This window comes from Aythya fuligula, chromosome 5 (assembly GCF_009819795.1).
Source record: "Aythya fuligula isolate bAytFul2 chromosome 5, bAytFul2.pri, whole genome shotgun sequence".
Lineage (NCBI taxonomy): Eukaryota > Metazoa > Chordata > Aves > Anseriformes > Anatidae > Aythya > Aythya fuligula.
The window spans coordinates 9,034,091-9,178,269 of NC_045563.1; the positions used below are offsets into that span (position 1 = coordinate 9,034,091).

Here is a 144,179-nt window from a genome sequence, read left to right on the forward strand (position 1 = left end):
TTAAAGCCTTACAAAATACTGCCCTGCCGCAAGCAATAGTTTGAGTCACTCCGGCGATTTGGGGCATTTTGGGGCGTTTTGGGGTGTTGATGCTGAGAGCAGGGCGGCCTAGGGAGAGGCAACAGCCGGGTTTATGGCCCTGGCTGCTAGTTGCTTGGCCTTTCTGCGCCTCGCAACCCACCTGCTGTGGAAAAGGGTATGGAAATATTGAAAAGTACCAAGATTTATTTAATTATTGAATCAATCAGAATTCAATAGGTGCAGGGAAAGCCTGTGAGCGTTGTGCATGTGTGGATTTTCACTGTATGGCTTTGGGGAAGCCTCACAAAGTCACCCTGGTGCTGTGGTGAGACAAAACTGCTGAGCTTGGAGGGGACCCTGAGGGGATCCATGTCCGACCCCCCGCGGTGTGTCACACAGGCCGAGGTGCCACGAGGCCGCCGGGCCTTAGCATTTTGGGGCTAATTATCAGCATTTCGGGACTAATTATCAGCATTTCGGGCAGCCCGGGCCGTGGGGCTGTTCCCGCTGGGCTGAACGGGGAAAAGGGGGGGGGGGGGAAGACAAGGGGGGAAGAAGGCTGCAGCGCGGCTCCTTGAGGTGTGTGTGGTGTGTGTGTGTGTGTGTGTGTGGAGGGGGGGGCAGGCGAAAGGCAGGGCTGCTCCTCCCGGCCGGAGGCGGAGCGGCGGGGGAGGCAGGCGGGCAGGGAGGCCGGCAGGCAGCCGGAGCGGCTGTGCGAGCCCCGTGGGCCTGCGAGAAGGGGGGAGGAGGAGGAGGAGGAGGAGGAGGAGGAGGAGCCGCCGCCCCGCCGCCCGGGGATGGTGAGGAGGAGGAGGCGGCGGCTGCCGTGAGCCCGGTTAGGCCTTTGGAGCTCGGCACCCGGCCGGCTGCCCCCCCCCCTTTTTTTTCCCTCCCCCCCCTTTTCCCTTCCCCTCTCCCCTTGGCCGCCGCCCTCCCATCACCTCCTCCCCGGGCTGCAGCCATGTAAGTGCCCCGCTCCCCCGGGCTGGGAAGGGCTTGGGGAGGAGGAGGAGGTGGTGGGGAGGGAAGGAAAGGAAGCGCCGGGGCCTGCTCGGCCGAGCCGAGCCGAGCCGTGTGGGGCCGGGCAGGGGTCGTGGGGGCCGGGCTGAGGCTCGGGGGGCTCCCCCCGTTGTCCCCCGGCTCCCCCGCCCTAGGCCGCGGGGGCGGGCTGGGGGCTGCCGCCGCCCCTCCGCCGCCCAGCCCAGCCCCGGGGCCGCCGAGCTGAGGGGGGGTGTGTGGGGAGGTGTGGGGGTGTGTGAGGGTTTTTTTTTTATTTTTGGGGTGGTTTTAGGGGGCTGCGGCCCGGCTAGGGAAGGTGGAGCCGGCTTGGGGGGGGGGCTCGGGGAGAGCAGGAAGCTGCTGGCTTCCCCTAGGGGGTGGAGGGTGGAAGTGTGGGGGGCTCCCACCCGGCTCCCCCCTCTCTATCCCAGGGGGTCGGGACCTGCCCGAGCATCCCTGAGGGGAAATGGGGGTTTGGGGGGGGGTAGAGGGGAAATGAGGGGGGCACGGGTTATTTCGGAAAGTCTGGCGGATGAAGTAGCCGAGAGCTCCTCCGCCCCCTTCCCCTCCGGCTCCCCCCGCCCCCGTTTGCTGCCCTTATCTTTGGTGGCAGCCCACCGAGGGGTTGCACATTTTGGGGGGGCGATCCCCTCCCCAACCCGTGGCTGCAGCTCCTCGGGCAGCCCTTCTGGAGCTGATTTCTCCCCCCTTTTTCTACCTGCAGACCCGTAGGGTGCTGTGTGCAGGTGCCCCCTCGCCCCATCCTGCTCCCCCTTCCCCCCCCCAAAGGTGAAATTCTGCCATTGCTGAGATGTTCCTGGAGACTTCTAGGACTTTTACTTCTCTTTCTGTGCAGAACACACAATTCTAATAGAGTACGTGAGCACGCTGGGACTCCTTACATATTTTACAGCGTGGTACTGATGCTAGTGCAGATTGCACCTTATTGGGGTCCTCCCCCGGCCCCTTATACCCTTGGGAAAATATTTAACTATTTTTCCTTCTGCTTTGTTTTCCTACCATCCCGAGCAGATAAGAAGCAAATCCGTGATTTGCTCTTGTTTGTTTTATTTATTTGTTTTGTTTGTGCCAGGGGAGGGCTGTACGTTTCAAAATACAGTTATAAAGGGGAGTTACTAACGCTTAATTCAGGAGAATATTTGTTTACAGGTAAATAAATTTGACATACTGCATGACTAGTAATTACTTTTTTGTAGTAGCTAATTTCCTGATGACAGCCACAACATTTGTCTGAGTTAATAGATTTAAAGACGCTGTGGAGCTACCTTTGATTTTTTAAATGGGAGGGTTTTCATCGTGTATGACATTTATAGAGCTGGTTTTGGTGCCCAGCAGTGATAAATCAAATGGAAGAATTGATCCAGTGGCCGCAAGTAACCTGTAGCTCCAGCCCTGGGGTTTGCTGGCTTATAAAAACGACCCATAAGTGATTACATTTAGGGTTCAAATAGGTTCGAGACTGTCTTGGTTTGTTTGGGGGAGGAGGAACAAAACTTCTGTTATAAAGGCATTAAAATGGAATTTGATGAAATGCATCTGAAGTTGGTGCAGAAGTTCTGAGCAGCACAGTTCTTAAATTATACGAGTGTAAACTGTAAAGGGACTTGTTCTTGCTTTGGAACATAAAGAGGATTTTGTCTAGCCAGTGTCTTTGACAGAGAGAGCATGAAGAGGTTTCTTTTCTGCCATGGCTTGGTTTTGAAATACGCAGCTCCGTTTGTCCTATCAAACTGTAGTTGTGGTTGCAGCTTGGGCAGCCGGGTGTCGTAACTCCGGCCCCTCACCTGAACAAAATTAACCTCCTGTCTATTGATTAGTAAAGACAAATTACAGCTTTGTGCGCCTAGATTACGCTGACAGACTGAAAGAAAAGTGGAAGTGGCTTTAGAGATTTTTATTTTCTCCCCCAGTTACCATTTTTTCTATGGTTCTTAGAATCAGAGGAGCGTTTCCAAGCCTTGATAAGCAGCACAAGCAGTCACGAAATGCCTGTCTCGATGCGGTGTTGCTCTGAGATGGGCTAGGAGCAAAAATCGGTGACCACGCCTAACTCAAGGCCCTCAGTGCATTTTTGTAAAGTAAGCTAAGATGCTGGAACTGTGTGGTCCTGGGCTTTCTTGAAAGCTGCCTGCCCAGATTTGGTAACTGGGTCACGGTGCGAAGCTGCTGTGAGTTCAGAGGGCCCCGGGTGCGCTGGAAGCAGCGCTGCTCCTGCGAAACACCGAAGGTAGGATTTGCATAATGCAGGAGATGTACTTCACCGGTCAAAGCCTGGTGGGGATACCTCTCTGCACGCTCTACTTAAAATGTTGGCTGGAGCCCAACTTCGTTGTGTGCCTGTGCAGTTTAGATGCAGTTGGCCGTGAGCTCAAAATGAGATGTGAAAGAGCGCAGGTTACTCTGCTGTCTCATGTCGTGGGCCCAAACACACGTCTCTGCTCCCCTGCAGTTCTTACATGTCCTGTCTATTCTTGTGATGATCCTGCAGCTGAGGTAGGCAAACAGGCAGCTGGATCCTTCTTCAAGCCATTCTGCTGTGGTCCTGATCTGGGCTGATGGGCACAGCCAGCTTGCCAGCTGATCCGGGCAGGATCTGGTTGGATCTGGTCCTCCTTCCAGCGAGGCTTTCTCTCCTTCACCAAGATGAAGTAATTACCAGAGATGCTCCTGCATCCCCTAAGCTTAAGTTTCAGCATTATGGAAGACTTAATTTTCTTCCTGCTCTCCTTTAGAGTTTGAATAGAAAGGAATATAAAATTTCACCTTGGAAGGAGGGCAAGGAGGACAGATTCATCTCAGAGGGGTTTGGAGGCAGAAGGACGCAAACATGAGTCGAAGAGCCAAAAAAGAAGGAACTCTCCCAAATACGGAAAAAGACGGTTCAGCTCCACCTTCTGTTTGTTTGACTGACTCCTTAAAGCAGGTTTCACTGCTGCAATGCACAGGGAAGTGAGTTATCTCACTATTTGTGAAGAAGTTAATAGCCATTAAGGAATTAATGGATGCAGAAAAGCAGCACACGCCGTGGTACGATGTTGATGTCACACTATTTGTGATTTACTGCGCTTCACCCGTGTGAGAAATATTTTGGAATCGAAAAAGGTATTACAGAAATGCACGTTGAAAATAAGCAAACCCAGCGCTAAAAGATGGAGTTGTTTAGCTTTTGACAGTATTCAGTCATGTGCAGACACAGGCTGGAGCAGCCAGGTCATACTTACCTCAGATGCCCTCTGCTCACTGGGAACCATTCCTAGATGGCCATAAATGAGGTCTGTAATCACTTCTTTTTTTTTATTCCTCTAAGGGCTTTATGCAAATGGAACTTTCTCTGGTTTACACATCTTCAGAAATACACTGACCTGTAGTTAACTTGCTCTTCTCCTCTCTTCCAAGACATTACTCTATTACTTGCTACCACTCTTTTTGATAGTCTTTTATTTAAATACGTATATTAAGGCCAACTTGGACGTGTGTTTTGAAGCATACCAGGTAGAGTGGGTTTGCTGCTGTTGGAGCTGCATCTGCAGACATCTTATTGCGCGGTGAGAAGGGATTCCCAGCTCTTCACGATGAAGAAAAACTAAATTTGCCCTTATAAATTCAATGCACTGAAGGATTGAGGTGGAGCCCATGCTGCAGGTTGGCGGTAGGGGATGTTCAATGTTTTTTTTCCCCCTTCCATTGTGCCATGGTACGTGGTGCTCTGTGCGTGGCTCCTTCATAATATCCTCTGTCCTGTTCACCTCTTTGCCTTCGAAGGAGATGTGCAGGTAGACACATCCCTGAGAGCAGGGCTATGGTAGCAATTGGGGAATGGATGCTCCTTGTATAGGAACTGTAGGCAGAGGGCAGCCCAAACCTTTTGGACGTCGCAGAAACCAGAACAAGTAGTTCCTCCGAACTCTGGGTTTCTTTGCTGATCTGCTTTTTTGGGCTGCATAGTTACTCTGATTCAGTTTGAGGTGAGGATTTAGGTGGTAAGGAGCAGGAGGTTGCCAGGCGGTGGTAATCTTGGCAAGCGTTAACCCAGACAAACCTGGAATAAATTAGGTGGAGGTTCCAGAGTTCTGTGCCCTCACACCTTTTTCTGGTTTAAATAATAGGATTGTGCTTTCTACAGACTAGTTTGGCTCATAGCTTTGGTAAAGCACGATTCTTGAGAAGGATGTTGTCGGCTTAATGCTGTTGAGTTGGTGAACTGAAGGTGCAGAGGCAGGTTACGCCGTCCCCGTTTTCTGTTACGGGCCACGTTCGATGCGTTAACTTTCACACCTTGGTGTTGCGTTTCCATACCTAAGCTGTGATAATCTTGGGGGTTTTGCTCAACGCTTTGCAAATTGCTTGGTGCTTCTGTAAAGCCCTGAAGTGAGGTCTCGTCTCCTGTTGACATCAGGTCAGTCTAGCTAGCGTGACTGTTATGTGTGTGTTTTTGATAGGAGGGTGAAAGCCTGCCACGTTCATCAAGTTGTGTCTTAATTGCTCTGGATCCGAAGGAATTTGTCGTGGACAACTGGTAGCAGTGGGTTGCTGGTCTCTATGCTGCAGCATATGGTCCTTGCGTATTTATTTGGGAAATTGAGGGATTCTTACAAGTCTCTTGTCCCAGTGTCATTTTTTTGTGTGTTTTCCCTCCCTCGGGCAAACGTCTTATCCGTTTCTCAGAGTGCTAATTACAAGCAGAAAGACATGGCAGATCCATAATTTGGAAAAAAAAAAATCATCTTTTTCATTATTTCCCCAGAAAATAAAATGTTATTGGAAAAGCTGAGGACTGGGGACAAACAGTGAAAGTTCACAGGCAAAATGTTGGTTCTCTTGCATCTTCTCCCAGTGAATTTCAGTTTGCAGCGACGGTTCAGATCCAATTCCCCTGCTTTGCAGAGAGTTTTATTGCTCTGGCAACAAAAGGCACAGCCCCTCTGTCCCTGCTGGCGTTTGGGTTCTGGGCTGGACTCGTTTTGACCACCTGCTTCTTCCACCCAGGGCTGTATCTTAGTGAGTTATGTGGAATTAGTTGCTTTTTAATCTAGTTTCTGATGGATATCACCTGCGTGCTCACCAGTAATTGATGCACAGCTGCCAAGTGCAAGCAGAGCTGGTACGTATTTGTTAGGTGGGGATGGGAGGTCTCCGAATTTAGAGAGAGACGCTGGTAACAGCCAGGTCTTTGGTGGCATGTTCCAAATGCTGCTAGGTTCTGCTGTATTATACTCCTTAATTACTGCTGAGAACGTGTCACCAATTACATTTCTGATTGCTTAACTAATACCGGGCTGGATGGAGGTATGGACGCTTCCGAGAGCACAGAAGTCGTTAAAGGAAAACAAACAGAGAACATTTGTACCGCAAGCAGGAAAATAATCAGATTCAATTTAGAAAAATAATAAAAGCTGGTGCATCTGGGAAGAGATTGCTTTCAGTGAGGGAGGGAGATGTGAAGAACATTTCTGTGGTAGCTGGCCATGAGATAAATGTGTTTTCAACAAGATGCAGCGATTTTGAGCTATTTAGGTAGGGACTTCATCTCATAAAGTGGAGTGGTAAAAATCCTGAGTTGTGCTTAGGTGTATTACATTGCAGGAAAGACAGGAGCAAATTGCAGCGAGTTCAGAGAAGGGTGATAAAATTGATCAAGGTGCTTATAAGGGCTGAATTAGGGCAGCAGAAAGGTACGTGAGCTTATCTGAAGTTCTTTGTACGTGTCTAAGAGAGGAAGGAGTCGTAAATATCAAAGATAGAGAAGAGGATTTGGGGGAAAGTCATGGAGATTTGAGTGGGAGAACAGGATGACGCAAGGTAGGAAAATGTGAAGCGAAATTATGTGGGGAAGAAAGCAAATTTTTACTCTCTGGGCTTTATCTCTAAGATGCACTGTGTTGATAGACTGGCGTACAGCAGGCTGTAAGGAAACCTTCCAGAAGAAGTTCTGGAAGTCTTCTTGCCAGGAAATACAACAAGGCTTTGCTAAACCTCAGAATTTTGATTGTTGAGGGGAGCTTTATGTTGTTGGAGAGCTGGGAGACGTCTTCTGGGCAAAGTCTTGCAGCCGCCTCTGCTCTAGACAGTGTGGAGAAGCTGGGCTCTAGCAGGCACTCGTTCCAGCACCTCCACCCGCGGAGATAGCAAAATCCTGGTGAAAAGCAAAGCCCTCATTTAGGATTAGTAATTAAAATAATAAAAACAAACAAGCAATGAAAGCTACTTCCTGTTGTATCCCCGATTTGCCATGTGATGTACTTCAAATGACGGTGGACTCTTCTTTTGATCCTTTTAGAAGTAGCCGAGAAGGAGGAAAACGGCAAACCCAACAAGAGCCCCTTTGTGGACACTTCTGCTGAAGCTCAGAAATTTCAACAGTGATCTTTTGGCGTAAGCTGATCTTCCGAGAGACATTCCTGCCATTATGAATGAAGTAGCAATAGTGAAGGAAGGGTGGCTTCACAAACGAGGTAAGTGTCCTTTCTTTCCAGGACAACCGGGTGTTGGGCCATGCAGTAAATTGGCTTTTTCTCTGGGCACGATGTGCCCCTTAACAGGGTATCTCGAAATTGTCAGTTCTTGTTCTCCTGTCCACCCTAACGGGAAACTGCATCTAAGGAGCGCGTGTGACTTTGTCAAGCTGAGAAAGCACACGTTGTAAGGGGATTTCTTTGGGGTTGTGCACGTGTGAGTTTGCCGAAAACTGCACCAGCTCTTCGGTTTTAAAATGATTATGAAGATAGCAACTAAAAGACACAATACGTAGAGTGTTAAAGGTTCAGCTGTGGCAAATTCTTTGTTTCAAATGAAGGGCTGTAGCTTTTCTTTTTGTCTTCATACGCCGTTAGAAGGTAGTGTTGTCTTGAGGTGAGTCTTCATTTGTACGGTGATGATGCGCCTGGATTTTGCAAGCAGTGATGTTCTCTTGCAGAGACCTGCTGGAGAACGTGGTGTTTGGGTTGTGTCTGAACCACTTGGTACCAGTGTCCTGGACACGCAGAATAGCCTTGAGTTTGTGCGCTTGGTGCGTTCCTGTTTTACCACTGATGAAATCTTATTTTTATCAGAAGTCTTCTCCACTGAGCGGTGAAACTGAAAAACATAGTCACATGTACAGTTAGGCTTTTTGCCTTAAACATTTATATGCTTATTTTTATGGGGAGTGGGTATGGGAGAGTGTTTTTGTTTTCAAGTACTGTGATGCTGCTCCTCCAAGCTCTTGGCTTACCTGTTTCTGAGTCTTTTACTATCGTTTCTTGGAAAGGAGAGACCAGTGTTAGGTACTTTCCGTAATATCGTCATTTTTTTGGACCAAAAGCAAAATCTCTGTGCTCCAGCAGTAGGGAAGCTTGCATAGTTCTGCAGACTCGGGATTTTTCTAGAGGGTTTGCAACAACATGCCTGAAGGTGCAAAGGTATAGTGTAATTGTTTTTGGAAGAAATGGAAATACATTATCATAACCTTGATAAAGGCTGATGGCTCATCTGCAGCAATAAAGTTTATAATCCATGTTTTAAAAGACTGGAAATACACATATTTAACAGCTGGATATACAGCTTAGTTGAGCAAATTACCTGATGCCTGATGTAAAAATGCTTTGATAAACTTTGTTGTTTTATTGTTGTTGTTGTTCTGGTCTGTTTTACTTTGAAGCGAGGCTAGGAATGCTCCTATCCACTGATTATTTTAAATTACTCCCTGGATAATCCTGGTGTATCCAGGCTACTTCATTCTGATAACATACTTGTGGATTGCTGTGTTTGGATAAAACAGGAGAAGGAAACACAGAACCATGTTTCCTTTCCCATTTATGAATCTAGAAAGTCTTTAAGTAAGCGATATATTTTTAGTTTTAAATGATTTTTTCAGACTGTGGGTTTTTTAATCTTCCTTTGTTACAATTATTTCTATGCTTATCTCTAACTTTTTAAATAGATATGTTGAGGAACACTGTACTAAAATTTGAGGGAGAAACATTTTAGAAAGTATGAAAATGGAAGTGTAAAACCACATAGGAGGATTCAGAGGCAGATGCGTCTGAAACTTTAAGACAGGCATATTTCAAACTTGTTTGTGTTTGCTCTTGAGGACTTATTTTTCTTTGTTTCTAGGATTACAATAAAGCTACTGTCAAGTAAAGAGACCTGTGGAGGAGGTCTTAGTAAAAGATGCCCTGATCTTTTGATCTATTTTTTTTTTTCTATTTTAAATTACCTTACAGAAACAGATTATTATCTCTGATGGTTTGCTGATAGCAGTATGATGAGATTATCTGCTGAACACATTTCCATTTCCAAAACGTTACTCTGCATGTTCTGCATATATTTGAGATTGCAAATTTGTGCCCCAACTGTTAAACATACCTCGGTGTTTTTTGGTTGCCAGATCTCCCGATCGCTTTTTAACCTGCTTAAAGTTAAAAAGTGCCTTTTACCGATGCCTTTTACCCTTCGTGGTATGTGCAGAGACACCTACTTAATTCCACTTGATTGATTTTGCAACTGTTGATTTTGTATTGTCCATGTGAGGAGGGCTTGAGAAAGCAGCGCTGTATCTCCTGTGTGCTCTGCGCGCCAGCTCCGTTACTCTCAGTTGTTCTGCTTTGTGTTCTGTTGAGAAATTCAGTTCTTTAGGCTTGTGGGAGTGTGGAGGAGGAACCGACCCACTGTGTGTGTGTATGGTAAATGAATTTTTGTTTTTCATCATCGACATTTATTGTCAGACCCTATCAGTTTGCTAGCTCTGCAAGATCAAGCGCTACAACCACAGGATGTTTCCAAAACTGATGTCAGATACTGCGAGCTTCTGAAGTTGAGGCATAAACAGTAATTATTGCAGGGAGGGACTTCTCAAGGAGGATTTTCGATATAGGAAACGTAGATTGTTTGTCTTTGGGGTCATTCATAAAACTGAAGGTTGGACTGCTTGTGGTCTTCAGAGATCCTAGGGCTTTCCACATGCAAATACGCTCAGTAGCGACTGGCCAAGATCCAGTTGGGGCAATTACATTCTCTCTACCCCAAATTTCCCCCGTAGCTTCGCTTGGATATGGGATCTTTTGGTTCACGTCCTGAATGGTTGAACAGCGTGGCTGCATGCAGTCGAACAGTTGCTCCATCTCGCCCCAGCAGCGGCTTAATTTTGGTGGTTTTAATGATTTGTGTATGTATAAAGCAGCCTGCAAAGTGCTCTGGAGCCCTTCTGGATGGCAGGTGTATATAAGCATAAAGCCATCATTATCAGGAGCAGGTGTTTTGGCCTGGCAGGGAAATAGCAGGGCTTTCGAGAATTCTGGAGTTGTTTTCTTCTGTCAGCTTGCTTTACGTTTCTGTTTTTGTTTCCAGGATTAAAAATACAAATGGAGAAATGAAATTAAACATCTCTGCCTGGCCGAGAGCTCTTGGCAGTTCTCTAAGTCGGTCGCATGAAGGAAGTCCCACTTCCAGTAGCACAGATGTTTGTTTGTGCGGAGGCTGGAGTCATCTCCACGACTTGTCTAACCTCAGCCGGGCAGAAATATAAGAATTCATGAATGAACTTTTTTTTTTTTTTTTTTTTTTTTCTTTTCCCACTTGGCAGCGCTTGGTGCTGTTACTCCAGTCGCAGTGAGGCGAGGGACTCTTGCAAGACAAAAACGGTAGTTAAAATCCTAACCACTTCTGCCTGGCTGCGTAGCTGGGGGTTCAAACACACACATGGAGAACGTGGAGGGAAGAAACTCGGATTTGGGGTGGTGCAGTGTGTGTGTGCATTCGGCACACGTAGTCCCCAGTGGTGTTGTGTCAGAGGATTGCTTAGTGGGGAAGTACGGGAGAAATGGGTAGCGCCAGAGGTGCTGGAGTTGGGATTGCAGACAAGGGAGGAAGGAGGAAAATTATCTGCCCAAATTGCTTGTTGCAATTCTGGGTTTCTGGATGTGTGTAATGAGGATCCGTACTTCTGATCATGTGTTGCGGAGCTTTTTAAATGAAAGAGAAATGCCCAAGTGTATTTTATTCACTTTGCTGTTTCATTTTTAAAGATCTCACTGGATTTCTCGCATCTTTCTGCTCTGCTCCCTGCTTATAAAAGTCCTTCTATTGTCTTCAGTCTTCATCCTGTTTTTTTTTTTGTGTTTTTTTTTTTGTGTTTTTTTTTGAAGCCTTTCTGCAAGGCTAACAAAGAGTGGGATTGTGTGTTTCGATACTCTGTCATCTCTGTCTTTCCTCCTATGTCCGGTTTTCCTATTAGGGCATAAACTCTGATGGAAAGAGGAGGCTTGGAGAGAGAGGGAGGGACGGAAGGAGGGGGAGGGAAAAATGTACACTGACATTTGAAAAAGGAAATAGAAATCTAAGTTTCTCACTCCGAGGCTATTACTCCGAGGAGAAACCTGTGTATTCATCCACTGATATCTGGCAGCAAATGTGGAGCTGCTTTTTAATTTTTCTTGTTTTTAAATGGCATAGGAGCATAGCACGGTGATTTTAACAATGAAAACCAGGACATGCCCTCCAAATGTCAATATACGCGGACTTGAAGCTGATAAAACTGTTTGGCTAGTTAAGAGTTTGGCTGCCAAGCTGATCAAAATTACTAGAAGTCCTTAAATGAGAAATTATACAAGAGGTACTTACTCCATTGCTGGAAATAGTACTAAAGTTGTTAAAGAATTATTTCTGTAAGGACATGGAGTGACACTGATGTTCTAATAACCACTGGTCCTTGGTGCCTTGTCTTCCTACAGCTTCATTGCACAAAACGAATGCAGGGTCACTGTTTTATAGAAAATACTGACCAAGAGACTGATTGGTGCTCTTTTAACTTTCTCTAGCACGTTAGCACAGACTGTGAACTTTAGTTTTGTTATTTCAAGCACAGGTTCATACTTTTAGTATCTTCTTAGTATGAATCAAAAGGGGATCTCAAGATTTATGACCAGAAATTAACTTTTTTTGGGGGTCTCCTGCGTTGGTGTTGTCCTTCACCTCTTCTTTCTGCTCTCTTTTCTGTTCTCACCATGTTTCCTACCTCTTTTTATATGTATGTGCGTGTTTGTTTTATTTTGGGGTGTTTTTCTTGTGTTTTTTACCTTGGCTTTTGTCCGTCTGTGGGCCGTAGCAGTGCACTTTGTTGATGACCCGTGTAACCAGAACCTTGGAGGTTCAGCTTAGCTCAAGCACTGGCTGGGTTTCGTGGTATTTCAAAGGAGTGGCTGTGGCATTTGCTACAAAGGATCCTAAAACACATCTGAACTCAGAAGATGCCAGCTAGAGAGGCTTCAGAGGAAAAACTGAGGGTAAAAGGAAAGGTAAGAAACAAGACAAGGGCTGAAAGAGGAACGGAGGGGGGGAGTTTGTAACGGGAAAGAAGCTGATGTTACTTCCAGAGCTGAAGGTTCGGGTGCGTAGGGAAATCTTTTGCTGCTCTTATTGAAAACAAAAGATAAGCTGTGTCAGTTTGTGGTTTTTCTTGTGTGTCTCTTTTTCAACACAAGGGGCTATGGTTTTGCAATGCTAGTTCTCAGTTGCTTTCATTTTGCTAGCCCTGTTCTGGGAAAAGGGGACTGGGGAGGAACCAGGAAATTGTCAACCAATAAATCTGACCTTGGTGGTAGGCAAGATGCTAGAGACATTAAGAAAGGATGAGATCACAAAACATCTGGAGAAATATGAGCTGATAATGGCTAGTCAGCTAGACTTTGGAGGGTAAACCTCATCTGACGGCATTATTTGTGGAGAGATCATAGGAAACAGGCTGGGTACAGTGTGCTGTGAGAAGTCTGCTGTGGAGGACGGGGAAGTCAAAGGCTGGGAATTACCTAGTGCAGTGTGGTTGTAGTGTACGTGTCTGTGAGCGGGGAGAGAGCTAGCACAGCCTAGAGAAGGCTCATCACCCCTCCCCTGAGCTGTCTGCTTCAGCTTTTGTCCATCTCCTTTATTTTTCAGCGTCCTTTTTGAAATGTCTTTCTGGCCACAACTTTGTCTTTTAAGAAAACCCATTCTTTAAGTCACACCTTCACATTTTGAATGGCAAAGCCCAAATGATTTTTTTTTCCCAGTAAAAACGACTTTTCCCAGGATTTGTGTTCCAGCATTTTCCTCCACCTTTGTTTTGGAAAACACGGGTCTCTAGAGAAGAGTAAAATTCTTTGGAGAAGCCATGCTAGGTTAAAGATTTTTCTCTGTGTTTGTAAACTGGAACTTACACGCGAGTCTGAATGACAAAGAGGAACAACTCAGATCTAGATGGCCAGATTGTTGATGTCAGTTCTGGAAGTTTACTTTCATATTCTGTTTTATTGTATGTCAGAAACTAAACAAACTGGGTCTCAATTTTATCTGTAAAATTGGCGTGGTGTCATAAATTTCTGCTGCTCCTTGTAACGAGATCTGGGAATGAAGGATCTAGGACATTACAAGCATGGTTTAAAGTGAGCCTGGTAACACTTTATACAGTGGTTTACACAGAAACCGCCTGAGTTGTCTTTGATCCTCTCTCTTTCATGGTTCCTTTATTTTACAGGAGAAAGAAAATAGAAGTTAGGTCTGTGCAAAAAAAAAAAAAAAAATAAAAATAAAAAGAATAGTCCACGTGTGGTTTTCTGTTTTTTGTTTTCTTTTTCCCTCAGTAGGCATATTGAGAAGTCATCAGGTTTGAACTTAGGAAGAAGCACTAATTGAGCATGCTATTTTGAGGTAAGGAGAGCAGAGAGTAAAGCTGTGCTCATTGTTCTTGCAGGAGTGATTTTAAGTGAGGGGCTGTGCTGTGTCTTTTAAATTTGGTGCCTCGTCCTCCCATCAGAATTTCTTCCCCTGCAGCCTGTGTGAACGCCAGAAGCTTCCTTCCCTTCCACAGTTCCCTGCTCGTGCTCCCCCGTGTACACACCATCAGCTGCACTCCTTGCCTGTGCCTGAACTTCCTTTGCTTTCACAGCATCAGCCTTAGGCTTCACCACGAGGCTTCGCCAGAAAGAGCTGGTGAGGAATTTGATGCTCTTAGACTCTTACACGGCATGGTGATGCGTAGTGGGTCTCCTTTTATCCAGTTGGTGTTACTGTAAAGTTCTCCTAGAAGCTGCTGGGGTAGTTTTTGGTCTCCAACTCAGTCAAGGAATAAGGAAACAAACCTTAGTATGTGTTGGGAAGAGAGGATTGCTTAACATTTGAGCATTTAATTTGAATGTGTTTTAAAAGATGGAGCATTGTTGTACAAAAAAACAAACCAAACCAAACCCCATCAGCCTTCTGTTCTTTCCCTTTTGCATATCAAAGTAACTGATTTACTAAGAAAAGAAACAAGTTGAACCTTATTTAAAAATCATCTCTCAAGGGGGGAAGACAGAAGAGGGATTATTATTTTCAGATGTATTATGTTGCAGGTACAATGTGCATCTTAAAGGGGGAACAAAAACCAGGAAACTATATGAGGAAAGAGGAAGAAAAAGAATGGAGAAAGAATAGCACCATATTAGGTGTGAAGTAGTGTGCTTCTGTGAGAAATGTTTATTGCAACTGAAAGGGGGAAATAACGAAGACCAAACTTGAGTGCAAACATATTACACGCTCTTAGATTATTCTCTCACCTCGTCAAGTTGAGCCAAAAATGTGAAAAGATAGCTGGTCAAACACTGTTGTGAAATTTGTCAATTCATGCAAAAGTGCACGGTCGTATTTGAGGACAGGCGCGGTAAACAATCATCACGCTGCCTGCAGAAGCAGAGAGCTGTCAGTTACTGTTTTCCTGAGTCCCTGGGGTAAGTCAGGAGAGCTTTGAGGTGCTGTCCAAAGCCTGGGTGAGCTGCACACCAAAATCCAGCGCGAGCCAGCAGGGCTGTGCGTGGCTGCAGATGTGCTGGGTGCCTCTGAGACTGGGCACAGCACCTGGGCTGTGCATGGGGCTGTCACGTCAGTGATACTGCACCAGGCTGTTCTGTTTGGCTTTAATAATGCTCTTGTAACGAAGACCACAGAATGTGCATGCCAGGGAGCTGGGTTTTATGTTGGCCGTGAACCACACATAGCCTTGACAGGAGGCGCTTGTCTTGAAGCCTGGAGCTTGCTCCCAAAACGCGTGTTGATGTGCTGATAGAAATACCTGGCTCAGGGCTGGCACTGGACTTCAGATGCCAATGGGGGTCGTGGCTGCATGTAGCAGTTGCTGCTAATTCACAAATTTTAGGTGCAGGCCTTATGTTGGCTGTGGTTTTATAAAATCAGTCCCTACCTGTAGATGTCACACAATTTTGACAGTTTTGCTCCTTTTTCTTTCTGAGGTATAGAAGCGTGCTAATTCTCATAATGTAGAGGAAAACTGGAAAACATAACCTGAGTAGTTTCTTAACAATTTAGACTAAGGAGAAAAAAAAGGCTGTTAGATTGCTTTCAAAGAGAAGTTTCAAAAGTTATATGATTTAAAATAATTTATATGTTTATATTTTTTGAATCCTTAGCTGTACACTCTACCCTGCTATTTCTGCAATTCTGTCATAGGATGTGGGGTTCAAGAAATTTACCCTGATTATATTTCAGAAAGCTAGTGTTAAGAAAGAATAACTTTAGCTTTTGCTGCAAGAGGCTTGACAGGTCTAATGGGTAATAGACACATACTATGAAACTCTATTTGAACTGCTTCTTTATCCATTAAACTCCCAGTTAATTTATATCTTGAGTTGATAGAAAAAGAGATACTTCTCTAAAAATTTTTGCTACGTGTTTTCCATAGGAGTCTTTGCGTGTGCCGTATCCCATCTGGCAGCATACCACCACCTTGTCTGGAATGACGTAGTTACACTGGTGTGCAAAATGTTTACAGTAGGTAGGGTTTATGCCCTGAAATACAAGGATGCACGCTAATTTATATGTTATTGCCATTGTGCCTCAGTTGGGCTTCAACAACTGGAGCGTCGGTAAAAAGTTAAACCCTTGCACAAAACTGTTGAGCAGCTCAAAATCCATTGTTAGGCCTCTTCGCAGCTGCAGAGTGGGAATACTGGCTCATACTTGCTGGTTGCTTTTCAGGGACTTCCAGGCACAGATTATCTGGACTGCTTTTTGTGTGCGTGTCATACACATCCCTGCTTCTGTCTGTGGTCTGCAGAGCTTCTATAAATAGCAGTCGGTTACCTAAATGAAAGTGTTTTCATTGTATTGATTTACTTTATTTTTTTTTTTAAGCTTTCAACCATGCAGTCTCCTTCGTTAATTAGAAATTAAACTGGGAACGCCACGAGCAGTGATCACTTTTCAACAGAAGACATTTATTTCTTAATTCAAGGATTGACGATGGGTATAGTTGTAGCGTTTTAGCTACATCATATGTTTATTATTCCACTGCAGGTTTACGTGTGGACCAGACTAGAATTCCGTTGTGATAATTTATGGTGACAGTGCTGGTTGTGGGGCTTGGAAGTAATTTTACAGGTGGAAATTGATTTCTGAACACAGGACACAAATTTCTTGCTGCTGTAAATTCAGTAATCAAGTCATTCCGTGATAAATGTTTTTTGTGTTGCTTTGGAGGTGTCTTGAAAAGCCTGCTTTGGATTGGTAGGTGAAACACTGCTGTCATCATGCCTTTTTCTTTGATGTCTATACGTGTGTATATATATATATATATATACACGTATAGACATCAAAGAAAAAGGCATGATATATATATATATATAGGCATATATAGGCATAAAAAGGCATGATATATATATATATATATATATATATATATATATATATATATATATAAATAAAATTAGCCTTTTAAAGTCTCTTCAGTAGAAAAATGGTCTTACTGCTTTAATACCGCCTTTGGTACGTTTCAGGCAGTGAAGGCGTAGGATAATAGTTGACTTTTTCAACCTGAAGTTTGCATTGTGTTGGAGATCGTTGCAGTTCTAGGTTGTCTTTTCTGGTACAGATGTAGTTTTTCTACAGCACAAACATTTGAAGACACATAACTGATTTATTTCCAGGTGTGGAAGATGAGGTTGCCATCTTACTTGCATGATAGGAAAAGTATTTATCCTAAATGAGAATTAGGAAAAATTACTTTTTCGCATGTGAAAATCATTGCGTCAGCTCGGTTCTGTTGTTTCTGCTGAAGTTTAGCCTGTAAAGTCGAGGTATCTTGATCCAAGAGAAGGGGAGATAGTTAAATTACATCATCGTGGAAGAATACCAGAATAGTTAGCTTTAAAGCCATTCAAGACTACATTGGCACCCCTTTGTTATACAGTGTAGCTGAAAACGAACAGCAGCAATAATGAACCAATCCATCTAAATCACAGCAGCTGAACAACTGACTGTTCTATCTCAAAATGCAAATGCGTCGTGCAGAATGGATTTAATTGTAAATGTTTGCTTAGTAGGGAATATGAGCCCTTTAGTTTGTGACAATAATCGTGAATACAAAGACCCACAGAATTTTAGGGTTTGCGTAGCTTGTCCCCATTCTCATAACAATATTTCAAAGTCTTTTTTTTTTTTTTTTTTAATGTACCATTTGGCTTTTTTTCTAGCCGGTAAATAGAAGTGTAAATGCCCAATCACCGAGCGGCATGTTGAAAACTGAAAGATAAATTTAGCTATATGTATTTAGATCAGGCAGGATTTTCTGTTGTATTTCTTTTGCGTCTATGTTAGGGCTCTTTAATAGCTTCAGATAATAAGAAGGAAAAAGTGCTGACTTTCAAAGCTTAGATTTGTTTTTACAATGCAGTAATGCTGAGTGTTACGGGGAGTCTTAGCATTCCCTTTCAGGTTCTGGTGAGGTGGCTCTCCAACAACGAAGGGTTCAGGAATTTCGGAGGAATTTCTGCTCCAGTTTCAAAAACAAAGCAAACAAACAAAACCCATAAACAACTCCGTGTGGAAATCTTCGGTCTTTGTTAAATTCTTGAAACCTGGCTGCTGATTGCAGCTCCAGAGGTGGAATATCTGTCACTGATTTGAATTTTTAATTAAAATGAAATAGCATTGCAGTCTTCTGGGAAAAGGAAAAAGCTTACAGAGCTTTGCTGGTAAAGAGAGAAAGCAGAAATCTCTGCCTCCAGGCTGTTATGAGGTACGTTTCTGTGTAAGGAAAGGCAGACACAACTTTGGAAGCACACACATGTACACAAAAGTGCCCGTGTTTATGCTTCTGTTGGCATTTCGTGTGCGCATGTGTTTAATATATTTCACATGTGGATCAGGCCTTCTGAAAAAAAGAGACAACAAAACCCCCCTGAAGAATAGGCCTTTGTGACACTGGAGAAGTTCACTGTGCCAAAGTTATGGTAAGAATTTGTAAATTTTGGCTGCTGGAGCGCTTCCTTCCCCTGCTATGTTTTTAATGTTGGAAACTTAAAAGTGTGGAATAGAGGGTGTTTTTTGTTTTTTTTTTTCCCCTTTTTCTTTTAACTGACAATGCAAACATTCATTTCACCGGCTAACCCGCCTGTTCACATGACGCTGCTGGCTGTATATAAACACCCCGTTGATCTTGTTCCTCACAAGCCTTCGCGGCCTTCCTGAGTCACACAGAAATGGCCGGCCGCTCTTCTCGGTGCTGCCGACCTCGGCTCTGTCTGCTCAGGCTCGGTTTGCCAGATTCCTGTCCCTGAAAGAAATGTTTTCGCTTGGAACAGGGCCCTCAGAGCCTGGATGTTTTGCCATGGCTCTCTTTCCCTGTGTGTTTAAAATACTTCGTTTCTGCTATCTGGGGAATTGTTTTGTTTTGCCTGTATTCCTTGGATAAAGCTGAACCTGCTGGAGAGATGTTTTGTGTTTCCTAGTCACAAAACCATCTTCCCCTTACATACGAGGGCGTTTCTTCGTGTTGCTCATACACAGAAGGCTTTAGTTTGTGAGTGGGAAGGTGACTTGGGATCACAAAGCTCAGTATGGGGCTGCCCTGCCTGGTGGCCCAAGGGCTCGGTGACAAGCTTGGGCAGCACAGTTGGTTTCACGGGGCTTTTCTGGAGTAACCGAGGGCAGAATTCGAGTCCAAGGCTGGACTGTCATGGTGACAAAATATTTAGAAAACATTTTCTTGCTTGAAACAAAAGCTTGGATTGTGCAACGCGAAGTACTGTCCCAGTGTAATAAATGACTTTGTGTATTTTTAAAGGGTTCTGCCTGTTCCGTGGCCGCCAGCTCTTGCCACATTCGGCGTGCTCAGGTAAAATGAGGCCTTCTTCCTCAGGCCTTTTACAGGCTGGGGTGATTCTTCCCCCTTGCACAAGATGTAGTAGCCAAACCTGGCCTTGCATTTTGAACGAAGTGCATGGTCCTGTTAAAGGCAGGTGTGGTGGAGCTGCTTATTTTCGTCAGCCTGCTGCAGTCGTGTAAAACTTGAGCCTTGCTTTTGGCCTGGACTGATCTCATCCCAACTAAACTTGAGCACTAGACTTGGTAAGTGCTTTGATTGGGTTAGAATGTCCTGGTCTTGCTGCAGTAGGAGTATTTTGTACCGTAGGTGTTTCATCCTTTAATAATAACTGCCATTACTTTCTTTTTAATGCCTCAGATTTTGAGATGTCCAAGCAATACAGATACCTACCCTCTGACTTGAAAGGAAGCGAGAGTTTTAAAGTGGCTATAGACAGGTGCACAGTGGCTGGAGTAGATTGTTCACCTGGAACAATATAATATGATTTTAAGATGGGCAAAATCTGTGAAAATCGGGTGAAGGCTGTTAGCTAGGCAGTTCATCGTAATTACACCATTTGGAGTTCATGTGTTTTTTTCCCTGTCTAGTTTGTCTTCTGGGTAATATTGGTTGTAATTTCATAGAAAAGCGTGGTTTTACGTACATACCTGTATTGCCTTCTCTCCTCAAAGCAGCAGGTGGCCAAGTTTCTTTCGGAAATACTGACTTCTCTCAGCTCTACAGCAGCTATAACCAGATCGTCTGCAGAGACTGGATTTTTTGATCTTCAGAGCAACTGATGTATTTAACGCTGCTGTAGATGATGGATTATGCCGTTATTCACGAAAATGGGAAACAAAAGCAAAAACATGGAGGTGGTGGTGGGGAATACACTTCTCATTGGTTTGCATCATTGTGCAACTTTGTATGCTTGGCGTGTAACCTGCCCCATTCAGAGGGCTGCTGCAGAGCTCAGTTCTCTTGGGCTGCTGCTCTGTTGCTATCTGCTAGTTCCTCTGTGGCATCGAGCTGCAAAAGCAGCTGCTTTTCCTTTTCTCATACCTATTTTTACTGCCTCTAATTTGCTATTAAGATGTTAACTTCTGCCTCCAGTTAGCCTAGCATGGCTCAATGCTGTGACTACAACATGGGGGCAAGCAAACACTTCTGTGCTTTCTCCTCTGCTACCCTTTCACACTCGGGAAATGTTCCCTGTAAACATCTGCAGTGCTGCTTTATTATCCTCTTTAAAAGCTCTCGTTTCTTGTGTTGCTTAAAAAAGGCCTTGATGAACTTGCACTGCATGTGCACTGTGACTGCTCTTCACTGTGATGCCCAGTGTCGGTCCTTTTTTTTCCCCGTTTTTCTCTGTCTTTCCATTGTTCCTGCCTTATGGCAGTAAAGTCTGCAGAGCAGGGCCTATCGTATTGTTTTATTTTGACAGCAGCTGGTTCAGCTCCTGAAGTGTTTGTGAAGTTGCAGTGTACTGCAGTAATACAAATTAGGCTATAGAAAGCTGTATGTAAAACACAGGGTGTGGGGAAGAGGTCAGATTTACTATGATTATTTTTCTGAGTTTTAAAGATTTTTTTTTTTTAGCATTCTCTGACAAACAGGTGACTAGCAGAAATGTGCAAAAACTGAATACATACAAAGTTTTCTTCCCACTTTAAGGGAATGCTGCTGTCTAAGGAAAGCTTTCTTCTCAGCAGCAGCTCCAGGCTACTAGGAGAGTGTCGCTTCAGTGCTTGTTGGCTTCTTGAAGAGGTTTGTTTACTCCCTTGGCTAGACTGGATGTGATTATGGCGAAACCTCATGTTTCTGGAGACTCTCTGCTTTTTGGGCACCATTTTAGAAGTGGAATGACACTCCACAGGATGTGTGGTTGTGGACACACGTTTGTACTTCAGAGGCAGTGCATACCTTTTTGACCATGTACTATCCTGTGCTGTTTCTCTCACAATTCATGTGGTAGAATAAAACACGGAAGAACACAGAATTCATTTCTCCCCTGTAGCCCACTACACACAGAGAATATTTATTGATACTCATTTTTCTGCTGACTCGTACAATCTTCAAACCAGTTACTGGAGGCTAGGAGATAAAAATGAGGGCAAACGGCCAACAGGACTTGAGGTTTTGTTCCTCAAATTTGATTTGAAAGTTGGAGTTTGATAAAGTTGTATGCGTTCCCCCTTCCCTTGAGTTTTTACAGTTCTCCTGAATTACCTACATGTACTGGTGGTGTTAGGATCTCCTTTGTGGAGTTTTGCATAGCCCTGCTTTGGGTGGAAGATCAAACTAGATCACCTTTAATGGTTCCTTTCAACATGAAGTACCGTGATTTTTTTGACCAGTTTGGTATTGGTAATCTCTTGCAAAGCTGAGTCAGATTTTGAGGGAGAATAACAAGCTTATTTGTAGGTGAGAGCAGTTTGGTTTTAGCTTTGAGATTTCTCATGATGGCCAACAAACAGAAAATAAATAGTAGTTTCTCTGTTGTCAACAGGTTTTGTTATTTTCCAGTGCTGTCTGATCTGTTCAAATACAGAAATCTGGATTTTTTCAAGGAAAAGGCTCAAATCATGCAATAATAAACCTCCCTAGTTCAGTACTTGTTGTTAGTAATCTGGGTCTGTGCTTTGGAACCAAAAGTTGCTTTTTGCTTTAATTACTGGGATGTCAGGTTTATTAAGAATGCTCCATGGCTTTAGAGCTGCTGGGATTTGTTATGTTTATTTTGCTGTGAGGAAGCAGGAATGTTTCTAACCTCATTCTGCCCTTCCTCCTTCCCCCTTCTGTAGCCCTGGTTGAAAAGATGGGGGAGAGGAGTGATCTCAGGGTGAAATACGAGTGGCAAAATGTGTGGTAGGGCCAGCTTTGTTCTTTCTGATCCTCTCCAAGGCAGACTAGAGTCATTTTATGTCACTGATGGAGGTTAAGAGCCTTGATGGTCATCGTCAACTCTCGCTGGTTGGCTGCAGCTCCTTGGGACTCTGTGGCCGAGTGAAGCAGACGAGGTGTGCTTGGGATTCACATTGTGTTGGTGGTGGTTGAAGTTTACAGCAGGAACCTGTTACAAAGGCAAGGCCTGGGCCAGAAGGTCCAGCTTGCTGGCAGAGATGGGCCAGGTAATCCACAGGGTCACGGACCTGTGCTGGTTGTACCATGGTAATAGTGCCTGCGAGTGGTTGAGGGAGTTCACAAAATAGCATTTAATGTCAAGTTGTAGAAGCTTGTTTCACAACTGGCGCTCTGGATGGTGGCAGCTGAAGTCGCAAAGGACAAAGTAAATTTTGGACCTGAGGTGCCATTTCACTCAGAAGAGAGAGCCTTTGAGGGCAGGGTTGAAGCCTGGCTGTGCCACAAACGAGAAACCTTGAGCAGTCTGCAGCCCATGGTATTTGTTTTATCTGAGACAAGATTGTTGTGTGGAGCCTGGAGCCAGGGTCTGCGTATGAATCTGCATCAGATCCGCATTTAGATCCGTGTCTGAAATGAGATAGCTGTAGTCCCAAAGGGATTTTTTATTTCTTATTGTTTTACAACCCCAAATCTCCAGAGCAGGGAGGCTTGTGAAGGATGCACGTCTAATGCCAGCTTTCTATTAAAACTTTCACTAATTATTTTGAAAATGTACTTCTGACCTGCCGTGGATTATTTTATTTTTCTGCTTTGAAAACTTTATATGTCTTCCTTCCTTTTCCCACAATACCAGGATAGTGCTGACTATTTTGGAAATTTTCTTTGTTCGCATTTGGTCTTCGGAATGCAAACAACGCCTGCATCCGATATCCTGCTCCATTTTTGCTGGGCTGAAAACATTGCTAATAAAAGGGGGTAGGCGCTCCCCATGCCTTGCTGTGCAGGGCAGAGAGGCAGGTCAAACTGCAGGCTGAGCATCCAGAAGGTGAGGAGGTGGCTGGCGGATTGGTGTCCTGGAACTGAGAGTCGAAGCCAGACCTCCCCTGCTCTGCCACAGACTTCCTCCTATACGATCATCTCGGATAAGGCTATTTTTATTTCTCGGTGCCCCAGTTCCCTATCTGTAACGTGGCGATAACGGCACTTCCCTACTTCACAGGGATGTTGTGAGGACAAATGCAGCTCAGACCGTGAGGCTCTTGGATGCTGTGGTAACTGGGGGCACAGATGGAAGAAGGGAAATGTTCCGCATAAAAGCTTTCTGTTCTTTAAGCCCAGCGGTAGGTTACAGCCCTGATGCGAGTGGTTTCCACTCAAGTCATGACTGGTGCCATGTCTTTTCCCTGAATGTTTCCTTGCTCAAACACTGTGTGCGTACCAGCAAAACACTTAATGTCCTTACTAAAAGCTATTGTTTGCACCATTGGCTGCAGGCTCTGAGAGCCTGGGCAAGACTTGATACTTGTATTTGCTCTTGTGGGCTACTCAGGGGGACTGAATGGAGTGAGTGCTTCTGGCAGCAGCCACCCGGTGTATGTCACAGGCTGACTCATGTGCTGGAAGGAGTTAAAAATAGGTGTGAATGGATTTTCACTTGTGAAATTCAAACGAATCTAGTGGTTCCTATGAGCAAGAAGTGGACTGCAGTCTGACCAGAATAAAGCAATTTTCCTTGACATAACTGGTTAAATTTCATAGAAACCACTTCCTTTGTGTTGCCACTGACAACATAACATTCCTTACCGTTTGATTTCAAGTGGTGCTTTATTACCCAGATGTACATGCAAACACGCTTTCTTCCGAAGAATTTCTGTCCAAAGACACCACAGAGGAGTGCAGTACTTCTGTTTTTAACATAGACTTCATTGTGCTTGGTTTTGTGTAGTACAAGCAGGTAAGAGAGAGGAAGCCTGTCTGCTCACCATGTCCAAAAAGGAGGCTGCAGTGAGTTGAGTATTTATTCAATCAAATCTTGTACACGCCAATTGCAGTGTTTTTAGGGGTGCTTCTTGCGCCAGGAAGCGGGAATGTGCTTCGTTTACTGCTTGCTCTGCGAAACCTGGGGCTCATGTCTTCTTCCTTGTTCACCTGCTTTGATAAGTTCTATATTTAGTTGTCTCTGCCCATCCACTTGAACAGGACAAAAATAATTTTGGTGTAATCCATCCTCTCCTTCCTTTCCTCTCCACCTCTTCCCTCCCCTTTCCTTTCCTGCTGCTGGATCCAGGGCATTCAGCTGTTTGGAAAGTGGTGGATTTTCTGTTTGTTTTGCTCTGTTACAAGAAGGGCTCGGGAGCAGGAAAACACATTTATGCCTTGCAATAAAATTGTTGTGAAGAGTATGCAAACTATCAGAAACACTTCCTCCTCTGCTACAACGCTTGCCGAGGGGTCAGAGTGTGTGCAGAGCGCGTGGAGGGAGGTGGAGCAGGGAGGTTGGGAAACGGCTTGCATGTGGCATACATCTGTCTGACAAAAAGCCAACCGTGCCAGGGGAGAAACGCACAAACAAATAGTGCTTCAGCGCTGAACTCTGAGGCTGAACCTAAAGTTTGCACAGGAGCAAATCTGCCGATAAGCTTCCGATGGACCTTGACTCCTGTTGTGCAAGCGCTGTGTAGTATTTACCTCAGGAGAGGAGGATCTGCACCTTGTTTGTGCTGTGTGGGGCATCTTCTGCATCCCACCACTGATGTACCCCATTGCAGTGTCTGTCGCAAATCAGCCCTGGCCAAACCCCCCAGCACTATTTAAGTGCCTCACCCCTTGACTTCATTAAGCTCCAAATTAGTTGAGCATATTCGTTAACCTAGCTTTGGTTGTTGACTGGTTTTTATCTGCAAATTGGATAAAGGGTGTCCACTGAACCTACCAAAATGTTTGCCGCCTGTGTTATCGGAAATATTATGGCTTCCACTGTTAAGCTGATAGTGATTTGAGGGAAACTGTATTGTTTTGGTGAAGCTGCTTTGGGATGCAGCCTGCCAAGTTTTTTTGTGTCTTGAGCTGAGCGTTCAGTGTGGTGTTGTTCTGAAGGGGCACATTGTCTGGGGATGGAGGGGGAGTGTTTGTTCCCACAAAAAAAAAAGTGTGTGCATATATATATATATAAACACTTTTTGTAACTTAAGCAGTTTTTAGTTTATAATAAAGGTGGTGAGGAACAGAAAGATTGAGGAAAAAACCCTGAATTGATACCGAGTAGAGAATTCCAGTTGTTTCTTGTGGAAATTTTTCATTCAGGATCTGCTTTTCAAAAGGCTGTGAGAAACTTCGTACTTGCTTCTTTTTGCACTTGTAGAATTACCACAGGACAGGAGGTGGGAAGACTTGTGTTTGTGAGCCATCCCTGATAAAGTATCCCGAGTCGTCGTCCTCTCGCGTGCCAGCTACGGCCCAGGAGCCATGGCTGAGGCCTCTGGGGCCTGAAGGGCCTGTGGTGGCACGGGGCTCTGAGGTAACTGCCCCGGGGCCGTCGGTTGTTGGCTCATGGGGTGACATCTGCCATGACTTCTACATGGTGGGCTTCTACCTAGGAGCCTAAATCTGGGTTTGAACCCCCCAGGCTCTGAATTTTCTGACAGGACATGCTGCTCTTGTCCACCTTTGTGCAGCGGGGTCCGATCGCACCCGGCCCCCCACTCTGTGCTGCTTCTTGAGAGAAGGTCGCTTGAGTTTCTAGGAATGTTAATTCCTCACTTTCACGAGCACAAATATACGTTGGGAGCGTTTAAAAGGGAGCGGGCCCTGAACTGAAAGTGCACTTCTTATGCTTCAAGGCATAGCGTAATCCTTTTAGTAGTTGGGATTGCCGGGATTGTAGTGGGCAGGCCAGGATGCCTTGCAGACATCTGCTTTGCTGTCTATTGAGTCAAGTCAATATCCTCAAAACTGTAATTTTCACTGTAATGACGGATTACGCTTGTCACAGCGCATAGCATTTTGTCGTGCGCGCTTAATAAAAGAAAACAGATTCTAATGCTGCTTATTTCTGAAGTCAAATACATCTGAACTAAAGCTCAGCGCACGCAAGACAAACTACGCTTTAATTTTTACAATTGTCTGATGGGACTTTGCGATTTATTTGTTGTTACTTCCTTAATGATGCTGCAGTCAGAGGCACTGTTTTGCTAAATGTTGTGTAAAAAGTAAATTGTAGCACAGCAGATGTTGGTATTTGGATGGATGTCGGTGCAATGGGGGGACAGCAACAGTCATCTCTGTCAGCTGTCTTCAGACTCCACAGGCCTGCTGTGTGGTTACTTTGGTGTGTAAAAACAGCTCGTTTTGCAACTGGGAAGTTTGGCATTACATTTGGCACGGGGCCACGGAGCTGGGTGAACGCAAGTGTTTATCCAGCGATTTTCACAAAATTGGTAACTTGGAGAAAATGTTTATTAAACTTCCGCACAAAGGGAGGGGGGAGTGCTGGCTGCATCCCTTTCCTTCTTAAAAGGAATCGGCGCTTGTAATGCTGGAATCTTTTTTCAATTATTTTGACTTCCCCCACCCTTGTCTGGTTTTGGCTGCTGTTTTTATCCTTTTAAGCCTTTTTGCAGCTTACTGTGTATAATTTCCTTTTTAAAGATTAAAACAAGCATACCTAATGAAATACAAAGTATGTAGAGTGCAGTAGCTGCTCTTCTCCCCATCCTGTGTTTTGTCATGAGCTAGGTGCAAAGAATTGAGGACTACAGATGAAGCTGCTTAATTATCCTCCTCCCCCCGACCCCTCCTTTTTGTAGAAATCCTACTGAAAGCATGGAACGTGAGCCCTGAGCTGCAGAGCAGCTGATTTTTGTATGATAAATTACTGTAGGTTTTACCTTTTGGTTAACTACAAGAATCCCCAAAGGCCATCAAGAATTTTTCACAGAACTGCCGTCAATATTGGACATATTTCTGTATGAAAACAGCAATTTGGGCTGCATTTTTAATAGTGGGGGCAGGGGAGAACGGTAGTTTTGCAAAGCAACAGCAGTTTTAATCAGGTTTTATGCCTTAAATTGGGAACCTTGTGATTTAGGGTTCATAACTGTATCATAACACAGATATTTAGTTTGGATTAATTTTTCTAATCCACTTCAATCTTTTATTGCCCTTTGATTAAATAATAAGATGCCTTTATTGTTTGAGAAGGCTGCTTTTTTTTGGAAAAGGGACAATGATTAAAGTAGGAAATTGGTATTCTCTGGCGAGGGGAGGAAAAGCATGCAGGGAAGAATATTTTCAAACTAATGATAGGGACCCATTAATGGATAATGCTTAATTATGAAGTTGAACTGTGCTTTTACTACCAAATATGACATCAGTATACTACTTGGGGGCCCTTTGTTCTTCTTTTTTTGGTGGTGTTACCTGTAGCTTCCAAGCTCTGCCCACGCTTGGCTTTGTGTAGAAAACCATAATATTCAAGAAGCTCTGTCCACTGCAAAAATAATTTTTGTGTTCAGTGGATAAACGAAAATTGCAGATTACCTACTGCAAGTGCACTGTGGCTGCTGATTGGAAACCTTTTTTGTCTCTTGGGTTGATAATGAAATTGTAATCCCAATCTTAATTTTTTATTTTCTTGGGGGAGAGGAAGGGGAGGAATAACTGCAATAAAACATCAATTTGGAAATAATCTGAACTTCAGAGCATCCACAACCAGGAGGGTGGGCTGGGGCTTCAGTAGCCACGTCTCAGCCCATCCACACCCCCCATCTGCAGCTGTGGCCTCTATCGTCCTGCTTTCTTCCAGCTCCCATCCCACCCTGCAGGCAGCAGCAAGGGTTTCCAGGGTGGCCTTGCTTGGCCTGGCCCCTGCAGCAGCACAGGAGCCCCTGGCAGCTGCCACATGAGGTGATGGCATCGGGTCAGGGACTTGTGGAAGAAAATGCTGCATCCGTGGCATGCGCTAAGCATCAAACTGCAAAGTGGAGTTTGCATGCGGGCTTTGCTGTACATCTGCCTTCCTCTGTGGAAGTCCCCGAGGCATGAATGTTGCCCCAGGTGACCTTCTTCAGGAATGCTACCCTAGGTGACCTTTGTTTTTTTTGTTGTTGTTTTTAATGCAAGTTTTAAGCTTTATTTATTGCTTAGTAGGGTAGGAATTGAACTACAGAGAGAGTGGAGTGTGCATGGCCATGGGATGGGGCTTTTTGGGATTCAGGTGGTTGAGGGGATGTGTGGTGAGGAGCAGTTGTGCGGTGCCTTGTGCCTGACAGATCAAGTGCAAAGGAAAAGTGGGGCCGATGCAGCAGGCCTGCCCTCAGAAACCCCACTGGGCAGGTGCCAGGTTTGCCCACAGAACCTGGTGTGAGTTTAGGGCTGCTGGGGGGCAATGTTTGCTTGTCCCAGGGAGTAGAAGTTTTAAGGGGAGGCTCAAATTTTTGCCTCGTTTTCCCAAAATGATAGGACGCTACAGGCTGGAAAGCATCCTTCACACTGTCACATCTGCTTTCTGCTTTTGTGTGGTGTATACCTTCTATTTTTCTATTTTAATGCTTCTGTTTAATGTACAGTAGTCTTAACATACCAAGATGCCTTTGCAACATGAAAATCAATTCATGATAACGCTATCAAGGTAGGAGGGTCTTTATTCAGCTGCATCAGTTATCTTTCATTCCTCCTTCAGTAAGAAACAGGTTTTTGTGTAAATGGATGGAGTGCATCTCTCCTGGAGCTTGGAGGTGTTAGGAAGAGGTATTATGAGCTTATTGGAATAGATGGCTTTGGGGTTTAAAAACTATAGTCATGTTAATATGTTTTAGTAGTACGTATGTACATTTCATATCAGAAGCAATGGATTACTACTGAAATCCAGCAGGAATTTTTCTGTTTGATTATACTCAGACTCAATGTTTTTACTGTGCATTGTAAACTAAAATAACTTTAAGAGTGTCAAACGTGACAGAAATGTGTCTGTCTGAGCCTGTGACCCTGGTGCAGCAGCAGAGTGGGACTTAACTGCACAGCGATGGCAAATCTCAGCCCAGGCACGGAGCTGGCTTGCTGGGTGGATCTCTTCAGGACTGTTAGAAATCCGTACCATTGAAGTACAGCATTGAAGGATAGGTGAGATGCCACACTTCCAGCTGTACATTCAGGCTGCTGGCACTTCTGCAGCTGTACTGAGTTTTGGGGTGCCTCGAAGCAACCTTTTTGTTCCCCTGATGCCAGGCAGGCTGTCCTCTCTTTGCTCTTGCTCAGCAGGGAGGACCCTTGGCAAGGTTTCTTACTCCTGAGTTACTCGGCGGAGCTTAGCACCAGGGCTCGGATGAGTGTTTGCTCTCGTGTTACCCATTGATGAAGTTGCTCTAATAAGCGTGCAGTATGCACTGAGGTTACTTTGCAAAATTCCTCTGAATTGAGCCAGGCACTCTGGCTGCTTATCTGAAGGAGACTTTCATTGCTGGGTTTGGGGTAGTGACTCAGTACAAGTTATCTTAGAATACTAAATTTGGAGGCGAAACCAGGAGGTTGCCATGATAACAAACGTTAGAACTCACTTTCTGGGAAGTGCTTGCAATTTTTCCTTTGATTGCCTTTAAATGGCTCAAGATAAATGAAACTTTTTATTAGAAGTAACTTGGTCTCACTGTGCTCTTCCAGGGTTTTGCAGGCTTGCTAGTAAGGAAATAAAGAAGGGAAATCCAGATTAGCCCTGGCCTTATAACCAGCTCCCCTGTTTTTATGTTGCTTATTTTTGCCATTGAAATATTTGCCTAGCTTGGCTCTTACGCATCTTTCTATGAAATATTTACCCAGTAACTCTTTGTGTAAATATGTTTTAAATTCTGCATTGATTTTTTTTTTTTCTTGGCACTTTTAAGAAATATCCTGATGCACAGTGTGGTCACACCATTACTGGCTGAGTTTTTATTGTGAGTGGCCTGAACTGACTCTGTGTATTTATTTATGTTGAGAATTAGGACTCAAAAACAGAAGCTAAGGCATAACAATACGATGTGTTAATTTCTTACCCTCCATAAAATGCTTATTTATAAAAGTCCAAGTTCAGCAGTCTAGTTTTTACAAATAGAGCTGCTTTTTTGTTGTGTTTTGTTTCAGACCGCCTCTGAAGTTGGTCCGTATTATCTGCTTTAGAAAAGCTGTTGTTTCCATAAATCTCTTCTGATGTCCTCTGGCTTTTTTCACCATTTCTTTACAATTCCCTGAGGTTTTGATCTGCTTTTGTACATGACACAATGATCCAGTAATGTGAGCCTGGAAGAGCGAGCCGGGGACTCGCCAGCCCTCGCTGCGGCTGATTTGTGCGCGGCTGCCTCCTGCCTCTACCCTCCCCTGTGCCTGTGTGTGCCCACCTCCAAGTTACCAGCTCGGCCTCCTGAACTTGGGAATCTTCATGATGAGCCTCCGCTGAGCACAGGTTTCATCTTCACAAAGCATAAATGCATCGTACAATCGCTCTCACCTGAGCCTTGTTTCTCCCAGCCTTTTTTAATGGGGCAGAGTTGAGGTTGTCCCCACTTGCACCACCCGTCAGTCTCTAGACAGGCTTTTGCTGAAGAACAAAACTGGCTGTGTCACGTTCACACAAGGCATGGCTTCAGATAAGTGCAGGAATTGTTGCTAAGGATGCTTGTGCTAAGAGATAAAATAAAGAAATCGGCTCTCGGGCGATGTATAGAAAAGTTCTTCCTTGTTCAGATGTACCAGGGTGTGGTGTGTTTGGTGGTTTTCTTTTTTTTTTTGTGCTTGGTATTTTTAGTTGAGATCATAAAATCTTTGGAGGATTATATCACACCCTTTTATAAATACATCCCGCGTGTTTAAGAGCCTGATTTACAGAAATGCTGATTGTATTAACTTGGCGTTGAGCTCAAGGAATAGTTGGAGGTACCTCCTTCCTCTAAGAGAAGGTATTTAAAAAGTCGCAGAGGCTTATTTGCCTAAGTGCCTCGTTAGCTGCTTGTGCTATTTTCCATCAAGTGTCAAGGTAGAAATTACTTGGGGAGAAATAATTGTTCCAAGCATGTTTAATTCAGCTCAGTGAATCTGACACATCCTCTGTCATTTTTATTTATTTATAAAAATGAGAGAGTTGGGCACCTGTCAAGAAGCAGAGGAATACGTGATGGCATTTTATGTTCGTTACAGGAGTCTCTTATTTTGTTGAAATCCTGTAGGTGCTTGTGAGCAGAAGAGATGTCTCTAATTGTGTTGGACACCTCATGGTGCATTTCAGTCCTTTAGCTCCCACCATGAAGTAATGGAGATGAAATTCACTCTGAGATTTTCAGCATAGCTTAAGAAATCGCTTTATATCTTCCTGTAATTTATGAAGCTATCCTTAAAACTGCTGTTTTTAATGAAACTTCATTTACATCTTCTCCCACTGGAGACAGCTGTAGGTTAGGACTAGCCTGACTAAGCTGTGCCAAAGGTAGGAGTAAGGAGTTTTTTTACATGCTGATTAATTCTCTTTCACTCCTCTGGGAATATCTGGTATTGCTTAAATTGATTGCTGTAAGCAATATGGCAACATTTTTGACCTTCTAAACTGAAATTAAGAAAAAAAAAAAAAAAAAAAAAAAGGTAAACCTCAGTGTTTCAGTTTTACATAACCATACAGTTGGAATACAATGATTTAAAAAAAAATAAATACAGAGTTGTCTTCTGTAGTGGTGTTGGCCGGTGATCTCAAACTCCAAACGCTTTGAAAGAGGTGAAATCAGAGTGTGGTAGCTGTCCATCCCCTGAGTGAAAGTAGTACTGGATGAGAATCTGCTTTTCTTTCCCCATAATCTGGCTTTTGATCTCTCCCATGGTCTAGCTACGTGAATCAGAGCATCCCTTTCTCGACGGCGTGAAGTGTTTGACTTCGGAGCTGTTGTGTAACAAAAGGCAGAGGTAGCTTCGGATACACCTATTTCTCTGCCCGGTGCGTGCGTAGCTTTGTGGGAAGCGATAAGTCAACGCTGTTTGTTGCTCTCTAAAGTTAATTTACAGATGTGTGATGCCAGGTGAAGGGAGGCTGCAGCTTGCTGGCTCGGAAGGCGCTCGGCTCTGAATACGGTGCGAAGATCTTCCTTTGTCAGGCTGAGCCTGAGCCCATTTAATCACTCCCCTTTGCCCCACCTCCAGCTTCCCTCTTGCTCCCCTCCCTCCCCAAATTCCCTGAAGATATGATAATTAAGCAGGTGCCGTATATCGGAGCTTTGTGCGAGCGTGAGAAACGGCCGCCGGTTCAGAATAGCAGGAGCCACGCCGGAGGAGAAGGAGGAGGAGGAGGAGGCATTTCTCCGTAACCTGTTGGCAGCGGCGTCAATCGCCGTCGCGCCTCTACCATCCATCCAGCTGCACGGCAAGCGGGTCGCCATAAAGCCGGGGGAGAGGATTTGCCGGGCCCTGAATTAGCTCCTTGTGCCGCCGGGGTCCCCGCCAGGGCGGTGAAAGGCGCGGAGCCGGGCGGCTGCAGACGGGCTGCTGACTCAGGCTTGACCTCCCCATTGGGGAGCACCCGGGGCTGCAGTCTGAGCCGCCTCATTGAGATGCAGGGCACGGGCGGCGCGTCCGCAGCTGTACGCTGGAGGCAAGGGCTGAGAACGCATCCAGAGTGACCAAAAAAAGAAATAATCAAAGAACTGGCCCCCTTCTGTACTCCTCTGAATAGGCAGACAGACCAGAGGTCCTCTGCTCTCCGCAAGCGTGTCGGGAAAGACATTAGCATGCCCTGCTTTTTTTTTTTTTTTTTTTTCCTTTTTCCTTTCCCCAAGCTACCTAAAACCTGGCACTGTTTCTAAATCTCTTGTTTTGACAGTTTGGGGAGGGAAGGGAAGAGTGCTGTACCAGCCTGGTAGAGGTCTGTGCAGCTATTAAAAAAAATAAAAATAAAAATTGAACTCAGATTTTTCATTTGGGTCAGCCTGGCAGTGCTTAATTGTTTAGTACCAAGTATTTATAGTCCAGAATTAGCTCTCTGTGCTTGGAAAGGGCTCCTTTCCCTTTCACTTTCTTCCGAGTGCTTTAGAAATGCAAAGGAGAATTTCAAGCCCTGTTGGTTTTTGTTGTTTTTTTTTTTTTTTTTTTTTCCTTCTGTTTTTCAAATCTGCTTTGGTTTGTAAGGCAGTGGGCACACATTTACTCGACCAGCAGAGACTAACTGCGAATCCACGCTCCGCTCTCCAGACGTGCCAGCGCGCATGAGATGGCAGCTTCCGAAAGCTTCGAGTCTTGAAGGAAGCTGGCATCTGTTTTGCCGAAGCCTTATTAGGCAGGCAGGATGCAGACCACTTTTCGCTGCCATTGAAGTTTTAGAAATGAGTCACTCTGCCTTGGACCAGTGGCACATTAGCGCTGCAGTTGGCATAACTTCGGCGTCTCGCTCGGATGGCTGAGTGCCGCACAATCAGGGCACGGAGCGTGTCCTCGGAGCGTGTGGGAACGTACCGAAGGCTTGCATAACTCAAAGCGCTGTAATATTTTGAGTGTTAACTTTAATTGTAATTAACGATGCCACTTCTGATGCTCAGAGCAGAAAGCACAACGCGTTATTTACCCATAGGTTTGCGGTAGCCGATGGAGCGCGTTTAATGTAACCGAGACCTCATTCTGGCTCCGTGCTGCTGGGCTTGTTCTGCTTACTTTGGGGCACAGGAAAGTTAACAGTTGGTCCAGCGCTCCTGTAAATGGCAGGGATGTCATTGGATGCGGACTTGGTTAACCTAATGATTTTTTTTTTTTTTAAACCATCAGTATGTATGAGTTGATTAAAAAAATAAGCAAAGTCTTCTTAAATATAGTCTGTTCTGAATTAAAGGGTGTGGTGTTGGCTTTGAATGAGCTTGATGCAGCAACAAGCATGCAGCAGTTGGTAAATAAAGATGGATTTTCTTTTGTTCTGCTGGTGCTTGCTGCTCATTATTCTCCACTTACCCCGTAAGCTTCCCAGGGAGTGGCAGCTGTTTCTGATGTTAGACACTCTATCAGTGGTAGACAGCTCCAGATTCGGTGAGATACTGTTGGGGAGAGGAGAGGAAAATAACCTAACCCCGCAGTATTGTAAATCCTCAGCAGAATTAACTTTTCATGAACCAGAAGAGTTTTGTGCTTAACTTTCCAAAATATGCAGGCATAAGGGTGCTCTGCAGCGTGTGTTATTGTGGAGAGCTTTTTTTGGCGTGAGATGGATTTACATTCTAAGTGTGTATTAAGTATTTTAATGTGCAGTGTGTGGGGGCAGACACAAAGCAATAAAGCGAAATCGGTCTATAACAATCTTCGTGTGTATTTGCAGCTATGTACAGTTTGGGAATCTTTGCAACTTGAAAGCAACTTGAAAATTGCTTTGAGTAAACAGAATGGTACATAAAGATTTTAAATAATAAAGGCAGCAAGTTATAGAGGAGCCTATTTGATTTCAGGATTTTATATGTAGGATTTATAACCCATGCTTTTGCTTTTCTGTCTCTGCAGTGTTAGCATTCTGTTACTGAAAACAAAGAAGGCTCTGCCAGGGCATTACACAAGCAATGAATCACAGAGGAAAAAATGTTTTGCTTTGTAAATTGTTCACTTTTCCATGGTGGATCATTATTATTATTATTATTATTTTAAGTGTTGTCTAATAGAATCTGCCACACATGCTTGTGTTTATTGTACTTTGTATATTTCTTCTAGAGAGACTACAGAACTAATAGCATTGGTGACTTCAAGCAACTTCTTGCTTGTGGTCCTTAAAAACAAAGCCTCCACAGGAACAAAAATCGCAGGGCAAGAATTGAAACAGCTCAGTTCACTCCTCAGGCATGACAGCTTATTGAGTATATCAGAGGAAGGAAAAGGTGTTAACGTTTTTCAATCAGCTTTGCCACAGCAGTTGCACGCGATTATTTTTGTCCGTATCGACAAACTTGTTTGGTGCTTAACATGCTTGTAATGGCCACCACAAACAACTTGATCCTTCTCACAGGTTGCAGGTAGTTTATAGTGTTTATAATGTTTTAGGTAATCATAGGAATGTAATCTAGTTTCTCAGAAATATATACTTCATACCTTTTCTTGATGACTTCTTGGTGAGTCTGCATTTCGGAACTTCTGTAGAAGAATGAGAATTTGCTCAGGCTTGAATAAAAGATTAGGCTTACAGACAACCAACCTGACTGCGATATCGCAAACGAGGCAGTGTCCTGCCACTTTGCTGCAAGATGCAGAAGCGTAACCTCAGCGTTACATAATAAAATGTATGCTGCAGATGCTGCAGTGTGCCTCACGCTGTCCTTGGCAAGAGCAATAATCAATAACGGGCAAGCTTGCCATGTTACCAGATTCATAAAGCTCCAAACATGGAAAAAAGAAGTTTAAAACTGTTACTTATTTGCAAATCAAAAAAGTGGATCAGGAACCAGAACCAGCTGAAGTAAGTGAAGGTCTGGGTAGAGTGGTCCTTGTAAAATGGTAATGAAGTCACTGGTCTCCTACACAGGAAGAGTGAGTGCTAAATGCTAACTAGTGAGTGTGGAGGAGGATGGGGTGTGTGTATGTATTCCGTGTGTGTGTATGGGATGAACCACTTTAAGGACTATGTGATTAATCCTGTTAGATGATGCATTTTTCAACACAGATCAGTGGAATAAAGCTGTAAGAAAGTATAAGAGCCAAAGAAAAGCCTCTAATAAAATATAAAATAGGATGAGGGAGAGGAGTGACAGTAGAGTGTTGTTTAAAATTATTCATACTTCACTGAAAATAATCAGATATTTTCAGAATATCTAAAAAGAAATAATATAAATCTCCTCTGTAAATACTGACTGGGAGGACGCAGCATAGATTAGGCGAGACTGTAACTTGCCCTTCTTCAGGTTTTTCCATCCAGTCTGGATTTAGTCATAAATGCAGGTATGAGAAGGGGAAGGAAGATGGTTCCCTGCTCTTCTGGGTTGGCTTAGTGCAAGAGAAGAAAATGCCAACGTGTCGGGTGTGCAGCAGTGAGTTCCAAACCAGCGATAGTCCCGACAGCTGCCTACCTGGCAAACCTCCCCGGTAAGCGCTGGGCTGAGCGCTGTGGGTTTTCTTATCCCTGTAGTTACATCTGTGGTGTAATAGTAATGAGATTGGAGTAATCTCCCTGATCTGGGCTGAGTTGGACTGATAATTTAAATGTGAAAGGCTTCATAATCTCCTGCTGATCCCAGAAAGTTTTCGGCTTTTAATTAAGGTCAGAGTTATGAAGACGACAACAAAACCTTCTACATTTACTGCCTTGCCTATAAATGCCGTGACATGCTGTAGGTGAGTCCTTCTGAAATTCCTGAAGTGACGGTGACATTTCTGTAAAGCTCTTCCAGGTCAGCATAACACTTGCAGCTACAACAGGCATCTTCAGAAGAAAGACTGTGTGGGTTTGGGCTCGTTGCTTTTATTCTCATCTTTCTTGCCTGTGTCATTGCACTGCTCTGTTTTATCAGAGCGAATGGATGTTATTTGAAGGGTAACTCGGTAGCTCTTAGCTTCCTGCTTTAGAGTAGAAAGTTAAAAGCCCAGCGAAGGGCTGGGCAGCTGGAAGCAATAACTGGGGGTGTGTGCTGTGGATGCTGGGGCTGTGCGTGATCCTGTGTGCTGGAGACACAAGTGTGAGGCTGAAGGGAGAAGATGCACAGCTGGCACAAAGCGGATTGAAACTGCACCCCAGAAGGAGGGGAGGTCTGCAGGGAGAGGAGCAGCTGCAGGGGAGTTCCTGGGGCAGCGCACACAGCACCTGGAGAGAAATTACCTGCGGAGGGAGGAACGCGAGCAGCAGGAGAAGGAGGTGTGAGCGGTGCTTGGAAGAAAGGGATGAGCAGCAGAAGGTTGCTGTGGCCAGCAAACCTTGGGAGCCTTTTATTCTCCCTGTTTTTGGCAGTCATTTGAAGGGCTGGTGGCAGGTGAGGCAGTGGGCGCTGGGCACCAGCCCTCCCAGTGCAGTCCCGTGGGGTGTTCAGACCTGCTCCTGCTGCAGACCCGAAAGACGCTTGGTTTCTAGGCTGCTCCCTCGTCCTCTTCCTGGTGTTGATCAAACAAACGAGCAAGAAACCACGCTGGAGGGAGGAGGGTGTAGCTGCTGCCCAGCCACGGGTGGTTTCTGCAGTGGCTGCTTCTCTTTAAATCGGTGGTGGGGATGGGCGAAGTTGAACCATGGCTCAAATATGAGCAGCATCTTGTGTGCGAAATGTGTCTGGTGCCCTGATTTGAGCAGCACCATAAGCAAGGCTTCTTTTATTCAGCCGAATAGAAGTGTCACTGCAGGACCTAGAGACCTGGAGATCACCAGAAAGGGAAACTGAGGCACATTGACAAAACCACCCAGAAGAGAGGCAGGTAGAACCCCAATCTTCCATCCCTGAAGCCCAATCGAGTAACTCCAATAAGTGTAAATGAAATTTTTATCAACATTTTTCTCCTTCTGGTGCTGGAGATTTAGAGCATGGCTGCAATAGTCACACGATCGGTACCTGCGCTGAGTTACTCAGATGAGCAGTAGCTTGGGATCAAGGGATGTTTTCTCTGAAAAAGCAAGGTGGAGAACACTTCTGAATAGACGTTTTTCTTCTTTGCAGTGGCTGTACATCACCGCGTGTTTTCCCTCTTCATATTGTGATATATCAGCTCGTGTTTCATGCTTGAGATGTTGTGAGAGGAGTGAGTGATGTTATGTAACTTAAGCAGAGAATTATCTTTTTATGTTCGGAAAGTGACTGTTGGTTTGATAAAGCAGTTGACTAATTAGTAAATTACCCATTGTTGTTTAAAATACTTGCGCTGCAAAATGTAAATGAAAAAAATTTCTCCACTTGTCAGTATGAAAAATGACAATAGCAAAAATAATACATAGGACATCTGCTCTGATTTTTTTAAAATTTAAAATGCATTTAAGGCAGATGTTGCGGAATTTGAATGGAGCGAGGAATAGATAGGAGAACAAAACATAGCTGTTTACCTTCTATGAAGTCCCGTTCTTATGGTTAGCATCGCTAACAATATCTGACTCAGTGCCTGTGTTTTTCCACTGTTTGTATCAGAATGAACTGAATGTTCTTAGAGCTGCTGCTATGTCAGGAGTTGGTTTCAATATTAAAAATACATATATTGGTGAGTCAGTATTTTGGGGTGTTCTCTGATGATCTCTCCCTCTTCCCATCCTTTTTCCAGGAGAATACATAAAAACATGGAGGCCGCGGTACTTTCTTTTGAAGAACGACGGCACCTTCATCGGCTACAAGGAGCGGCCGCAGGATGTTGACCAGCGGGAATCGCCTCTAAATAACTTCTCGGTAGCTCGTAAGTGCTTTTTACGTGCTCCCTCATCCAGTTGGGCCTTGGTGTCTTCTTGCAGTCACTGGGAATCTGCATCGGTAACGTTCAAATCTGCTCAGACTAATACATGTATATCTAAACACTAAATATGTTTCAGATCAAAACAAAACAAAAACAGCAGCAACAAAAAAAAACAAACACATTTCTTAGTAATGGATGTGATCTGTAGGTTTGATGCTCTGCTTTTTTTCAGTTTTCTACTAAAGTACTGTCTCTGGTTATGGAATCAAACGTGTTTATTGGTTAATGGTTTGTATGTCTGTTATTCAGCAAGTTGCTTTAAAGTGAAAATTAACCCAAGTGTGCAGTACTTGGCAGGTAGGCACAGCCCAAGTATTTCATCCTACGTGCTGCCACCAGGTCTGAGTGCAAGTGGCATTAACATAAATCAAAGTTACTTGATTGTTAGCATAAGAGAACATGGAATAAGCACTGGTTTTAATAAAACGTACTCAGTTTTTCTTAGTTTTGAAAACAAAACCATATTTCTTTTATTAAAGCCAACAAAAGGGTTTGGAAATAATAACATCTCGTAACCTCTGCACTCTGTCCTATGCAAACATTTCCGAATTTGCTCAGGTGCCACAGCACAGGATGTGATAGAAGAACCTGAGGATAATTTCCTTTTCTTACTCATGTTTTTAACCTTTCTCTGTATACTTCCAGCTTTTATTTTCTCCTGTTCTTAATCTTTCCTGTCTCATGATCTGCCTGTGTCTTGTTCCACCACTTAAAAATAGATCATTGTGGCACCTGCTATTAACAGTGATCTGTTTCTGGTGACTAGTGGAAGCGAAGTTGGGCAGAGGGAAGGGTAGAGGGCTTTCCCTTTTTGTCACACTGTAGCTTGAAATGCACGGGGTTCATCTTTTTGGTTGATCATCTGTTTGGCCTTTCAGCAGATTTATTTTAGAACACCTTGGACGTTGGGAGAGGGCCAGACAAGGCCAGGAATTAATGTAAATGTTCATTTTTCCCCTGGTAGCCACGTATACCTGTTCTGACTGACGATGGGAAAAAAGAATGGGCATGCTGTTGCCTGGTGCTTCAGTGCAGAATGCCAGAAGTGCTTTGGGGATTTTTGTCTCATTTAGAGAGTTGTCTTAGTATTGTCACTTCAGTAATGACATGGTGCTTTCCTCTTCAGACTGGTATCTCCTTATGGATCAAGAAGGTAAAGAAAGGCAGCAGAATCCTATTAATTCATACATACATTAATTCGGCACTTGGTCTGTAGCCAGAGGCTTTTAACAAATGCACTTTTTTGCAGGACGCTTCCATTCTGTTGATGCTGTGTTTCTTCTGATAATCATTAACTGCAACTCACTGCTAAGGAATAAAAAAAAGGATGTGTCGCTTGCCTTCTCTATGTCCAAGTTGCTTTCACAAAGAGTTAACTTAAATTGGTTTTCACAACAGGGATATGTTGCTTTTTTTGGCAAATTGAGCCTGTCAGTCTTGGCATTTCTATATAAACACGTTTGTTTCCATGGTATCAGAGCATTGTCAAAAAAGACGAGACACATGCCAATGCAATCAGGTGTAGCCCCCGTGAGTTGGGGGGAGTGGGGAGAGTGGGAGGTGGAGGGATGCTCTTAGCAGTGCTGCTTATCTGGTGAGCCAGCAGCAGGTTGGGAAGCCTCGGTGCTTGTGGGGAAGGCCTCCTTGCTAGAAGTCATTCTTGTGGTTTTGCTCTCACTGAAGCAGCTGTGTTGCCTCACCAGGATTTAATTTCTCATATAGGCACCGGCACGCAGCGCTGGTAGCATGCGATGCGCTGTGGTTCCCTCCTAGGTACCCGCCACGCTTGTATCACTTGGGTTTGTTTTGCAGCATGGCTTTTCCCTTTGAACCTGCTTGCCTCGTACTTTCATTGGAGTTAACTTGTCGAGTTAGCACGAGAGGGGCGAGCTCTGGAGGAGCGCTCAGGCCAGAGCAGCATCGCACTGCAGAAGGCTTTGCCAGTGAAAGTGGGAGGGGATTTAGCTTAAATGTTTTGTAAAAATTCTTCCTCTTCCTTTTTTTTTTTTTTTTTTTTTTTTTTCCTCTCCTCCCTCCAAGTGACCATGATAGCCCTGACTTTTTTGTTAATTAGTGAACTAGATTTTTTTAATGAGATGGCAGGCTGTCTCTGTCAGTCTGTTCTTTGGAAGTGGTCCCATGTTTCTGATTAAAATTTCTACCCTCTTCTGCTGTAAAATAATGTAGGCTTTCTCTAGCTTTGCAAGTAGAAGTGTTTTTTTTTTTTTTTTTTTCTCCATTACTTGGGAACTCTTTTCACTTGCAATGTAAAATTCATATTAAGTGATTTTGGCTGTTCATGAGAGGTAGGGATTATTCAATGCAGGAGGAAACAATGAAGGACAGTAACATCAGCTAATGATGCTCTGTCTTTTCCCTTAACAGGTGTGGAAAAAAGTAGTAGTAATAAATACAGAATGTGCTTTCCTTTATAGGATTTTTTTTTCATGTATTTGACAATCATTTGGTAGTCTCTTCTTTGTCTTAAGCCCTGTCCTTTCAATCTGAGAGGGTTTTGATCATATGTCTTTGAAAACCTGTTTATAGGACCCCTGTGGTAAAGAGAGACTTACATTTTAATTCTTTTTTGTCCACCTAATTTCCAGTTTAAAATAGCCATGTATATATCAATGATACATTTAAGGAGTTTATTTTCCCTGTAAGTTACCTATTGGTGTTTTTTTTTCAAACTTCTCAAAGATGGTGCCTAGCACTTCACTGTGATTTTTTTGAGTCATATTTGTGTTCATGTTCCTTAACTCCACCACTGCAGAGACAGAAGGAATAAAAAAGCCTGTACCTAACTAGTTAGTTATGCTCCAGAGACACCAGCAGATAAATAACCGATAGAGCCCGTGCTGTAAATCTCTTGGATAAGTAGCCTTCATACTGATCGTAATCTCAGATTATCGTGTATGTCTGCCCATTAGGTTATAAGCCCTTAAAACCGTATAGCTGAGAAGAGCAGTATATAGCGGAAAACAACGCGGAGAGAGTGGCTGTTGCTGTTAGAAAGAAGGGATTATTTCTCTGGCTGTCCAAAAGGAGGGCGGACTGCAGTGGTTTTGTTGTACAGCCGAAAACATAATTGCTCAACAATGAGCCCTCCTTTTGGGACAGGGCTGCGTGTCTGTAGTCAGGCGTTTATCGCAGGGCACAGGATGACCAGATCAGTGGGCAGATTTTCTGTGTCTGCTGTTATTCAGGCTGCCCTAGTCTAGGTGTCTAACTCAGGGCTCCCAGCCTCCTCACTTTTGCCATGCTGGGAGGTCATCTGTTTGGTGGTGCTCCAGAAAGAGAGCACCCCAACATGGTATTCCTGCTCCACTTTCCAAAGTTTTATTTATTCATCGTTCTTTTTTTCCTGGATTGCCCTTTTTTTCTTTTCATCTCCTTTCTTAAATAAACCAAAGCAGGAATGGGAAGGATTCTTGACATTATTGGTTTAAAGTGTGATGTCATTATATAGGGAGCAGAGTTTGACACTTTCATCACAAGTAATCTGCCTTTTAGCTTAAGTGCTGGGGAAGCAAATATTGTGACATTTTAGAAAGTCACTGGGATAATACTAAGTGTCTTTCAAATACAAAATGGTAATTTACATTTGAATGCCTTGGTGTCTATTCCCGTTAGGAACAATTTCTCTGTCCTACTTACTTTAAAAGACCAAACGCCAGGAAAGAATCAAGAGGTTCTTTAGAGCAATTTAAATCATTTTTAACAGGCTGCTGTTTATAGTACTTACTGTGTTGCAAAAGGAGAATACATATGTTGGCCTGTTTGACAGGAAAAGCTGTCTTCAAAGTGGGTAAGTGACCATCAGCCTGGATCTGACATGTGAGTGTTTTTATGCCCCAAACGATACCCCCAAACGTGCCATGAATCAGACTTAATATAACGCCGAGTCTGTTGTTGCACCCTGCTGTAGCAGGGCATGTTGCTGTACATGGTCATAAGAGATGAGTTTGGTGGTGTGTTAGCTTTCCAGCTCCAGGGAAGAGTTCAGAGTCAGTTGTAAAGGAAAGAAGGAACCCTCTGTTTCTTTGTTTCATTGATAAAAGCTGGTTCTCCCCATGTACAGCCATGAGGTAGCTTCAAACTTCTGAAACCTGAGTGGCACAGTGCTTTGGTAAGGCAAGTTAAAAATAAAGCCTTCTGCATTTCTTCATATGCGCTGTTATGATTGAGCAGGGTAATTAGACAGCATATTGTTCACTAAACAAAACACTTCTATGTGACATACTTGAATTATAGTGGTTATTAACTGACAAATCTCTATTATTCGTCTTGCTGTATGCCTTAAAGATTGCTGGATCAGCAAGCTTAACAAATATCGATGGACAGTGCTGATTTAGGGGAAAAGCGGTGAGATTTATTTGGTCCCCTTCCATGACAGAAAATGCCTCCTGTGGTTTATTTTGCTGAAATTAAATGGTTAAAGTTTGGAGCTCGTGGTTGGTTCAAATATCATGCTGCTACTTCAGAGTATTTATTCTGAGGTATGAAATGTGCAGCTAGAGGCTGCTTAAAAAAGTAAACAAAACCTCTCCGTTTATTTCTTGGTAACGTTGTACTTCTGGATAAGTAAAGGGGAACAGTTCTGGGTTTGCACAAGATTAGAAATAGCCCCATTTTCTTCTGTATGTGAGTCTGCAGCCACATTCGGTGTCTGTTGTGGCTGCATTGTGCAGGTTCACAGAGGACAACCCCAGCCGTAATCTAGTTGTGTTAGGCAGGCAGGCAAAAGTGGGAGATATAACATTAAAAAAAATGAAGACCAGCTAGGCTAAGGTGGCATTTCTTGGAGCAGGAATGAGATCTCTTGAGTTAAATTTCTCAGAACTGGGCTTACAGCTGTGTGCCAGCCCCTGCAGTTGCGCCCAGCATTAATTGCTGTCCTGCAAAGGAGGACAGAGGCTGCTGGGGCGCAGCGCTGCAAAGGCCCGGCCGCCTCGGCTCGTGGAGGTTCTTTAATCTCGGTGACTAAAGGAGTGCCGTTTATCACACTAAAACCTTTTCATGACTCATTAATAAACTTTCCCTTATCTAATTGCGGTGCTTTAGTAGGATGCGGTGTAACCTCAGCGTGCTATTAAAGAAAAATTAGATTTTCTTGTCATGAAAAATGCAAAGTTACTCATTGTAAAGCTTATAACTCCAGCAGCAAATGAGGCATGAAATACATTGCCAAAAATACAGCACCCAAAAACACTGGCAGTAAATATTTTATCTTGGTGCTAATTAAGAGCTTGAATTTAAAACTGAGCACTCTACATTTTCACAATAATAAAATTAACCTCACGACACCAGCGTAGCCTTACTAATATGGGCTGTTATTCCGGGCAGATCCTGTCCTTGAATTCATCTTGTTAAACGTGGAGTGTGTTCGTAGCTCTGGGGGCAAGCAGAAATTTCTCCTTGCCTTTATGGAGCCTTCCTTGGTTGGAAGTTGGTTTGGAACCTGAAGGCCAAGTAACAGTGAACTTGGGGGCTCGGTAGCTGCAAGGAAGAGAGTTTAATGGACAAATGGTTCTTCCTCCTTTTTTTTTTTTTTTCCTCCTCCACTCACTATTTTGAGTTTGCTTTAGCAGGAGCTGTTTAATTAGCATTGGAGTTTCTATTAATATATTTCTGGGAAATGTGATGGTTCGGCTTCTGTTATCACTTCATTGACTTTGGGGTGGTGTTTTGGTTGCTCTGTAGCTAATGTACCCTTTGTCAGGTGCCTGGTTCAGGCCGAGATTTGAAGGATAAATGCTCATCACATGCTTCATCCTATGAATGCTTCGTCCTATGAAGTTTAGAACAGTAGGTGTGATATTTTTTCCTAAAAACAAAATTCATGCTCTCCTCTCGAGAGTATTTTCTTATGAAGAAGGTGGTGTTTCTGAGTGTGGCCAGTCTCCATGGAGTTTTTGGGTGGTATTCACTGGCAGGGCTGTGGACTGTTGGCTGTGTGTCCATCCGGCATCCGAGTGGCAGCTGTCCCGGCGGCGTTTGGGATGGGGTCTTTTCTGGGGTGTGCCTCTGCAGTTTGATGTTCCCTCTAGTGTTTGAGGGCTGGAAATGCTTTCTGACAGAGTCTAATCTTCGTCAGGTCCCAGAAAAATGACCAAATACGCTCTCCAGCAACTCCTTGAGAGCCCAGGACAGGATTTTATGACAGGAAAGTCGGAGGGAGGGAATGCGGAGGCTCGGCTTTAATTTCAGTGGCTGTAAATGCCGCATTATCAGCTGACTTTGTCCATGTGTTCTGCTCTGGGTGACCTTTGGAGCATCGGACCTGAGCCTGAATGGCTTCTGTATCATCACATCACATTTCTACTTACATCTCTGGCCAACCAAACGTGGACCCTTTCTAAGCAGAATTTGATTTCGGTGCTGCTTAGATGACTATCTCTCAAGCTATTTATTGGTTTCATCAACACAGTAAATTGTTTCACGTCGCCTAAAGAAGTACTTACAGAGATTTCTATGGCTGATTAATTGCAACAGTTTGCTAGATAAGAATAAAGACAAATGATTATTTAAACCTGCTTATGTACCATGACTCTTTCTTCCTTGATTGTGGTAGAGTGCCAGCTGATGAAGACAGAACGACCTAAACCAAACACATTTATCATTAGATGCCTCCAGTGGACCACAGTAATTGAAAGAACATTTCATGTGGAGACTCCAGAGGAGCGGTATGTTTCATTCATATTTAATACATAAACTACTCACAAAAGCAGATGCAAGCGTTCAGCATTAATAGCAAGCCCTTTGCTCAAGCTCTTACAAGGTGATGTACGTCTAGACTGAAAAGTGACAGAGAATTTTTGAGTGTCCCAATTTTATTGCCTGTTCCAGTATAAAAGGTGCCTTAAAGGGAGGTTGACTTCTCAGGGAGTGGATTTTGAACGGTGTCTGTAAATGAAGCGTTGTTGGTTTGGGCATCCAAAAAGCACAGGTGCGTGTCTGTACCAGCACACAGGTAGTTATTTCTGGAAAGTTAGGCTTCATTTCTCACTGGAAATTTTCTGCTATGTGGAATAAAGGGTTTCTGACCTGGGAGTTTCTGGAAGGATGAGCAGAAGTGAAAGAGATTCAGGCAAAATTGAGTTGTATCAAAATGCTGACCTCTTAAAGTCTTTTTAGACACCTTGTTTTTAAAGGAAAAAAAAGTCAGTAGTATCACTGCTGATTGCTAATGTTTTATGCAAATTAGATAATAAAGGTGATAGTTATCTGCTGCAGGTGCAGATTTCTTTTTCAGCTGTTAGGAAACAAAGCTAAGAGTGCGCATCCTGTGCTCTCATCATTGGAGAATTGATCTCTTACCTCCTGAGAGAAGAGTTTTCCAGCACAGCTACTCTACAACTACAGCGTATTTAAATATTTACTTGCTCTTCAGGAACTGAACTTAAATTATTCCAGTATCATTGCCCTAGGGGAAGGGATATTTTAAAACTGTGGTCCTCCCTATATATGATACTGGCACATGTTTGTTTTTAAGATCAGCAAATTCTACTTAATATTCTTTGCTTTTTTCTTTTACAGTTTGTGTGTGCACTGAGTTAGATGGTTTCTATTTACTGCTTTTTATTCTATTACAGTGTTCAGAAGCAGGTGAAATCAAATTAAAGCAAAGAAAAATAAACTGGTCCTTGTTTCATTTCGTAGCTTTGCAGTCAGTGACCCTAAAATGAGTGAATAACAGTTTCCACTTGGGGGAGGATTGTGTTCTGGTTTTGTTTTGTTTCCTCCTAGCCAATTAAGTCAGCTTTGTGACACTTCAGGGCTTGGAGCGTTAGTCACCTCTGTTGTACGCACATGAGATGTAAAGCTGAGGGTGAAATTCTGGTATCTCAGGAATCAGAGATCTGTCTACTTCAGGAGGGCCACGATCTCAACCAAGTCAGCAATAAATCTTGAAACAGATGTGAAGGTAGCCTGTGGCTTTCTGTAATGGTTCTGAATAATAAAAATGGCTGGTAAATAAATGAATGTGTTTGTGATGTTAAATGAAAAAAGCTTCTGCTGGAAGCACAGGAAAATGTTTGGAAACTATTCCTACATTTAGCATTACCTTGCTGTCCCAAGACAGAGCTGAATAGTATATGAAGACCAGCCTTTTGAAGCAGATGGTACAGGTGAATGTTAGCTGAAGGAAGTGAATAGGTCATTTGTTTGTTCCTTAACCCCAAAATGGTAATTCTGTACAGCTGTCTTTCTGCTCTTTTGGAGATAATATGGAGGTAATCTTCCTTAGATACCTTCCATATCTGTAATATAGAAATTAATACTGCTTCAATTGGGTGTAATCCAAAATAAAACCTGAACAGGACATAAAAGACCTTATGTGGAATTGGTCTAGCTTTTATTAGAAAACTGTATCAGGTAATTTTTCCCATGGACTTTGCTTCCTTGGTGCAATGTTTCTCTATTTTGCACCCAACACTGACTGCAATTCAGATGCTCAGATATGATTTTATTTTCTTAAGCTGATACTTCGCTGTATAATTTCAAAGTACCAGTGAGAAGTTTAACATTGATAAGGATGGCATGGCTTCTTTACTATGTTGCAGATTGTGCATGGAGTTGTTCAGCTTTGGCTGCTTGTGTTCCTGCTGTAGTCGCAGAGTGTTTTACAGACAGTAAAATGCAGTAAATCCACATTTGTTCAGCCCCTGTATGCCTTAAAGCTCTTCCCGAAAACCTGTAAGACATTGAGTTGCATGTTTTATGTTAAATAAACTTGCAGTGAAAGAAAGTGAAGGCCAAGAACTTTCACTTCAATAGTTTCCAAAGGTGTGAAACCTCCCCAAATTCAGTGGAGTGGAAGGGGTCTGCATAGAATTCAAAGGGGTCAGTATTAGAGCACCCACTGCTGAAACCACTGTGGAAACTTTCTTGTAACCAAGACCTATGGCTAAGATAAAATATTGCTGTTTTTACTGATGTGCTGCTAAGCTTTACACAAGAACTGCTGTAGCTCTGGCATCATCTCTGCGAGAGATGAATTATCTAAGTATCCTGGGCTTTAAAAACTTCTCCTAGAGAATTCCTTGGCATTAAAATTTGGGATGTGTGTGTGAAGAGGAGGCGTAGTGCCCCCAGCAGTTAAATATGTGTTTCCAGTGCACCATAGGAATGGAAAAATGGTGTTTAATTGCTTGGTGCTGCATGAGAGCCTTTTGCTTTTTGGTCTTGGTGAGTCTGTATTTGTTATGTAAATCTCTGTATCACTAGGTCACATCTTGACCTGATGCCTGACTGGGTATTAGAAATTGCTGAAGAGCCTTATGTTGTGTATGGACTGTGGGGACTTCAGTTGTCTGGTTTCTAGTATGATTACTAAAGATATAGGCTAAAAGTGCTCTTAAAATGTATTTTTGCAGTACTTGAAAACACAAAACTCAGTGTACATGGCATTGATTCGTTTTAGAGCATTGGTTGCTCAGTTTTCCTCAGAGACCCTTGCTATGGCAGACAGTAATCTGAAGACACAAATAACAAATGTCATTGCTTATATTTTGCCAGGGAAGAATGGACGAAAGCCATTCAAACTGTAGCAGACAGCCTCAAGAAACAGGAGGAAGAGATGATGGATTTCAGATCTGGCTCTCCCAGTGATAATTCAGGTGCTGAAGAAATGGAGGTTTCTATGACAAAACCAAAACACAAAGTGGTAAGTGAACGTGACAGGAAAAACGCTAAATTTTAGATCTTGAATGTAGACGAGAAGCAGCAATCAAGGCCTGTCTGTTCCCCTAACAATTACACAGTTGTAGATGTGGCTTCTGGATGAAAAGGTTGTCTGAGGTGAGCAGGTATGGATCAAAGCCTGGCTGGGTCCACCAGAGTTCTCAACTGGGATGCACTGCAGGATTTCCAAGGCCAGCTCAGGTCTGGAAGCAGTTTGCTTAATTTCCTGCAGTACAGACAATGAAATCATATTTCCTGCTGGACCTTGAGTATGTGTAACCTCTATTTCTGTCTGCTGTGTCGTCGTAGGCTAGTGCAAAGATGCACGAGTGAATTTGCAGGAATTGAGGTGGGGCCAGGGGGTTTCATTGCTCTGGATTAAGGACCTAGCCTAATCCCAGACAGCCACTGGGGTGTCTGTCCATAGTGTTCCTGCAGCTTGGGTTTTTGCATCGCGCACAGCATTGACTGAGTGGCCTTGTGTAAGGGGAGTGTGTGCCAGTATAGATCTCTGCCCTTTTACGTATCTCCTTTCAATCTCTTCAGCCTCCCGTCCTCTAGTTCTATCCTCTCATTGCCTCCTATTTGGCTTTCCCATCTCACTATTTTATCTCACTATTATCATTTCCATTTCCTTTCATAACTTTGTTTCAGTTTTGGGAAAGCTGATGACATTTTTAAAGAAAATAAGTCATTATGTGATCGCTAAGTATGTCTGCCAGCCTTGTGTCGTGTTGTTGGCTTTATACTGATGTGGGTGGCTACTTACATGTCACTGTAAATCGTAGCTGCCTTTTGTGTCCTTGATGGAGCAGATACTACTCTTGCTGAGCAGCTCCTAATAGAAATGCAAGAACCACAACCTCCTTCGTCAGATTTCTGAGGCACATTCTTCTGAGACAGTGACTGTCTCTCCCTGGGCATTTTAGTGAGGATAATCAAAGTGATTATTGCGGTCCTGACATCCACTGTATTGAATAATTAACAGCAAGTCTCCTCAGCCAGCTGTAGGGAAGAATATGGAGAAAGTTTGCTATTGAGAACATCTTGGAAGTTTTCCCCAACAGAGGCTCCAGTAGCCTTTGGCTGTTCAAGTCCTATTACTGCTATGTTGGCAATGGTCATTGGTGCTGTAAGAGACTGTCCTTGGCCTGCAGCACATTCCAATTTCCCCAGCATTTTCCGTAATGGCAAAACAAGTGAGAGAGAGTAGCTAATGCATGAAGCAGTTGTTTTCTCTGTGGGTTTTGGTGCCATTCATTGAAACACAAGAAAGTGAATCCCCTAGAAACATGGGGAACATCAGAAAAAGGGTATGAATTCAGTCCCTAAATTCAGAGCAACATACAACTTTAGTGAACCTCTACACTGACAAAGTGGTCAAAATGTCTGTGGAGTGATGCTAATACATGGAGTGGTATTAGCACAATTGAACATTGAATGAGTCATGTGAATGAGTTTTCTGTTGGTGGTTGGTTATGGTTTTCCCTAAATAGTTTGATTGATTATCTTTGGGAAGTGTACTCGTACCCATTTTTATGGCAGAATCGTTTCTGCTTCTGAATTCTACTAAGCAAAAGGGATAAAAAAAAAAAAAAAAAAGAAAAGCATAGTATTCACCCATGAATGAGAAATTCTGGTCTGATATACTTGTAGAATATATAATAGGTAGTTAATGTAATTCAGTTTTTGTTTATCTGTTTCATTAACAGACCATGAATGAATTTGAATACCTAAAGCTACTGGGAAAAGGCACTTTTGGAAAGGTCATTTTAGTTAAAGAAAAAGCAACCGGACGGTATTATGCCATGAAAATTCTGAAGAAGGAAGTTATTGTAGCAAAGGTGAGTGGATGGGAAACTTGGAAATACGTACAGCCTTCTGGAAAGGAATAGCAAGGATGCTCTGAGCACTTGTAAATAATTGCTTGAAATGCATCCCCTAATCTGGGGAATCACTTGGGTGATTTCCTTCTGATTGTGTTTCAGGATGAAGTAGCACACACGCTGACAGAAAACCGTGTTTTGCAGAACTCGCGGCATCCGTTCCTAACAGTACGTATTTCTCCCTCCGTTGAGTGGAACTTGACATCGTGACAACCAAGACTTTCCTTACTTTTTATTTGTAATGCATCTGAGATCTGTGTTTTTGGAGTGGGTGTGTATTTTTCTGTGCTTCCATTTTTGGGAAGCACAAATTAAAATGCTTTTCTGAGTCCTCTCATTCTTGCAGAGCAGGTCCTAAGTACCTCTTGAAATCAGAGACTTTTTGTAGTGTCTCGGGGTGTGGTTTGGTTTTATGGCTCACCCATGTAACGGTTTGCCATCTCTTGAGAGAGAGAAGTATTTGCTTTCCCTGGCCTCCAAGTGCTTGGTGTCCTCCTCGAGGCAGAGATCAGGGTGACCCTGACCTTGTGACAAATAAGTTCAGCAGAGTAGGGGAAAATAAAATAAAATATAAATATATTTATTTTTAAAAAATCTCTTTTACTGTTCCCAGAAGCAGATTTACTGTGGAATCAGAGCTCTGGTAGTATCTGCTGAAGTATAGAGATGGAAGCACACTGGCAGGCAGATAGAGGAGAGTAATACCCATGCCTCATTCAGCCTTTATATTGGCTAACTGTAAAATGATAGTATAGCCTTTTTAGACCTCCAGCACCAACAGTCTCTCAGGGTTGACTTCAGATACCCAATTTCTACCTCAAGATTTTGTTTGTAGCGTTCATTACAAGTTGGTTCTGAATCATTTCCAACCTCTTCAGCCCCCTAAGAGACCTATGTAGTGTCCTGGTGGTTTCCTTTTTCCAGGTACACAAGAATTTAACTGGAATTTAGACTTTTCAAGTGTGGCCTCTGGAAGTAAATACTGGCTGAATTAGGTATAATCAGTAAATGTTTGTTGACAGGCCTAAAACCTGTTTGTCCCTTTCTTTGCAAAAACACATCAGCTTTAAAAATACTTTCCATAATAATGAAGATAATGATATTCTGTGTGGTATTTTCTTAATGCTTTCATAAACTTAAATATCCAAACCAAGGGCTGTCTTAAGTCAGCTGTCAGACTGGGATATGACCAAGAAACTTAAGACTGTGGCAAACAAGCTGGTGTTACTCTTGCTGCAGGAATACACATGACAGGGCTGTACAGAGGCACCTTGTGACACTCCATCACACCCTCTGTCTGGTTTTGTGAGTTGCTCATGAATGGATATTGACAGCATTGCTCAATCCCCTGGCAGGCTGTCAACAGTGAGCAGTTGCAGTGAGCGGGGCAGAGACCAGGGGACTGGTGCTTGTAAGCTCCTTGTTTCAAACAAGTGGACTTGACAGCCACTGTGGCAAAACCTTGTGCTTTTGGGTGGGTTGTTGGTTTTTTTTTTGGTTGTGGCCTCCTGATGCAAGATCAGACTGTGGGAGCTTGTGGCCCGGGGAGGATACTTCAGTGCCACTTTCAGTACGTTTTGTGCCATTGTAATGGGTCAGGACTTTGTTTCACAGCATTGTAGGCATTGCTAATAGCTTCTGCAAGGGATTGGTTTAATGTATTAAAGATATTTCTTAAAATAAATTGGCAGTAGATCAGCTGCAACAAGAAAATGCAAATATTATATGACAGCCAAGAACAAAAAGTCCACTAAAATACAAATTTTACATCTGTCTGTGTTTTGGAAAACTTACTCAAAATGTTTTTTATAACAGTTATTGTGATCTTTCTTCTGAGTTTTTGTTTAAATCTGTTTCAGGCTTTAAAGTATTCCTTTCAGACACATGATCGCTTGTGTTTTGTGATGGAGTATGCCAATGGAGGGGAGGTAAGGGAAATACAGTTTAATGCTTTAGGATTTTCCTGTCCTGCTTCTAAATCTGCTTGGCATTACTTAGCTACAGTCTGTGTCTCGATTTCTAGTGCATCCAAGCTGTCCCAGTTAAACAGAGCTGTTTGCAGTTTTAACTAACGCTAAGAACTAAGACTAATTTCTTCACTCTGTTTTTAGAGAATACAGATTTTGGGTGTAGGTTTGTATTTTACACAACAGCAACATATTGAAAGCTGACATTTAGTAGTTCAGAAAAATAAGTTGCTTTCTAGTTGTTCTTCAGACAGGTTAAAACACTTTCTAAAGAATTTTCTGAGCATGTGTTACTTTGGAGAGAGAGGTAGAAACACAGCGAAGAAGGAAAGGTACTAAGATGTTAAAAAGGAAATGATGAAATATCAACATTTCTCTAAATCATGCATTAAGCTAGTTTTAATATCTAATTGTAGTTCAATTAAAAGGAAGTTTTATTTCCTATATGTACAAGAACGTGTAGCAATCAAACTGGTGATCAGCGTACATCTGTGAATATGAATTATAATTGCCTGGTTGTTTACTTTATGATGGTTTTTAAAAACATTTGGGAGCACAGCTGAGTGTGGATGGGAAGGAGTTTTCTCTTAGGTAACATTGGATTCCGAGCGGGATGGCTTGAGAAGTGTTATACATAACTCAGAAATGCATGCAATCTAAATGCAACAAATTATTGTTCTTGTAGTTGTTTTTCCATCTGTCAAGAGAGCGTGTCTTTTCTGAAGACCGGGCTCGGTTTTATGGAGCTGAGATTGTTTCAGCATTGGATTACCTGCATTCAGAGAAGAATGTGGTTTATAGAGATTTGAAGGTACGTAGAAAAACAATTTCACAGGCTTTTGGAGTTTGGGCTTTCTCTTTCTTAGTCACAAAAGCAAATTAGCCTCAACTGTAAGAAAGCGTGTTCTGACTGAACTTTAACATAACAGTTATTGCAGCTGTTGGGCTTGGCTTTACAGAATGTTTAAACACTTTTATCGTCTAAGCGCTTGTATAACGCATCTATCAGGACACTAGTGGTGTTTCAGAATACGAAGGGATACTAAGCAGCGTGGATTACATTTTCACCTGACTGCATATGTTCCAAGAGCAGCCTTGCTGGCTTTATACATGCTGGAGTACAATCCTGGACTTCTTATTATTGGGTCTTATCAGACGCACGGAAATTCATACGCTGCGTATGATGTGCTTCCTTGCAGTGTGCTGTGCGGCACTATCTTCACAGTACCTGCTTGCAGTTGGAAAATTGAGTAAAGTTCAAGTTGCTTGTTTGTTTCGTGACCAGACTGGGAAAAGAAACAAACGAGAAATCTTAGGGCAGGCAAACTGGGGATGTTCTTGAGGGTAATGCAACAACAAAAATTATTTTCTGAGATGTGCTTTCAGGGGAGGATAAGGTGATACTAGTTGAATATGCTACGTAATATTTTCAGCGTACTTCAAAGTGTTCTTAGGAATTCCTGCTGCAATTTTGTATTCCCTGTCACCATGATTCCTTTAAAAATGCCCTTTGTTTCATACATAGTTGGCCTTGTTAGAAATTAGTGGTGCAGAGTAGGATGAGTATCAAGCGCTGAGTAGGTAGATAAAGTGATGCTCATATAAAAAATCTCTGGCAAATGCTTCTTTAAGCTTATGCTTAATTACTTTCTTCATTTGCTATCCTTTAATGGTACAGAATGCTTTATAAAATCACTTAGCGTAAAAGCAGGGATGAAGTTTTTAAAAAATGTAATAAGTACTCCACCTCACAAAGAATCTGGTGTTCTGTTGATGGTAATACTTTAGAAGCATAATTACAATGTTTACATTCTGTATTCTTGCTGTATATATGATCGGTTACCCAAGGACTGCAAATTAGTTACTTAATGCTCCCTAAAGAATTAAGGAAAGTGATATAAATGTGTATTTACATCATGCATGCTTTGGCAGCTGCTATGGTTCTGACTTCAGTGAGAACACGTTTCAGAAGTGTAATCTTCGGAAATTCGAGTCTTTTATTGACTTGCTCAGGAGCAATGCACGTTTTTTCTAATACTGTGCCTTATTTGGACTTCTCAGCTGGAAAATCTTATGCTGGATAAAGATGGGCACATAAAAATTACAGACTTTGGACTGTGTAAAGAAGGCATAAAGGATGGAGCAACAATGAAGACTTTCTGTGGCACTCCAGAGTATCTTGCACCAGAGGTATGTTTACATTGACTTTCATGATAAATCATATTCTTAAATTCCATCCACGATAGCAGTAGCAATACAGAACAATTCCTATGCCATAATGTGTTCATGCAGTACTGCTGTGATATAACAGCACGTGCTGAATATCTTTTATTCATCATGTTCTGGGACATACCTTCACCAGGAAGACGTGTGATAATTTTCACATGGGATAGTGTTTTATTTTCATTTCAGGGAATATGTACGTTTTACTGGAGCAGTGCTTGCTTCTAGTGTCAGAAGTCTAATTTAAAAAATCAACTCATAAATCATTAAAATATTACTCGCTGGCTTGGTAACCCTTTTGTGATTTATTTGCTCTGCATTGGACTATCTGAAAGCTATCAACAGAACTTTGGCTAAGAAGTAAAAGTATTGACTGATTCTTTTTGAAGACAGTGTAAGGTTAACTGTGTTCAGGAGGCCAGCAGCAAGGCAGAACGAGCTTTATTTTCAGTGTTTAGCATTGTATATGTTAGAAGTGCCAACTACTTCATGGCTGTAAGTGCACAAGGTTGTTTCTCAAGGTTAATTTGAAACTTTCTGTTTTGGAGGAAACAAATCCAAGCATAAGGCTCCAGTCCCTAAACATGCATTTTGGGGGGATTTCTGTGCTAATATTTTTTCCATGCAAGCACACGCTTAGATTTTACTCTTTAACTTCCATCCTGAAAATACTCCTTCAGGAAAGTTGTGCAACACACAGCAGGTGCTGTTCGAGCAGCGAGTTAGTTAAGGGCAGATCAAAAGTGAAGTCGTGTGATAGAGGAGATGTACACACGCTGTTCTGCAGGCAGACGCTCGTTTTCTCTGCCCACGCTCGGAGCTGTCTGGAAGCAGTCGCTGTAGGAGCAGGGCACTGAGCCTGAGCTAATAACGCGCCGTGCCCCGCAGAAGGGCTCCTGCCTCGGAGTGAGCTCCTCGCTACCCCTGGCACACAGGCTTCCATCCAGCTGGGAGCGCAGGCAGAAGCAAGTCTTGGGCTGCTGGCAGATTATGGATTGCAGGCACACCCAGGACGTATCCCTGCTCCAAGGTGGGAGATCTGTGCGCTGCAAACCTTTCTTTAGTCAAAGTGCACAGAGGTACGAAGCCAAAGTGGAGGAGGAGTACGTGTATTGCTGCGGAGAGCTGGTGGTGTTGCCCATCAGCACGTTCGAGCTCTCTGTTTGCATGGTGGTGGCAATGGAAGCAGTTGTGTGCTCTTGTGTTTTTGTTTTTTGTTGTTTTTTTTTTAAACTCCCAGCTGCTCTCAAGGGCCTCCAGTCTCTTCATAATAATGAAGAACGTGGGCACCTGTCAAAGTAGCTTGCAGCAAAGAGGTGGAGCCAGTCTCGTGCTAGCTGCCAGCTCTCCATGGATCGCTGGGAGTCTTCAGTGTTTCTAAATGGGGGTCCGTGCACCGCGATTTGAGATGCACTGATGCAGGGAGTAATTAGCAGCACGACAAAGAGTGTTTATTATTCATAAATATGGTTTTATTTGGTGGTTCCCCCTTAAAATCAATCTCTGAACTTCAGTTTTTCACCAAGGATTTTATGAGGTGATTAAAAATATTGGTTTTGTTTTTTTCTTAGCTTGGAATATGGGGATTCCCTGTGCAGGCATTATGTTGTTCTTTCGGTAGCGTTACTTGCTGTTATTTTTCTTTTTTCATATTTACAATGAGTTGGCTCATCCAAAACCCTGAAGGACAAATCCTTTTGATTAACCCAGCTCTCTCCCTCACTCGCAAATCCCATCTGCGAGCTGGAGTGTTAAATTCTGGAGGCTTTTGTCATCTGGTTGGTAGCATGCAAAAAATCTGGAAATTGCGTGTGAGCGATACGCTGTGCATTTAAGGTCATGCAGCCTTAAAAGCAGGGGTCTCGTTCTCGTTATCTGTGTCTGTAACTTGAGTCCCGCATAGCAGCATGTTTGTACAGTTGTTGCATAGTTGTTTTTAGGTTCATATTGGAATCTTGTGCATGGATGACAGTGACTGAACCGTGTCAACTTTGATGTGTCGGATATATCAGTGACTGTGATGTTTACAGCTGTTGTGCCTTCTCTTTCAAATTCCATCTCGCGGCAGCGTGGAGCTGCTTGTTAGGGATTGATCAGCCTTTAACTGAAGTGAAATGACCTTGTTCCTTCTGTCCTGCGTGTTGCAATCATAGAATCATAGAATATCCCGACTTGGAAGGGACCCATAAGGATCATCAGGTCCAACTCCTGGCACCGCACAGGTCTACCCAAAAGTAGATACCCAATAAATCATGAATATGCGTAATCCCTTCTCTGATATTGCATATTTTTAATAACCATTGCTCTGTTTTGTGCAATGCCAAATCTGAGCACTTTGAAGAAATAAGCGCTTGTTTATTCTGTGTAGAATTAATGGAGGTGCAGGAAAGAGCTGTAGTTAGCAATCTGTGTTGCAACAGTTTTAGCATCCTTACTGAAAGAATGTGTGAATTATTTTACGTCTTTTGAAAGCACCTGTAGGGCTGACTGTGCACACAGCCACACTTTGTGGCTTTTTTCCTTCCAATCCTCTCGTCACGCAGCTCCTGCAGCAGTTGAAAAATAAATAAATAAACGGGCAGAGCCCCCGTGACTGATTTATTTTCGGTAAACCCAAGCGCCGGGCAGCGCGAGGAGGAAGCGCTGGCTGCGAGGGGGCGGCTCGGGGCGGCGTTGTCACCCAAATATCTCCTGCGGTGCCTCGGGAAGGACGGGGCCGGCTCCTGGAATCCCGGCCGGCCGGCAGCTGTGTCGGCCGAATAGACGCACGGGGCAGCTGCAGAGCCAGCTGTCGTTTGGTGTGAATCATACGGCAGGGGATGCTGTAAATAGACCAGCGCCGGGTAATCCAATACCTGTCAGCCTTCGGAGTTTTACTGCAGGCCCTTTCCCTCGTCCGGATAATTAAGGGGAATAATTAGTGAAGACAGAGAGGCAGAGCGCAAAGGGTTGTTGCGGAGTGTCTCCTTTTTTGTGTGCAAAACCTCTCTGAATGTTTGTTGGAGGTTCGGATCCTGCTCTTGTTAAAGGGAAAGCTGTCGATTTTGGCTGTCTCTTTTACGCTTTTAATTTTGAGCACAGGGTGCTGAATTGGTGCACGGTGGCTGCGCGAGCTGTACATTGCTGCAAGGAGGAGCGCTGGTGGTTTTACTCTTGGCAATGCTAAGCTGTTAGTGCAGACCTGTGAAAAGACTAAAGATGACAAGTAAAACCTGAGGACAGGGTCTGGAATATGAGACTGTCGGTGTCAGCTACAGACAACTGCTTAGGAGACATAAAGTCTGGAGAAGTCCTTGTCACATCCACTCCACGGGGCACGAAACACTCCTACCTCCTCAACAAAGCCTTCGATGGAGAAGATGAGAAATGAAGCATGGTAGCACTTCTGTGGAGCAAGCAGGAGGGAAAAAGGACACTGCTGGGTCCCGGGTCCATGCACAAACCAGGGATTTGTTAGGTGAAAATGCCCAGGGGAAAGGGAAAATGCCCTGTGCTGCACCCCTTCTGCTCTGAGAGCTGGGAGAAGTTTGCCCCCCGACACTTTCTGCTTAGAAAGTGCAACCCCAAAGTGTTGGGGCTGGTGTGCAAGTGGTCCCCTCTGGAGGGGGGAGGAAGGGAAATATTTCAAGACGGCCTGGCTGTCATTTCACAGCCTTGCAGCCAGTCAAGTGGTAGGAGTGGAGATCTGGCTCTCAGTGTTTAGTATGAATTAGTCATTTAGCTGCTGTGTGGTCTTTTGTGACATACCCTTTGGGTAGGGGCAAGTTAGTATGGAGAGGATTGTGCTGTTCAGTTCCTTGCTTCTGAAGGAATAGGAAGGAATAGGCTGACTGTCTTGGCTTTTCTCCCCAAAATGGCTCCTTGGTGGTGTTTTTCTTTTTTTTTTTTTTCTTCTTAATGGGATCCCATTTGGAACAGTTTGTGATGAATCAGTGAGAATTTAGCAGCTGGCTGTGTAATGTGAGAACAGTCTTCAGCCTCTGGGCTTTCAAAGGTTGTGCTTACCGTGGGCTTAATGGGAAGGGGAGGCTGGGAGGAAGAGGAGAAGGAGGCTGCCATACCATAACACTTCCTCCTTTTCCCTCTCTTGCTTACCTGAAATGCTCTCTTTCAATCAGTGACAGTGGATGCCAGTTGTTTCCAAGATCTTCTGCAGATACTCGGTGCTGGTAGACTCATCTGTGAAACCCAAGAATGTTAAATTTTGGGTGTAAATTTTGCCTCTTGAGTTCTGCGTTCATTCCTGATTTAGGAATGTCTTCTAAAGCCTTCTCTTTGCCTTTCTGCAGGTGCTGGAAGACAATGACTATGGTCGTGCAGTGGACTGGTGGGGCCTTGGCGTGGTGATGTATGAAATGATGTGCGGCCGGCTCCCTTTCTACAACCAGGACCATGAAAAGCTCTTTGAACTCATCCTTATGGAGGAGATTAGATTTCCACGCACTTTGTCACCTGAAGCAAAATCTCTCTTGTCAGGTTTGCTGAAGAAAGATCCTAAGCAGAGGTGAGGTTGTTGCTTAATATTTGCAATTTTAAATGCTCGTGCGCTCAGAAATACCAAATAAGAAGAAATTAAGATAAAATATTTGTTAAAGCCTTCAGAAGAAAGGTAGCAATTGTGTTGTTCAGAGGCATGTCAGTGAAAGGGAACAGTCTTCAAGCCAAGTGACTTAAAAGTGGCTTTCTGTGCTGCCATTTAAAGATCCATATTGCCATCTTTCAGAAACAACTGAAGATGATACTGCACAAAGGGCTATTGAGTGCATGCACGCCAGTCTTTATTTAAAATTGAGGAAGGTATTTTGGATGAAAGTGTAGTTTTGTTTCTAATCAGGTCACAACTAGCATCCACCAAGAATAGCTGAGATGTAGTAAATGAACCTGTTTGTTTTTGTGTTAACTTTTGAAACAAGCTGGCCCTGCAGGTAGCAACATGAAGTGATTTTGGTGATCAGGAGGCTGAGCTTTGGAATACAATGGCTGCCATTAACACAAATCTACAGCCTGGAACAATGCAAGTTAACCTTGCTTTCGGTCATAATTAATCTGATGGCTGCTGTGCGTTAGAAGCTCTACAGTGAGCATTCTTGCCTTCTGTCCAAGTTCAGGCTTCTTGCTCTAAGCTTTCTGAATTTTCTGTGAAATTGTGCTGTTGATTTATCATCCTGCTCTGCACAGCAGGTGGTGGTGTTTCTGCCATGATTGTGGTGGAGTTCATAGCATGATTGATCTACTTTTCCCATTAACTCCTTTTGCTTTTTTTGCTGTTCTGTAATATTTAAAAAGTAACCTTTGACTTAATAACAACAACAAAACCCAAACAACCCTGTAATGGCTAACAAACAAAAAACAGAACAAGATCCAAAAAGGATGTTGACCTTTGCACCAAGGTAAACATGGGTTTAAGAACCTGCCGTCTCGTCAACTCAGACATTTTTTAAACAAATAAAAATTGTGACTCTGCCCCTAATCTGTCCTGAACCTCTCCATCATAAATAGGTTCCAGCTAGGAAACTTTTCATGTGAGGTGTACATAGAGTATTTCAATTCCTGGTGTGTTCAGTCTGTACGTGTGCATGCACATAGCACAAAAATGGTTCTTTGCCAGTACTTGGATACTTAGAGCAAAGATTTTTATCATCAAAGTGGATTATTCCCATTGCTGCTCTTGACAGAGGAACCTGCAGAGGGGCTTTGTGGTGCAAACCCACAATTTGTACAAGTGGAGCGTTCAACTCAGCGGTGACATGGGGAACCAGGAGCTGTTGTAGTCAGGAAAGTGGCCAGCCTTGTGCCCGTCCCTCCTGGAGCAGGCAGGGGCTCCGGTGGTGCCTCCAGGAAAAGGTTGTGTGATAGATTAGCAGCCCCCGGGCACTGTGCTCTGCAAATGTGGCTGCAGCCCGTGCCAAGAGGATTCCTGTCCAGGAAAGTGCTGGGTTAAATAGAATTGTGACCCTCTTGTAGCTTATTCAGGTGGGGCCTTTCAATCACTGGAAACACAAGCAGCATCTGCTGTAATTTGTTCTTAAAGGAGCATCTCTGATGAACCAAAATGCAATTTGTTTACAAACAAAGAACGCCCACTTGTTTCTAATTACAAGGTTTTTCCAATGCCAATAATTACTCCACAATATGCTCATTTCATACAAATAGCCACTTCTTCACATGGATCTTCAGCAGGCTTGGAACTAGCGATGCTCTGATCTGTTGGACAGATGATTTTCATGCTCCTGATAGGAATAACTATAGGCTAGACAAGCCTGCACACATGCCTGCAGCTTGCTAATTACACTGGTGCCTCCCAAGCTTTTTGGACTGTGGACTGTTCTTAAATACTGGTTTCTCCCCAGCCACTTTGCACCCAACTTTTTAACTGTGGATTCTGCAAATCCACTGCTCTGCGTGGCGTTTTCAGGCAGTACATGGAGCCGAGCTGGAAGTTGCGAGTCCCACCCTTGTAGTTTTATGGGGTTTGTTGTCAGCTGCTCTCACAGTGTGGTCTCTGTGCTCGGGTGGGCGCCTGGGATGCTTGGTCCTTGACTCATAGTGAGATCATGGAGCCACGTTAAAGAAAACCAGCCAGATCACCACAAAAATACATTCAGTGAAAAGTGATGTGCAGCAGTCCAGTGAGCATCGGCCTCTTGGTGATGCTCTGCTGGGTTACACAGCGGTTCCCCCAAAATCCCTCCTCACCAAAGCCCAGGGGTTGGCAGAAGTTGGGGTCACCGTGATGCCTGTGGCAGGAAACGTCGGCGTTGGCAGCATTTGGTTACTGCTGCTGGACCTGAGGCTGGGACAGAGGGGGAGAGCCAACAGCTTGAGCAAAATGAAACTCAGAAATTCTCCTTTCCAGTAAAATCTCCCCCTCCCAAAAGGATTTGATAGATAAAGTGTAAAATAACTATCAAGGAGCTAGTGATCTAGTCTGGGATGGTGAATTAACCTTACAGCTACCTGCTGGACCTGAGCTAGGTGCACAGGAGCAGCATTTGCAGTCTGCTTTCGATAACGCCAGCTCAGCTGCAGCTCCCAGGCATACAGGGGAAGTATGAAGAACAATAAATCGCATTCTGCTTTTAATCACGGCCGTTTTCTAAATTTGGTCATACGTAGAAAATCTATTTTGTCAGGGAAAAGGAATTTTGAAGTTTCTTTTGGGATTGATATAAGTTTATTAATCTTGTAACGTGAGCCTTAATTTTCCTAACAAGGAAAAAATCTATTCTACAAACATCCCCTTGTAACGGGGCCTGCAATTCTCCTTTGCTGCTTTGTGACGTACATCAAACGGAAGGGGGTAATCACAGAGCATTTCTGCACATAAAACAGCATTTTTCCTCCCTAATTTTTATTATTCTTTCTCTGGGGGCTGTGACCTGTGAAGGTGGGCATGGCTCGGAGCGCTCCGTGCGAGGGGGCTGAGCTCAGGGGGGTGGCTGTGTATGTGACCAGCAAAGAGTGTCCCACGAATGCTGAATCCCGGCAGGTATTAAACCAGAGGGAACTCCAAGACCATTTTCTCTGAATTTTGATGGTAACTGGCTCTGGTAATTGGTGATGGGTCCCTGCAGCGACTCAGAGATCAGGCACTTTGTATTTTTTCTAATGATGGTGGCTCTTCCTACAACCTGAGAGCAACCTTAGCTGCAGGTGTTCAGGAAGAGTGGGGTCAGTCAAGCCTCTACGTGCATGAAACCCAAACTTTTTGCCCCGTGGAAGCGGTGATTTGTAGTTGAGGTGTGTCTGCTCGCTCTGTCGTGCTCTGCTACGTGAAGGGCTGACAGCTTGAGCGAACCTGCTCTCCAGCACAGCAAGGCCTGCAGCCCCTGCTGGAGCTGGAGGAGGTGGAGGTGACAACTGTGGGGCTGCAGGAGCTGGGAGAAGTCCTGGCTGGCGGGGGCAGGCAGGAGGCTGCCTGCTTCTCCAGGAGCTGGGCCTCTGGTGCAGCGGCCTTCAGCCTTGTGGGCATCCAGAGCTTGGACACTGCAGTGTCCTGGGTATCTCGTATGCCGCAGGTGCTCATCAAGTCCTCACACACCACCTTAAGGTACACCAGGTGCTGTTAAGGGACAGATGTGGCTGTTGGATGTGGTGCTGTCGGTGTAAATCACCTCAGTACCAACTTGTTCGGACGTGAGTTGGGGCACACTTGAGCAGCTCACCCATAAGAAATCTGACTTAAGGCTGAGGAAAACATGAAAGGCAACTCTTTTTTTCCCCCCAGATTTCTAGAAATCAGTGATGTAGAAACTTCCCAAGCCTCAGCTTCCTCAAATGTGACTGCTTTGTGGTTGCCTCCCAGTGCTGGGGGTGGGGGCCGGATGGGCCCCGTCCGTGTCACACGCGTGGGGCTGGCGAAGGAGCGGGGAAGTGAGGCTCAGCGCAGGGCTGGGAGCTGCTTTCCAAACTCTTCACCTCTGACCAGGAAAGTCCCCGTGTGACTGCGTATTCGTGGCCTTTTCCTCCCGAGCTGGGAGTTACAAATCCTCCGTGCTGCAAGCAGTGGCCACGGGGAAGCAATGTGGGTGCAGCTCCGAAATGCTTGCGTGCAGCTGACTGCTGCAGGGCTCCCAGGGCAAGGACTGAACCACAGGACGTTACTGGTCTCCTTCCCAGCTGTGTCAGAGGAGGGGAAATAAGCATATGTGTGCTCCAGCCCGGCGAGCACAAACAGCTTTTGCTGGGCTGATTTTCCTGAGCCCAGCGGGTGTGTTCACACTGCTGAAGAACCACTTTTGGGGTTGGGGGGAGCAGTAAGAGAAATCATGCGGAAAGGAAACGGCAACCCAAATCTGGAGCCCAAAGCCGTGACTGCTTCCATCTGAGGATGGTGCACGTGTGAATCTGTAAACAACAGAAACCTGTAACCCAGCAGCACGGCTGGCTTCACGTGAGGATTCACAGTCACAGCCTTCTTGTGGCTCCCGAAATGGTGCAGCACCAGAGCGGGATGATCTGGCAGGTCAGAGCGAAGGCGGTTGTTGCTTTCTGTGTTGGAGCCTTAGGTTAGAAACTTTCTCACTGTAGAGCTAGAAGTTGGTGGGTTTCTTTTTAAAGAACCAGGAATGGGCCACTGGGTGCCAAACACTGCTTACCTTTACAGGGACAAGTACAAAAACAACGTTTTTGCTGTGACTTGCTAATTGCAATTGTCTGGGATGGGATGATCATGTTTTCACTGAGTGTCTGCACACACAATATATTTTTAGTATGTATATATAAAAAATTGCAGGGTATGTATTTTAAACGTTTTTGCAGATGATTTCTCTGTAGCATTATAGCCGATTGCCCTTGACTTGCAGAGCATGGGAGCTTGTGATGAAATGATCACAGTAACTCGGAAGCAACACAGTTTCATAAAAATTAAAAGTGTGGAAATGGTTTGAGCTTAGTATTAATATTAATGTTGCTTTTAGTAGTAATTTTTCTCCTTGGGATTTAGCTGAAACACAAAAGCTAAGGTTCTCAATCTGGGATGGAAGCTTAATGAATAACCAGCACTGTTCAGCAGGTATGTTTTAAGGAGACCAGCTTAGATTTTTTTAAAATGCTTTTCACCCTCTACACTTTGTTATATTTCCTTGCATACTGTAATTCTCAGTGGACTTTTAACTTCTATTTCTACTATTTTTAGCTCTGTTTGAAGACTTAGATGCATAGTACTTAACCTCATTGCACAGGAATTTTTCAAGACTTTTATTCGTGCTGTATTTTTCTTCAGTTGTTGCATGTCCTTATGAGAGACAAACTTGCTGCTCTTTCAGTTCTCAGTGTTTCTTTAGGCATGTTTTTTGCATTAGGTGCTGACGTAATGTTGTTCACCTTGAAACGGTCTTTTCATAATAGTTGTAAAACCCACAAGTATGTTTTGGACTAAGTTCCTATCCGAAACATGGGTTTTCTATTGTTTTTCCATTCAGTTGGAATGGATTTGTTTAATAGTATAGATTCTTAAAAGGTAAGTAAAACATCTGGGGTTTCTGTTGGCATTTCCCTGAGTATGTGTTTGCCCTTCATGGAACAAAGGCTCGTAATAGATAATGTATTCTCCAAAGCACTTGTGTGTGGCTGCAATCAGCCAGCCGGTCTGCATACTTGTGCAAAACAGTATTTAGGTTCTTTGTAGCTTATAGTCACTTCATAACTCCCGAACTTTGATGCTGGAGTACAGCCTGCTGACATCTGTGAGTAAAGAGGATAGGACTGATCAACTCCACCCTCTTCTTCGCTGGCCATCCTCATCTGCACCGGGGAAGCAGCGAGGAGCCTGATGCAGACTTGGCAGAGCCTCTGGACCTGCAGGGAACCAGCCGAGAGATGATTACTCACAGAGTTTGTCTCTGTTCCCAGGCTACCCTGGAGTTTGTCTCTGTTCCAGGTGGCTCGGCAGCTGTACACCACGCTGGCAAGCAGGCGGGAGGGCCATTGTCCACTTGCTTTGGCCCGGGAGGCTCTAGGCTGGACTTAGGCTTGGTCTGAGTTCACCTGGGGTGGAAGAGTGTCCCCCAGCACTGTGACATGAAGCCTGGGGTCTGTCGCCTGTGCCACCACAGGTGTCCTGGAGGAACAGGAACACGCAAACCTTTTAGGTTATTACTGTGGCACTAAAAACAGGGCCAGGAGGCAAGCACGGCTGCTGAACTGCCTGTCACCTCTGCTGCCTGTCACCTCTGGTAAAGGTGTGGCCTCTGCCAACTTCTTTTCTCTGTAGAGAGTGCACAGACGTGGCTGAGAGCATTGCCCACACCAGCATCCGTTCCCCAGTGGCAGCCAGGACATCGCCGTGTTCGGTTCCTTCCACCCCAGGCAGTCACACCACACTGTGCCATTGCACTGTGGCATGGAGCTATGCCCCAGAGCACGTGGTAAAAAAATACCACATCAGTGGGCTGCAGCACAGCCTTCACATCATCCTGACATGTTGAGCTGCACCCCTGGCCTCTAGCTCCAAATAATACAGGGAGATGTGGGGCCGATTGCTGTGCAGCATGGGTGAATGTTTGGGCAATTTGGCTGTGGGTCCAGAGAACTGTCCTTGCCCCTTTTTCTTTAGCAGTATGGATACAGCCTGGGTTGCTCACAGCCATTGTCCCAAGCCTTTAAAATAAGGCGTAATTTCTGAGTTCCCCAGTGGCGTCGGGGTGATGCGGCAGGAGTCGGGGGCTCGCAGATCCTAGAGGTCAGCCTGGATGAACGTGGCAGCACTTTTTGCATTTAAAAGCCTGAGAGTCTCTTAACCTTGTAACCTGAAGTGAGTCTCCTGCTGATTACTCAGTGTGTGTTTGGTTTTCCCAGCACATGTCTTTGCGTGCAGATGCAGTTCAGCCTTTCAGAGAACGCTTCAACCTCCCCAGCAGAATTTAAGCATCTGTTAGCCCGAGACTGCAGCTGAACTGATTGCATCTATAAGCTGTGTGGACAGTTTTAGTTTGGAATAAAAGTGCTTTATCTTGATATACCTTTAAGTCAATAAAACACCCTTTGTGCTTCCTTGAAGCTGAGGAGGAGGAAAGATTTGCATACAACGTGATATTATCACTGCAGTTGTCAACTGTTTTCTTTAATGGAAATTTAAATCAGATGGCATAAATCAGTTCGTCTTCAGAATCCTTGCCTCTCTGATGCTTCAAAATCAAATTCAGTTTTACTGCCGCCATCGCTCTGCTCTTGAAAATTATAGAGGGTAGTTGCTTGTTAATTTAGAAAGGAGAGAGAGCCGGGTTGCTCAGACCTTTTACTTGCAGCATCCCCTCAGAAGGCAGATCTTTTGAATTGTGATTTTTGTTTGTTCAAGAGAAACTTCTATTGCATGCTAAAATTTCTTAGTGTATTTTCCGATCTTTTAGAAGAATGGTGTTGTGATCTGAAGTGTAGAGTATGCTACAGCCCTTGCACAAAAAACCAAGAGTGAAGCAAATGCCAAATGCTCCAAAATGTATTATGTAAACTCAGGATTTTTTCGGTGCTATTTCATAAAAACTGTCTGAGAAAAATAACTGTATTCAACCACTGATTTATTTATTTTGCCCCAAACAGGTTAGGTGGTGGTCCTGATGATGCCAAGGAGATTATGCAACACAAATTCTTTGCTGGCATTGTTTGGCAAGATGTATACGAGAAAAAGGTACTTAAACAACTGTTCTCCCAAGGTGAATTGTAGCTGTGGATATCCTGAATGGTTCAGATTTTGTCGCCCTTGGTAAGGTGTATACAAGTTCTACATGGAAGAGGTTTGCAGTTGTTTTATCAAGGCTAAATTGATTCTTGCTTCTTAAAATACTGTGGCTGGATTACTTCTGAACAAAAGCTTTTTTTCCCCCCCAAATGAGGAGTGTCTCTCAACAAGATACTTGTTTCTGTGACTAAATAAATAGGATGTAGCCAAAATTGCTTCCAAGTGTAGACAGTGTATAAGCTTTTGAAGTGGCATTTCCTGTGAGTTCTTTTTGCCATTTTTGCTATCAAATGATGTATCCTTTGTGATTTATGGTGCCCAAAAGTTAGTTGTTGTTGGTTCCTGAGCACCTGGAAGTAAAACTTAGTAGAAGTAGTGGTGGCAGACTGTCTGTTCCCTTTGCTTTTCCTGTCTTGAATGGTGAAATCAGACTGAATTCAGCAGGCAGAAGGAAGCAAAAGCCTTTGCATCAATTCAAGCCTAGCATACATACATTCTTGATCAGTGATGTGAAGCATCTGTACTTCGTGGTGTTTCTCATCAGTTTTCCTTGAGACCCACCGAGTTTGTGGGCATTCCAACAAGAGAGACTGCGATGGGAGAGACCAGTCCTTTCAGCATGAGTGACACCAGTTGTCTCTGTCGCTCTGTCCCTTCATTCACAGCTAACTTCATGCACTCCTCCAAGATGCCTTGGTGCTTTCAGGGTGACCTGCTGTTCTCCTCCCATTTGATTCTCACCAGCCACACTCTGCATAGCACTCCCATGAAGTGCAGCTCACTGAATCACTTGGGTCTGGTGATTCAAGGCTCCCACCTACTGACACTGTATAATCTCAGCCTTGCCTCATTTCCTTCCTTCCCCCTGCAGCCCCATAAGATACCTGATCTAGTTTAATCTCTAAGTTCAGTTTAGTTCTCCATCCAGTTGCTGGAAGCAGGTAAGAAACATAGCAGAAAATGAGTTTTGAATCTTTGGTTAAACTACTACAGTGCAGTTTTTGTTGACTTAGAAGTCAGAGAACAATGCCACAGCTTCCCATACTGTAGTGGAAGAATTGTCCAGTGCTTCCCTGTTACCAAGAGTGCTTTGTTTCCTTCTTGGTCACTCCTTTACAGATTTATATGGCTAAAGAAAAATAAAAAAAATGAGAAAAAATAGCTGTTGTGCCACAAAAGTGTATGTAGCATTTAGACATCTGTCCTTTCAGAGCATCCCTTGAGAGACAGCTGCGTGCAGCCAGGAGGTAGATATGGGCAGGAAGGAATTGTGAGGACTTTATCCAAAATAAAGTAAAAAGTATATCTAAATTACTGTTCTAAGCCACGGATTATCCCCTTTTTCACCCAGCTGGCATACTGCAAAACTCCCAAGTATTTAGTTTAAGGTTAAAAGTTGATAACATGGTTCAGATATTTTCAGTGAAGTTGCTTGTTGGCAGTATGATGGGAGTCCTGCTTCCCTGAATGGAGGAGAAATCACACAAGCTGGAGACAATTTATTTATCTGGGTGGTTGAGAAAGCCTTCATAAAATGTCCCACCATAGTACTGACTCAGATTGTTGTGGAAACTACCAGGAAATCGCAAATATTAAGTATTTTGGAGAAAATAGCATGCTAAGTGAGACCTTTTCTGTCCTTGGCCTATACAAGGAGGCTGGGTTCTGTTTTCGCTCCTGTCCCATTAGTAGGTGCAGCTGAGATTGGATATAAACTGTCAGCTGCTGTAGAAATAACTGTGCCGTGTAAATGAAGATATTTCAGAAAGCCTGTGAGTAATTGCTGCCTGAATTCTGGGTGGTCCGAGGAGGACCTTGCTGTATTTACCTGAAGTGCATTGTTATGGAAAAAATCAGGATTTTGTCAGCTGCCAGAGGTGTTGGCGTGCTAAGCTTGGTTACCCGCGACCTTCAGATCATGGTGGATGTGTTCGTGATCATGAATTTGGGGTAATCAAGAACACTTACTTTGTAATTAGGCTTTTTGGAAACACAGCATAGCTGTGAATTACGAGCAGCTCTGAATAACTGGGGTTGTCCCAGGACTTTAAAATATTCATTAGACCAGCCTGGAGAAGTGTTGCGATTTGTCTCTGCTATAAAGAAAGGTGCAATTTAATTTGCAGTCTTTTGCCCACGTTCAACTGTAACGTACACAATGAGATTTTAATCACGTGTTGTTTTTTCTTGTCTTTTTTTTGCCTCTTAAACCAACATAAGCCTGTGAGTGTCAAGCTGGTCTGCAGCAGTGGGAGGCTACAGGTGGCACCTCCCTGCCAGTTGAACTACAGAGCTCTCGCGCTGACAGCTTTTCAGTAAAGCACCATATTTGCTTGGTAAAGCCAGCATTGTAGCTTTCTGCGGCTTCCCCTCTGTTTCCAGCTTCATGTTCTGAATTTGACAGCTAGGAAACGGATTTTGTCTTGTGGGTGCATCATAATCTGTCTCAAATTGCTTTTAACAGATCCTAAAATGAAAGGAAAAAACGGCAGAGGCAGCGCTGGCCCGCTACACACGCGTTGTGACTCAGGGCTGCTGCTCCCAGTCCTTCTGATGTGCACGGTTCAGGTGTCTGCTGCAGTGCCCAAGTCCTAAATCACTCCGTGCTGTGCACAGCGAGCTACAGCAACTGGGAGCGTGCCGGGTGCCAAAACCCCCATTAGCTTAAAAGGGCAGAGAGAGCTTCGGATCCGCACGCACACAGCTCGTCACAAACATGCCGAGGTTCCCTGTAAGGAACAGGCTGCTGTGAGGAGAAGGAGAATGGAGCTAAAATGTGAAAGAAATAATACTCGTCCCCAACGGGGCTTTTAGGCATAATATGCAGATTTGACTTGAGAATAGCGTTATTAACATCACAACGCACAGCGTTCCCTCTTCAGCAGCTTCGGGAGGACTGTGAGGCTCAGAGTGACTGGTGGCTTTGGGATATCCTGTTTCCTTTTCCTTTTTAAATTCAGGACATAAAGAACCTATTTTTTTAACAGGAATATTTACCAGCCTCCTTTAAGGCATACTTGGGAACAAAGAATAATTAGCAATTAAAAAAAAAGTATGAATGCATACTGTAATTTTGCTTGCATATAGTAAAGTTAGGATTTTTATGTCCCTTAATTTTTAAAGATTGGTTTTAAACTGTGGAATATTTCTTTGTATTTGGAAGCAGCACCATATGTGCAGATTACATATCTTAAAGGCTTTAAATTGAACATGAAGGAGCTGTATTGAATTGTTTGAAAGACAGGACAACGCTCTGCCAGGCGCTTTCAAAAAAAAAAAAAAAGTGATGGGGAGCTTGAAGGTAGTGATTTTCTTCTGAGCTGACTTGCCAAGCAAATGATTCTTCAGCTCTTAAGTTGGAAGAAAAGTTGGAGGTGGGGAGGAGATGTTCTGTACACCCAAGGTTTGCAGGTAGTGACTTCTGCCAGTGTCGTTCTGATTTCTGTCAGAGCAGAGCAAGTCCCAGGGTCACGGCTTAATTCCAGCCGGAGCAGTTTACCATTTGCTTAGATAAACTTCTCCCTGCGGTTTCAGCTTGGAAGCCGTACACTTCCTCAATCACGCTCCCAAATTGTTGCCTGGTGTGGCCGTGTGCTATTAAAAGCCGGCCGCGCTTAACCCCAGCGGTGGGCGAGCGGCAGCCCAGCACCGGGCGCTGTTGCCTGTCCTCTGTGGGAGGGCGAGGAGCCGTCTTTGCCTTCTGCCTCCAGCCTGTCATGCAGCGGCAAGGTGAACGAGCCCTCGATCCCAGCTCCTCTGCCCTCCAAAGCTGTCGGTGTTCCAGCTCTGTGGTGTGTGTGCAGCCAGCCCTGCCACCCCGCTTCCCAGGCTGCTGCCTCCTCCGGCCCCAGCCAAGCAGCTCGGCTCCATCTGGAGCGCCTGTTGCCGCCGCTCGCCTGCGTGCACCAGGATGATTTCTCGCCCTTCTGCCCATGCAAGTTTCAAGAATAGGACCCAAACAGGGCTCTAACAAGAGAAGGATGTTACTGCATGTTTTTTTTTGTAAACACTCCAGATTTTCTAAGTTTAGAGTCGATCTGAAACTACTTTTTGGGGACCCGGAGCGCAGTGCTTGATGTTGCTGCTGCCGTGTCCTAAATTCTGCCAGGTAGGGCCAGTCTTCTGCAGGGTTGTGCTCTGAGTCTCTGAGTACACGGACACGGCAGCTCTGTAGCTGGAGCTTTCTTAGGAACGTTGCAACCTTTACGATGATGTGTTGGGCTAGCTGATCTGTTCGGTGTCGCTGAACACGACTCTTACGCATTTTCATCCTCAACTGTAAATCAGACTAGATGCAGCCTACAATTTACATCTAATTAGGTAGGGAAACGGTATCTACTATTAATTTTAAACATTTATATGCATGTTATTCATTACTTGAAGCAACATTAGGAGTGTCAAATTTTCTTTCTGCAATTAAATTCTATCAGCAGAATGCTTTAAACAACCCATAAGCAGGATATGTCCACCTAGCCTTACTGTATACTGTCTTTTTATGGACTGAGTTGTTTTTTTTTTTTGTTTAAAAACATACAAAAAGCCACTGTAGCTTATAACTCTACTTCAGATCCTACCTGCTTCAAACAGTACTTTAAGAACCTCTAAATGGATGGTATTTTTCTATTTTTTGTAGCTTGTACCTCCGTTTAAGCCACAAGTTACATCTGAAACAGACACAAGATACTTTGATGAAGAATTCACAGCACAGATGATTACAATCACTCCTCCTGACCAAGGTAAAGTTTTCCCAAATGTTTCTCTCTGTCTTCTCCAGACCACCAAAATAATTTGCTGTAAGGTTGTCGAGTCCCTTTAGAACATACAGAAAAACATCCATTTCAACTCGTGCGTCTTCCATATATGTATCTGATCAAGAAGCTGGTGAACTAATATGAAACTTTCCACATGTCTTTCCTGCTTGGGAAATGAAAAACCTGTTTTAGAATGTATTGAAATCATTTGTACTGTTGTCTTCAAAATCTGGATAGTCTCCTGTTGGGGAAAAAATTCTGTTCATGAGTTCTGCATGCGTACATCTGTTCGCACACTGGTGTATATGCAAGCAGTCAGTTGAGTATGGGATAATGTCCATATTCAATCAAAATATTTTTTCATGCTGACTGAGCATGTTCAATACTTTGAAATAGCAATTGCCAAAGATTCAAACACTGAATATGAATTTGAGCAATGCAACCCCTAGCAATTTTAAATGGACATCCAAACAACAGAATGCATGTACAACAACCAGAATTTTCTGTGATGCCCATTGAATGGGGCGAGATTTCAGACTTGCTGTTTCTTTATCCTTTCAAGTTGTGGAAGAGAAAAGCAACACTGAATTTTCAGAGAGCTTTATTGTGCATTACTGCTTGTTTATGTACAATAAAAAGGTTCCAAATGTTGCCTAATGCTTTTTTTCCCCCATTTTTCAGATGACAGCATGGATTGTATAGATAATGAGAGAAGACCTCATTTTCCTCAGTTCTCCTATTCAGCCAGTGGAACCGCTTAATATTTTGCAATGTTTTCCTGTTCAGAAACAAAACAGACTGCATTTTGGGGACCTTACTTCAATGGACACTAGAGAACTTTCTATATTATCTGAATTACAAACTGTGTTTGTATTACTATTTAGATGAATTTGTAGGAAGCCTCACAGATTCTGTATTTAAAACAATTCTTTGATGCATTTTTGAGAAGGAAAATGAATCCATTCTTAAAGTATTACGTCAAGGCTTTTATGCTGAATGGTGTTTTTAAGAATATACACCAAAACTGTTTACTTTAGAATTAAGGTATTCAACATATCATCAACTCTGACCAGAAAATCCCCTTATTTTATTTATTTCATACAGTTCATTATCTAAATATAGAATCTGCACTCTGAACAATTAGATTTATATAGGAAGATATAAGACTTTAGTAGCTAGTGCAATAATATAAGCAACAAAGTGAACAAACTCTGGAGGGTTAAGGTTCAAACTCATTTTGGACAGCAGTGAAATGTCATCCAACTCCAGAAAACCAACTATAGGAACAGCATTAATGGCCTCAGTGAGGTAAATCAAAAAGCAAGAGTTATTTTTGTTATAACATCTGCTACAAGACATTACATATCAAACTGAATCCAGTGGAATCTAGTCCAATGCTACATCGTACAGATGAGTATTCCATGCGAGACAGTGCATTTAATTATTCCATTTGCGTAGAGTTTAGGAATACTTCATAGGATTGGCTTCTCAGAACATAGAAAATGCTTACTTTACCAATGTAATACGAAGTGCAACAACGCAGAATCACCCACCTACACCACTGTATAGAAATACCATACAGGTCTAAGTGAGAAATCATCTTAATGAGTGAGTCAACCAGACAAAAGTACATTTTGGCACTGAAGTAATGACTTGTTGCCGCTTTTTTTTTATGGAAAGATATATGAATATATATAAACACTTAATGATTTTTTGCATCATGCCAGATCATTTCCTCTTTCTTGAGTGTGCATTAAAGGTATCAGCTGACAGTTCATGGTGCCTTCTCACTCTTGAATATTCACTTTAACAGTGTTTCCCATGTATAAAAAGAAACTTAGGTTGAAACTTCATATGTGTTTGAATAATAATGGTGTTCAAAAAGTGAATTTTTTTTTTCATTTTTAATCTTAGTGGAAAAATTCCCCACACCCTGTTTTTGTTGTATCATGTTTCTTTGTAATTTTCATAAAAGCAGTCTTATTCTGTCTCTCCTGCGAATGAATTTATTCCATTGTAGGTTGCGTTCTCTTAAATTGCTTTTTTTTGTTTTTCATTCTCTTGACTGTATAAAAATGATGACATGTACTGCAGTTAACTAGCATTTAATTTTTTTTATTTGAAAGGGAGTATGTTATGAATACCCTTGCTTCCCCTTTCCACCAGAAACTGCTGTGTTTGCACAGAGAACCCATCATCTTGACTTTTTTTTTTTTTTTTAACAACATTCAACTTTAGTATTTTTACTTATGATATGAAAGTTTCCCTCCAAATACTTAAATAAAAATTGCTTTAACAAGTTAGGTTCTTATTTATTGTGGTAGGAACCTTCCGAAGTTGTAGATGCAACGTTCACTCCAGTGACTAGCCTGTGAAGCGTGCATATCGTTGAGAGATTTGTTTCATCTCTCTGCTGATCATTGTGCTAAGACAATTTTGGAAAATGTTTAAGAGAAATGCACCCTGTTCCAGAAGTACGTAGTCTTGACGTGAATGAGGACAAGCCTCATTTTGCTGTCCTCCTGCTGCCAGTGAGATTGTGTTACTGAAGCCCTGATCTTCAAAGGTATTTCTATTCCAGTCATTCTGGCCAATATATAATATATTATATATAATATATAATATATAATATATAATACTGCATTTCCTTTCCAGGGACTAGTATTAATTGCTTCTAGGAGCTAGTTACACAAGGCTGGGCTCTCCTTCTTCAAACAATACAGAGGAAAAGGCAAGAAGATCCAAGAACAACTCTAGTGTGCTTCAAACTAAGCGCAGAAGTTGCAGCTGTACTAAACCATTAAACATCCAAAATAGTTTTAGGTTCAGGGATTATCCCGTAATTCCCAGTAGAAATTACTGCAAATTTCATGCAAAGATGGAAGGTGAAAGGAGCAATCTCTGTAGAGGACACCTTAAATTGATGCTGGACTGCCTATCCCATTCACAAATCTGATCTAACTCTTCTCCCTTTGCTTCTAAATCTTCATCTGAGTTTGCAGCCAGCCCAGGGACGGAGTCCAAAGAACCCTTCTGCAGGTCCACAAGCCCTGACAAGTTCTGCGCTAACACACTTTGTGCATCCAAATATAGGCAACACAAATGAGCAAAGGTTACCATAATCTGCCCCAAGGAAAATCTGGTTTTCCAAGTGCAGGAACAGATGTGGATCAGGTTGTTCTGGTGAGGCTGATTTTTGTCTCAGTATTTTTGTCAGTTGTTGCTATTGGATTTTTGCTCCATATAAGATGGAAGTTGGGGGAGATGGGGGTGGTTGAGAGGCTGTCAAAAAGTTCTAGTAATCTTAGTATTGTTAGGAACAGTGATCTGAGGGCCACACCTGAATGCAACAGGGTCTTCTGGATATTATATCTTCTGGATATTATATCTCATTTCACCTGTGAATATTCAAAGCCTGTCATCTGTGATTGAATAATTATCTGTTACAGCTGTCTACTGCAAACATAAAGTATGTTCTTTAAGTTCTGATGTAGCAGAGAGGATGAGAAGTAGCTGTTAACATGCTGTTGTCTTTCCTTGTCACAAAAGTCTACAAACTACCTCATTCACCTCAGATTGCTTTCATACTGTGTATGCAGAACTGCTTAAGTGTTGCACGTTCCTTTATCTGTTTTATTTAAAACAAAACTCTTCATCTATGCTGCTCAAACCTCCTTGTTCTTCCCGTTGGTGCTGACAAATGGTAGCATGTTCTGGTGGTACACCATGCAGCAAGGATCTTTTTGTGAGCCCATTGATCTGACGCTTTAATTTCTTCTCCAGGGTGTGTTTTTATACTGAGTGTGACTCCTCCACTGGACCATGCTACTGGTCCTGCTTTTCACAGCCTGCTTTTGTGTTCCCTGTCAGTTTTTCTGTAGTTTTTCACTACTGCTGAAATGCGGTTATCAGTGTCTTCTAGCCCCTATTTCTGTACAACCATTCTTGCCTTCAGTTTTTCTCTTGTACTTGGGAGGAATGACCCCCAAACATCTACAGAATTGTTCCCTTCCTTAAACTCATGCTTAAAAGTCTCCTTGCTGTGATGGCAAGTCATGTATCCTGGCTGGTCAAACTGACCTGTGCCATCTCCTCTTTTCCCTCTTTATTTTTTGTCTTCCATCTAGTCCTTGACCCCAAACCATATACAGAGAGAGCTTAGGGCAGTTGAATCCCATTTTGAGGTGAAGGTGATGCCTCCTGAGCGCTACCAGACAAATGCTAAAACGTCTGCCTGCAGCACGTTGGTCAGACACGTGCACTGCAGCCCAGGAACTTGGTTGTAAACTCAGGCTGGGAGGAAAAATAGGAAAAAGAAAACAACAAAACCTCTGCAACTGCAGGTAAGTACCATGGTTCTCTGTGTGCCACCGAGGGCAGGCAGGAGATGAGGCCATCTGAGCGCTGGTCAGCACAGACTCCACTGCTTGTGCTGTTTTGGGGCTGAACCGAGGTGATTCTGCACATTCTACTTTGTGTTCTCGTGAGAAACCGAAACATCCAGCACAATCCCATTAGGCTTGGCAGGCTGTTTTCTCTTTAAACTGGGAGATGACCGCTGTGGTTTATGGCATCCAAAGTTCTGCACAAACTGTGACCTCTCACCTCCAAAGCAAAACAAACTGCTCTTTCTTCATTTTTCTTTCTGCATCATCATCTCTCCAGAAGGTAAGCTCTGCATGCTCCCCAGCTTCTGCACTGCTCTCATGCAGGCCTGAAATACTCTGCTGTTTGAATGTGCTCCCAGTTTTCCAAACTATGGTAGTTTTTTGAGATTTGAGGTGAAATTTTTCCTTGATTATTTGAAATTGGGGGTGAAGTTCCTTGTATGTAGCTTAGATTGTTTATGTGCACCTAAACAATCGGTGCAAGAGTGCTGTATTCTTCATACTCTTAGTACTCCTTAAAAAAAATCCTTGTCAGATAAAATAACCTTATCTTTTCAGTTAGCCTATGCTAAGTCAGGTTTTATCTCTGGTAGCGGGACTTGGGATGGTGGTCCAAAATTATAGAGGTCCCAGTCTATGGTGGGAACACAAACCCCAAGGAGATGGGGTTGCAGAAGAGAAGCTCGCAAGCACGAAGCACCTGTGAGCGTTGCACGGGGCTTCTGCCTGAGGAGCTTGGGGGTCGGTAAGTTAGGAGGAAGCTTGGATTTGCTTCGCTTTGTCTAAAAGAGTTTGGGAGGTAAAAAACACATTTGAAGAAATGAGCCTATGTAAAAGGATCTTGTTTCTTCAGTGCTGCAAATGAGTGTGTTTGTCTTCCACTTGGAGCTCAATTTTCTTAATAACAGGGAGGTTAATTGCCACTAGAAGTAAAACGAAAAGAACATACAGTGCCTATAGCAAATGAGAGCTTATTATCCCAAATGCAGCTGAGTGTACAGACGTTTCGTAGTTCTGTCTAATGGAACATATGTTGCATTCTAATCAGGTGATGACTGGTTGCTCTGTGTCTGAAATCATTTTAAACAAAGCCATTTTATTACAGTGGTCCCTGCGTGCCTTTTTTTCCCTCCTCCTCTATTTATTTGTTTAGTTGTTTACTGCTGGTAGCCCTCCTGGTGTTGTGAGTGTGGTGGGTCCTCTGTTGAGGACCAGATGAAGGACTTTGTGTGGGAAAATACTACTCTTCTCTGGGGGTTTTCAGGGTGCGTGTAGCTCTGTTTTTCCTTCTCTGAAGCACTGCTTCACGTGGTTGTTTGTGCTGCTGCTCACTACCTCTTTCCCTAGAGATGGACTTTGTGAACATCCTCCTGGGTTAAATGTAAGCCCAGTAATTCAATTTTTATTATTTTTTTTTCACCCTGTTTCTTCCCATCTTCTATCACAGTGCTGTACCTGCTTGTGTTTTGCATCTTCCTTGGGTCTCTGAGTTTGTTTCAAGATAATCACAGATATCACAGCCTGCCGATGAGGCATTTTCAGCAGTCTGAGGGTCTTTACAATTCTGCATTTTTTTAAATTACATGTTCACCCTGCAGCAGGTACTGAAACTATTTTGAGAACAAGAGTGAAAATTCATCACAGAAACAGGTGAGAAACACAACTTAAGAAATTTAATTTTCTCTGAATTTGGGAGCACACACAGCGAAGGAGGTTCTTTGTGCATTTTTCTCTGGTATGTATTTGTACTTTGAGACTGACAAGATCTGTGTGCCACTTTCATAAAAGTCTGTGTGAGTGAGCACCATCCTTGCTTCAGATGCTTCTAGTGGTACAAATTGCCCGTTTTTATCATTTTATTTTGTTACTGGTCCTGGTCATCCCAAGTTCATTGTATTTACCGATTTAAGCAAAGCATGTATCTTTGTTAAGCTCATGCATGTTTTATTGCGTTATGGTTGGAGACTTTTCTTGCGGGTGGTTGTCCCAGGGCTATGAGAAGTACGCTGGATCTAGCGCGTTGTTACTCACCGAGCTGGTGCTTGTCGGAGCAGAAGCAGGAGCACCAACACTTGCCCTTGCGTTGCTAAAGCTGCAGGCAGGTGGGTGCTCGATAGTTCTTCCTGGCATAATGCAATAAATGACTAGGAGAGAAAACCCCGAGTGACGTTTGCACTTTGAAGTGAGGGAGGATGTCTGCTTTGCACGAGGAGCTGCAGTCGAGCAGGACCCTCTGGCTGTTTCCGAAAGGCTGCATGAGCAGCAGCACCACCGGTTACTTTCATCTCTGCTCGGATGTGGTGCTTTCAGCTGTTTCTTTCCGCTGCGCCATGCCCCAAATAGCTCCATCCCTTTCATGCTCTTTTCACCTGTCTGATGCAGGTCACTCACGAGTTCTAGCACAGGCTGGGGCTGCCAGCTCCCTGACGGTGCCTTGCACCCGGAGCTCTGCAGCTGTACCCCACAGATTTGCAGATGCTTCCCAGTTTTCTGACTGCTGTTGATTTACGGTGCCTGACATAACTGACTCCAGCAGCTCTCTGCATTTCAGCAGTGCCTCAGGAGCCCACAAATGTCTGAGGGCAAGGTCTGTGCTGCTCCTTACCCTGATTTTTTAATTCAGTGAAGTGTAAATCTGATGTTGAAGGACAACTGCAACACCTTTTCCCACACACAGGCCTGGCCTTGCTGCTTTTCTAAATGATAGGTGAACTTTTCTACTGTGTTTGATGAATTGATGGGATGATTTTAAAGAATGTATGGATGTAGCAAAAGATCAGAACACATGCCCTTTTGTGAATTTTATTAATGAAAATAGAGTAATACTATTTTTAGGATAGTTACAGCATATAGCAGGCTTTCCATATATTTTTCAGCAGCTACAGTTTTTCCTTATTTTGATATTACCGGAGAAATGAAACTAACCAGGAAGACAGGAATACCTGGCAACAGTCCAGTAAGGAGCATGAAACGAAACTGAATGAAAGCAGAGGGGAAGGAGCAAGGTCACTTGGTGCAACTGCAGGCTGCAAAGTTGCAGAGGAAGGGAAATATAAGAAAGCAAAACAGAATGTACTTATTTACACTGGTGAGGTTGTCAGAAATCTGATGTGTAACCAAGATAAAGGGAACAGACTTCGTATCTCCCTTTACTTGATTGTAAAGCCTGAAGTTATGTTACCTTTCCAAAGTTTTACTTTCTGTGCTCATTTGCTCAGTTGTTAAGGAAGCAGAGATCAAAGGTAGCTGTTTAAAATGGCCTTCCTTTGATTTGTCCTGCTTTATGCCAGTGAAGAGCTCATTGGGTTGTGATGAAGGTGATGCTTCCTGCATCACCCAGTCGTTTTCCAGATAACTTTGAGAAACTTGTCACTTCTGTGCCATCTTCCATATCTGTCAGAGATGAGAAAGGACAGAGCCTGACTGATGAAGTCCCTGGGTGAGGCGGCGCTGCCTGCGGTTCCTCTGTGCAAAACACCTCGTCTTTCCTTTAAGATCAGCGCTGGTAACTCAGTTTCTGTTAGCAATCTCCAACAGGTTCAGCTGAAATTCGCACAGTACCAAGACGCATGTGTGTGCATGTGCAAGTAGCATATGATATGGGTACACAGACTGGTGGAGGCCCCGAGCAGTCGAGAGCTGCTAGAGAGGAAGGCTGTAACAGCACAAAGAAGCTTCCAACTCCCCATCTGGAAAAATCCCCCACAGGAGCACAGGCAATGGCAATGCCATCTGTCTGTCTTCGGGAGAGCAGATCTCCTCTCTTGGGAGTAGAAAAAAGCTGGCACATGGAGGTGGGCTTTCACTTCCCCGCCGCACTGAGCCTGGATGCAGATTGCTGTGCCTTACCTCCAAAGACCAGGCCCCGCTGTTCTGTACCCTCTCCCAATTTACCTACTTCTTTAAGCCAGTTTTGTTTGAATCCCAGTTCTCTTCATTTTGCCTGTTGATGTTTTCCTTTTGACACTGTCCTCCTTCCCCAATCTCTGCAGCAGACAAGATTCTCCCCCCCCCTCTTTTCCCCTGCCTTCATTCATTCTTTGTTATGCCACCTTAGTCTGTTTCAGACCTCCTTCTGCAGTCCCCTTGTAGCTGGTGTGTTAGGAACTGACATAATACCTCTTACTTTAAATAATTGTTTCTTGGGCGGTATCCTGCTGCTGCTCCTTAGGTCACTGCAGAGACTTCAGAAACCCAATATACATGTACAGCTGTGCTCCATTTTAACAGTATCAAGGAGCTGCGACACCCTCTTTCCTTCATCTCTCAGACAAGTGTGGATTTAATGACCAAAGGAGTTAGGGTAGTTGTGGCCTGTAGTGTACGACTTCCTTCCCCCATTAACGCTACCTGGTACGGCGTACAGACTGGAAGAAAGCCCTAGCTGTAGTTTCCAGTGAGGTCAGGACTACGTCTGCTGCCTATCTGGGCATAGTGACTTTCCTAGAAGACACACAATACTGAAGTCAGCAGAGTACTTGGCTGTAGGTATTCAGCTCTACCCGTACTCAAGCAATAAATCTTACTTTACTGAACTTTGTCACCTGTACCAAACCTACGTTACACTCTATACACCTACATCCTCAGGGTTTCCTGTAGAAACATGACTGATCAGTCTTGGCATGCAATACTGGCCCAACCAGAGCAAAGAGCACTTCTCCCCTTGAGTTTTGAAGTGATTTCCTATTCCTCCAGATATTTTCAGTATTAACCCTGTTGTTAATTCTGTTGTATAAGCACAACTAGGAATGACTAGGGCAGGAAGACAAGAACTGCCTAGCACCTGTTGTCATTTGCTCCTTTTTCTTTAGTACAATTAGAATAGAGTTGCTTTAAAAGAAGTGTGGTCATCCCTCACTGCCTGGCATCCATTTCTGTTCCAGGGTATCCCTAAGCTGTGTAATCTTACCAGCTGGTAAATGTAAAAAAAACCTGGAAAAAGCAAACCAGACCCTTTCTTGGGCCTTTATCTAGCTTGTATTTTCATTGTAGTAAGAAGTACAGAATTTAACATATCCAGGGTGCTCTACAAAACTGCAGTTAAATCCCTGATAAGACACTGACTTAAAGTCTCAGATGGAATGCATTCACTTAGCATCACAGAATCAGAACAGTTTGGTCTTAAAGATCTTAAAGATCACCCAATTCCAACCCCTGCCACGGGCAGGGATACCACCCACTAGATCAGGCCATCCACCCTGTTCCATATTCTCTTTAACTCCTTAAAATCCTCATAAACTCTTAAGAACTCTCTAAAATCTGGGAAACTATCACCAACCTTCTTCAGCACATTCAAGTTCATTGTCTCAGTCTGCAGCCTGCACATCCGAAGACCAATTTAATCCGCTCTTCTAGTGGTGTGAAAGGCCTGCAGTCTGACTCAAAAAAAAAAAAAAAAAAAAAGGTTAAACTCTTTAAACAGGAGACTTAATCATGTCCTTTCCCACCCTACTTATGGGAATGACTGATGCTTTCTGCCTTTGGCACCCATCCCTCATTGTCCCCTGGGTACCCACCGGTGTCATTTTCTAAGAGGAACCCGGGGGAGGTCCTGCCAGGCAGCTCTGGGGAAATTGCCCAGAGGGAAGGGAAGATTCAACACCCTATTCCTGAATGATACTGTCCCAGTTACGCTACTTGGCTCCAGCCAGTCTAGAGATGAGCTTCAAAATAAAATCAAGGTATTGTCTTGATTGTCTACTGTGTCATGGTGTGTCCCTTCTCCCCTCCCCCCCAAACACATGGACTCTGTAAATTCTTCTGTGAATGATCTTATGTAAAATGCTCAGCCAAAGCAATGGTTATCATGAAACAAACAATGACAACAGCAGGGCATAACAAATTACACACAGGACCAGATCCTCAGCTGTGTAGCTCTGTTTGCTCAGTGACACTGGGCTGGTTTACACCTGCAGAAAAGCCAATCCTTCCGGCTCTATACGTATGCTCAGCTAGCTGCTACAAAACCAACAGGAAATCCATGCTATCCTCTTGATAAAACTTCAAGAAGTGCTCCTGTAGCTTGCTGAACTCTGAATGAAATGAGTCTTTGTAGCATTTGCAAAAGAACAGTAAATGATAGCAAATCTCTCAATAAATATACAACATAATCAAGAACGTCCCCACAGCTCAGCAAACCAGACTAAAACAACTGAAATAAAATACTGCTGGAGCCAGGTTTAAATATAGACTGACACAAGAGCATGTGAAGAGCAGTTCTGCTGGGGCAAACTATCTCAGTAATATGAAATACCACGGGGAATATGTCAGAATAGTTTGCTATAACAAACAACTACCCTCCCAACCTCCTGACTTGTATTTATTTTTGCAGTTCATGGTAGATCTTTGGGTGCAATCTAGGTATTTCAAAAGTATTCTGAACAAGAATGAAACTTTAGAGCACGTTACATAAAAATCAGCATCAAAATAATGATCTTACATTTATGTCACACCTTCCAAGAAGCTCAGTTCACAGCACTTTCACTTGTGTGGCATCTGACCAGCTTGTCAAAAACCATTCTTAACCAAGTGCTGCAGGGTACTATAACTTAAGTGATTCATACATGCAGCTGTTGGAACTGCTTGTTGGGTTGTGAAAAACTCCCAGTGCCAAGTGCTGATCTAAGAGAACTCAGATCTCCATCAGCCCTCTTGGCTCTGAGTAGTTAGTGAACAACAGATGGTAGCAGGAGTTAAGCAAACTAAGAAAATATTCTGAGCAGAGGTATAAAGTTAAAATCCTTGCAAGACCTGAAATTCTCAAAAAATACAGCGAGCAAATGTTGAGGTTTGAACTAGTTTTCATGTACAAGTGATGTACGCCACTAAAAACATTAAAAAGTAGTCTCAGTTCTGAAGCACTCGTTATCAAAGTTTTCATTTAACTCGGATAGAAGAGCCTGCCCGTGAAATTCATACTACGGAAACTTCAGATTTTCAGCTGTGATTGCACTGTAAAACAGCTGAAGACAATACCTGGCAGTACGGAAAAGATGAAAGAACCAGAAATGACATCGTTTGGCAGCAGATTACAAACACCACCAGCAATGAACAGACAGCATCACGAGCTCAGCTGGCCTCTTCAGCAGAAAAAGGGACAGAACTACAGCAACAGAAAGAAAAATTACTAGTGTTGAAGTGGACAGAAGTGCAGGAGTCACTGCTGTATCAGCACAAAATGGACAGAGTGGGTAAATGATGTGTGAGGGAATGCAGGGTTACAGCAATGATTATAAACACGAATATATCAGTCTGTGAAAACACACAGTAAATAAAGGGTAGGAGACTTCTGCTAGTGAAAAAGGAAATCCCCTCTAATTTGGTTTACAATAAATTCTAGTTCTTGGTCTCACTAAGATGGTGCACTCGTTGGATAGACAAAAACCCAAAACAATTTAGTAAAGACTCAAAGATTTTTTTCAGGGCTTACAGACGCTGTTGAACAGTGCTGATATGAACTCACATGAATTAGGTACTGTTCTATAGAGCATCTTTACTTTACTCCATACAATTGCTGAATTAGAATGCACACGAAAATCTGACCCATCTAAACACACAGGTATCTTGAGCCATCTCTTTAAGTAGTAACCATCACTGCGAGCAAGTTCTCTCATCTTCAAAGAAGTGAGGATTTCGAGAACAACCTCGAATTAAACCACTCAGCTGAATCTGAAACATTATGAAGAAAGTGTTTGAGCTTTCTTCTTTTAACATTTTAGTGAGGAGAGCGTGAAAATTTGCACATTGAATACACTTTCAGACGTATATTTTACTATACTGCAATAATTCCTTACAGTGTTCCTCCAAAACAAGTACCATCCCAGGTTGCTAACCTTATTTTTTTACTGGGTTTAAAAACATTTTCCAATCTAGTTTGCGGCAGTAAATAATCTTGGTATCATTGAAAGAGAAATCAGAACAATTAGATTACTCATTTAGCAAGCTATTACTCAGTGCAAGAAAGCGTGGGAGAATCAAGCTCCTAAAATGAAACTTGCTGGGACTGAGATACAAGAACTAACGCACATTTATGTATGTAAGCTGTTTGCTTGAAAATTTATCAATTTCTAGAGGCTCAGGAATCTGCATTCTGCAAAGTCCTGTGCTCTACATCACGGCTGGTTAAGGGTTTTGGTAATACGGTAAGTCTCATCATATGAGTAGTTCTAGCAGAGTAAACAGGATGCAAGAGTGGACACACTCAGACCACATATCCTTTTACCAGTTCCTCATTTCTGAGGGTTATCAGTAATCAACACACAGAAGAACGGAGCAGGTCAAAGAGTGTCAGAGGGTTTCAGCAGTAAATTCTTCAGTATTGAAAAGAACCACGCGTGAAAAGTCAGCCTTACAATCCTGGAACATTTGTGCTTGTGACAGAAGGCTGCAGCCGTGCCCTATCGCGCAATGGAAGTAGCCAGGCTTCCTGCCTGCCAGCAGCACCTCTGCTCTGCGGGGTCTTTGGGAAGAGGAAAGCCTCTGTGTGGAACAGCAGCTCTGGATCTCGCGCCCAGAACCACGCTGGCTCTGCTCTCGCTCATGCTGCCCACCTGGTCTGTGGCTCACGTGCACCCTGCCCACCGGGACACCCAGCTCCTGCCCTGCAGAGCTCTCCCGCACTGTGCCTGCCAGGGGCTCGCTGCAGGTCTGCTCTGCCCCAACACCCAGGTCAACAGAGGAGATGTTTCAATGTTCAACAGCAGCAGCTCCAGCAGCAAGTCCCAGGGAATGCTGCTGGTTGGGTTTTGCCTTGCCTGTCCCTCTGCATCTGAGAGTTCTGTGAACTTTCCACCCACCTTGTCATTCGTGTGTCCAAACCGCGCCTCTCCCATCCTGCTTTCCACAAGAGCACTTCGGGGGACTGCTGAAAGCCCTTCTAACACCAAGGTAAATGACACTGCTTCCTCTCCTCTCATCTAGTGCTGCTCATCTCATCACACAAGGCAGTTAAGCTTGGCCAGACTAATTTGCCTTTGATAAATCCATGTTGATTGCTCCCAGTTGTGTTCTTAACCTTCCTGTGTCTGGACATAGCGCTGGACGCAGCTTTGTGAGGATTCCCTCAGTAACCTTTCCACAGACCTCGGTCAGACTGACCAGCCCGTAATTCCTCAAATTGTTCTCTTTGAAGAACAGCACAACCTTCATCTTTGCAATCATCAGGACCATTCCCCCATTGCCACTGCCTTTCAAAGATAACAGCCTGCAGCTTCGTAGTGACACTGTCCTCCTCACTCAGCACCCTCTGGTACATCTCCAAACACAGCCTTACGCTGCTGCTACTGGCACAACAATCACCTTCATGTCCTTGAGAAGCGACTTGTGTGTGGTGTTAATTTAATGAAGACCTAGAATGTGATGCAAGGGTGGTTGTTTTGTCCTTAAAAAATCAGTAAAACAAACAAACAACAAACAAAAACTTGCATATTGCCTGGCATATGCATAAATAATACATTTTTTTAAATTATACTGACACCTTAAAATTTAAAGAAAAAACAATTTCATTCATTGATGTTGATGCAGTTTGCTTTTGTCTTTGTAGACAACAAGAAGGTGAGTTTCACTGTGGATTTCAGGCTATATCTAACTCCTATTATTTTAGATAAATTATTATTTTGGAAATATCTGCTTTGGACCTACAGATTTATAAGGCGGGCATTTAAAGGCAAAACAAAAGCAAAATAAAAGTGTCCGTACAATTATATCCGTACGGATCAAACTGTAGGGGCTATAAAAAAAAACTTCCGCAAAAATCTACTCAAAACTAGCAAAGCGATGCCACCTTGTGGATACAGCGCGAAACTTCTGAAAAGGTGAGGGAAAACGTTCGTCCTGAGGCTGATCAGATTAAAGCCGACTCCTGCTCAGGGAGCCTCAGGCGATTTTCAGAACTTCACTGCAGATTTAAGCGCACGTGTATGTAGAGCAGATCGAGACACCGCCTGGTGGACCTACCGTGATTTTTACATTGCCCTGCGCGTTTATCAAGTAGGTATCTGGCCTCGCTACCTGCAAGTGGGTTTGTCAGTGAAAGAAACAGAAACACCTATTTCTTACAGAACATAACAGAACAGATGAGATGGGGATTATGATTTCAGCTATTACACTTGAATAAAGTAATGTAAGAAAATAGAATTAAAACAGTCCTGAAGTTTAAAATAAATCCTGCAACCCTAAGATCTTTAAGCAATAACCATGTCTGCAAGGGGTATGCAATAAAATGTCTTGTCACTAGGTTTTAGTGGAAATTACAGCCATGAGAACTAAACATGTAATAAAAATGGAATCATTTGATTCCAGGAGCTGAGGTTTTTCCTTAAGGGAAAAACAAAACGAAACAAACCTTACAAAACAACAAAAGCCCAGAATGCATGGCAGAACAAATATCATTAAAACTTGTATTACAATTACAAGCAGCTCAAAATTCAATCAACAGGGAGTATATTTCAACATTTTTACAAATAATTATGTAAAAGATAAAGTTATTGGTATAGCTGTGATAGTCATTAAAATGTTATAAATATACAGCAACTATCTGATCCCTCACTGCTTAGCAATTTTATTAACGTAAAATGGAACATAACATTTAGAGTAATTTTATTCTGATTTTCTATCTATAAGCAGAGTTGGTCTTTGAGTTACACTGCTTCTATTTATTTTTTAAAGAAGTGTTATCACTTTTTGAAGCCTCTTGACTACCTTTAAAAGGTTAAACAAATTATTTCAACATGAGCAAAACAGTATTCAAAGCTTTGCTGCCTTCTCCTGCAAGAACCAGCATAGAAAAACTATATAGAGTAGAAGAAACAGCATAAGGAAATGAAATATCAGGGTACACACAGTCAGTCTTCACTTTATCTGTCCTCATGCAAAAGCCCGAAGGAGGAAAGAAAGATGCTCCCTTGGAAGAGTCTCCCACCAAACCCACACATTTCACATCTATGAAGCAGCGATACCCAAAGTTTGCCTACACAACCTGAATGGGTTTTGTTCTTCCCACTGGTAGACTGCTTCCGTTGGATGGTTTGAGGTTCCTCCCCCCTCCAGGACAACCTCGCACATTTCTATGACAGCTTGGGATCTCAGCTTGATGGGAAACAGCAAACACAGCACAGAAACAAAGCGTCGGCCAATCCTGATCAGATGAGTTCACTCCCTTTTACACATCAAATTGGGCTCTCTGAGACTTGTTTCACCAGTAACGATAAACAGGCCTTAAAAGAAGTTCTGCACCCATCCCCAAAAACCTTACTGTAGGATATTTTCACCCACTCATATGCTAGCTCCTTAACGAATCCCCTTTGCTCTGAACGTCACACAAACTGTTAGTACTTTGCACTGAATAGGAGGGGAAGAAAAAACAGCAAAGCACAGGATAAAAGAGCATCTTCCTGCCCAATTAATAGAACAGATGATTTCTTTGGCTCTACCATGTAGTCCACCAAGCACACAACACACAGCTCTGTGACCAGTGGCAGCAGACAAGGCCTTGTGAATAGATGTTAACAAGACAAAGGAAAAAAAGCTTGGATCTCTCTCCCTTTCGCAGTTTTGGTTGGTTGTTGTCGTCTTTTTTTTTTTTTAAGGCAATACAAAGACTTAAAACCAGTCCCCAGTCCTACCTCTGACTGTTCATCTAAAAACTGCAAAACAGGAGCTGGAGCTTTCCTCAGTAACGAAGCTTTGGGAAATACAAGCCCATGAGAAGCAGTTCTTCACACCTTCTGAATCCTGACAAGCGCATGAATTGGTAACCACAAAAAACTTTTCTTACACGCATGATGCACAACCCCGACGTGAGAACATCCCTACTCCTCCCAGTCTCTCACCAGTCTCTTCCTGACTCTACTCCTCCTGCTTTTTTCTTCTCCCAGCTCCTCAGTCTGATGAGCAAACACCTTCCAAAGGGCCAGGCTAGAGAATAACACAAGTTTAAACCACAAAATCCATGTCACTGGTTTAGAGAAGACAGTTTTATGTGAAATACAGTAGTGACTAAATGAGCCAAAAAACATATCAACTTCTCTGAAACACAAATCATTTGTAAACAACAAGTCTCTTCTCTCCAGGAGCCTGGAAGCAAAACAGTGCTTTCAGTCTCTCACTCTCTCCAGAGAATGAAAAAAAAAAAACCAACAACACAGAAACACACTTAAAGGTTTCAGTTTGAAAAATATGCTGGAGTGAAAAACATTTTTGTTCACTGCTTAGAGCTTCAAATGAAGCAACGCCAGGTTTTTAAATTCTTTCCCCAAACTAGCATTTAAACACGGTAGCTACAGATTCCTCCCATTCACAAAACTCAGCTTTGTGTCCCATGATTACCATAGGAACAACGCTGTTATCTGCCCTGTGATCCTGACAACCGGGGACTGCAGCAGAGTGCCGCCGTCATTCCTGATCTATGACAGCTCTGAAAGAACAGATAACGCCGGGGGATTACTGCACGCCGACAAACCCTTCCGCTACCAGCTCACCCAACCGACTTCAACTGCCCGTGCTGCAGCTTGTTTGTTTGCTTTGGAGGTGGAAACAAGGCGCGTTTTACAGTTGTTCAAACTCCAGGCTGCAGTAACAACAAGTAAGCTCCAGCTGGCTACGAAGTATGCGGAACACGGAAATGCTGGGGCACCAGCCAGGCTACAGCAGCACAGGAGCAGCCAGCAGCGCAGCACAACAACCCCCCGGGGCACCCTAGAGGGCACAGGCGATGTTACAGTGTCACCACAGTTACAGAAGGTACTGCTCCGTGCCTAGAGAATGCCACCCCGCTGTGTGCACCTCGAGGTGCTGCTGCTCAGTCACAGCTAACGTCCCGCCTGGTTGTGCTTACCGGTCAGGTTGGCAAGCTGTGGTACTGCTCATCCTTGGAGATGTTCAAGGCCAGGCTGGATGGGGCTTTGGGCCCTGGGCTGGTGGGAGGTGTCCCTGCACATGGCAGGGGTTGGAACTGGGTAGGTTTAAGGTCCCCTCCAACTCAAACCATTCCATGATTTTATGTTTCTTTTTCAACAGCTCCTCATGAGACAAATACATCTCTCAACTGAGCTAGCATTGCAAGGGCCTTTCAGTTTCTTCAAACAGAAGTAGCTATAGTGGATAGAAAGAGGTAAGAAAGTTACTTCTTGCAAAACAAAGTACAGTTGAGAAGACTGGGAAGCGTAAGTGGTAGGCCTTGGTTTGGACATTCAGGGCAAGTAATAAGGGAAAATGGAGCTTTACCTCAGAGTATCATCAGGATCTTTTTTTCCTCCCACGTCTGTGTCTGGAATATTTTTTCCTGTATTCACTGAAGTCATCATTTTACTAAGATAAAGACCCCTGGGTTTGTAGTATTGCTTTACATATGTTAAGGTTGGTTCACAAGATGAAAGGGCTGGTCAGGTTTTTTTTGTTTGGTTGTTTTTTTTTGTTTGTTTGTTTGTTTTTAATATATGTAGCAAAATAGTAAAATAAAATTATTGGGGGGGGGGGGTTGTGCCTACAGCACAAAGAATACTAAGCAAACTGGTGTCTGCTATGACAGGAAAGGAAAATGAGGAATGCGAGTTTGTGGAGGTGTGCCCTTGAGTGCTGACCATTTGTCAGACCCCTATAGATGAGCTATTTCTAGCGGGTATTCAGGACAATATTAAGAGTACAGTAGAGATGATCGAGTCATACAAATGAGCTGCTTTCTATGAAGCTGGCCTAGTAAGGAAGGTACGGCAAAATTAATCTTTGACACTACACTCCTGGAGTATTGGCTTTGTATTGGCTTTCTGTTTGCACTCAAAAGCTGTAGCACCAATGTTCTTCCCTATCAAAGAAGGGATAGAAATAATTAAAACTATTCAAGTTGCCAGTAATCATAAGATGCTTGTGACAGTTTTATGAAAATGTAACCGGAAATTGACACACCATCTATTAGGAGAAGCCTTCAGGCATGACTGATTTTCCAAATTAGCTCATAAACAAAGGGTTGTGTGTCCAGAATAGATATACACTCACCTGGAAGCACAAGAGGAGCAAATTATTTCTATTCTGATCCATAAAAGGAACATCCTGACATGAGTAACACGCAGAGAGGCACTGAATAGATATTTGGAATTCTCTATTACACGAGGAATACCAGTTAGGACCACAAAGTAGTCCCTTCCAGATAGACATATCACAAATGGGGGAACAAAGCAGGAAGTTGACTCAAAATAATCTAGAAATCCTCAAAATATAAAAGTTTATTTAGCTACAATATTAAAAAGTACAATATAAAGATATAAAACATAGAAATTCCATAATTAATTCACATGCTAAAAGGATTAATTGATCATCCGTAAGGAAGAGACTTCATGAATTTTACGGACATCTTAGCCCTGAGGGCTATTTCATCAGGTTTCAGACTTGAAATATTGAACAACCATTGCAGAGAACTTGCTCACCAACATCACCATAACTAGGAGGAGAAAAAAACAACACAAAACAACAAACAGAAAAACAAAGTCAGTGCCTACTGTTTCTAGAACATAAAGAATGCCATCCTATTCCACTAGCAACTGTAACCACGGGACGCCAACGCACTTTCTTTACATCACAGGTCTCTTAATGACAGTTTCAAAGGAGTAATCTTAAGTTTTGGGACTGTATTTATTTGTCACTGGCCAGCATACTTTATTGCTGGTGAGAAAGCAAGAGGAACATTGGCCTCCTAGAACATTTAAATGAGAAGCTGAACTAGACTTGCACTAACACTGATTAGACAACTTCACGCAGGCATTTTATTTCCCATGCTTCAGACAGTTTTACTGCTCCTAATTCAATATCCAAAGAGTTTAAGTCAATAGGATGTATGAGCTAGGTAACTGTTGCGACTTCATAAGCTACAACCGACACTCAGAGTTACAAGTTTGAGAAGTTGAAAAGGCACTTACTCAATTACCGAGCACAAAGAGCAGGTGACTGTGTTACAGCAGCTGCAGAGCCTGCTGCAGCTCTCACATACGAACCGGTCACACTGCGAACACGCTTCCTTGACATCGGCAGTTCTTACACACGATGAGCAGGCTTTGGAAACCCCCACTGGTGGAACTGCTTGGAAAAGATGCAAGTAAGTAGATAAGTACTTTATAGAAAAACAGAAAAAGAACCTGAAAACTGAAAGAATTGCAGGAGTGTGGTGTCTCCACTGGATGTTACAGCTACAGGTAGCAGTGCTTTGAAAAACACAACTGCTCGCCCCATGGCTTTATTGGCTTTTCCCTCCACTCCTCTTAATGGAGAGATCATTAAGACAGTATCAAGCAGACCGCACTTGCGACCATTTCCAAAGATCATCTAATTCCAATGCCCCTGCCATGGGCAGGGACACCTCATAGAATCATTAAGGTTGGAAAAGACCTTCAAGATCCTCTGGTCCAACCATCCCCTTACTACCAATGTCACCCACTAAACCATGTCCATAAGCACCATGTCCAACCTTTCCTTGAACACCTCAGGGACAGGGACTCCACCACCTCCCTGGGCAACCCGTCCCAATGCCTGACTGCTCTCTCTGAGCAGAAATGTCTCCTCATTTCCAACCTGAACCTCCCCTGGCACCACTTCAGGCCATTCCCTCTAGTCCTATCACTGGTTACCTGTGAGAAGAGGCCGACCCCCAGCTCCCCACACCTTCCTTTCAGGCAGCTGCAGAGAGCAAGTCCTCACAGCACTCGTGCTCCGGGCCCTATAACCCCTCTCCAGCCACTCTCCACATCCCCAAACCCACCTTTTTACCCTCGGGACCCCCTCACTCACCCTTCTCCGTGCCGGCCTCGCTCCTCAGCAGCCTCCCGTCGCTCCCGATGCGCAGCTGCCCGCTCCAGCGCCTCCCGTTGCCGGCGGCCGGGCCCTGTCCTTCGGGCTGCGTCGAGCGGCCGGCAGCGGGCCGGGGCAGCGGGGCCCAGGCTCCCTCAGCACACGCCTGGGCGCCCCTGAAGAGCAGCCGCCGGGTGCGCTCTGCCGCGGGACACCACAGGAGCGTTACCGGCCGCCCCCTCACCCCCCCGGGGAGGGCTCTGAGGGGACGGTGCGGTGCGCGCCCCCCCTCCCCTCCCCTCCCCCGCTATACCCTTACAGCCCCCAAAGTCTCACCGAAGATCTCCCTGCGGAGCTCCTCGGCCCTCACCCCGCGGCTCAGCTCCCGCAGCCCCACGCGGGTCTTGAGCTGCAGCGGCGCCGCCTCCCCGAAGGGGCAGGAGCGCTTCGGCATGGCGGCCGGGCCCCCCCCCCCTCACCGCCTCCCCTTCACCCACCGGCCCGGCCCGGCCCGTAACGGCGGCTCCCGCCCGCCAATCGCCGCCTCCCTTCGCCCCGCCGCCGCCGCTGTCGACCAATGGCGGAGCGAGGAGAGGATGATTGACGGGAGGGGGGCGGGACTTGGTCTGAGGGGAGCGGGCGGGACGGAGGGGTGCCGGGGTGCTGCGCCGCCCGCGTCGCCTCCCACACGGCGCCAAGTTGTTGTTGTTGTTGTGGGAAGCAGCGCAACGCCAGCAAGGCTTGGGGCTGTGGATTTCTCCATAAACTCTCCTTCCTCGCTGGCCGTTTTGGGCTCACCTTCCTGTATAAATGAAGTGTGTGTCACAGTTGTTTACAGTTTCAAGGAGTTCCTCCTTAAGCTGCTTAATAAAGTTGTATCAGTCCAAATGCTGTACAACTACCAAAAAAACGTGCACAAACACAAGAATTTACAGTTTTGAAGAGGTTAGAGAGCCTCTCAGCCCCTGTAGGTAACACATGTAGGGCCACCAGGCCGGGCTCAGTTAAAGCCCAGAGGCTGCTGCTCAGTTTCACCAAAATCACTGAGTTTTCTGGGACTTGCTGCCTTCACTGTGTGATGTGGAAATACTTCAATTAATTTCCTATTGACTGGTAAACTGGCTGCAGCAATGTACCTGTCATTTTGTAGTTGAAGTGCCACATCCAAGGCCAAGTAGGGGTCAGTATAGAAGGGGTCTGGTCAGTATAGGAGGGGTCTCTGCACTGAGGAACAACAAAAGGACGCTCCCTTCCAGCAGGTGCTGGTCTGTAGCAGAAGCTACAGTTGTTATCCACAACATTGTAATTCACAAAAATACCTTCCACACTGCAAGGTCTGGCTCCTGCCACACACAGCTGCAAAGATTTATACTTTGGCTTTTTCTGCACATACTTAATGTGTGCCTGAACATGTTCTACAGAAAATTTGTCATTGCTTGGGAAAAACTCATGGTCTTTTCTTTATCTCTCAGGAATTTGCTTTGTAAATAACCTTTAAATACACGCCCTGGTGTCCCTGAAGCTCTCTGAGGCACATCAGTGAGAGGAAATGTAAACTGGCTCAGACCATGCCCCGTGAGGACAGAGAGCACCAGGCCACACGCGTTTCATTAAAATAGCAAAAGATGGAGCTCAGCTGCCTGCGGACTGGAGGAGACACAAAGAACAAAGTTAAAAGCGCTGTTCTGCCTGGAGTGCTCCAAAACTCTGATCTGAAGATATGAAATAGATTTGAAAGTGAGCAGCACGTGCTGTAGGGATGCTGCCGGGGCTGTCATGAAAGAGGAAATTTAAGGACAGTTTCTCTGAGGGCTGTTACATTTGCAGGCTGCCACCACCGTCCCACTGCAGGGCAGATGCAGAAATCTGATTGCTACTGAGTCATCTGCGGGTGTTGACAACCCCTCTTTAATTGCTCTGCAAGCCTCAACCTTAATAACATCTGTTACTGATCAGATATTTCCTATTTGTGAGAGCTATTATGGCAAAATAATTTTGTTCTGTCTGTATCAATGTATCTTAGCATCCTATGGGGAGGGAATTGGTTCACCTGCCGGTCTGTTGACTTGCTACTCGACAGGATGATTCCCAGTACTTTATTAATGTCATAGCAGCAAGCCTTGAGGAAGATCCACTGGTGATTTGGAAGTAGAAAAAAGGCTGAGATCTGATCTGGCAAAGACTGCTGGCACTGAGCATTCATGAAAATTAATGCTGACAATTTCCCAGGTTATTTGAAGAGATTGTGTGTTGTTATACAGCTTCTGAATAGGAAAAAGCAGCCCAAACAAATCCCAAACCACTAATGGTAATCGTGAAATATGATAATTTTGGTTTATCCTCAAAAACATGTTTATAAAAGGAAGCAGAGAATAAAAATGACAGTATTTTTCTTGCTACTTTGCTTCTCCCGTGCCCGTGTGAATATTACAGACAAATTGCCTGGTTGATAGCTCTCTCTTATAGAACAAAGAAAAATTGCATTGCAAATTTTCAATAGCTTCCATTTCCAGCAAGCAAATTTGAAGAGCAAAACGGACTGGGCTGTGCTCACTAAGTCTGTCTCTTTTAATACTCCATTTCTACCAGCGCTTCAATGAGGTCGGGGCACACACAGGAGGATTCTGGCCATAGTTCACCTCCTTCGAGGCTTCTAGCCATTTAGAGCCTAGAATTTTTCTGAGCCCAAGTTTCCATTTGGATTTTAATGCTTCATAGTTGTCAGCAAGCCTATTCATCATTAACCTGTCCAGTCCCTTTCTCAAAACTGGTAATGTTTAATTTCTTCTTTTGTCTGGCAAATGTACAACTTTGCAAAATGTTATCAAAAACCAAACCAATCATTTTCTGTACCTCTTATAGCCCCTAGTGTCCCTTCTGAAGGAGGGTGGCCAGCGCTCTAGCTGTGGACATGCTAGGCATCCAGACAGCATAAGCCTAAATAGTTTTTCTTGGTCCCTTTCCTAATAATTCCTACCATCTAAGTGATCATTGTGATAACTGCTTAAGAACTAAACCGATGTTTTCAGGGAACTATTCATAAATGACTCGCAGCATCACTCCCCTGAGTGCTAATTGCTTAATTCAGAACTCCTCACTCTATGTATATAATTGAGGTTATTTTTCCCCCATGTGTGTTACTGCACACTTACTGACACCGCCAATTTATTGCCTGTTAGGTGTACAGAGAGTCTTGAAAATACGCAGCTGTACCTCTTCCCAGTTGGCTTTTAGATTTGACTTTAAACAATAATGCAGCAAACACCGATACCTCTCTGCTCATCTCCTTTCTCAGATTACTTATAAATAAGTTGATGTACACAGGCATTTTGCCTGAACCTGCCTGAGGTTAGTCCTCAGGATCATGGAGATCCCTTTGTAAAGACTGGCACCATGTTCCTTTCATACCAAGACAAATTTAAGTAAACATCACATATAAACCCTAATTACAATAGACTTTGCCTATAAAATGGGCAGATTTAGATTTTCAGTACTCCATTAAGCACTAGTAGATGATTTTTGTTTCTGATCCTTCAGTAACACAATCAAGGTAAATGTTTGCCTGTCTGCCCATGCTTTCAACTACTCCAAAATGTAATTTTTGGTAATTAGAAATAAACGGGTAGTCTGGAATAGAAATCACAGACAGTGTAAATTGCAAACATTGCAAATCAGAATCAGATGCTTTCTTAAAGGGAAAAGAACTTATGCATTTGGAAGAGAATAAATTGAGGAAAATTCTGCCTTGTGTTTTAGTCAGTGTCAGACTAAATATTCCCAATGTCTGATTTGGCTTTGTGAATCTAAATATTCATCACTCCAATCTTCCTGTCTATGCCTTGCTTTGCAAACAACCTTTATCCATTTACTGTAACAAGTTAAAGTATTTAATTTTAGGAACAGATGGCAGAAAAATAGCAATCCAGAAGATTATACTAGCTTTTAAGTCATTCTAAGGGTCTAATAGCAGGCTCTTATAAGCATTGGAGGGCCTTAAAAATATTTCATCCTTCTCTCCATCTTCTTTTACGCCAAAGCCCTTCCCTACATGTATTTGTAATAAAAATCCCCATTTATTCTTTCATTATTAGGCCAATTATAAAAAAATCAGAACACTATACCTAGAGGTGGGGCAGAGGTGGGGCTCTGTGTACACACAGCTGTATATCAGGAGTTTCCTCAATGGTTCCTCTCAATTTGTACTGGTGCAAAAGGAGAGCATTTTGGCCAATTCTCTAGTTCTTTTTCACAATAAAATGGTGAAACGAATAATCTTGAAATTCTTTTAGGTAGAACGCATATTACAGCGGTGGTTGTAGGTGGCCATATGCCATACGCAGCCTGTTTTGGGGCAGGTGATATATTGGGATCAGGATGCACACGTGTTTGCTGCACAGGACTGAAGTATAACACCACACCCCATGCCCTCAGCCCCACCGTGCTCTTCTTCCCGTGATGTGCAGTAGGGATTCAAAGATAATAAAACTGTCTCAAACACGCCTGTTCTTATTAGAATGGCTCAGGGCTGCTTCCTTTCTTCTGTGTCCTTTTATTTCCATATCACACTGCCAGCCCTACCAGACAACCCGTTTACAGCCCCTATCAAAGGGCTGCACCCTTCAGACATCATCTGTGAGCGAGTGCCAGCACACAGCTGCGTGTCATTTTACTATGACCAGCGAGCAGCACAGCTCACGTCCTAATCTTGATGAGCCGCTTCGCACATCAAAAACCATTTGATAAACCAGGGAGGAGCAGGATTAAGGGCTGGCTCTTGAAGCACGCTGCTGCTAAGCTAAGCCCCTGCCACCCTGGCACCGCAGCCAGCGCCTGCACCTAAATTAGCACGGCACGGCTGACTTCATAGCGCGTTCCTATGACACAGACTAGTTTTGTTCAGCAGATCAAAATAGTTGAAGGTCCCACTTACACTAGAGGGCACTCTGCAAGCTGCTACTGCTGTTACAAGGTGTGATTGCTCTGCTGACAGCATGTACAAAGGGGCTGCTTTCCAGTTTTTATTGTTGCTCCTGGCCTTTCAAGTTGTGTGTCTGCCTGTCTGCTGTACACAGTTTCCTTTCAGTTTGCCTCTTTCCAGTCCAATCTATCAAGGAGAAAGACAGCCCCCAAACTCACACAGCTGGGTATGAGACAGCCCGTGCACGCTCACCACGCGCACACACTTAATGGGTACTGAATGAAGGACCCACTAGCAATGCACATCCATGTGTTTTGTGTGGATATGAAAACATGGCATGTAACCAGCCCCTGTGTGAGGCTGAATGAGTGTCTGGACGTGAGAGGAACCTCATGCCCACGTCTTCCAGCTGAGCTCAGACAGCAATAACTGCTGTTACTGATCCAGAGGGGTGATTTCTTCCTCTAGAGCTGACAATGTTTTTTATCTAATTCTAAGAGACTGCAAAAATTCATTAAACTGTAGCCCAAGAAGAGCTGTTCCATGACTTGGTGTGTACAGGTACCTCTGCCCTTTCACCAGTCGCACACAGTACACGACACCCTCCTCCTCCTCCTCACATGGCATGGGGAGAGCCAGGAAAACCTCTCTGCCTCTGCACTGCGCCCAGTCCGTGCCCAGTGTTGTTATTTTGTGGAATGAAGCCTTGCTTCAGGACAGTGCTTTTCGTTGTGCCTCACGTGCTCTCCTTTATTCACTCCCTAAAGCAGCCGTTAGCTGGAACAGCTCGAGGTGCACCCATTCAGCCCCAAAGGACAGAACTGGTACGTGCTGGCAAAGGAGCAGGCACTGCGCTCACGAGGTATTACAGGCGCTTCCACAGCAGCAGCCCACAAAGCATGTTTATTTTAACTTTGTGTGACTATCTTGTCAACCCTGGGCAGAGAGGATCTCCGTCTGGAAAACAGAAACTGCACGGAGTCAAAGCAAGTGTCCAAACAGTGCCAGGATAACATGGCACAGCCACAGCAACCATCACTAGGGCTAACCTGGACGTTTTCTTCGTACAGCCTTTTGGGTTGGAAGCTGTTTACGCTGGGAAGTCTTCAAGGCACTCATTCTGTCTCTTTGCTCTCTGCTGAGCAGTTTGCACGAGTGGTGTGCTACGAGCTGTAAAAGTAACATCCAGTCCTAGGCCTGCTATCCAGGGTGCCAATTAATCAAGACTTTTCTGTGCTGCTGGCGTTTCCCCAGGATGGAAATCATCAGTACATTTTATGTAGGGCTCAGCCTTTCAGCAGGACCAGCTTTGTTTTTTTAATCATGTAATCTCATGCAAAGCTATCTCTAATAGGCAAATTGTCTTATCTTGTTTGTAATGCCTTAACGAGCATCTTTTATTTCTTCCACTTGACCTTTTGTTGTGTATATTGAAATGCATCATATTCTGTATACTATGTTCACTACATTCCTGCCATTTATATGCTCTGGTTTCTTATTTGTGTTGATTTTTTTTTCTTTAATCTTTTGTCTTCTGTTTTTCTGCACCAGAATTTCAGAGAAGATAGCGATGAGATAGACAACAGCATATTCTTATCTTCTATTGTAACTTTCTCATCTTCAAGATTTGGAAGATCTCCAGATTGATGGCAAAGACATCCAGCATTGCCTCTGTCTCTAATCCTGATTCTTTACAGCGACCTAGACTCTACAAAAAGCTACCCTATAAATGTATCATCACTAAATCTGGTGCAAATGTAAAACCGTAAGGCTGGCATTGACGAAACAGTGGAAGGGTAGCCTGACATCCCTCTTCAAAGCTCACTGCCCTCCAGTGCTTCTCTGGGTCCCTGGTAGTTCTTTTGGCCGAGTTCAGCACCCAGCACTGTTCTGCAGGAGTTTGTTGCTGTTTTACTCCAACTTCAGTTCTTCTGGCAAAGTTGGAGATGTTTTTTTGTCCAGCCCCTGAATTTATTTTACTACTCAGTGCAGGCAAGTAGAGATCGTTGGTGTAGAAGTAGAGATCTTGTCTGCAGAATGTACATGCTCAAAATCAGTGGACCAAATCCTAACCTAAAACATGGGTTTGATCTCTTGGTTACCTTTTCCAGTAATCTTTAGAATTTATGGAGAGAAACATAATGTTGTTTTAGAATGGCAAGGCAAATCTTTTGCAAACTTATCCAATAAATGTCTTCTAACTACATTTTACCTGACATAGACATGATTACAGCTCTGTTGGTACAGATACAAAATGCAATCCAGAATTCTGAAAGAATGCATGTATGTAATTGCAAGGCAGGAAGAAATGTTTTTAATAAATCTTTCAAATTGGGAATGGTATCATATTTTTTGAGGACACCAACTGTAATACTATTAAAGAAGACAGTGAAAAAACTATGCTGACAATTTGAGGGGTGATGATCTAGACTCTGTAGTCTGCAAATCACTTTCCTGGCTGGGTTAGGTGAAGCAAACAAATGTTGAGGTACAAGATGCAAAGTTCTGAATTTGACCAGCATTGCCTATTTTTGATGCTGTAGTGTGCTAAGTAAGCAGTACAGCTGTAACTGCAGTACTGATGTACGTGTGACCGTGCACTGCGAATTGCTAGTCTTACCTGTAGTGAGGCTGTTTCTGGAAATAAGCATGGCCCAGCATCTTACCTGACTGTCCAGTTCTTCTTCACCTATTTGCCAAGGACACAAAACATTGCAACAGATGCCAGTGGACTGTCAGCATGGCTGAGTGGTATTATCCACCAGCACAAGTAACTGGAAATAACTTCCCTCTATCTCCTGGCCATTATCCTCCTGGTGTTGTAGCCCAGGATGCTGTTTGGTTTATTCAAGATTCATTGTTCATTGTTGGTTCATGCCCAGCCTGGGTCCTGTTTAGCGAAGCTGCCACTCAGCCAGCTGCTTCCGTCTGTACCAAGACGTGGGGAACCCTGTTCTTCTGCCCCAGCCTCACGAGCTTTTTGTTGCCCAGCCCTCAAGCTTATCAAGGTCATCGCCTTTTGCTGGCAGCCACTCCTCCCAGTTCAAAATGTTTTCACTCATCACAGGCTGGGTTTCCATGCATGGCAGAGCATGGCACAGGTTCATGACTCTCAGTGGAAACATGACTCTAAATACAATAGGCTTGTGACTCAGAATTTCCTTTCCAGAAGCAAAAAACCACCACTAAATACCTTTCTATGACAGTGCCTGGTAATACACTGTATGTATCCAGTTTGTTGTTTTGCCACGTGCACCAAAGGTTCACTGCAGCACCCCTGCACAGCAGTTGCCTATTTACAGGCCAGCCAGGCTTCCCCAAACCTCAGCAGCAAATGCCTTTTCCACACATTTGGAGAATTAGGCCCAGCTGACCTCAAAGTTTTGTCCAATTAAGAGGAAGATGAAGATGCATACTGCCATCTCTGCTGTCAGGGTACTTGGCTGTTCTGTGGTTCTTAAGAAACAAATCACTAGTTCTTCTGCCCGGGGCATTTTAAGGATTTCAGCAGCCACCAAAAACTCTCCGAGCACTCTGTCACTTACCAAGCACGGGGAAGGTGTCTCCTGAAACCTAACGCTGTTGTCTGAGGCACTATTTAGAGGCAATGCAAACTCCAGTACACGGGCTCAACTTTTACAAGGCAATGCCTGTCAATGTACATGTAAGGGTACAATATCTCAATTGCAAGACCATTCAAATGCACAAGTGTTATTCTTTTCCTGAAAAGGACATTTCCTTGCCAAAGACATTTGTGTAGACAGTTTTAAAGCGTGTACTACTTCCAACCACTGCAAAATGCAGCTGCTGGCCAAACTTTGATATATGAAAGGAAGCTATAAACACTTTGTGTTTACAGAACATCTCCTTTCCTGATATATTTTTTTTTTTGCTTCTGGACAGTCTCACAGGGCTGACTTGCAAATATCTAATGCAGTCTCTACTGAAGAAATGAACAGAGAGTAGTAACACACAAAGGTATTTTAGAACAACTAGATTACTGTGAAGATATAGGAAATTGAAAGGTAAATCTTGAAATTCTTATTCAGACTTTACTTCTTTAAATGTCTTTAAATGTCCTTATGACTGATATGTGCATGGATGATGTTTCACTTTAAACTTGAGCAATATGTAAAAGTTCAGCCTCACAAAGAGTAAAAGCAACAGGAAGGAGTTTCTGCATGGTATTCCCTCCCAGAGCTTCTTTTTGACAGACCTGTTGTTTGGGAAGGAAAGAGCGAAGTTTCTCACCTCCGCGAAACAGGCTGCACCATGTATTCCTCACACACCACGGATCCTGTGCAGGACAGTGACGGCCAAGCAGCTCCACGTCTCAGGCACCCTCTTTTTAATCAGCAACATAGAGGTAATGAAGACATGAAACCAACACAAATAAACTCTCCTATATTTAGTAGCCAACAAATCCATGAGCTGCTCCCTTGATACAACACCTGCACTGCAAATAGGGACCTCTTCTAAAGATAATAGGGTTGGAGCAGTATTTTTCTTTCTCACCTGATGCTTAGTTAAAAGGGCAATGTCAGTTCATCCGTTTTGCAAACATCCAGAACTTGAAATTGGCCTTCTGATGGAAATGAGACATTAAATATTAGGAAACCAGGCTATTTCCATGAGGTTTAAGGAGCCACCTAAGGCTTGACCCCATATAAATTGTTACTGGAAGTGGGTACAAGCAGAGAGGTGATATTAATTGCAGTGCTACAACGGCCAGACGGTCCCACTGTTCACATTTTTACCATGCTGTGTACCTTCTTCCCTCCCTCCCAGCCTTAAGACTCTGCTCTCCAGCTGATAGACAACAGATGGACCAGCAACAAAACAGAGTGCTTGCCCAGCGGGGAATTTCAGCAGATACTTACTCAGATTTTTTATTTTATTTTTTTTGCCTTGAGTGATGCCAGTGTCACAAGGAGTTTGATCAAACTGCCTCAGATGTGTTGGCTACCAATCATCATTCTACAGGAATTTATATATAACCAATGCAAAGGAAATGAAGAAACATTAGTTAATTAGCTGTGCAGGTCTCTTACCTCTCCTGTGTGCCTGCTCTCATTTGCTGGACAGGTCACTCACCTGCAATTCAAGGCTCCTTCTAAAATGCTTCTGAAATAGATGAGAAGAGTCATTTCTATCAAAGCTTCTGAAAAGCCCTAACATGACTTGTTTGAAGCCCTTACACATTGTAGATTTGATATCTACCATTCCTTTCTAGTACAGTGAATGTTGATGGAATTCATTTGCGTTATTCTGAGCCATCTGTTACAGAAAGAACATTTGTGCATTTCCTAATTGATGCAGAAAGGAAATGTTTTGCTTCATTGTAAAACCATTCTTCATCCATGTGAGACAACTGAAGAGGACTAACCTTGACTCCGCATCAGTAAAGGTGGATCACCGCCCAGTTTCTGAAAAGGAGTCTGATCAAGTTTATAGAATATGTAATAAAATAACAATAATAAAAAAAAATCCAAATACTGAGACTTTTTTCCTCATAGACTGAAAGAAAATATCCATTCTTTCAGTAGTGCTGTTAGTTAGTTTCTAGAATGCATGAAATACTGAACCAAATTTTTGTATGAAGTGATTTTTGTAAAAGTAAAAGGAGAGAGAGAGCACAAGCACTGTTACTTCAAATTGATTTTAATGTGCCTTCCAGGACAAAATAACAGGTGTGGATCCAAAATTCATCTGAAAAATCTGCATAGAGGGAAAGATGTAAGCATAGTTTGCACATTACTATGGAAATGCTTTTCTTTCCTTTTATAAAGTGCATCATGCCAGAACTGTCAGACCATAGAAAGCCAAATTAAAAATTACAAAAGCTTCAAAATCTTATACTGCACATGTTAAGAAGCACACACCTGACTAAGAAGGCCATGTTATAAGGGTAAGTGTGAGCAAATATGTCAAATATATTAATGTGCATGAGTGAATCAGTAATTGCTGCTTTTTAAAAACTTTAATTTTTACAACAAATTGTGTTGTTTTTGCAGACATTTACCCTTATTCTTCCATCAAGATATCTCACAGGATGATGCGTCAACCTATTTCAGTCATTATTACTGCATTTAATTGGGGAGAAAGAAGAAGTCTAATTCATCACAGTGATTGTTATTAAAATGAAATTTCTAACAATACAAAATAATCCAAAAAATAATGGAAAACAGCCCAAATGAAAACATCTTTACATTTAAAAAGATCTTATCAAGCATCATGTCACTCAGTAGATTAGAGAGCTTTTCAACAAAAGCCTGAACTTACTCGCATTTAATGCAATGACAACACGTGAAATTCAGTAGGAGTAGAATTTCATTTAAAAAAAAAAAAACATGCTGTGAAATGAAATGCATGATATTATTTTTACTGCAACAGAGTAAGTCACAGGATAATTGTCTACTGTATCAAGTCCATTGTCAACGTCGCTGTGTTTCTGAAGAAACCTTGAATGCAAATAGAGGCAATGTGGATCTAACGGAGACTTAATGGAAAAAAATACTGGAAAATGAAAGATTAGGTGAATAAGAGAGTAATCTTGTGAAAATTAAGGCAAAAAAAGTTTTGTTTTTTTTTTCTTTCTTTTTAATATGCCAAATACTCCCCTCAGATTTAATCCAGTTATTCAGTGCACCAAGTGGCTTGTTAGTCATTGTGGACTTAGTTTATAAATCAAGTAAAGCTTAAATATAGCATCCATCCCTAACACAAATGCACTCATGAAGATGACGCCAAGAAAAGGAATAGATCTAGACCATTCAGTAGGACAATGTCACAAGGTTAAGCCACATGAAAACAAAATTTAATTACTGTATCTCCAAGCATCCTTATGCTTAAATTAACTCATATAAAGGATGTACGTTTCACAGTGCTTGTACTAATTAGCACTTACCAAGCACCTTTCACGAGTGCTTTGCAAACATTAAATAAGGTCAGAAATCTCATTGCTCTTCCATAAGAGCACTCATAAACATGAAGGGTAGAGGTTCTTCGTGTATGTTAGAGCAAAGACTGCAGGACTTGACTCACAGACTTCTGAAAAAATAGTGTAAAATAGGTGTGGAAGTTTTCCTAATTGCTATTTTACAGTTTGAAAAACAGTAATATAAATTAAATGACTTGTCAAAGACCAACAAAGAAATCGTGGCTGAATTCTGGATTCATACTTTTTTTATTAGATGTTAAGTATTTGATTAAGGCATGAAGCTATAGTCTGTGGTGAACCAGGTAGGAAGAGACTGTACTGCAGAGAGAGGTGTAAAAATTCTGCCCTACCAGCAGCAACACATCCGTAAAGAGTTAAATTAAGTGCATGCTATGTGCTTATGCCAGTACTTTTGCAATTGTTTCTTAACACAAATGGTTTTGAACATGAGCTACACAAGATAGATTTTTGTTTCTCCCTATCTCTGATGCAATGTTATTGCCTTGTATCCTTTGAGTTACTATCACAGAAAAGGGATTATTTTCACACACTCCATAATGACATTACTGGTTGTGATGCCTTTTTCCACAGCCTCAGGGAATGATACAAAAATATTGTTATAGCTCTCTGAGACATATATAGAAAAGAAACAACTACTCTGAAAATTCCAGTTATGGAATAACTCAGCTTCTAGTGTATTCTTTTTCCTCTACAAGAGGTAGGTCTTTTTTTGAGAGCTCTTGCAATATAGCCATTATAGAAGTTCCACAAAGAAATCCAACCTTCTTGAAGTTTCTGGGGACTTCTCCACGGCTTCTACACGTCTGAACCCTGGCTGCCATATGTCATCCCCTTCTATTATTAGGTATTACATTTTGCTGAGGAAGGTCAAAATGTGTGAGGGGTGTAAATACTGCAGCAGTCATCGTTAAGTCATGCATTGATTTATTCTTGGAAACATAGGAGCTGTGGAAGCAAGTGTGCCATACAGAGCTGCAAGTCCCAAGTTCCTCAACAGATAACTACAGTAAAACTTTGGAAATTACTATCACTGCATTAGCAGGAAGAAATATCTCAGGTTCGCTGAGAAAACGTGTTGCTTTGGCTCCACTCTCCCCATGTGTTTTGTACCCTGAGGACTTTTCCTTCTGTCTTCATTCACTCCTTACGTACTGCATAAAATGAAGACTGCACATCTGACAGTCTCCACAGGGACTGCCTGTTAGTACACAGGGTATTTTAAAGAATTATTAGGTCAACTTTCTCCAGCTTGGCCCCTCTGCAGATGTCACTTCAGTTACTAGAATAGGCTCTGTGATAAAAATACTTTAGCTTCTCTCCATACATTTTAGTGGGCTCTTAAAAAAATAGTTATATAAAAATTGTAGATAATTGTATTTGCTTTGCTTTGTGCAGTCAAAAATACCTACCTAAGTTTACTGTATTTTATAAATTGAAAATCTATATAATCCTACACTCTAAGTACATGGTGTCACTTTTATTACTGCCAATCTAAAGACACAGACTTTTAACACCTGAAGAATAAATGCAATGTTCACAATTCTAAAGTCACCCAGTAACTGCTGGAAAAGGCTTAATAGCAGCTTCAGCAAGAAGGAATAACTCTGGATGTCTTTGAAATAGCAACATGGCTCAAATTAAAATATATATTTTCCTTATTTTGTTATGCACTTTTTTTTTTGATGATGGCCACCAAGTAGATTTTACAGTGCATGTACTGAGACATTTAAGATAAATAAAATGGTACAATGCAGAATATGTATTTTGTTTCTATTCAATTCCTAGAAGAACATGTTGGTTTTACGTAGCATCTCCATTTGAAGAAGCAGCAGCAAGGAACAGATGAACACTGAACTGTGCTTCTCATCACTGAAGTTCTTCCTTTGTTTAAAACAGCTGGATCATTGACTCTCTTGATTTTCCAACTCCGACCCATTTGACTAGGGAGGAAAAAAACATCTATTAGAAGATTTACTGAGAGTAAATACAATAAATGAATGGTAGTGTTTTATTATGCTTCAAAACAAACTAGCCAACTCTATGCTGAAATACATTGCTGGGAAGTTTTACCATCCAAAAATACTTTACTTCTGTTGCATTAGCAGACTAGATGCACAACATACTGCATTCAGAAGGCACAAAATAATTAAAGTGTTGCAGATGGAAGATCTAAGAGAAGGTCAAGCCTGTTTGTTGCAGGTTTAACTCTCACTGTCTTGAGTGATACGTTGTATAGCTAAACACCTGTTAAAATTCTCATTTTCCCAAGTGGAAGAATTAGGCTAAATAGTCATGTACCCATTACACATTTATCTCCTTACACCGAGAAGTGTGGAAGAGGGCCAAAAATTAAAATTAGAGAGTAGTCTATGTTCAAACAGTGATGCAGTGCAGGAAGCAAAACGAAGAGACTAGTAAAGGAAGGACATTAGACTAACTATGCACTGAAGCATGGCGCAGAGTTTCCTAAGTTTTCACTGTCAGCACTTTGCCAAGAACAGTATGTGTTCATCTTTCCTCTGCATAAATTCTTGTCAGCAGCAGCTTGTAGTTGCTTGCAACACTGCAGCCTGGAGAACATCACCCTTTGTACCTTCTTGGCAAGGTGTCATTTACCATCATCAGCCTAACTGCAGACACTTCCATTACCTCTTGCCCAAATCAGGCCACTCCCTGACTAATGAATTGCATGCATTGACATAGCTTTTTGTGTATTGTAGCATCCTCATGTGTATGTCTGCAGGAAGATTTACCCGGCACTCCAACGTGGTTTTCCACACATCGGATGTAATTCTGGGCCTTGGGTGGGAGGTCCTCCCATTTTCGTGCACCAGTTGTGTCAGTCTTCCACCCAGGCATTGTTTCATACTCTACTTCCACCTTCTGTAATATCTCTTGATTAGCTGTGGGTGAAGAATTTTCATCACAGTTGAGTTTAGTTACTCCACCTTAACAGAGCACACTTACGGTTCTTGACCAATAAGATTTTTTGACTACATTTAAAAATAGATAAATGAAAACAAACAAACAAAATCTCACAGGATTTTTAATGGTTGGTTAGTTAAATCATTCTTAATTTAGATTAATTTTTGTTAGTTGGGAAGATAACTTTCATTCAAGAGGACCCAGTAATCCAGTTTCCTCTTGTCAAAACCTCAAGATGTACTCTATGTTGTCAGTAAACTACAGCAGTATTCCTGAGGAAATAATTTACTTGAAGTTTAGAATAGTTCCAATTTTGGTTCAGATTTGCACACATGCGCATAATAAAATTTCTACAACGGGGTCTTAAAAAAAAAAAAAAAAAAGAAATCAAGCCTGACTTCAAGAAGCAGTCTTTCCCAACACATACAACTTAACAGGCAGGAAAGAGAAAAATTAACATAGATATTTGATAGCATACCTGGAAAATATGGAATTCTTTTCCCACCCAATTTGTAAGCAACACCAATTTTAATCTCATCGAGGACATCAAGAATATCCAGCTTTGTTAAGGCCAAACTGCACAGAAAAACATTGGTTAAAGTCATACACATGATGAATATTTCAGTCATCTTCCACTTCAATCCCTTGCACATGTTTTTTTGTTTTGTTTATTTGTGTGTTTTTCCCCCTAGCTCTGTATTTAGAGATCCAACTCAGGCAACTCAGTAGCAGAAAATACACAAATATGAACATTATTAATTGAATTCATGCCTCTGGGATGAATACACGACAGAGTTACTAAGATGCATTTCCAAATGCTTGGCTGCTCATACAGGTGCACAGTTTTCAGTTCATTGTATTAAAATGCAAATTGACTGTTTAAAAGTACTACTTACTGGATTTATTTTGGGTGTGTACATTGGCACGTCACTTTATGTCACCAACAGTAATTAATTCTGTTATTCTTCCCAATTCATAACTATAAGACAAGCTTATTTACTAAATTACACTTTTAAAACAGACTTCACATGGTTTTAGATGCCAGATTATGCTTGCATTCAGTACAGTCAGGAAGATCTCAGTCTGACTTCCAGTACTCCAGCTGAGCTATCTGTGTCATCAGTTTAATGAACCTTTTCCATCTTTTGAATGACCACATTGGAAGACAAAAATGGAACCTCAATAAGACATCATAGAAGTCACTGATTGGAATAAAACTGCATTTTAGAACTAGTCAAATCCTCTAGAAACAATACACCAGGCCTTGACTGATTGTGAATAGAGAAGGATTTGGCCAAGTTTATGCACATATAGCCCATGCTGTATGTGTCCAGTAAGTATACGCTGAATGTAATGATTAAACAAGACCAACTTTGGGGAAAGAAGCAACATAGAGCTAGTTCTTCATCTTTTTTTTTCCAAGATTTTATCTCCCCTGTTTTTAAGCATCAGAGTTACCAGACACAACACTTCTGTTGATGGAAGTGAAGTGACTGTATATAACTGAAATGGAAAGAAATATAATGTTTTCCTAAGAAATATTCCAACATAAACAAGAGCTGCTTTAACAAAAAGCAAAATATAAATTCAAGCAAAATTAAAAAGGATTTAAAAAACCCTTCTGAGAAATTAATGAACAGAGATCATTATACATATTGTTTCATTTTAGAACTAGCAGCATAAACAACATAAGTTAAGTCTCAGATTATGCAATACTGAAATGCCCACAGTAACGTATCTGCGTACATGAACAATTTGTCTGAATGCAAAGAGTAAGTCTACACTTTATATGAACACAACTGTAATGCAACTTCTTCTGAAAATACAGATTGATAATCAGTTTTAAATTAATGGCTTACCATAGTTACCAGCATTAGACATAAGCTAGCCTGATGGCATTATAGTCTAGACCAATTCCTTTAAACATTCACTTTTCCTTTAAAACATCCATTCAAATTATTTTATAATTGAAAATATATTTCATCAACCAAATAAGTCACTCAGTCACAATTAAAATAACAGCTCAGACCATTAAAAGCAGTATTTATAATACAAAATGAGAGTCCATCTTTCTAGGCAAAATGAATCTGTCCCAGCTGTGGCAGCTACTGTACACTGTGTGATCCCAACTATTTCACTTAAAGAGGTAATGTGTCTGAATGATGCAGAATGGGTCCTACAAGTCTGATCCACTGGAGCCAACCAAAACTCAAAACCAATTGTTTTTTAAATAAGCCAATAAGAAAGCACTGGATCAAGAATAGTAGAGCAAACAATTTGTGCAAAAACTGTTATATCAATCCAAACTACACTGGTCATCTGATGCAAAAGCACATCAGATGCAAAAAGGTCATCTGAAGCAAAGTGAAAACGTATGAAAAAGAATCGTGTTTATGATAATGTAAAATCACTCAGTTTCGAAAAAAAAGTCTAAGGAGATAAAATTATTATTAGCATAAAGATGATTTTCATTTGCCCACTGTCAATTATCGTATCATTAAGACAATTTTCAGTTGCCCACTGTGAATTATTTCATTGCTTAAAATGTAACACTTTACTGACTTATATTAATGTTACCTACATATTTATTCTGCGAAGCACAAAATAATCACTTCCAAATGTAGCGCAAAATCTGTGATGCTTACGCAGTGAATCCGTTGATCATATGAGCATATTTCAAAATGACAAGATCTAACCAGCCACAGCGTCTCTTTCTGCCTGTTGTTACTCCCCATTCGTGGCCACGGGACTGTAAAAGATCTCCAATTTCCTACAAAAAGACAGGAAGAATGATGATGGTATTTCACTGAAAAATAGCAAGGAAAGAAAACAAACAAATACAAACAGATAGCAAGAAAAATACAGTTGTTTAATCCCAAGGCTTTTTTTGTGGGAAAAAAAATAAATATAAGAAATGAAAAAAAGTTTTCTTAGAATGTGAGTTTCTTAGTTGGATAGTAAAGCCCCTCACACGCTAGATGTTTATATTTCCATCACTAGTATTTCCACAATACTTATTTAACATAACTATTTTTTCTTTTATGAGTTTGCATTTATATTCTCAGTCTTGTCTTTTGGCATCTATCGCTTTCAGGGGCAAGACTGTACATGTTTGGGACAGACCAAAGCTTGTACAATTTCTAGGATAACAGATGCTTTGTTCATGCCTAGAGCTCCCAGGTTCTACCACAATATGAGAACACCAATTGTTCCATTTGGCTTGGCAATTTTTACAGCATGGAAAAAAAATTAAGAAAACTTCACATTCATGATCTATAAAACTAAAGGATACCATCAATTCATTTGCAGCCATTAGAGAATGGATTTTAGTGACTACATCTTTAAATCAAATTCAGATCACTGACCTGGAGAATGCTGTGTGTATGGCTCTAATCAATATCCTGAGCTTTCTGGTTTCATGATAATGAAAATATAATAGAGAGTTTAAAAGATTCAAAATCTGTCCCCCTCTTTTTATTGATGAATTTGTGCATGACTGGCTGACACATACCAAAATTATTCAGCAAATCATATGGAACAAAGGCTGTTAAGCTCATAAATTCTATCTTGTAATTTAAGCTTTCCTGAGAGGCACTGACAGCTCCAGTGTACAACAAACCCACTGAAATGCACCTAACTAGACTACATACAATGATGAAATCTGTTTTTGTATCTTTCACTGCAACAGAACTGTCACTGCAAAATAATGCCACCACGATTGTGCTTCTCTCCTCTGAAGAAAAATGCCTGAAGTTTATCAGGCAACTCCTGTCTTCATGATTGCAACAGCCTAGCATTGTTATAGAGCTTATTTATTTGGCAGCATACCCTTACCCCTTGAACTTACTTCTTGGCAACTGTATATATTACATTTTGTAACAGTAAACCTACATTAATCTGCTCAGTGGGGAAGGCTCCAATTCCCACCCGAGTAGTATACGCCTTCACCACGCCATACACATCACCAACATGCTGGGGGGGAATACCAAGTCCAGTGCATACACCACCTACAGTGCAGTTCGATGAAGTCACGAAAGGATACGTGCCTGTCAGAAAAACAAAAACAGCAGAATCCTGTTTCAGCGATTAAAAGAAACTAATACTGACTTGCCTTTATGTGAACGTTTTCCTTTCAAGGAGGTTTTTGTCTGTATATTTGGCTTTAAAGCTGAACTGAAATAGTAGTCAAAGGGGAAGGTAAATCCTCCTTACTACTTGCCCCCACTTTGCCCTAAGAGAACAAGCTAAGCTGTTCTTTCCCGAATTGCTTCCTCTTGTAGCGAATGATATGTATTTAGATTTCTAAAGCTCCATAGACAACACCCCCACCCCACAAATGAATGACTTTTTTCAGTCAAATAGCTGACTTTTCCTGGCATTTTTGTATAAACATGTTATTAGTGATCAAGAACATCACAGCCAAATAAGAAAATGTAGTACTTTCTTACACATGAGGAATCAAGTATGTGTGATCTGCTCCAATGCACAAGTTGTTTTGCATTCATCCTTCGCAGCTCTCACTGAGGACTGCCCACAAGGGAGGAATTTGAAAGCATCTCAGTACTACTTCCATCAGACACTCGATCTATTATAGGATGCTGTTGCTGTGTAAAGCTTTTTTCACTGCCCTATGTATCACAGAAAGTATTTCTGCAACATCTGCAGACAGCCTGGTGTAAAGGTCACAATCTGACATTCCCAGTGCCCTACACAAGTAGCTCTGTGTATCCGCTGCGAATTTTCTACACCTTAGGAGGCTAATCATGATCTCTACGCTGTGACTTTGGATCAGAGCATCTCTCCAGTTCTTTGTTTCGCCATCGTGGAGACTTAAGTGGTTTAATTAGACTTTTGGTAAGAGAGCAGAGCAGAGATCAACTGAAGAAACTAGGCTTACAGGTTATCTGCACTGGTTTAATCCTCTCTCCACAGCAAAGGAATTACTCTCAGCAGTGCTGCAGTGGGTTAGCTGCATGACATGGTGCACAACCATTTAGAAGTGATAAAGACAAGAATATCTAAGAGTGAAATTTCTGCCCCACTGGAATAAAACTTCAGTAAAAATCAATATTTAAACCCTCAGCATTTAATCCTATTAATGATACAAACTCTGTCTTACTGTGTTTTACTTTTGGGAGATCTGATCCTATTAAAGATTATTTTGTGTCTCTATTTCCCTACTGTTTACAAAGTAGATATAAACACAAATCAAAATAAAACTAGACTCTTAGGAGTTAAATCGAGTTTACAGTTTAACTTACCAAAGTCAATATCAAGTAGTGCTGCATTGGCTCCTTCAACAAGAATCTTCTTTGGGGAGCCATGAAGAGCTTCATACATAAAATATACGCCATCTCGAACCATCGGTCTTATTTTTTCAGCATATCCCTGCAAATTTGAGTGTAAATGTCAACTTTCCCAGATAACGCTACCTGAATGGCTGGAAGGAACACTCTGATCACTTTTGAAAGATGAAACATACAGATAAACCCTAATACACCAGCTTCACTAACTGTATTTTACCTGAAAATTTCAAAGATTAGCTTATAGTCTATTACAAACAAATTAATATATTGAACCAGTCATATAAGAAAACACAGTTTGTTCTGGCATTGGAATGCCATAATTTCTATACCATTTCTGTTCATGAAGATGATGTATACCTACCTCATTTTGTTGATGGACTATAATCTAGACACACTGACAAATAATAGAGACTGGGACTTACAAATAATACAAGCTCCAGAGGAAAAACAGTACAAAACAAAACACTTCCCATGAATGTTAAAAAAAGTATCTTTAAAGGTAGGGTATCAGCACTGAACTAGTAGCAGACAAAATGTGGGGAAGTTAAGAGATTTTTTTGGTATCTTCTATCCTTACATATTCAAAGATGTTTTACCAGTGGCTCTTCTGAATTTGTAACACAGATTCCACAACAATTCTTTAGTAAGTATGGAGGTCCTTCAGGTAGCCTAGATCAGTCATTGCCAGAATGAAACCACTAACTGCAAGCATCACTCTGCATTCTACTGACTACAACACAACACAGTTATTTGGAGTTTAAAAAGTAAAACGTTGTATGAGAATAATAATTACATAAATTACGAAATATATTTTAATTCCCACAACAGAACATTCTATTAGGAAACAGTTGCTTCTACTAAAAAGGTTTTATAACATGTTATTTCCTTATCATACACACTTGTCATTTAAATTAATTAGTTTAATAGCAATAAGTATTAACTAACTAGTTTTTTTTCTATTTTCAATTTAGAGTATTTTTTCTATGGTTTCACTCAAAACTGAACAAATATTAAGTGCTATATTCTTACCTTTAGCTTTTTCAGTTGTCCTTCTATATCTATTTCCAATGTTGGAAACATTGACTTGTATTGTTGTGCCAGATTTTTGAATCTGTAAAAATATTTAGAATCATATCAATGAAGAACAGTCTTTAAGTTACTGTTCATAGAACCTTTGTCAAGATGTGAGGTTATATTATAAACTGTATACATTGACAGTTATATAAAGAAAATACACAGAACTTTGATACCTCAACCAGTGCATTTCCCAACATATAATACTATAATTTAAATCACAAAAACCTGTGAGAAGCATAGAAAATACACACACATACATTCTTTCCAGTTTCTTCTCCTTCTAGATAATTTATATACAAAATTCAGACACATTTTTATAAACATCTCCTTAAAAGTAAATCTGCCAGCCAAAATATACAGCTAACATAATATTTAGAAATGAAAATAGTTGTACCTTGAAGAAAATTCATCAAAGTCAGAAAGGAGGTCACAAATTCGAAGACCTGTTCGTGCAGCTTTGGAAGAATATGTTGGTCCAATCCCCTTCTTTGTTGTGCCAATACTAGTTGAAAACAAAAACGAAATATGTATTAACATATGCAAAAATATTTTTTATGCTAACTACTTTGTTAAAGCTCTTCAGTATTCTATATACTGGGCAGAAGTTCTGAGACAAAAAAAACAATCACCAACATTCTATAATAGTATAAAGCAAGTTTCACGCTTCACTGAATTTACATAAATATTGCTAATATTTATGGTATGCAGTAAAACATTAAGCCTTGGATCTAGCTGAAACAAGCTGAGTTTAGTGTGTGTGTATATACAGATTTTAACAGAGCAATGATTTTAACAGAGCTATGCTATCCTGTAGTACTACTAAGTCCCTTCCTAAACAGGAAAGAAAACAAATGTCATTGTCACAGCTGCAGCACAGACTATGCTGTATACAACCAGTTTGTGAGTGATGAAACTCAATTCCTATGGCTTTGATTCCAGTAGTCTTTTTGAGTAAAACTCCATCCAAATCATTATTTATACCATGCATATCCTTGTGAACTCCTGTTGCAGCCTTTACCTTGATGAGGACAAAAATGAAGCCGCTTTCCTATCTGCATGCCTATTTTCATGTGTATTTTAGAAATATATAATTTTGAGACCTCTGTATGTTAAGATTGGTTGAAATGGTCCAATGGGATCAACATTAATAGGTGACTAACCTATTAATGTTGTGTTATTATAGTGTGTTCACATAAGCTTTTGTTCTTTCAGAAACCAGAACAATGAAGTATGAATAGTTACATACTGTGTAAGATTAAAATAGAAACTACTATTTCCACAAAGTATAACTGAATGTACAGTAAACGATTACCAGCATAGTATCTAATCTTGCCAACACTTCAGACCTGATTCAAAAAGCATCACTAGTTGATATTAAAGAGGATTGGAAGCATCGCTTTAATGCAAACAAGATTAGAGGATTTGTTAGGAATTTGAAAATGTCTTTATATGTTGTAGAGAACTGGGAAATGGAAGTAAGAATTTATATCCTCAGTAGTATCTCAGAATTCATACACTAAAATATGTAGGCACAGAATAGACACGCAGAATTAGTAAAATCAGCAAGGCTCTTTATAGATATATTGCTTTTCTGTTTTCCAAATTATTATTAATGATATGAAGGTGCTGAAAATATTTACTTTTTTCCTTCTTGTGCTTGACGTTGCACTTCCTGGAGCCCATCTACTGCCTGGTGAAAGTCAAACACTGCAATGGAAAACCAAACAGACATAACTGCAGACCAAAGGAGAAAAGCATTCTTTAAATCACAGACATCTATAATTTTAGAACTAGCTTTGTTGTCATTTTGTTATTAACAATAGTTCAAGGACTTCTCACATGAAAACAAATCTAGTACTATGAAAACGTATAAAGCATCGTTCTTTAGCAGGCACAAATTCTGTTGTTTCAGGTACACAACAGAATGAAGACATATTAGATGAAATGCATGGCTGCTTTGTAGAGTAATAATGTAGTTCCACCATAACTCACAAATGGTTGCTTAGCTTTCCTTAACCTTCAATCACCACTTACCTATATGTGCTCTATCTGATATAATCAGTCTTTTCTCCCAATCTTTTAAACCTGTATAAAAAAAAAAAAAAAGTATATATAAAAAAAGTACAATTTCTACAATTTCAGATGCTCTGATTGGTTGAACTTTGAGATCTACTTTGAGTTTTTCCTCTCTTTTTTTCTAGCTTATTTAGTTTCTGAAGAGTACTGTAGATAAAATGAGTTAAATATAAGTGACTCTCAAATTTCAGCAATGTTTTTGGTAACAAGCTTTGCATTTTCTGTTTTCAGCTTTCCCACGTTGGTATGGACTAAGTTATTTGTTCTTCCTGAACACCATAATGCTATGGCTTACACACAGTTCTTGAAAAGATTAATCTAGTTTATACAGAAATAGCAAATTAAACAAGGATCATATATGATTAAACACTTAAACTTCATTTGTGTCTAGAAAATAGAGAATTTACATAAAGAATCATAGATCAATTTAAAATGGAAGAGAACTCAGAAGGTCATCTGCTCCAAACCCTTGCTCAAAGCAGGACTTTGTATTCACCTGGGGAAACAGGGACGAAGAAACTCTTGGTTAAATCATTACCCTTTGAGGTAAAATGGAACTTTGCAACACACGTAAGGATTTTATTTTCTATCTGATATAGTTTAAAATGTCACATATCGCTATGAAAACCCATGAAAAGATTACTTTTGAAAATCTCTTTGAAGACTATAACACAATTTTGAATGCTGTTCTCTTCATTATTTAAAATCCAGAATGTTATCGCACTCAATATTTATGGTTATAAACCAAGGCTTAATAAAAAACCTCAACCTGGCTGACAATGTCAAGCAAGGTTAAATTACATGATACAAACCTTTCTTCTCATTCTTTTCAGCTTCTTCAAATAGGCCTGGTAAATGTATAACCACTCCGTTACCTTTGGGAACACAAAAGATTTATTTTAAAGCAAGCAATAAAATGCTCATTCTTAGGATGCAAGGCATGCAAATACTCGCTGTCTGAAATTTTATTTAAAAAGGAAGACTAAGTTTCTCACATTTCTCACTATGTAATCTTAAGCAATTTTTTTTTTTTTGATAAATCTTCACTTTGGGTAAGCAGCTGCAAGTCTGCTAAGATCAGAAAGAACAGAACTTGCTATTTTCAGGTTTGAACATAGGGCCTGATCCAAAGTCAGCTGACTAAAGCAAATTCTTTTCGTTGTTTGTGGTAGACTCTGAACAAGGAATTTAGTTGCCATTGTTCACTGATGAAAGCTCAAAGAAGTCTGCGGCCTTATAACACTGACAAGTCTGTGTGACAATATTTAAATTTTCCTCAGTATTCATGCATTTATCTCAAACCAAACTCAAACCAGTACTGTAATACATTAGCAATGCCTTTTCCCTACTATTGAGCTACAATTTAAGATCCACAAGCAATACAGAACTGATGAGATGTGGAGGATTAATGATATAGTGGGCTGAAAACAGCTGCTACTTCCTTCTTGGGAACAGAAATATCTGCAAACAGTCTCTGCCTAAATTTAGGGTAACTTAGTTACACTCTTTACTACTTGACAAGAGCGTAAATTGGAAAGCCAAATACTATGCCATACTTAGCAGAATGAAACAAAAAACAAGTTTCATGTATTTCAAACATCCATTTGGAAATTATCAAATGGAACAAAACAAAGTACAAATCCATGACTCACTGAAATACACTCATTTACTCATTTCTTGCACATTTTGTACATATTTTTTCTTTTGGAAAGGATCATAATTTTGGATAAGTCTAAGCTTTCAGTTTGTCTATCACTTAAATAGGAGGCAAATGCCCAGTAATCAAAACAAACTTTTTAATGATGCTATTTGCATCAAATATCATTACAGTGAAATGTAACATCGGCTTTGTAATGTGAACGAAATATATACATATATATATACATAAAAGACTGGATGATGACCTTCCAAGCAGAGCCATATATCTTGGGGCCTATTTCTGGGAAGTCAACACGTGGATGCCAGGGGTACATAATATTATTTATTTAGCCTATTCAGTTGTTTTCTGTGTTCTCAAAGTGTAGCATTTACATTTCTGAAATTATGACAGGAAAAAAGAAGTAGAAGGCAGGATCCAAGCTTATAACAAAGTATAAAAAAAGGACAACATGATGGAAAGAGGGGGATTCTTAGTTTCTTTTCTAGGAGCAGACTATGTAGAATTACTTCATATTAAAGCAGCAGTGAAATGAAAAGTCAAACAACCGAAGCTAAAGTGAATTCTGTTTTTCTTTGCTTGTTTTCTTTGCTTATAAACTGTGGTTGTAGCTAGCTGCTCTTAAGTATTATTTCATTAAGTAAGTTCCAAATTTGTCTTACCAATAAAAGAAATTGCCTTTGGATTAATGATGCCACTAGGAAACAGGTGGAAATCATATTCTTTCCCATCAACAACCACAGTATGACCTGCGTTATTACCACCCTGGAACAGAAAGAAAGACAAGGTTAGTTACCCTATACCTTCATTCTAAATGCACTTTATTTACACGTTTATGTCTTAGGTCACTGTTTTCTCCACCTTATAGTTTCTTGAGATACAGGAGTATTGTAAAAAGGGCTCAGACAGGAGAATTATGAAGCCAAAAGATTTCTGGCATACCCACAGAAACCCACCCTTTTCTGTGCCTGGTCATTTCTTTGGGGTTAAGCCTACATCTCCCAAGATTTCCTTTTGAATGGAAGCTCTTCTTGCCCACTAAAAAAAAAAACAAAACAGCTGCCACTTCTCTAGGTGCTCAAGGTGGAAAAAGCAGGGAATGTGTAGTATTTGTAGCTTCACAGAGTATCCCTGTCATCCCACTGAAAACCACCACCACACCTTTACAGAGCCTGCTGTGATTCTTAACTTGGATGATCATCTACCACACCTGAGAGTGGAGTTGTTATTTTCTCAAGAAAGAGATTTTTACCAATAAGGCTTTAAAAGACAATGGTAAGACACCATAGACTTGGAAAGACATGAATAAGTCAAGGTCATGCCTTGATTGAAACTAAAACAGCAAAGAACTTTACAAATTAAACATCCTGTTTTCTCAGTAGACATAATGCTTGCTGCTGTTTTGACAGTGATGTAGCTTTTTCTTCTACTGATAAGGTTGGGAAGCCCGACTGCTTGTCTGCTCTGGTGCTACAGGACTTCCTTCTATTTTCTAAAACGATTACAAATTTTAGTGGATTTGATATGAGGTCTGAATGATGTGGAAGTGTCTGAAATGAGGGCGTCTACTGACACTGTTCCTGGTAATTTGCAAATAATAAAGAGTGTTGGCTGAATAACTGGGAATGAATGTGGGAAAGGACACTCATTTATAACAATTAAAAACATAACATTTGTCCAGTGTTTCATTTGCCCATTTGCTTGCATGTAGCGTACAGGAAAATAGCAACTAATGTTCCTTTCAAGATGTGTGTATATGCTGAAACACAATACTAAAAAAAAAAAAAAAAAAAAAAAAAAAAAAAAAGATATGGATTACCAGAAAGAAACAAAACTTTTAAAGAAGTAGGGATGGAGAAAAACATTAAAAAGAAATAGTGCCTTTATATATGACAAAAGTAATTATCATGTTTTGGAAGATGTGAGGTCAACAGTGAAGTTTAAAAATATACCATGCCAAAGGAGACTATCAATTGCATTTGATTTAGCAAACATCTGGGTAGATCATCCTTTGGCTGGGAAGGACTTTAAAGGGTCTTGCTAATGCAGAGTTATAACTTGTCCAGAGAATCCTGAAGAAAGCAGAACCTTCCACAGTATTTAGCTTGCCTATCAGATATAATAAGCCAGCTGTAGGAACCTGAATCCAGTCACAGGTATTGAGCTAACCTAGCAGGCTAATAAATCATGCAGGAGACTCCTCTTTACATGATAATTAAAAGGCCAGAGATTGGATGGATTGTAGTGATAGAAAACTAACTTATTTTATTATAGAGGTATGGGGCTTAAGAAAGAAGCTAGTAACTATTGAGACAATGAGCTTTCCTTTCCTGTTTGTGTATGGAAGGCGGCAAGATGGAAATGAACTCAGTCTGGTTTAACACTGATTTAATCTCTGCTATAAACACCAATTGTCATGCTTCCTGAGAAAATGGGGAACCTGGTTCCTTCAAAAGTCTTTGTTGCTACTAATACTATAATTATATTCTGCTTTTGTTCATCAACAGGAAGATGAACAAATGAAATCATGGCTTGAGGATCCACCATCTGAGAGAAAACCACTCCTAAATTATAATCAAAGTGCTTTCTAAAATACTAAAATTTTAGAAGCTGGGATGTAATGGTATTAGAATGTTTAGGAAAGACAGTTTATGATTTTCAAATGTTTCCGGAACAACTGAAGCCCAAACAAATGCTGTCTCTTTCTTTAGCAAATGCTTAAAAAGGGACATTAATTTTAACTTCTTAATCAATCGGCTGTGAGAGCGGGCATATATAAAAAATGCTGAAGCACAGAAACATCAGCAGATATATATATATATATCCTGTAACTGCCAGAATCTTTAAGCCACTTTCAGTCCCTCCAGACAGATAATATAAATGAAGAATTCTGTGACAGACCCTACAAAACAGCACTTTTCTAACCCAAAGCTAGAGTTGACAGCCCTGGAACTGCTTTTGTATGTTGCTCACGTTCATCTGCATTTCCTGAAGAAATGTCTTCCAAGTATATGTTTACAGCTGAATTTAACACATTTCTACTAATACAATTGAAGTGATAGCAAAGCACTGAATAGTCCAACAGACATGATCAAACATCCAAAACATAACTGGTCTGATGGGATACTCTCTAATTATTACCTGGTCACCTTAGTAAATTAGGTATCTTTCTCACCATCTCATCATCTCGTTATATCTCATTATTTCTCATCATCTCATTAGATATCTTTCTCATATTGAATTCCAGAGATATTCTGATGACATATTGCCAGTCTGATAGCTCAGATGTTAGAGACACCTACTTCTTTTCTACTTTTATCTAAGTTCTGAGAGCCATGTTTTTCTAATGAAGTATATATAAGGGGAACCTGAAAGCTTGCATGGACTTAATCGGAACATTACACGATCGAAGGCCCAGAGATCTACCTAGCACACTGCACTCAGCTCTGCATGACGAGCTTCTGTTTAATATCCAGACCCAGCTCATTGAATCTCTCCTGTGAATCACAGTACAGTCCACTGGTCTCACTTGAATTTTATACAGCTTCCAACATTTGCACTTTTCTAGGTCATATCTGCCTTGTGTCGTGATTCTGAAAAGCCTTCTTTATTGATGGGAGTGTTAAGGTGACAACTGACAGATTAATCATCAGTGCTACTTTGGCATCATCTATACTGTGAAATCACAGTATGACCAGAAATAAAATGGTTTGTGTTATATTCCAAAATCTGGGAGGCATGAGCATTCCCATTAAACTAGTAAGGTGTGGGGAGTTCTGTGCCCCAAAGGAACCATTAAGAGAGCTGCTGAAGCTTCAAGAAGTTGAGTGCAACGAGGATGACATCTACAACATTAGTACCCCTTCAACCTGAAGCCTTCCTGCAGCAATTCCAACACGTTTTGCAGCCACCTGCACCTCTAGCTACTACTAAAACTGTACCAGATGCAAGAAACCTACTAGGTGCACTATAAAGACAGTCCCTGGTGAGGCCTCTACGATGAGATTGGATCGAGGCTATCAATTACAGCAACAAACACCAGCAATGAAATGGAATTTGAGAACTAGAAAGTATTAAGCATGCTGAAGATAACACGATAGATATCTTACAACAGTCATAGGTGTCATTTAGGAATCTTATCTCCGGAGAACACACAGAAATCCTTCCTTTGTCAGCATCGCCCAGACCCATGAATACTGGTTGACTGCACGGCCATGGCTGTATTCGAGTTTCAGAGCTGAACAATGCTCATTTCTGACCGTATTTAGTGGGTGTTTAAATTTAATCAGGTGCCTAGGGAAAAAATTAACTTTTACTGAAGTCATTCACAGCCTGCAGGAGCATATTAATATTCAGTTTTATGAAAACACCTGCACTGCTTAACAAAGTTTTTATTAACTTTTAAACTCTACAAATTGACGCTCTATTAACAGCATTAAAAATATACAATTTCAGTTTATTTTGTCTAAGGGATCCTCTAGCACCTTGTGCTGCTTTAAGTCATACCTCCTCTTTTCTAAAAGCCAGCAGACCACCAGCGAAGTGCTTTAAATTCAGCAACTTAAAATGCCTGTCATTTCAGGTTGGAAATAAACTTTGATTACAAGATCATGGAAAGAACAGTAACATTGTTTTCAAGCAACAGGAAACATACTAGGCATTACTTTCAGAGCAGAATAATCCTATATGGTGATTTTTTCTACTATATTAGTTTATTCAAAAATGCTTTTCCCATTTTTTATTGCTGACCTATTTGTTATATTGTATTCTTGTAAAGAAGTGACGTACTTTGATTACTGTTCTATACTATGTGAACAAAACCACTGCATCAATGTAATAGCTTCTCAATCTATTGTATCTTGCCAGTTTTACCGACCACTTATTGGTATAAATAATATCTTTAAGGAAATTAATAATTATTATGAACAGGTTGGTACAGGAGAACATGCAGTTTACCTTATTTTTAGTAAAGCCTATGAAAAATATTAAGAAACAAATTCACCTTCCAAAGTGCTCAGACATTTCAAGGCTGGTTTCTGGTTTGATTATTTTTATTTTTTTTTATTTTTAAATCAACTCTTGTACTCTCTGAAGTTGAAATGTCCCCAGGTGTAAACAGTTTCCATTCAGAGCAGTAATGAGGCTGTTCTGTACCTGCAGCAGAAACTCTTTGCTCCCACCTAGCCTCATGATACATGTTTGAATAAGGCAGAAATGTGTTCTGGTGCTCAGATTAATTTCTGCTGCACTTGCCACGGAGCCAATGCGCAAGAGAATGCATTCTGCACATGTGGGAGGAGTGTTTCCTGATGTTTTTCTGGTTTCCACTGGTTGCTGCACCTTTACTTCATGCAGTGTTCCCCACAACGTCTGAACATTGCTTAACTAGCTGGATTGATATAAAAATCAACACAGCTCATATAAAATCCCTTAAAACCTGACCGATGGTCTCTAACTACAACTACAAATATTTATGTTTCTGATGGGTCCCATAGCGATCATTTCTCTGCCAGTCAACAACGTTAATCAATATCATGGGGAAAATAGAAACTCGTTGTTGACGACTTGCAGCTGGCACAACAATCACTTTAGTGGTGTACCAACAGTACACAAGCCTGAACTCCTTAGCCAAACTGTGTAAGCAGTGAACGTACAATTTGTCATGACCACATTTAGGATAAATAAATAAGAAACAAGCAGGTACGCCAAACAGTGGACATGGAGTATCTGTGCCAGGAAGCACGTGGAGGTGCCTGAACACAGTTTCGGCACACGGGCTGATATGCCTAACGCGATCCTTGCAAGTGTAAGTGGGAATATCAGGTAGGAGTAGGGGGATTGTATTACTTCTCCTTTTGGCAGCGGTGCAACTGCTACTGGAATACTGTGTCCTTGGTGGTCAGACAAGATTACAGAATGATCCCTGCTGGCATTATCGTCTATGAATTTCTAATCTTTGAGTTTCTAATCTCTGAGTTTGAACACCAGCTACAAACCAACAGTCTGGGAGGTCTGCATCTGAAAATAAATGCCACAATTCCCGGCCACCTCTTTCTGTAAGAAGCGTCCCAGCTCTACTAATTCCATCTGCATGAAACTAAAATATTTCTGACATACTGCTGCATCTGCAGGCCAAACACCTCTCATTCAGTATGAAACTGCAAAAAGGCTTCAGTTTTCTTAACTAGACTGAGCAATTTCCTCAGGTCTATAGCATTTCATCCATGATTCTGAATAAAAGAGAAGGAACACCATTACATAAATACTCTTTCTTGTTACAATTTAATGAAACAATGGCTATTTCTAGTTTATAGTAGCAACTGCCTGGAATTAACTTGAATAAATACAGGTGAAGTGTTACCAGTGTAACTGGCTTTTACATGAACTTTTAGTAGTGAAAATCAATGGTCCCTCATGGTACTTCTCTTGATTTATGCTACTGTGAGTTTAGAACATCACCAGATTAAAAAAAATCCAACACAGAGACAAATATAAGGGCCTGGAGCACAAGTCCTGTTAGAAGTGACTGAAGGAGTTGGGGTTGTTTAGTCTGGAGAAGAGGAGGCTCAGGGAAGACCTCATTGCTCTCTGCAGCTACCTGAAAGGAAGGTGTGGGGAGTTGGGGGTTGGTCTCTTCTCACAGGTAACCAGTGATAGGACTAGAGGGAATGGCCTCAAATTGTGCCAGGGGAGGTTCAGGTTGGAAATGAGGAGACATTTCTGCTCAGAAAGAGCAGTCAGGCACTGGGACAGGTTGCCCAGGGAGGTGGTGGAGTCACCGTCCCTGGGGTGTTCAAGGAGAGGTTGGACGTGGTGCTTAGGGACATGGCTTAGTGGGTGATATTGGTGGTAGGGAGACGGTTGGACCAGATTATCTCAGAGTGCTTTTCCAACCTTAATGATTCTGCGATTCTATAACACATTTAAGTACTTTGAACACTCATATCCTTACACATAATGTCACAAAACCATGGGTGTGTGAAAGCTTCTGCCAGATGACTGAAAGTGCTGCCCATTCAGGTTGGGAGGTTGATACGAAGGCTTACCATTTCCCTTACTGGAAGTTTCTTCTTGCTAACTTCTCCAGTAGAACTTCCACATGAGAGCCCCCAGCACATTTCCAAGAAGAGGATCATAACTTTTCTTTTTTAACCAAAGCCATTGGTAAGAGCTGGGTTAGGGGATGATCAGAAGTACACTTAACAAGAACCTGGGGAGCAGGGTTTTTTAAAATTAGAGTGGTGACAAGGAGCTGTCCTGAATTGCAGGTATTCACCTCCTGACACTGATCATCATACAAATCCATAGGGAAACTAGATATTCTTATCCTTTAGTTATTTTCTTTCGAACTGAAATTAATTTTTTTGTCAAGCCAGGAAAAAATAAAATCTAATATGACAGCTAGCTACAACAAAACACAAACTGAACTCCAGCAGTAGCTGTAAAGAAAATGACTAATTCGAGGTATACAGATTGAAAATGCTGGTGGAAAAAGCTTTCTGACTAATGTCAGCAGAATCCTAAAATAAAGGATCACAAAATCACGAACAATCTAGACGCGTCTCCTCATCTTTAGTTCTCTTTTTGAAGAAGTGTAGTCATGTCCCTGTGGGAAGTAATATGACCCAAGGATATGAACATAACTTTTCTTATATCTGTAAACAAGTCAGCAACAGCTAGTGAGTTAGGAATGAAATAGAACAGATGTCATTTCATCTTAATTTTCAGCTGTTTTCTTTCAATGCTTGTAGAGGATAATAAATTTATCAGGTTTTATGAAGGGATTGGAAATTAAGCTAGCTTTCTTATGGAGATTTGGAAACTTTAAACCTGACCTTCTCATACAGTATTTATAATCCTGGTGGTCCTGAGATGATCTCGCTGATACGCAGAGCAGCGGCTGGTTTAAAATAGCAATGTCACCATGTTGTTCTAAAATGATATAGTGTAGCATGTAATTAGGTGTAAGTAAAGTGAAAAATAAAATTTGGTAGCAAAATTTTATAAAGCATTTTACCAGAGAATTTCCGTTTTCAAAGGGTGGTCTTTATTTTAATTAAGGAAACCAGTGCTCACACTTAATGAGCCCTCTCCCTTCTGTGTTGAATAGAAAAATAAATCCTACTTGCTTTTTTGCAGGGAAAACCTACAAATGACTACTTACTATGTATGTCTAAATAAATTCATGCATGCCTGTCAACAGGATTATCAATCTTCACAAACATTACTGAAATCAAACACAATAGTTCTACTGTCACGACACACTCATGGCTCCAAGGTCAGTCCCTTTACTGATGAGCATTAAGCACTGAATAATTAGGACATTAAAGTCTTTACGCACTACGTTATCCTGTAGGAAGAAGTCATAATAAATACCAGGGTTAAATCTCACCTAAAGGAGAGCAACAGGACACATACACACAAACACAGAGGAAAACAGTAGACAACAAGCCCCTGCAACTGCACGTACTCATTGCATTGAAGTGACCTAATTTAAACCCCACTGCACTGCACAGTCCCAGCTGCCCAGGATCAATAGGGACAGTCAAAACATGTGGCTGCTTTGTCCTCTGTCAGCAGCACAACAGAGAAACAGAGGAAGCGTTCCTGTCTCACACCTAAACCACTGAAAAAAAAAAAAAAAAAGGCATTTCTGCCTGTTTGGTTTTCATTATTTGATCACTTGCCCACGGTATATTCCTCTGCATTCCTCAAAGTGCCATTTCTAGTACATATGGTACTTAAATCCACTAGAAAAAAGAAATAAGGAAACTTATGAATGTGCAACAGTTATTTGTATCATATGTTGGGTACATCCTTTACCAATTTTTTTACTAAAAAAAACTACAAATTTTTTACTAATTTTGGGGTTGAGATATCACTGCAAAACTTCCTTATGCTTTACTTACGGCTTTAGCCCTTCTTGGCATTATTTGTTAGCATCCACTACACCGAGAAAACTACTCAGCATCCCTGGTGTACACTGTCTTGGTTAAATCTTTTCTGTCTAAATAACTGCATATTAATCAACCACAAGTGACCATAACCAAGTTTTTCTGTACCCATTTCAATTGCTTTGGCTTTTCTTCAGTATAAAATACAGCTAAAATTTTTGTCTCTGTCTCAAAAGATCAGACGATCCTTTTTAAAACTGAAGCAATTCTTAACTTGAAAGCAAACAGAGATGGGTAGAGGCAATGTTTTAAGAAGTGACTGCATATTGAGTGAAAATTAAAAGCATATTGGCATTAGAAGTTCAACAAATCTAGTAACAACCCTTCTTATTACAAACATTCTCACAAGCTGGTGGGTGTTTTTATTCAATGCCAGTTCTTAAGGGAATGCTGATAACATCAGGCAGATTGTTTCCAGACGTCCAGAAGCTGCAAGTGTCACGGGTCTGACACATCCAGTGTTGGCCTGGGCGGCACGGGAACAGCAGTGCCAAACGATGGCTTGAAAACCCTTTAAAACTCTCAGACTAGTCTCTGTTGCTGATTCAGTGTTACTACCCTCAGTAGGAAGCGAAGGAAAGACATGCATTTGTACTGCAGCTATTTTGCTAATCTGTTCAGAAACTGAAATCAAATCCACTGCAAACAGTGATTTCTATCACAGGGTCTCTGCTAAGGATTTATTAGCAGCATTTTTCGCATCTTTGACTTTGACCTTTTGGAGAACTGTTTTGTCTTTTCTCCCTTTCATTTTCTTTTATGGAATTGTTTATGGATCCTTTTCCTCCAGTGTTTTTCAACAAAGTGTGGAAAAATTTATTGTACAGAGAAGTTTCATTAGAAAAGGCAGAGTTGCTTACTGTCCTTTACAGCAGCAACCCTTAGATACTCTTGGCACTCACCTTTATTATAAAAAAAGAAAGCGTCTTATGAGTAATTTACCATTACTGGCAAAGATGATTAGTACGTTTCACACCTTTTTATGCTATTTCCTCTTCCATTCATATCCACACAGACCCATGCAGTAAATATATTCAGTGAAAGCTTGTTATTACAAATATACCTTGCAAAGCTTCAGCTTCGTTTACAGGAACAGCCAGAACTGTATGGCCAGCCAGCTGCCTTCAAGTAACTGTGACCTTATTACAGTAGTTCTATGTATGATTTTTTGGGGAACAAATGTAATTTAAGTGATGCCTCTGGAGCTGCACTTTTGCAGCTGTGACAGTCAACTGTTTGCTCAGTCACACTCTCAATCAGATCCGTAAAATTAAACGATTAAAAAACAGGCAGAAAAATCTGTCCACAAGCTCTTAGTCTTGAAGGCAGCCACACAATGAAGAAGCTTGTGACATACGGTGTCTGGACAGAGAGCGGTCATTCAAGAACACGCAGTCTGAAGCCATATTTCAAGCAATGCCCGAGCCTCTCATCACTGATATAATCATAATGTATGCAGATTCTTTAAACTTCAATTAGGACTTCCTGTTTTACGACACAATAAAATACTAGAAAAAAAAGTGAATTTCTCTCTTTATGCCTTATTTTCTGGCAGTTAACAGCTTTACAGAAGCACACAAAATCTCTTTCTAAAGCCAATAGAAAAATTAAATATTTTCAGGTGAACTTTGACTTTCCCTGAAAATACACCTGGGATTTAAAGCATTGCATAGCATAATGTGACAGCTCTATGCCCCAGGAGGCCAAAATAAGGAAGAAATATTAACTGTGTCATTGTTCTGTTTCTGAATGCCTTCACCTGCTGAAAGAGCAATTTAGAGGAAAAATGCTCTTGATGTTCTCCATTAATAACCTGAAACCTACTCAGTTCTTTAACAACCTTAAACTGCCTGCTGTTACTCATTTATTTGGAAATGCCTTTTCTGTGTTTTGTTTAGGGGGAGAAAAAAAAAAAAAAGCATGCCCACGTATCTGGTGTTTTTATGAAACCAGCCTATAAGAAGCTCTGTTTTGCATCATCTATCATAATATCCAGGAATCTTTTAAAGTTATTGAAATATCCTCCTTACACAAAGGATGCTTCAGATATATAGGTGAATTGAGATCAATTTCTTCAGGTGAGCTAAAATTTTATATTAAGTCAAACATTTCAGTATCGCTAATATCAAAAATAAACTATGGAATATATCATAATTTTTTGTACTTGGATTGTGTACAAACTAAGTACTGAGAAAAACAGACACAATGCAATCAAATTGAGAATCTTTCATTCATCTGAAATCAGATTCCAAAAACTCAGGGAAATTAAAGATGTCAGGGGTTTAATGTTGAATTTTCTTTATTTAAAACAACTTGAAACTTCCCTTGTGCCTGCAAAGGACTGACTCCCTGTTCTCATTTGCTTGCCTTTCCTCCTGTATCCCAGGAAATATGTAATTTCCTGTGCAGCAATCCAGCTGCAACAGATTTTCTTCATTAAATCAACAAACTAAAAATACTTGAGAAATATTTAATGAAAATTATACTTCCTCTCATAGAAATATTAGGGAACTACTATTTTGAGAAAGCTTTTGAAACTCCCATTTGGCCCTGAGCTTAAATTCTATTCCAAAAGGGGAAGAAAAAAAAAAGCTTTTTAAAATGTTAGACCAAAGAGAACCCTACAGTGATGAAGAATTAGCCTCATTGAGACAATGTTTTAAAAGACATAAATATCTCTCTCTCAGTTATTAGTTTTCTAGTTTTCTATTTCCATTTTGCTTAGGACTAAGACATACTGTCGAACACTGTTTCCATCAGTGTCTCAGACAACAGAGCAAATGGGGCATCAGGAACCAACCTAGTCAATCACCATATTCTAAGACATCAGCAATTCCTGAGAAAACAACTTCTGAAAACTCTAGTAAGGGGAGCCTTCAGTGTTTCTTGATTAAGCAATCTATTCCAGTAGACAAGTGTTCTTGCAGGAAGAAAGCTTTTTCTTAGTTTCCAGGAGGAATGGGAAATAAGCAAGGTTCTGGCCCAAATGCTGAAGGTTTTTGTTGTTGTTGCTGTTTGTTTTTCTACATGATGTCAATAATATGATAAATAAAATCCCCTCAAACTGGTTGCTCCGATAAGATAATCGTGTGCCATTACCCCACTGAGAGAACTCCAGTTAGTACTGTTCACAGGCTAACAAATTTTCAGATACTTACTCCACCTGAGTTCTAACAAAGACAAATATTATAACATTATCTACTTGCATGACTGACTTTGAAAGTATGAAGTATTAAATTATTAAAGAAGCACTTTTTAAAAAACATCTTCTGTATCACCAGATGTGTAAAAAAAGCATGTAAATATTTTAAAAGATTGCTTTTAAGTTGAACAGATTTTGCTACTCAAAAGTAATTAGTTTCTCGTATCTTCTCTTTCAAGTGTTTTACATTCTTCCCTACTCACTAATCCTGAATTTGCTTCTGTTAAATCAGCGCATTGGTAATGCTATTGTATTCTCATATACACGCTGTGTGCATTCGTATCAGTGAATACTGTTCTGAAAAGAGTCCAGAGGTCCTCCAGATCCACCTGCTTTCCATCCATCCTGGTCTCACGGATCTGGAACAGCAAGCTGATCTAGACGTGTTCAGCAGCACATTAGGCCACCTAATCTACCCAGTCTGCTGTTAACACACCAACCCTTGCAGCACACTCATGCACGGAACAGCCCTGCATCCTTCCACTTGTGTTCTGTGGCTGCGCCTGGGGCCATGCTTGTGAGTCAGCTCTCTGGAGGGACAGCAAAGCTGTCTTAAAAAAGCAGCCTCAGGGCATCGCTCAAAAGACAGCCTAAAAAGAGCCAGTACGACTTCTTGCAGTAATAATGGCAAACACATGACTGCGGCCTATGTGAAGTGCTTCTCTGCTGCTAGGGCTTGTAAAGTCCCCAAAGCAATTATGAATAAGGGAAACTCCCAGCAACAACAACTTAGAGGAGGGTGGTAAAAAAAAAGAAAAAAAAAAAAAAAAAACGAAAGAAAGAAAGATGGAAAAGTTGCTATGGCCCTGTTAATACATATTCACCGGCTAACTTTTGCAGGACAACTTCTCCCCAAGGTGATTCAAGATTATGGGAGTTTAATGTTCCAATTGAAAAAGCTTCCTCTGCTTTCTAAATATTTAACTCGCAGGGCAATATTTATTTATGCAATAGGCTTAATTACACCAACGTCCTTGAGTTTATCACCTTATCGGCAGCTTTTTACTACCTATCATATCTGTAGCTTTTCACTACCTACCATGCATTCAGAAGCAATGCACTTCATGGCATATAGCAAGGGAGCTGAAGTAAACCAAGTAATAATTAACACAATCAGATAGCTTATTGAAAGCATTACAGGGCCAGCTATAAGCGGTATTGGCCTAATATGTTTGTGATTAATGTTTTACTATGGTTCTTTTAAAAGTTATTGCTGTTATTTGCGATCGCTCTTGCGGCTAACTTAGTTTGCAGTAAGTGGATTAAGGATTTAGGAACCCTAGCCCTATACCCAATGAAATATCCATAAGCAACGCCAGGGGAAGCGCTCCCTGCTTTCAGGCTGTGCAAACCCTGTACTCTCGCACAACTTTTTGCCATTTTACCCACTCACGCTCCACTCGCGGCTATTTTTAGAAGAAAATTCCAGGCGCTGTGCAAGGACCCGAGACCTGCCCGCCCCGAGGGGCCCTGCAGGGAGGTTTTTACCCCCAAAACACGCCTTTTTACCCCCGGCTGCCCGCCCGGCCTCCCCCAGCCGCGGCCGCCATCTGACACCCGCGGGGGATCTTGTGTCGCTTATCGCCGAGGGTCAGCTGTTTTTATTTATAGTTCTGGGCTTTTTCTTTCCCTCCCCCCGTGGCATTTCCATGCGCAGCCGGGGAGGGGTGAGGGGTAGAGGGGGGGGGAGAGCAGAGGGGACGGGGCGAGGGAGGGAAGGGGCGAGGAGGAAAAAGCAGCGGGGCAGAGGGAGGGCAGAAGGCAGGAAGCGAGGGGAAGGCGGGACGGGAGGGACGGATATAGGGGAAAAAAAATAAAAAAGCAAGGGACAAGGGGTGAGGGGGACCCTCACAAAAAGGGGTGAGAGCCGGCCCGGGACCCACCTGGCACCGGCACACCACGTCCGACTCGGTGGCCAGCAGGTCAACCACCTTGCCCTTGCCTTCGTCCCCCCACTGCGCCCCCAGCACCACCGTCACTTTGTTACCGCCCGGCTCGCTGCGCGCCCGCTTCAGCCCGCCGCCGGGGTGGCTGGTGCGGTCGTTGGACGCCCGGGTGCCCGACATGGTGGCCGGAGGAGCCGCTGCTTCCTCCTCCCTTCTCCTCCTCCTCCTCCTCCTCGCTCCGCCGCCGGCTCCGAGCACAGCCCCTGCCGCCGCCGGCCTTTAACGGCGCCGCCGCCGCCCGCCCCGCTGACGTGCGGGCCCGCTGCCTGCCAGCCCCGCCGGGCACGGCCGCAGCCGCCGCTCTCGCCCTCCGCTGCCTCCCGCAGCCGTCTGCACTCCCACACGCACACCCAGCTCCCGGGCACACGGGGCCGTGGCATGGGGGTGTAGGGACGCGGCAGAGCGCAGGGCTCCGTGGCTGTCGCTGCAGGGCTGGGGTGTGTGGGGCAGTGTGGCTGTGACTCGCACATGGCGCTGAGGGACACGGGGAGTGACACGCGCTGGGTTTTGGGTCGCTGTGAGGCACGCAGAGACCTGAGTAACACACAGAGTTACAGTGTGAGACAGACAGACAGACACCGGGCCTGTGACCCCGCAGGACACAGCTCTGAGGCACCTGGGACTGTCTCTGTGGGACACACGCAAGGGACAACCAGCACATGTGGAGTAGTGCGCACACACACTTGGCATCCCGTGGCATGAAGCTGTCACCAGCACAAGGACAGACACACAGGCCACTCCGACACACACGAGGCTGTGGCCATGAGGCATGGCTACACGTGCTGGCCCGAGGAGCACGGCCGGCCGTGTGCTGACAGACACATGCACACACCTGAAGTGTACGCGGGTGTTGTCACCGATGAGGCACACACCGCGCTGACGGGCACGTGCCCTGCCCTGGTGGCCCGTGACACCCGAGAGCCTTGTGGTGGGACACACATGCACATCCATGCATATACTTGCACGCTGACCTGAGAAAGGACGGGGCCTTCAGCGTGAGGCAAGCGAATAAGCTCAGCGTGAGGCACGCCGGGCCATGTCCCAGGGACAGATTGGTGCACACACTTCCCTGGTGTGGCACGCCAACACCAGGGGCTTGATGTCTGTGTTAATGCACTAACCTCTAGTGTGTGGGACCATGCCCCTGCAAAAACAACCTGGAAAGAGGCAGATCACAGGCCAGGCTAAGACACATGTACCTGTGTTAGCAGGAGGCATGTGTATGAATGTACATGCCTGCATGCACACATCCACGAGCACTCAAGTGGCAAAAATTCAGCATTTTCAGGTGTCCCCTCCTGGCATAGTTCCTTATTTTTCACTGTGGCTCAGAAGCGATACTATGATATGTATGAGATCATGCAAATATGTTGTATTTGCAGTGGTCAAAATGCAGAAAAATGCTCATACATTCTGTTACCAGTGTAAGGATGAGAAGAAACTACTGGAACACTCGAACTCCTGAGAAATAAAAATATGACTGTGTATAGTCCATTTCAAATGCTCATCTGTGTGCACTGTGTATCTGCACAGACATACAAATATACATGCTTGTGAGAGTTTATGTATGTGCATGCACAGAAATGGAGAGAACATATTCCAGACTCCAGCACCTCGTCAGCATTCATGGTGGCAAGCAGAGCAGACATTTGCTCTACTTCATTTCTGGCATCTGCAGTATTTCCTCTGGGAAAAGGAGGGAGGGAAGATTTAACACTCTGTGTTCTCCAGCTGAGTATTTGGCATTGATCAGTGGAGGTGATAAATATGGAAGAGAAGACTGGAAGCGAGCTCCTGATGTTTGGGTCTAGTTTTCCCTACTACTGATGTCAACTAAATGATACAACACCCCGCTGTTCCTATTGAATAACTGTTCCAGAGCTGTTCTAGTTAGAAACGTCTGCTGATTTCTAGCCTTCTGGCCAATTTATATCCATATGTTCTGTGCTAACATTGTCATTTAGTTTAAATACTTCCTCTCACTTTCCCACATATGTATTTATAGAAGGAATTACATCCAGTCTCAGGCTTTGTTTTGCTAGGCTGAAAAAAGTAAGGTTTTTCACTCATCTCTCAATTCCCTTTTCTCATCTGCCTGCCGTGCACCTGTTCTGAACTCAGTTCGTGTTTCTTGAGCATGGGTGGCTAGAATTGTAGACCGTGATCCACGTGAAGTTCCCTATTCTGCACAGGAACTAATGTCTTCTCCTCTCAGCTGGAAATATCTCACCTAAGACATTCCCGGACTTGTCAAGTTTCACAGACATGTTGAAAGTCAGCTCCTCTCCCACACTTCTCCACACATTGAAATGCTGCTACCTCTTTCTGCCATTTGCACTTCACATGCAAGATACAGCTACTTGGCATTTTGCATATATATTCACATTCAGATGCCACGTGCAGTCTAACGTGGCCTGAAATACAAGCCTCCAGCTTGGGTTTCAGAATTTTGCACTGTAAAAATTTAACCTTTACTTTTGTCTTGACCATTCTTTCAGTTGTAAGGATGGAAGATTACTGCAAAGTCCTTTAAGGTACTCGATCCCTTTGGTCCCATATGTACCAGATGTCTGGCCACAACTCAAGCATAGGCTTTACTCCAGACTCTTTGGGCTTCTCACTTTAGTACCAGCCAGTTTAGAGCTGCCCAGCATCCCAGACCAGCTGAGCTCAAACTTGTTCCTTCTGGAACAGCCAGCACTGGCTCTGTTTCTCATTACAGCCATGCACTGGCAGCTCATGAACCTAACTGAGAAGCTTCTGCACTGGTCTGCTGTCTCCTCAACCATTTGCAGGCAGCCTGTTCCTGCTGCACAGCTGAAGTTCTTGTTAGTGGCTTAAACTTCTCTTTACTTAATACCTTATTTCCCTTTGTAATTGTACTCACCCCGTGTTCAGTACCACACTGAGTATCTTAATGAAATACATACCTACCTACATTTGTTCTGTCTCAATAGTAGGGAAAGGAAGCCTGTGCCAGTGATCTCTTTCTGCTTTTGCTCATCCCTTTTGTGCTTTATCCCAGTTTCATTCACCTCCAGGCTTTTTATTTTCTTTCAAAGTTTTCTCTAAAGCTTTCCTTACTGTTCCATCAAATCTTCCAAGTTTTTTGCTGCCTAATAGCAAAATCATGTTATTCATTAAATAATAAAGAGAGTCATCTCATTGCGGAATAATTATTTGTCAGGCATTACATTTATGGATTTTTTATGGGTTGTAAACAGCAAAAATCATCAGCAGTGTCACTTAGTTGTCACAGCTCAACATATCTTGGATATAAAAATACTCTTTGCTGCAAGAAATATATATTGCTGGTGCTGTTCCTCTGCAGGAGAACCTGTACAGAGCTACACTCCAAAGACAGATAGGATCCCAGAGCTATATATTGTAACGATTTTTGATTAATGATTAGCATTGCCATTGTGGCATGGCTTTTTTCCTGTCTTTATCATACCTTCCATCTGTTGGCGTAGAAACTCACGTATTTTTCCAGAGTAGATGTACTGCTGTTCTTTTGGTTGGCTAGTTGGTTATGCTCAGTTTCGTTTGTTCGTTTGTTTTTAAACAAAAATAATCCTGGGATGAATATTTATATATATGTAAATTGTCTTGCTTAAGGACATGTGAGGACAAGATGACAGTGTTTTCAGCTATTTTTTTTCTTTCCTTTCCTTTCCTTTTTTTTTTTTTTTTTTTTTTTTTCTTTTTTTTCTTTTTGCCTCTCAGCCAGTGACTGGTTTGGAGGAAATTTCTACACATTTTTGTGCAAAGAAAGGTGCAGCTTCTCAGCTCCTCATAGCCAAAAAGTACTTTAAAATGTTCTGTGTTTTTCTTTTATATTGTTACAGATTTAGGAAATTTGAAGAATTTTTGATATTCTCTTCAGCATTTCTGTAATCATATTCACTGTATTTCTGAGATGTTCAGAAACTCCAGCTGCATTTTCTTTCCAGTGCTAGCAATATTAAACCTTCCATTTCTTGTGAAAATAATATTGAAAACTTTACAAACTAATCTACCAGGAGAAAAAAATATCTTTATAAAAGTTCAGAACATTAACTTTGCATAGAAGTATGAAGCAGCTGATGACTTGAAGTGATTTATTTTTCTTCTCATACCAATTTAAAAACAAACAGAAATCCACTGAAATCAATGGGTTTAAATGCATTTTTGTGTTTGACATGAGAAAAAAATCTAATCTTCAAGGTGGGTTTTGCTCAGTTCAAAGCAAATGTTTGGCTTTCAGATTGAGAAATGTGTGAGATTAACAGGGAGGCCATGCAGAGTGACATGGGACTTGTAAAGGCTGCAGGTATGTGGTTTCCCTGTTCCCTGGTGCTGGGTCCTGACAAAGAATCAGTAGCAGGATCTCAGGGGAGCTGCCTGTACCTCGGAGTTCATCCATTAGAACCAATCCACCTAACAATGCTTAATTTTAGCAGTTTCACAGAGAAATGTTCAAAGATCTGCCTACTTAGATTAAATACACAACACTTTTAACTTCAGGTCAACAAATACGAGCTATATATGCCCAAATGACTAAAACAATGCACTTTAGATTTACTGCAGAATAAATTAATCAAAATTAAACTGTCTCTTTTCAGACCTACATTTTCACCAAACATTTGTTTGCTCACTGCCCTGATACAAAAACTATAGTGGTGCAGAAGCACTTGAAGAACTGTACTCCGGGAGCAGTAAAGAATTTATTTGGACAAAGTGGAGATCAAATTGTGAAGATTCTGCTTGTGGTTCAAAATTTCTTCTGTCTTCTCACGAAAGACTTGGAGCATGCAACAGAAAGTGTACTTGCTGAATCTGCAGATGGCACAAAGTCAGAAACAAGAAGAATCACACGGCAGTCCATGATGTTTCTCTGAATAGGAGTCAAAATGTTATGTGGCCACAAAAAAAAGGCAAACACCACATTGAACTGGAAGCACAACCTGTAAAACGAAGGTGTCCTTAGACCTGCTGAACCATCCAGCTAAGATCCAGCTGCACCGTGGAGAAGATGAGACCTGGCTGAAGAAAATCCAGCAGACAGCCACAAGTGCATGAACCCAGGACTGGAAAACAGGCCCAAGGGTGATAATATGAAAGGGACAGGGTTGTTTAGTCTAGAAAAAAAAAGGCCAGAGGTCTTGTGATAACAGCCACCAAGTATGTAAAAAGCTGCTGCAAATGAAAATGGAGTGGTAACATGTTGACTCTGGTTGTGGTGGCCATGAAAAAATAAAAAATGTTTGTATCTTTTGTTATACTGACTCATCTGATAAACATGTACAAACTTTACAGCATATGTAGCATTATTAAGCTTGAAACAGGAGCAGTAAGGCCAGCCTTGCTGCAGTCCTTCTACTAAAGATATCCCCAATTTAGCACAGCAACACTTTACCTAGACTGTGGAGTTCCTGTATCCTTGGGCACTTTAAGAATAGGTCTGGCAAAAGTGATTCAGCATGAATTCCTTTGAATTAGACCAACTTTAGTAACCCAGTAAGTCCCAATGCTGTAAGTCTTTTCTGAAGACTTTTGCCCAAACACTCAAAAAGTGTGTATCCACCTGTTTAGATGCCCAGATCTAATACTTAGGTAGCATGTTTAAAATCTGCCTAGCTGTCACCTAATGCTATAGTCACTGACATGTCTGTGGGTTGCACATGCAGTTTATCCCGTTCATTTTGTAGTGTCAGACCGTGAGGAGTCTCACGTTGGGTGTTCTGCTTTGCTGCGTGGTCCTCCCTCAATAAACTGCGTATGTATAAGCTAAATGCCCCACAGAACTGTATTTGGGACATGACCACGTGCTGGCTGAGGAGTTAGGAGTCTCAGCTGTGATGTGACAGACACTTGCTCAAATCTGTGCTTTTCCCCTGGCTAGAGATGTGAACAGGGATTTTAGTCTCTGACTTCCACAGATAAGTCCTCTCATAGCATCTTTCTCTGCCCAACAAATACTCAAGCTGATATCAAATTTTGAGGCTTCTTCACATTATTTCAGCTGAGTAACAAATATGCACAGAAATAAGATCGTATAAAGTCTGTGTAAAGATTTGAAAACACATTTTAATGGAATAAGCTCAGTTTGAGTCACCTCTTCAGCCAATATAATGCGTTAGAGATTCTGCAGGGAATGTACAAAAGAGATAAAAGGAATAATGCACTATGGTTATGCTCCTTTGTGCTTGTGAGAGCATGGCCTGAAGTCTGCCAGGCTCCCAGTAAAAGAACTTTCTCTAACTGATTGTACTCCAGGACATGGGGTCAGGCTTTTTGGTTTTAATCTTTGCAGTTTTGTAGAATTCAGTTTGAATTCATGTGAAATATTGTCGGATGTAATTGAGATGCTTTTACTTATTTATTCATCTGCAGAATCTGTACAGAAGATCTGTAGGAGATTAAGAGCCAGATAGTCTGTCCTTGCAGCTGTACCTGAAAATAAATCCCCTTAAATCAAAACCAGAAAAACAACACACAAACATATTCAGAATTGACACAGGAGAAGCAGTTACTCAGGATCTTATTTGCCAGTATGTGATTTAAAAACACAACTAGTAAGCCTCAAAGATTCAAGCACATTTGTTTATCTCTGTTTTACCAAAATGAACATATCCACAAATGAAATGCATACTGAAGTGCAAATACATACCACAGTACAATGCAGTTCTGAGTAAATTCTGCACTGAAAGTTGTACTTGTCTTTAAAACACAATTTTAAAGCCATTAAGGCATGCTTTAAAACAGCAAATCCAAGCAATACAACAGAAACCTTTCAGCAACAGAACATTTTTCTTATTTCTCTTGTTCTTAAAGACTTATTGTTTTTATTATTGCAAGACCAATTAATGCTGATGATATTTGATCATATATCAGTTTGTTACTTACAGACAAATGATTAAGTCCAGTGTACATACAGACAATAAGAGGTTTTCCAGATAAAAGCTCTTGTATTGGACCCTGAATATATCAACTTAAGAAATTGGGCTGGGGGCTTGCTTTTGCAGTTGATTTCTATGTGTAAAGATGATAGCTATGTTATAAAACTCCAGTATTGTTCATCAAAATTTACTTGTTCTTCATCTTTTAATAGCACTTCCCTTTCTGCTGCAGTTACAGTATTACAGATATGTACATGAATTCTCACCAGATATTTAGCATAACTTTCTCTGCGTGGTTTTACATTTTGCTCCTAAGGAGGTTTGTTATGGTCATTAACTGCATCCCCAACTTTGCATTAGAAGCAGCTCATTTTTTTCCCTTTGTAAATAAAAACCCCAAATAATTTATGGTCTGTTGAAATAATTTAGAGTATTGGTCTTTGCATGTAACTAATACAATTCTCTTGAAGCATGGAAATGCCCAGTGACAGAGGCTGCTACAACAAAACCTGAAGAAAGTAAAGCAGTAGAGTTGTTTAATTCAGTATGGGTGAAAAATAATAATAGTACATATGTATGGAAAAATACACTGTGCAAATACATATGTAAACACATTCAGAGGACTTCAAAAAAGCCTAGATAACCAAATCCCTAGAATCAGCAGGATTATGTCAACAATTTTATTATTTTTTGAAATGCTACCTTAAGTTTCATTTACAGGAAAGCTGTTTTTAATACATGCAGTCACGTAGTTCTGAGATCTGTCCTCTCAATCATGAATTTTGGTAACAATTTCTGACTCAGATTGGTTTGTGGCAGTTTTCAGCAGCTGCAAACCTTTGCTTGTAAACTATTAATAATACCTCAGCGATGTGTGCTTCTGCTTTCACATCTTCTATTTGGACTGGGGGGAGCGACATTAATGCCTGCACCGAGACCTTGCTGCTGTGTGCTGTCTGGGGCAGGGCTGTCAACTGCAGAGAAATGATCCTCAGACAACTGGATAAACCAGATACTGACACTAACAGAGCGTGTGACTGGTGTTAAGGTCAGAGATTTGGAGACTGTAGGATTGAGACCTTAAAGATTTATGCACAGATTACCCCTCTGTGCTGCATATCACTGACTTCAAGGGAGATACCAGTGAAGTGAAAGGTGTATGTGATTCTTTGTGGACCCAGGCCTTTTGTTTCACCGAATTTACTCTCTCTTCATTCCCTCCTTCAGAAAGCGGTTACTTCATGTGCTAAATATATGATCCAAAATAAATAAATAACATCAAACCTTATACAGAGGATGAAGAATCTGAAGATGAGCTCCAGACCCCTGCCATGTCATACCCTATATTCTCTACAGTTTGTGTCACCCTATCAAGAGGGAAATAAAACCAGCTTATAAAAATGTCTGATTTTCATTGTCACCAGTGATAGGCACAGCTTTCTAAAATAAATACTGAAAAATAAATCAGAGTCTAACGTCTCTTTTTCATGTTTAAGTTTATATCCCAATAAATAAATCTACCTTCCTCACAAGACACCCAAAATTACATCAGTTCCATCTAAACTGTGTGGTGAAGGTATGTACTCTGGTCTGGTGCTTTTGCTCTTCACAGGGCAGAAGCACGCCTTTAATCCTTACAGCTGCTGAATGTTGCTTTATAGTTCTGTTTTACCATATACTAAGTTACTTCTCTGTATTTACAGCAAAAAAAGGTTTATTGTTTGAATCCATAGCTTTACATCAAGTATGCAAAGTAGGTAAAACATATTTGCTGTACAGCTTGTCAAGACAACATGGAAAACATTGCTTTGGTGATTTTTCAATATATTTATGTATCTTAAAATACATTTCTAAAGATGAGTAATTTTGAAAAAAGGAGCTAAAAGAAGGCCATTTATTTAGATGAGAAATACAATGAAAAACAGAGTTTTCCAAGGGGTGAGCATCCAAGGTAATATTTACATGATCCCAACTCAGATTTACTAATGCCATTTTTGCAGTAGTACTCTGAAGAATCAAGAATCACAACTGAATGTTGTCAGCAGAAATCTTCAAGAAAACTGACTGTCAGGTATTTGCCAAAATATAGTTTTAAAATATACATACGCTAATATTAATACCAGGAATGCTTCACACCCAGCTCAGATCTGCACTGCAAATATTTTGCTGCAGTTAAGTCAATCTCTTTTTTAAGCAAATCACAGATGCTAATTAAAGCGCACATGTAACCATTTTAAGGAATCAGAACTCTAATCAGAAAACTGCAGAGGCCGTGGTAACAATAACAATAAAGCTGACAGAGCTTGCTTACCACAGTGACACTGTACAGCTTGAAGTTCAAGAATGTGCAACCTCTCTATAGTCCCTAAAAGCCTTCAAACAACTGTTCAGAGCAATACCTGGCTATTACTCACCTCTAAGCAAAATGGTAGTAACTTCCTCATTGGGAGTGATAATTTTTCTAACATCCCTATTGTGATTTCTTCTGACCATGCACATATACTTGAAAATTGAAGTCTTACTATACTATCTGCTTGACAAGGACACCAACCATAGCTAAATCCCACTTATTCTATTAGATCATCCATAGCTAAACAGATCATTTGCCTCTAGTTAACTTGAGTGGCTGATAAAACCATAGTTATTTTTTGTTAAATATACTGCTCTCATCCTCTCTTTTTAGCCTCTTCATGTCCTCTCCTTTAAGGTGTTTCTTCCTTTTCTCAGACTTTGCAGCTTGCTCCTTCCTTTGTTGATTTTCCTGTATTCAGACAAAATGACAAACAGTAAATTAAATAAGACTTACTAAAGGAAAAAACAAACCAAACAAAAAATATGCTAAGTATGCTAAATATGCCCTATAAACACTTAAAATGACATTGCTCAGCTGCTGGGGTTTGAGAGTAAACAGTACAACAAAGCTTCCTGGTCAATCCCTTCCTCATCTGATGATGCTACTAGCAAATGAGTTCATTGCTTTAACTGATTTTTTCATTGATTCAACTGTGGACTGAAAGAGGATTCTTAATGTATCCCTTTGTCTACAAAACACATTTATTTAACTTAATTAGCATTCTAGGTATTTATCCTGTAGCAACCTTGATTTTATATTATTGCATTCAGGGATTTCTACCAAAAATGTCAGGAACCTTTCAACTCTGTTAAACAATACTTCACAGTTTCTTTCCAGGCACCTATTGAATTTGCCAGATGTATTTTTACACGAGTGTTCGGCAGCAGACACGTCCAAGCTGCATAAATCCTAGTCCTGTTAACATTCACGCAGACAGATAAGACTCTAGTTTCCTTAGAGGTTTTGGTACAGGGGTGATACGATTAGTGCAGGAAAAGAATCTGAATGATTACTTCTAGTAGAGGAAGACTTTAACTCAGTGGAGGAGTGGTTCTGGGTTTTGGTAGGTAACACAGTCGTAGAAGAGAGTAGCTCTGAACTGCTATGCTAGCTGCAGCAAAACATCAAGATGACAAAAAGCCATTTTCTTAAAAGCTTATGGAGTCCTTGTTCCAGAGCTGCAATCATCATCAGAACATTGCCATCACCACCTGGAAGATCGCCTGCTTTTGATTGCAACCAGTCTGCAGCTAATCTGTGTGTTGTAGGTAGATCAGTGGTTGTTGGGCTTGTTGTTGTAGGGATCTGTGATGCTAAGAGGAGTGTGTCGCTGTGTCATATTACAAAATTTAATAATGTCCAGGAAGATGTTGATGATTGGTGCAGATAGGATTCCTGTTGAGACGTCTGGTCTCCTTTGCAGGGAGTTTGGCAGCAAGAAATAGTACTGATAGTACTGATAATACTAAGTCTCATAGTACTGATAGATGTGGTTGATTGCTATGTATAACCTGCCGCTATTTCCATGAAACAGTCCCAAGAAACATGCACAAGTTTCTTAAATCTTTTATAGAAGATAAAAGCCTAGGATCCTTTGTTCCACAAAAACCTCCAAACAAGTGAAACAAACTTGTGAAGATCAAGACTTAATCTCTCAGAAATACAGTAGCATTGTAGGCTTGAGGTTATGGGGACCTTCCCTGGATGCCTAGAAAACAAGGATTAAAATGGTGCATTCTTGACAAAGAAAGAAAAAGATGCATTTTTCCCTGAATGGAGGGTGCTTCTGAAAAAAAAGGGGTACAGTTGGTGAAGTTTTATGGGGAGGCTAGAAGCCTTTCATCATTGTATGCCTCCCATGTGCTCGCCTGATAAATTCCTGCTGTGTTTTAGCATAATGTCATGGAGATATTATGACTGCTGAGAGGCTTGCAGATCTGTGAGCCCTGGGAGAATGTTTCCATATAACATGCCACAAGAAATTAAAGAGGTGAATTCAGGGATATGTTGTCCTGCTACCTAAGCAGCACACACTGTACTGAAAGCAAACTAAAACGTTAGGAAAAAAATGTATGGGTTGAGCCAACCTAAACTGAATTGTTCAGAGAATGGGAAAAAAAAAAAAAAAAAAAAAAAAAAAAAAGGGCAATTTGACACCAACATGCTGTTAACAGAATTTCTTCAGTGCAAGAAAATCCACCAAGGCAGAGGAATGAATGTTCACAATCCTTTCTCCATCTCCTGGATTACTGAAGGCAGCTGTATGGATGAGATTAAATAAAAGGGGTATCATTTTGGATTTACACTTTGTGGGATGTTAGATACTTACTTGATCTTTGAATTAGAAGACGCTCCATGACAACTGTTTATCCCTACACTATCTAAAGCACATCCTGTTCCAGCACCATATGCACCCTACTGAGGAGCAGCTGCTCCAGCTCGGTTATCCTAGGGGAGCACTCAGAGAATCTATCCCTGCACAGCACTGTCTGTATAACCTCTATGATCATCTGAGTGCTTCCTAGAGCAGATTTTGTTTAACATTTTTTCTCCTTTTCCTGAAATTAGACAGCCTCTTTGTGGGGAGCTCCCCTCTTTGAACAGCTGCAAGTGCTAAGGGAAATAAAATGTTTCTCCCAATCCTCTATAATCACAGTGTTTCTTTTTTTCCCCGCAATTTTACAACTCAGTTCTCAGTGTATCTGCAATTCTGGTTTTTATCTTGAGCTGGGAAGCTATTTTCTCTCCATCTCCTTCCTCCTGCCATCTGGTCCCTTTACGTTTTGAGAAGTAGGGAAACGTTTAGCCCTGGGTGAAAACCAGCTCCTTTCTGTGTCAGGGGTGGTGTCTGAAAAACTTTTTTGCTCTTTGAGTAGATGGAGAGCAAGAAAGCGGATTCATATTATCCAATTTCATTTGTGTAGATCTGGTTTTGTTACTTGAGGGATAAGAAACCAGAACAAGCCCTCAGGAATTGAGAAGAACTTTGTTTAAAAAAAAAAAAAAAAAAAAGAGTAACAAAACCAAACTGTCCCTGTGAAAGCTCACTATATATCAGAATGATTTCTTATTTGATGTGAACATAGAAAGATAACATTAATTATTTTTGTAGTGCTAAGAGGCCTGCTTAAACAGAATATTCACATTAAAATATATGTGACAATTTATCCTTAAAGATTCCTAAGTCAAATGGCAATAGAAAGAAATGCTGTGTTTGGCTGATTCCAGTGTAAAAATCAATATCACAGAACAATAAAATGCTTTAAAAATGAAAACCTTAAACTTTTCAGGATGTTGCAATTTCAAGCACAGTGTCTTTACTACAATGACAGGAAGGAAAGCAAGACAAGAAGGCAGAGAAGGTTACATTACAGGTCTGTAACGGAGGTAACATGCATAAATTGTGGCTAATGGTCGTGGTACCTCAGAGGTGAGGAGCTGCTGAGAAACGGAACAAGAAGCAGGTTGAAAGGGAGTTTGCATGGTGTGCAGATAAAAGGAAGCATATTTTGAAAGTTAGTCTAACCTGACTATGAAAAAGCAGCACCCAAAAGTGTAATTTAAATCTTCTGCAGCTGTACTAGGTCACTATGTAACTCTTATTTGGGACTGCTTCTGAAAAGCCCTGCACTTCCTGAGGTTGTCCCTCCTGGCAGCTTTCCAGTGTAGCTCTCCACAGATCCTGAGCCATGATGTTCTTGACTCTCTTAATTCTTTACTTCCTGCCTAGATATTTTAGGAACTTGAAGGGCTAAGTTTATTGCTGATGGATGTGTGGTCTGTAGGATTTTTTTTCCAGACTCTCTGTGGCACTATCACATTGCTTCTGAGCCTGGGTAGTGGTATGGCTTGCAAAATTGAAGCCTGGTGTCTCATAGGAGGAGCAAGTTGTAGGAACATAGAGAATATCTTTTTCATCCTTTGTCTTCAGACACTTGCTCAGAAGCCCCTTTGTATTCATCTGAAACTATGATCTGCCCTAAGCACCCCTCACTCTCCCTTGCCCTGACATTGCCCGGCAAAGATATCTCTATTCCGGCAATGCTTGTAAACATCAAATCCAGACTTGAGTTCTGCTGGTGTCAGTAATATATATATACATGTATGTGAAGCCACTGTCACCCAACTTGAAGAAAGCCCTAGAGAACCACAGAATCATTCAGGTTGGAAAAGACCTCTAAAATTGCCTAGTTCAACCTTTAACCTAGAACTAAAATCCACTATTCAACCAAGTTCTAATACACATTTCTTGAAGACCTCCATGGAAGGTCTTAAGTACATTATTTCAGGCGCTATGTATGCAGTAGGGAATGTGAACTTCAAGTGTACTAATTGGGAGATGGTCTGCACAAGTTTTATGGTGAAGTTGTTTTTTTCTTAACCCTCAGTGCAAGGACTAAGGTCTTATAAACAAATCGGTTGCCAATAAGATTTGCCCTTTTGTAGTGGACAAAACATGCAGTTTTGAACTAATTCAGTAAAATACCTACATGTAAATGTATTTTCCAACTAGAGTTTGCCTATTAGAAAATTTACCTCTTGCCTATTGGCAAAGGCTGTAAAACATGTCAAGTTTTTCATTCTTTCACATGCCACTAAGCTCCTACTCTGTTGAGGCCCAATTAATAATTTTACAGTGGGACTAACATCTTTGAGAGTTCTCTGTAGCAAAAGAATATATATATAATAATATTATAT

The 144,179-nt window shown here is 42.0% G+C and overlaps 3 protein-coding genes across 3 annotated transcripts; 1 reads left to right on the top strand and 2 right to left on the bottom strand.

Annotated features, from left to right (window-relative positions):
* The first annotated feature begins 926 nt into the window (after positions 1-926).
* AKT1 (AKT serine/threonine kinase 1) lies at positions 927-73,159 on the top strand. The gene is made up of 14 exons (XM_032188293.1): positions 927-984; positions 7,319-7,493; positions 38,189-38,317; positions 44,949-45,060; positions 47,897-48,044; positions 49,774-49,905; positions 50,050-50,115; positions 51,807-51,875; positions 52,600-52,725; positions 53,976-54,104; positions 58,427-58,641; positions 66,177-66,264; positions 70,949-71,051; positions 71,748-73,159. Exons 2-14 carry the CDS (start codon positions 7,448-7,450, stop codon positions 71,825-71,827), a joined length of 1,443 nt encoding a protein of 480 aa, XP_032044184.1. The 5' UTR covers positions 927-984; positions 7,319-7,447; the 3' UTR covers positions 71,828-73,159.
* Positions 73,160-89,646: 16,487 nt separating this feature from the next.
* SIVA1 (SIVA1 apoptosis inducing factor) lies at positions 89,647-91,681 on the bottom strand. The gene is made up of 4 exons (XM_032188873.1): positions 91,562-91,681; positions 91,226-91,426; positions 90,361-90,517; positions 89,647-89,885 (listed from the first exon to the last, which is right to left on the bottom strand). Exons 1-4 carry the CDS (start codon positions 91,677-91,679, stop codon positions 89,828-89,830), a joined length of 534 nt encoding a protein of 177 aa, XP_032044764.1. The 5' UTR covers positions 91,680-91,681; the 3' UTR covers positions 89,647-89,827.
* An 11,059-nt stretch (positions 91,682-102,740) lies between these two features.
* On the bottom strand, positions 102,741-130,417 carry ADSS1 (adenylosuccinate synthase 1). Its single transcript, XM_032189150.1, has 13 exons — positions 130,185-130,417; positions 116,808-116,910; positions 115,301-115,363; positions 114,447-114,497; positions 114,053-114,119; positions 112,807-112,914; positions 112,365-112,446; positions 111,291-111,417; positions 109,921-110,075; positions 108,675-108,799; positions 106,508-106,605; positions 105,858-106,007; positions 102,741-105,044 (listed from the first exon to the last, which is right to left on the bottom strand). Exons 1-13 carry the CDS (start codon positions 130,365-130,367, stop codon positions 104,992-104,994), a joined length of 1,365 nt encoding a protein of 454 aa, XP_032045041.1. The 5' UTR covers positions 130,368-130,417; the 3' UTR covers positions 102,741-104,991.
* Between the last annotated feature and the right edge of the window lie 13,762 nt (positions 130,418-144,179).

Bases quoted from the DNA above. Each gene is read 5' to 3' on its own strand.
- AKT1 (XM_032188293.1), top strand. From the start codon at position 7,448: ATGAATGAAGTAGCAATAGTGAAGGAAGGGTGGCTTCACAAACGAG. The intron at 48,045-49,773 runs GTAAGTGAACGT...TTTCATTAACAG, and splicing joins CAAAACCAAAACACAAAGTG to ACCATGAATGAATTTGAATA. The intron at 49,906-50,049 runs GTGAGTGGATGG...ATTGTGTTTCAG, and splicing joins AGGAAGTTATTGTAGCAAAG to GATGAAGTAGCACACACGCT.
- SIVA1 (XM_032188873.1), bottom strand. From the start codon at position 91,679: ATGCCGAAGCGCTCCTGCCCCTTCGGGGAGGCGGCGCCGCTGCAGCTC. The intron at 90,518-91,225 runs GTGAGTGAGGGG...TTTTCCAAGCAG, and splicing joins CGAGGCCGGCACGGAGAAGG to TTCCACCAGTGGGGGTTTCC. The intron at 89,886-90,360 runs GTAAGTGCCTTT...TTCTCCTCCTAG, and splicing joins TCTTTGTGCTCGGTAATTGA to TTATGGTGATGTTGGTGAGC.
- ADSS1 (XM_032189150.1), bottom strand. From the start codon at position 130,367: ATGTCGGGCACCCGGGCGTCCAACGACCGCACCAGCCACCCCGGCGGC. The intron at 114,120-114,446 runs GTAAGTGGTGAT...TTTCCATTGCAG, and splicing joins ATCAGATAGAGCACATATAG to TGTTTGACTTTCACCAGGCA. The intron at 106,008-106,507 runs GTATGCTATCAA...CTTCACCCACAG, and splicing joins AAGAATTCCATATTTTCCAG to CTAATCAAGAGATATTACAG.